The 144,179-nt window shown below is 39.3% G+C and overlaps 2 protein-coding genes across 5 annotated transcripts in view; one reads left to right on the forward strand and one right to left on the reverse strand.

Annotated features, from left to right (window-relative positions):
- Positions 1-27,939: 27,939 nt before the first annotated feature.
- On the reverse strand, positions 27,940-115,254 carry JPH1 (junctophilin 1). Of its 4 annotated transcripts, none has more exons than XM_075023463.1 (6): positions 114,726-115,254; positions 107,389-108,145; positions 59,472-59,590; positions 38,244-38,905; positions 30,487-30,582; positions 27,940-29,938 (listed from the first exon to the last, which is right to left on the reverse strand). In XM_075023463.1, exons 1-5 carry the CDS (start codon positions 115,102-115,104, stop codon positions 30,502-30,504), a joined length of 1,998 nt encoding a protein of 665 aa, XP_074879564.1. In that variant the 5' UTR covers positions 115,105-115,254; the 3' UTR covers positions 27,940-29,938; positions 30,487-30,501. The 4 variants fall into 4 exon arrangements, with proteins under 4 accessions (XP_074879564.1, XP_074879563.1, XP_074879565.1 ...); XM_075023462.1 differs by having other exon boundaries at positions 27,940-30,380; XM_075023464.1 differs by having other exon boundaries at positions 27,940-28,622; positions 114,726-115,253.
- Positions 115,255-137,247: 21,993 nt separating this feature from the next.
- Positions 137,248-144,179, forward strand: part of GDAP1 (ganglioside induced differentiation associated protein 1) — an 11,707-nt gene continuing 4,775 nt past the window's right edge. The window contains exons 1-4 of the mRNA XM_075024352.1: positions 137,248-137,436; positions 138,684-138,857; positions 142,493-142,587; positions 143,052-143,166. Of these exons, the coding sequence (XP_074880453.1) occupies positions 137,331-137,436; positions 138,684-138,857; positions 142,493-142,587; positions 143,052-143,166 (490 nt within the window). The 5' untranslated portion in view covers positions 137,248-137,330. The remainder of the gene's footprint in view (positions 137,437-138,683; positions 138,858-142,492; positions 142,588-143,051; positions 143,167-144,179) is intronic.

The following is a 144,179-nucleotide window of genomic DNA, read 5'->3' on the forward strand; positions in this document are numbered from 1 at the left end:
GCCAGGCTCACAGTTTAAAATGCAAATGATGATGGCAAGAGGATGATAATAATAATAAAAAGACATCACTGTGGGTGATGTCGTTCCTGCTGCGAGTAGACAGGAAGCCAGCGGCACTCCTTGAGGGCCGGGGTGACCTCAGGTGTGATGCTTTGATGGCAATGCAAAGCCGACTCTTCGTGAGCCTGCTAGCACAATTTAGAGAAAAGGTGGATGCATGAGGTTGAGGAGGGAGGAGAGGAAGCTGCAGAGGGTGATTTAGGCTTCTTTTAATGAGGCTTTGCAGGAATAACGATGAATAAGAACGGTTAATAAAAACGGTACACAGCGTGGGCTTTCAGAAGAGTGGGGAACATAGAGGGTACTGAAATATTTCTGCCGTGTTTCTATAACAAATTGGTAATAAACATGCAGTTACCTAGAGAAAACCTTTATGGAGCCATAAAAGGAAACCCACCTCCAATTAAAGTCTCAGCACGATGGACAGCAAGTCCTTGTGCAAAAAAGGGAATGGTGGTTCAAACGCTTTTCCCATCATGCAGCAAAGCAGCTGGATGAGGAAAGGTAAGTGGGTACAGCGGGCTATTGCCAGGTCAGACCTCGTGGCCAGGCAGGAAAATGCAGCATCCTGGCCACAGCTGGGGTAGCTGTTGCTGCCCGGGGCTCTGCGACAATTGGGAGTAGCCTGTGAGAAGGAACATCGGAGAGGTGGGAGAGATGGTGGTCCTCCTGCTGCCATTCTGCAAGGGGACTTGTGTTGCTGCTGCTTTGCACTTGCTACTGCTATTTCTGTTCAAGTATGCAAGCACCTGTGAATTAAACGATCTGGGAGTTCAGGCTATGCTGAAATGTCTTTTAAATTGAGGAGTTTGAATTTAGTCATCCAAATGCATTTATTTAAATGCAAATAAGAAGCCAATACAAATTAAAACTGCAGCCAAAATGGTGGCTGTTTGGAAAATTTTATATAAAAATAATAGGTTAAAACTCTCCAATAAATCAAACCAGTATCTTTTAAAATCCTCAATTCCATCAGAATATAGTCTAGTTTTTTAAAAAAATGTCTTATCAGTGTTGGTAAGATCGGGGGAAGAGAGAGGTACTCAGTATTTTTGGAAATAGATCTGTATGGTTATAACAAAAAAGTTCAGTGAATATTGATGATTTACATCCTTTGTCGTCTTCCTGACTACCTTTGCTGTTCAGAAGTCTCCATTGTTTTGCTTGAAGTGAGCAACACCAAGACCCACAGGCCTTTATCATTGCAAGAGAAGCTGAGTGGATGATTTGAAAAGCCTGAAATGATAGAATAATGGAATAATAATATGTGGTTAGATGATAGCTAGTCTAGGAGATGAATGTACAGATGGAATAACCTAAGTTAGAATGATTTGCATATGTAAAAAATGACTTCTTTAGAGATCTTAGAAAAATAATTCATCAATTACAATTATTGGGCAGGGCTAGCTAATACTTGGCTTTGTTTTACATTAATTTACTAAATTAGTGACCACATTGTTTGAAAGCAGGACTTTATAAATTACTAGAAAAAAGATTGTAAATTAAAGGTTTTGGGCTAGAGAAAAGTATGTAACCGGTTAGTTCAGTGCTTAAAACACAGGAATAACGACAGCCATTTTATATAAGTGCCTTTAAAATCTTTCTTTGGTAAATGACTGCAGAGAGAAGCAGTGCTTTTCAGAAATGTGTATCTGAAATTGTCAGTGGAAAAAAAGCACTTTAGGCAAAAAAAAGGAAAAAAAGAGAGACATCCTAAAATTTAAAGCTTCAGATAAAAAGATCTGTCAATGCTGCCATGATACTATCATGGCAGACTCATCATCTCTGTAATGAATCACTGGTTTCCTATATTTTTCTTTCAAGAAAAGTTTTGCCACTTATTTTTGAATCATGTATGCTGATTTATTTATTTACTTTAAGATATACAATTTGGTATTTTGATAAAGAAGTACTTACCAGTTATTTATCAAAAGTGTTTTGGCAAGACTGTATACATTACAAATGCTAAAAATAAAAGTAATTAAAGTTGATTGAATTATAGAATTATTGTTACCATACTGTAAATGTCACTGTGACAGAATAACAAATTTTAAAATAGTGAGCCATAGACATCTGTTAGTTTCTGAACTGTTACCATTATTTTTCTGCAGTGAATATGATTCTCATTTTTCTGTACCATTTTTAGGTTATTTTTGTGCCATATGGGCATCCTTTGATATTTGGGAAAAACTTAGAATAGAGTCACTTTGAAGCACAAAACCTGAATTTGAATGAATTCTTTGTTCTTCCTTTATTCCTAATTTGCATGGAGTGTGGTCCATGCATGCAGAGGGAGGACAGAAACTGGGCAGTGTCTTTGTTTGTTCTATATAAGGCACTGGCTTCTGTTGTACCCTTGTAAAATTGTTTAAGATCTCCCTCAAAATTTCATTTGTTTGCAGGCTGTCAATACTGCTGCCTTCAGACATGATAGAGATTGTATTTTAGTGACAGGTCATGGTCCCTCCTGTAGACTGCCTACTGCTCCTTCAACACAGGACAGAAAAGAAATTCCACAAAATCGTCAAGAATCTCTGTCACCCTGGCAGTAGCGTGAGCAGGACTTTCTCTGAGCTGTACCTCTATGAGGAGTGCACAGCAGCTCTGGTTTAAATAATGTCGCTTCTCCTGGTGCCATGAAGTGATGAGTACAAAAAGCTTCTTCTCTTCTGACTGATAGAAAATGTTAGACAAGATGCTCCAAGCCAGATCCTGGGCTGGTATTAATCAGCACACATACATCAGCTGAGCTCTTCCTTCTTGTCCTAAGCAACTAGCTCTTCTTATGGAAATACCCTACCATAAATACAAATGGTTGGTTCATTCTCACCTCTGCCATGAGAGAATCAGCAGAGGTTGTGCGTGGGGTGAAGGAGAGAAGGATCTTGACCCTCGAGGAGTCCTCTGCACACCCACTCACCCTGTTGTCAGCCCATGTGAACAAGAGGCATCAAACTTTGTGGACTGGTGTCATGGGGATCCCCACTTGTTGCCTGACTCTTGTGAGGAGATCAAGCCAACGGCCTGGTGGAGATGTGTGCCAGGTGTTGGTCCTGCTGGGGTCAGAGGGCAGGGGTAGGACTCGTGCACACTGTGGTGCCCAAAATCAGCTCTGGTCCCTCACTACCAGGTTTTAGCTTTTCTCCCCCGCTGTGTGCTTGTCATGCACATTGCACAGGTCAGGCTTACAGTTGGACTGCCGTGATCAGTGGTGCATGAGCCACATCATCTAATAACTGCTAAGTTACAGTGTTTACTTTGGAAAATAGTGGTGATGTTCAGGAGTGACTGGAAGGACAATTTGTCTGTTCTTCTAAAGACTCAGCACAACTCTTTGGTTAAATCTAGTTTGTTTTTCTCAAATTTATAGTGTTAAATTCTTAGGAAGACATTTTCTCCTGTATTTTAAGCCTAAGTAGAGAGCAGTGGCTTATTTTTTCACACAGAAATGTGCTTGCTAGAATGTTAATTTAATACACTCAGTTCATCAATGATTTCCACTTCTCTGATTCATATGATGGAATCAAATTCCACTGGAGTAAGTGAACTGCAAAGCATAGCCTTCTTCCTACAACATATATCTCCAGGCATTAGAAATGTACTGATACTGAAGCAAAAATAAGTGTAAGCCCCATTGTGAATGAGGAAGAAGCCAAGCATGTTTTTGCTCAACTGACAAGCTTGGGAAGTCAAGAGACAACTTAATTGAACAATTGGTTCATCGACTGGATGAAGTCTTAAGTTACATGAATGACAAAACTATCAATTATTTTAAAAAAAATACACGGTATTTCTTGCAGCAGAAACATGTAGTAATTAGGGGTTGGGTTTTCTTGCTTTCACAGCTCAAGAGAAGGACTAGACTCCAATTCCAATCGACACAGCATGAATTAATTGTATGTTCTCATAATGTAGCTTTAGAAATCATTTGCATCTTGCATGTCACTTTATATTTTTCACAGGTTATAAAGAACAGTTTCACAAGAATAGCTGCCTTATACCAGACAGAAAAAATATCTTAGTCCTTCCCTCCATCCCCCCTTTCCTCCTTATAGCTATTTTTCTTCTTTGCTTGGTGTTTCTCTGTGGCTGGTAGGCAGATTGCTGGTGAACAGACCACGTAAGTCCCCAGCAGAGATAGTAGGCAGCAGCTGAAGCCCAGTGACGGGTTGTTACAGGAATGATGCCTCCTGGTTCCTATGCGCTGCCTTGAAATACAAGACTCCCAGACTTTGCAGAAAAAAACCAGGAAACAAAGGATTGCAAAGAGTGGGACACTGGAAATGTGACATCTGCTTTCAGCTCTACCACCAACCCTCTGAGCTTCTGTGAGTTACTGCAAAGCTCTGTCCCTCCCATGTGTTTACTTGTCCCTAGTGCTTCTTCTGACAGTTCACACAGTATAACCCCAGAGTTGAGTCAAGCAAAATGAGAACTTTTCTTCCAAGCCACAGGTTTCTCTTTATCTGCTTACACTTGTCTACTCTCTATCTACCCAGTGCTACCACTAGCTATATCTAAGGGTGAGTAGAAATCCTAGCCCCTTATTCTGCTTGTCTCCTTATTTATACTGTACAAGGGTATTATGGATTTGTGTGGCACGGCTTTTTTTTGGGGTAGTGGGTGAGGGGCCGCAGGGGTGGGTCCTGTGAGAAGCTGCTAGAAGCTCGCCCAGCTCCAAGTCTTACCCACCTCTGGCCAAGGCCAAGCCCATCAGCGATGGTGGTAGCACCTCTGGGATAATGTATTTAAGAAGGGGAACTGGTAGTGAGTGGGGGGAATGGAATGTGAAAGGAACCCCTCTGCAGACACCGAGGTCAGTGAGGAAGGAGGGGCAGGAGGTGCGCCAGAGGAGGTGATGCCCCCACAGCCCATGGTGAGATGGCAGGTTGTCCCCCCCAGCCCATGGAGGGGAGTGGGGGAGCAGATGCCCCCGAAGATGGGCGTGACTCCATGGGAAAGCCTGTGCTGCGGCAGCCTGTGACTGAAGATCGGCCTGCGGGAAGGACCCACGCCAGGGAAGTTCAGGAAGAGCTGAAGCCTGTGAAAAGGACCCATGCCAGGGAAGTTTGTGAGGAACTGCAGCCTGCGGAAAGGACTCACGTTGGAGAATCATCGAATCATAGAATCATTTAGGTTGGAAACGACCTTCAAGATCATCAAGTCCAACCATCAACCATGCCCACTAAACCGTGTTCTGAAGTGCCTTGTCTGCGCGCTTTTTGAATACCTCCAGGGATGGTGACTCAACCACTTCCCTGGGCAGCCTATTCCAATGTCTGACAACCCTTTCAGTAAAGAAATTTTTCCTAATATCCAATTGAAACCTCCCCTGGTGCAACTTGAGGCCATTTCCTCTCATCCTATCCCCAGCCACCTGACAAAAGAGACCAACACCCACCTCACTACAACCTCCTTTCATGTAGTTGTAGAGAGTGATAAGGTCTCCCCTCAGCCTCCTCTTCTCCAGACTAAACAGCCCCAGTTCCCTCAGCTGCTCCTCATAAGACTTGTGCTCCAGGCCCCTCACCAACTTGGTTGCCCTTCTCTGGACACACTCCAGCACCTCCATGTCTTTCCTGTAGTGAGGGGCCCAAAACTGAACACAGGACTCGAGGTGCGGCCTCACCAGTGCCCAGTACAGGGGAACAACCACCTCCCTGCTCCTGCTGGCCACACTATTTCTGATACAGGCCAGGATGTCATTGGCCTTCTTGGCCACCCGGACACACTGCCAGCTCGTATTCAGCCAACTGTGGACCAATAACCCCAGGTCCTTTTCCACCAGGCAGCTTTCCAGCCACTCTTCCCCAAGCCTGTAGCGCTGCATGGGGTTGCTGTGACCCAAGTGCAGGACCCAGCGCTGAGCCTTGTTGAACCTCATACAACTGGCTTTGGCCCATCGATCCAGCCTGTCCAGATCCCTCTGTAGAGCCTTCCTACCCTCAAGCAGATCAACGCTCCTGCCCAACTTGGTGTCATCTACAAACTTGCTGAGGGTGCACTTGATCCCCTCATTTAGATCATTGATAAAGATATTAAACAGAATGGGGCCCATCACCAAGCCCTGGGGAACACCACTTGTGACCTGCCGCCAACTGGATTTAACCCCATTCACCACCACTCTTTGGGCCATTGAGCCAGTTTTTACCCAGTGAACAGTACGCCCATCCAAGCCATGAGCAGCCAGTTTCTCCAGGTGAATGCTCTGTCAAAGAATGAATGTGTCCAAGGCTTTACTAAAGTCTAGGTAGACAGCATCCACAGCCTTTCCCTCCTCCACTAAGCAGGTCACCTTGTCATAGGAGCTCAGGTTAGTAAGCAGGACCTGCCTTTCATAAACCCATGCTGACTGGGCCTGATCGCCTGGTTCTCCTGTATTTGTTACGTGATGGCACTCAAGATGATCTGCTCTATAACCTTCCCTGGCACCGAGGTCAGACTGACAGGCCCGTAGTGCCCTGATCCTCCTTCTGGCCCTTCTTGTAGATGGGCATCACATTTGCTAACCTCCAGTCAACTGGGACCTCCTGGGTTAGCCAGGACTGCATATAGAGAGAAAGCTGTCTCTCATCTCTCTGTGTACTCTGTATTCCTGTGATAATATCTAAACAGAAGCATTTGCAGGTTTGTGAATATAAATGAGATAGTGCAGAAAAGTATTTTCTTGTGATCAGGTAAAGTCTTGAAAATTACAGCAACCCCCCCATCTGCTTCCTGGTCTTATATTCTTCTCAGTTTCAAAACTTTACCAGTTATCATGGATTTGGGGAATAGACAGATAGACCAAAGATGGCACCACACCTTTACCAGTTTACTAGCAAGTAACTTCCGATCCTCTCTTTGGTAAAAAACCTCACCATTTTGAATTTGGGATGCAGAGACTATGTGGACAATCAGTTTATGTAGTCAACATAGCTCACTGGTGGAACATCACTAGGACCTCAATATATTCTTAAATTTATGAGGAAATGTGAGAACAGCAGTGATAATTGCTGCAAATGATACAAAAATATCCAGAATATTCTAAAAAATAGGTTATGAAGAGCTGCAGCAAGATCTCACAGTAACAAGTCAAAAAAAGGCAGATGAAATTCAGTGCTGATAAGGGCAAAATATGCATGTAGTGAAAAGGTAGTTCAAATATATCCATGCGTCAAACTTGCATTACCTACTAGTAAGAGATTTTGGGGAGTTGCTGTGACATTGCAAAGTGTCAGCTCAGGGCTCAGTGGTGATGCAAAAGAGACACAGGTTACCAGGAATCTTGGAAGAAGCAGTATTGAGAAACAGGCTAGTTTTCATTATTATTATTATTAAGTTGCAGAACTCTGTTTTGTAATGTTAGGGATGCAAATAAAGTGCAGGACATTTGTGTATTCTGAAGCTCAGGAGCTCTGAGTAAAGACCAAAGTAAAGCATTATTGTCTTTGTCCTTTGAGATGTTACTAGAGATCTGATTTTGTTAACATATTGACTCAAAAATCTCCAGATTAAATACCATTTTATTTCAATGTTTTAGGAAATTGTAATATGGAAAAAAAGCACCTTTTTTTGGAACAAAGAGGTAGGGGCTTTTGGTATTTGAAATTAACCATAATCTTTAAGATTGCAGTCCTCTAAGAAAAAGAAAAGGAAAAAAGAAAAAGGAAAAGGAAAAGAAAAGAAAAAGAAAAAGGAGGGATTTAAACAATGGAGCCCATTTGTGAAACCACTTTGTTTTTTGCTGGTCTTGCTGTTTATGTCAGAGTTGCCCTGGTCTGACAGCAAAATATGAACTGAGGCACTGTTTCCACATTTTTTAAAGAAACATATTAAGTGTTCCTTTTAGCTGATTAAATTGGTTTCCTTTCAGGTGTACAGCCTGCAAGCTAGAAGTCTGTATTTACATTATAGACTTGACCTCCCTAGATATTCAAAATGCATGAATCAGAATATAAAAACCATGACATTTCAAAATACACTAACATCCTGGAATTTTTTCACTCTCTGGATTTTCTTGAGCTTGAAAATGCCGTGTTTTCTGTCTTTTCTTTGTAACCGCAAGAGACAAACAACTTTCTTTTTTTTGCAATTGAGCAGCTTCAGGAGTTGAGATCTCACTGGCTATTGTCTAGTCCTAGCAGAATGAAATATCTGTGAATATGAAATAACCCAAGACTTGCAACAGGAAAATGAGAGCTGGCAGCTGGATGGTTGACGTATAGGTAGTGTAAAAAGAAAGCTGGAGTGCAAAGCCTTAGTCTCAGGGCTGTGCCTGTAAGGTTGATGTGGGTTTGATGGTTGGACTTCTCCAGCCATCTCCAAGCAAGGTGCAGGGTACCAAGCTCCCAAAGACACCGTGCTGATTGCTCCATTTGTGGCCATGACCCCAGCATGGTGCCTAGCCATTGTCCTACAAGCCTCTCCTAAAAGTTCATATTTAACTCCAGAAAACTGTGCCTACAATAGAAATCTAGGATGAGGATTTGTATCCTAAAAGTTTTTTCCAGCCTCTATGGTCAGGAGAAACCCATGGTTTATATTTCACTGTGGATGGACTCTTCAAGAGAGATTAGCTGTGTTTAAGCACAAACTTACAGGAGAGACGCATCCAGAGAGTGTTTCACCCTATCTTGAGAAAGGTGGTTTGAATTCTTAGAATCAGTTGCCTGATGAAGAGTCTTCCCTCTTCTCCTTTGTGTCTACAGAAGGACCACTGGCACCTCACATGGCCACAATTGGACAGCTGACCAGACCTGGTGAGGGGACGAACTGCTTTCCCCCATGAATCATCCTACTCTTCCCCGAGCCTAACTAAAGCTGGTCCCGCTTTTCTCTAGTATGTGGGATTCAAAGATCAAAACTCTGCTATCACTGGGAGATTCTGCCTCTTGGAATTAGCTTGACAAAAAGCTCCCATTTCTGTTGAAGTATTCCTATTAGTTTCCAGAAAGCTGGTAATGTAAAGACTTCTGTAGAAAGCTGGCAGTGTGCACCTAGAAATCAATCTGACATTGAATTACTTTGCCAAACAATATTCACTCTCTATTCTCTTTTGCTCGGTGGGTGTTATTTTGGGGTTATTTCAAGAAAGTTATGAAGATCCCATTATACGATCCTGGCACACCCCACATACCAGCCAATGATTACATCCCAGAGCACTGAAGTGACCTGTAAATCTGATCACAGTGCTATAAAGCAGGAGCATGGTTATATGCTGTCCCACTCAGATTGTTAATTTGGTTCAGCAATGCAATTTTCAAAGTGACTGTGGAAGAGACTGTGGTAAAATGGGCTGTTTAATGGTTGTGTGCATACTCACACGCCTGGGGTAGGTCTGCATTTTCTATAGGATGCCTGTCTAGTAGATGTGATTTTGCTAGAGGTTTCTATTCTAGATGTAGAGGTAAATTTCTATTTTAAAACACAGCATTTGCAAAGGAGACTAAAAATATATAGCTCTGAGGAACTGCTTTATTTCAGGATGCACTATATCTTACTAAAAAAAATCATGCTACCAAAGACAGGCCTAGAAAAGGTTCAATATAAACACAAGTCTGCCAAAGAGGCTAGTTTGCTGATGCCAGTTAGCAGCGCTGGCATTGAATTCATTTCTCTGGTGCTGTTTTGAGCATGAAAACATCAGTCTGGCAATACTGGGATTTTGATTCCTCTTGGTTCGGTGATCAACTGCTTGTGCCCCCAGGTGTGCTGCTGAATGAGGACTACATGTTTTCGTCTAGGTCGGTTGTAAAGAGATTCACAACATGCCTCACTTTGTGGGAAGAGTGTGCCTGTGATATGGATGTACAAAAAGACTTCGCACTGGGCATTCAGCACTGCCCAGTTATGAGACCAATTTATTCAGATTTCTGCCTTTCTTTGTCTATCCCTTATGCCTATCACTTAAATACACCCACTTCCAGAAAGAAATGCATCAACAGATTGAAAGCTCACAGCATCCTACGTAACAGTCTCTGTCAGGAAGCAACAAATATCATATTAAGTCGAAACCACTGCTACAATATAACTAATGTTACCTACAGAAAAATTTTGGCTAACATGTTTACCTTGCATTTTGGGAGCAGCATCATGAGATCTATGTTGATGACAACTGTCAGACTTCAGTTAGGAGTGATTGAGGCTTTGTATCTTCAGCATCTGTTCCCCTTTCTTCCTCTGCAGTATTTTCATTTAAAATAAGACATGAACATCTGAAATATTTTATTAAGTAGCTCACTTTTCACATTGCATAAAATAACTCTAGGAATATAGAAAGAAAATGTTAAGAAGTTGAACTCCTTAGGGGAAAGTAAATTTCTCAAAGCACAAGCCCAGAATAAATCTGGATCAACATTTTGCCAAATTCCTCCGTCAGGGTTCTGTCACAAGGAACAGAAAAGATAACACATGTGACCTTTTCCTGAGAACCTCCTGTTCACTGTACCATGCAACCTGCTGGAAAAGCTTCATCCTCAAACAGGCATTTTTTTACCTGTCTTTAGCACAGGTCTGCCTATGAGAATGTATCTAAACCATCTTTCATCTTGGACTGGTCATGGATTTTTGGAAACTTACTCTGCTTGAGTGTTCGCTCCAGTGAATTTGAAGTAATCTCATCTGAAATGTGTGAACATTCATGCATTTAGACATTACAAACAGTTTTTTTCCACATTGGGCTTTCTGAGCAGGCTGCCTAATGAGCTAGGGGAATTTACATCCCTGGAGAGGTTTGGGACCAGGCTGAGCAGACGCCCTGAGAGCAGCGTAGTCGCTGCTAGTGCACTGTAGCTGTGGCTGTGAGACAGGGGCATGAACCTCTTGAGCTTACCCCTTGAGATCTTTTACAGACTGGTTTTCTGTAGGCACCCTGGTGGCATGACTCCAATGAGCTAAGAGATAGTAGCTTTCAGCTGAACCTATCCTGAATTCCGGGCAGGAATCTCCATGTTTGTACGTGGGAGCTGAGGGTAAAGGAACCTGTGTTGGCTGGAAGTCTAATTACATCCCATCCTAGAGTGATTTGTGTGAGGGTTCAAACTACAAAATTCATAATTCTTTGAGATAATACCATCTACCGTGGATGAACCATATCATCAGGAAGGGTTTATCTAGGACCTGGTCATTTCTGTAGCTAGAATAAACATCTGTTATTTTATTCATATAGTAGTACTTCTATTTACTGCAGGTCAATACATATGTATTCTTAAATAATTAATGTATAGGAAGATTGTATTTTTTGAGCTGAGACTGAAGAACACCCTAAAATATGTTCAGATTGATTGGCGGACTCTCATTTAGGAGAAGATCCCATAGATAATAACTTAGAAATGAATATATGTTTGATGAGATAGTCACTGTTAAAATGATAAGGGGTTTTACATTCATCCAGTCTTAGGATGTACGTTAAAGTCAATCAATAAGGAAAGATTTAGTAAGTTTTGAAGGGACTGAAAATTTATGTAGCTGTTACAGAGTGATTCTTTGCAATTTTTGCTTTCATAGCATAACTTGCTAAATATTGTTTAAAAAATGGGCTGATCACCATTCTCTCTTCTGCTAGCAGTGTGAGCTGAGTTACGTGCTTCTTTCCTGCTGAATGTATATCTGAAATGGTTTATGCATATCTCATTTTAAATTATGCTGATATGTTGGAAATATATAATGCAGAGACACCAGAAAATAGCCTCTACTTTAAACACTTCTGTAGTCATTGGCAGGACTACTCAAACCTATTCAGGTATATTTAAAAGTCCAGAATGTAGAATATATAATTTGGTCTTTGAATGATAAACTTGGCCCTTTTTTGCATGATAAACTTAGTCCAAGTACTTACATTATCTTTATGGGCTCGAAAGCTTTTATTGTTAATTTGCAAGTAGGCCTTTTCAGATCTCTTAGGATTCTCTTTTCACAGCTAGATGGAGACTTGCTATGAAAAGAAGACACCATGTCCAATCACATCAACCAGATCAGCTGATGATCCAATTTCTCATCTCAGTAATGGGGATGCAACTTCTCTGAAGTCCTTAATAGCCTTGAGATGAAAAATGGGCTTAACATAGCTGCCTGTGGTTTGTTTGTTTTCCTGAACAGTGCTATGCTATGCCGGACCCTCAGGTTGGCTTGAAGTTAACAAGCAGTATCAATAAAGTAATTATAATTGTAATAGTGATTTAAATTCGCTAATTATTCCCAGTACTAGATAACTATTTTGCTGAATATACGTGAACCAGAATGTGATCAGACAGCACCAATTATTTTTTTCCTTCCTACTATAACTTTGTTGATGCTAACATAACTCCGAGCAATGATGACTCTGAACAAGCAGAAACAATGGTCCGAACATACAAGCAGTGAACATACAGCTCTGGTATGGCTATCCTGACATCCTGTAGGGCCTAAGGTGGAAGGTACTTTTCATGTTCCCACCACACCTGCACAAGAATTGAATTCAATTCCAACAGGTCCTCAAATGGGACCAGAGTCAGTTTCTGAGCCGGATGCTCACTGCCCAGCCCTCTTGCAGGTACACCAGGGAAGCTGTGGACAGGGGACCTGCCAGGGACATGTGTCTGCTCCCACCTGGGAGCTCCTACAGGGTGCTTTGGGTACGCTAAGTACATTTTTCCAGACAGATAAATCTTATGGCAAAAATCTCCTACCAATTCCACTATTTCTAAGATGGGAAGTTACACTTCCAGATCCCTCAATGGGACCCCTGAGTGCAGAGATTTCAGGACACCAAAGAGCTCAGATGCTAATTGCAATCTGTAATCTTTCCGGTGGAAGAGCTTCTTGGGTTTGGAAACAATGGTGCCAGTTTGCTTAGCTCACCAGCTTTACACTCTCCCCTCTCACTGTCTCACAGCTCCATCTGTTTCCCTGATTTCCTGCTTGCGTGCTCTTCTGGCCTGATCATAAGACCTGCCCCAACCATTCCCACTGGGGAGAGCTCCTTCAGATGTGTTTTCTCTAGCTTGGCCTTGCTTTGCAGTAGTGCAGGTTTTGGAGCTGTTTCCTGACAGTTTCCCATCCTTCTTCTCTTGAGGGGTTTCTAAAAGTAGGGTGGACTGACAAAGTCTGCTAACAAAAATATGAATCCTTTGTTTCTCAGCTGGAAAGGAATAAAGCAAAATTGCACTGGAAGGAAAAAATTCCATCTCCAAATAGACTTTAAATGATGACAACGAAGAAGTAAATATTATTTAAATATTTATAAAGACAATAAGTAAGTATACATTGTAAGCTCTACAAGTGAAGTATATGCTGTACAAAAAATAAGTATTAAGTCAGTCCCATCTAGTCCCATCCCAGAAAACTTGCCTCTACTACTGCTCTGCATGTCTGGCTGCTTAGCAAGGCCTCCGATAATGATAAATTTGTCAATATGGTCTCCCCATTTTCATATATAAGAACCCCAGCACTTTGCACCTGAAAATCCATGTTGTGCATGCACTTTGCCTGCTTAGCAAGCAGCTGGGTTTTGTTGCTGTTTTTTAATTATTTTTTTAAAATTGTGGTGCTAGCTGTTAGCATGTAGTCTGTCATATTTCACAGGGAACTGCACCATTTTATATCAAATTATGCATTTTCTGTGCAATCATTTGTTTGCATATACATTCATCTTGTGCAAATAAAATGTGACTACACTCCAAAAACATCAAAGGGAGTTAAAGTACAAAACAATATGAATTTATAAGTTTCAGTGTTCATCCTTCTCTTTTCAAAATTTATTTTAGGGCACAAGGGGAAAAAATTACTGTTGTTTAGCCGGTTAGTAACAGCTGATGATACTTTAGTTCAGTTGTCCCATCATTATTAATACAGCAGATAGTCACCGTAACAACATTCATCAAAATAAATTCATGAAACGTTCCCATCTTACATGCTTTAACTGGAATTTCATTGTAATTTAGCACAACAGACATGTTCATTTGAGCCAAAGTACTGTTAATACCTGAGTTAAACAAAATAATTCTCTTTATGCCTGAGCTCTGGGATATTATTTGCACTGGTTGCTTTAAAGTTGCATGGTCCTGAACTAAATATCCAAAAATGTTGAAGAACTTCAAAGGATCATAATGCTCAAGTAATCCAACAAGTATTAACAGTCTCTCCTCCCTAAAAAGAGAATCATTACATAACTAATTAATTTGCCATAGTAAATAATCCACTGACATTTACAATAAGCATCCCTATTGGAGGTTGAAATAAATATTAAGTTGCACGTAAAACTATAAATAGTAAGAATTTTGATGCCAGGCAGTTTCAAAATACTATGGAAAATAGATGACTGCTGGCTACGTGAAATAAATTTGTAGGTCTCAGCAACATGAGCATGCACACAGCGCAGCTATCTGTGAAAGCGGCCACGGCGCAGACCTGCCCAGCACCCTCCTGTCATGCCGGTGGAGGGCACTGGTCTGTACGTCCCATGTCTGACTGAAGTGAAGTGTCTGGATTTTGTTTTTAATAGCTTTAGCTTGTCTCAGCTGGAGGCAGTCTCAGCATGAAGTCTCCATGTAAAGGCTGAAGCACAGTGTGTGTGTTTGGGATGGAGTCCCCCCCACTGCTATGGATGGTACGGAGAACCCCTTGTAGGATGGAGGCAGAGATGAGTATTTGGGGTAGTGTGAGACCTTCTAGGTAAGGGTGTTGTGCAATTTTGGTTGCTGTCACACCTGCTGATCTCAGCTGGCCTGTGAGGTTGCTGGCTAAAGCTGCCCATCGTGCCCCCCTCCCTCAGCGGAGGTTATGAACCCCTTTGACTGGTTCCATTGCCCAGATGTTCTGTTCATGTGCTCTGGGTGCTAGAAGCAGCAGCCTCTTAGCTCAGCTGCAGGGCAGGTGGCAGGACTCACAAAGTGATTTAAAATGCCAAGTATCAAAGCAGCAAGCAGCGAGTGCTCCTGAGCGTGAGGGGATGCTGTGCCAACTCCAGTGCTTTGAGGTGTTGTAAAGTAATGTGCCTTGATCCCAAATTACTGCAGGCCCTGTGTAGGTCTGACCAGCCTGTGCTGATGTGCCTCCTGACTTGTGTGGCTCGTAGCTCTAAAACACAGGCATACGAGTCCCACGGATCTCCGAGGATGAGCACCATTTTCTGTGTCACACAGGAAACCCCCTGGTTGCTCTTTCACTTCATCCTAATGCATAATGACACTATGTGCTGCCTCGCTCTCCAGCTGCCACCATAAACCTATTTTTGTTTCTGGGAGAAGATGGGGACTAGGCAGGCCCAAGGGTTGACTTCCACAAACCAGTTCCTGAGCAGCACGTGGACCTGGCTGAAGGTCTGCGACAGGGGATCTACCTTGGCCAAATCTCAACTTGTCATCCTTTCCCTCACAAAAAAATGAGCATTTTTGTAAGGCTTGTTGCATATTATTTTTTTTCTTACAGTTTGTTATTATTCGTATAGGTTAGTGTTGCATACATACAGATGTAAAGATAAGTGAGAGAGAGCATTATTGTACTTTTTTTTTCACAGACTTTTGATGAACATTCCCTGTGATCCCTATTCTTGGAAGACCAGCCAAAGATCAAGACCAGGATGTGTAACTGGACTCTGGTCCTGCAGAGGTTTGAAGATGGAGCCCTGTGGTCTTGCAGCTCAGAATGGTTTAATTGACCCAGAATGATTTAACTGACCCAGAATGCTGTCAATTCACAGCTAAAAAGGGGAAAGCCAGGAGTCAGAGGATGCAGTTAACCCAGCGTGATGTAACCAGAGGAGGCTTTGGTGGCACAGGGAGCTAAGCAAGCTGTGTAGTGAGCAGCACGTGTGAAGGGCATGTTTCTGCTGAGAAATGAAAGCTAGTGCAGAAGGTGACATTAGAATAAGTCAGACCCCTGGGAAGTGTAACACAGGTCGCAAAGGAGAATGCTGTATCACAACAGGAAAGGGATAAACAATAGTCTTGAACATACTGGTGTTTAACACAACCTGGTCAGCTGTGATAATACTAAGTGAAAAAGGATACTGTCAGAGCAAGGGAGCTGAAGATGGATGAAAAGACTTGGAGGTATGGAACACCGTATGAATATCAAACTTAAGCAATAAGACAACTTGGCACAACAAGCCAAAGAGTAAGACAGGAATGTGCACAGCTATTTAAAAGACTAAAGAAAGTGAATTATTCCTCTAATTTACTCTTTCATTGAATACAAGAGCAAGCAGACACATCTGAAGCCTAAGACACTGATAGTTTTAAACAAAATGAGCAGTTGGGGAGCATCTGAATTTGTACAACGGCTTATAAATTAGACCTAGATCCACCGATGCATTTACACCTGATAGGCATACCTGTAGGTATATTCTGTTTTGATACTTGGGTTTGTTATCCTAGTCTCTTTGACCAGTTGCTACTCTTAAGCATTTTTGTCCACTGGTAGTGGTTGTGCAGGTGAAGGGGATGTGGCCATTGCAAGACAGTGATTTGAGGACTGAGATCTATTGACTTTATATTCTGCTCATGAATCAGTGAAATCTCTGACACATAAATTATCTGACATGTTAGGCAACTCCACTCCTTTGGGTAGGTGTGTGAAGCCAGTCATTATATTTGGACAGGCAAATGGCTGGGGTGCTCACCACATCATGGGCTGCGGGGAGAGAGGACTGACTCTCGCTGGCAGCATTAGCCTGAGCTCTCTGGCACGCAGAAAGGTAGCTAAGGAAGACATGGGACTTGAGGTCACCCAAACTCCTACTACAGCAGAATATTCACAGGGTTACTCAGCAGAAAAGAGGGATCAGTACTCTCCTGCCATTGAACATACATAATTGATTACAAGAATTAGGAAGAAATTTTTACTTTCTTGCTTCAGGGTTTTGTCTGATACCTCTGGTACAGGTGCCCGCGATAGCATTTCCTGCTTAAGGTTTAAACAATGAATATGCCCATTTTGTTGTATTGCTCTTTCTTTAAATGGTGTGTTGCAAGGGGCTAAGTTTTGAATGGAAGTGGTACATGGAGTCCCGCTGGGTAGGACCACTTCCATAGGTACTTTGTTAAAACGCAGGATGATGAAGGATCCCAGGCAGAAGCAGCAGCAGGCATAGTGTTAGAAAATCAGAATACTGCTTTGCAGTTTCATGTTTGACTACACTGACATTGGCACAGATCCTGTTACTATGAAAAGGTGTAAAATCTGCAAAAGTGCCTACTCAAGAATCAAAGTCTCATCAGTATCACGTATTTCTAAATGACACAAACACTTAAAAGCTCACATCCCTCTTGTTTCAGTGAAATATAGCTCCCTTTGCAAATGTTATCCAAAATATGTTAGCAGAAAGGCTTCAGTTTCTGCTTCAAGGATGAGCACCCCAACATTTACCACGGCATCTGTCCAGAGTCATGGATTCTGCAAAGCCCTACTTGAATTCTGCTGAATGTTTAGGAGCAGATTTATTAAGGATTTATTTTACAAAGGTAGTGAAATACCAAAATTTGAGAGATTTCACTTAATTGTTTAGTTTTGCTTGAGATCTAATCTTTAAGGAAACAAGCTGAAAAAATCCTGTATATGTCCCTTCCTCCCCAAAAGAGAGCATTCCTGCATTTGGATGAATGTTTGTTTATTCGTTTGTTGCAGTAACACTATGATTAAGCAGATGTTAACTACATCCTTGATGCAATTGAATTAATGTAATAAATGATCATCTATCATTATTAGATTCCAAGTAATTATTTACACCCTCATCATACTCTGGTTTTGTTTACGTGGTATAAAAGCTTACATTTCCTACTCTTCCTGCTAAAAACTGCAAATTTGTCGGTGGGAGAAGGTAAGTCACCAAATGTTTTGGTCTGCGTGAACTTTTCAAGTGGATGGGTATTCATTTTGAAGTTACATGATCCTGACAAGAATAGTGTCTGTGAAGTCAAGGAGAAACAACGTCTACCATCTCAGTGTCCTTAAACAAGCTGTACATTTCAGTAAATATCAGAGATTTATTGGGTGAGCCAGAGGGAGATGAAGGAAAGGCTAAGGTTAAGACTGCCATTTATAACTTTTAAATCACTAATGATCAGGATGAAAATTTAGCCCTTTGAAGTCTCCCAGGCTGAATGGTGTGAATGTTTACTATTGACCCCTTCTGCTGCTTCTCTTTGGAGCTGTGCCAGCGCAGCACATTTTGCACCCATGTCCTAAGTGAAATATTTCTTGCAGCAGTTAAAAGGAAAATCAGTGTAGAGTGGTACGTCTTGCATATTCAGTAATAAAATGTTACACTTTGCATCGGTGATTCACCTCTATTTTAAAGACCAAAAGGCCAAATTATGTGAATCTCTGAAGAATATGGAAAAACTCAGGAAACTCAGGTGAGACAGGTAGACCTCAACATGTCAGGAGGAAATAGATAGCTCGCATTTCTGGTCTGTCTTTTCAACTTGCACCATTCATCCAAAGTCGCTAGTCAACTTTCTTTCAAAATCAAGTAATTTTTCCTTGTAGAAAGCAAATCAGCTTGTAAGAGCTCCTATCCAGCTATAGAGTAATTCTGTTTACCGCAGCTGCATTTTCTACAGTTAATAGAAGGTATTGGTTTATCACCATTACCACTGAATTACACTATTAACTTTCTATCTTATGTGATTTGAGTAATGCAACAAAGGTAGGTAAAAATGGGCTTTCTGATGTGGATATGCCACGAGCAGCACCTGTGGCTTCCAGGAAAAAAGCCTCTTCCTCGGGGAAGACCCAGCATCTTCTTGAAGAGACACAGATTGCTAAGGATTTAAAGGTCGGTCTGGAGCCATGTGTGCCAGACTGCTGTATTAGACCTGATCTTATGCTTGACTTCGATTACTTCTGCCATGGTGAGTATTAAGGTTAGAAATATTGGAGTGGCATTTTAAAAAAAACAAAAAGGAACTGTTAAGGGTGGAGGAGAGCAGGGTTTATCCCATTCCTAGTTAAAGCAGGTCTCTAAACAACAGTGGTAGCTCAGGCCTGCAAAATTCATTCATCTGTTTAATAAATTCTAGAACTAACAGAGTTATCTCAAACAGGTTCAAGGATTCCTGTTATGAAAAGTGACTAAAGCATTTTATTTGTTAGGCTCTAGGCAGCAAGAGAAATGCGGGAGGATGCAATCATACAGCCACTACGGACAACAGAATGCCACATTTCACATTTTCTTGCCTTAGCATTTCTCAGCTTTTCCCAGTTTCTCCACAGCATGTACTCCAGAAGCATTTCAGGTCTCCACTGCTATTACTATTTGAGATAATACCCCATATGTAATTCTACTCTAGTTAAATATGTTAATAAAATTAATATACTGTAAATACATCTGTAACTATGCCCCTTGGAATATTTGATGTGCTCTAAAACAGGCTTGTGTTTAGTCCCCTGATACAATGAGAAGGTCTAGAAGAATAGGAAATAATAACGCAGCCTGCAAGCTCATGTCATGCCAGCTATTTCATGCCAAATGTTGTTTTCAAGCACCTGGCAAGCACAATTCATTCATTTTCCAAATGTCAGTGGCCAGCCAGCTCCTCAGGACATTCCCTCCCAACACAGGGACACTCGATAGGCGCAATCGGGCAGCTCTTGGCTGCCAGCCTTGTTCCCGAGTCACGTGCGCAAACTGTAAGGACGGAAGCGCCTCTTGTTTCTGTTTTTGTCTTGCAAGCGGCAACTTTTTCTGTTATCCTTCCTGTTTATTTTACTCCGCCATCAGTATTTCACGGTATTTCAACGGGGCTTTGACAGATGCATATTTGGAATACTGAAAATACTCCATAGGTGCCTAGACGCAACAACTGGTTTCTGCCGTAATATGCAAAATATTAATGGTATGCTGTAAGCACCTATCTTTCAGGGGCCGGCACAGCTGTGGGACTCGGGCACGTGCTCAGATCTGCTGTGCATGCCATTTCTCCTCACTGTCCTCTCCAGGATACAGTGCTCCAGACCCAGTGTTGGTGGGGCGAGCGTAGGTTTCGGGAGGCCTCTGCCCGTCAGCGCCTGAGCCCAGGGCGCTGCTCCACCACCTCCTGCTTTCCAGCTATAGGTCCCATCACAAGCCCTCTACCCTAAAGCTCGTGTCTACCATTGGCTGGCAGCTATAATGTCGTCTGAATAGTGAACTGAAAGAGGCCTTGTCACTACACAGAGGGTGTCCTCAGTAGGGTATTTGCATACAGCCTGTCTGTGCAGCCTTTGAGATGCAGGCTTGGCTTCAGTGGACATAATACGACTGTATACAAATGGTTTTGGAGGTTCTCTGACTCATAAATATAAAAGCACTTGTCATTTCCATCCAAAATAAATTCAAATAATGCTTCTTCCTATGCCTGAAAATACATTTTCTTCCGTCTTTTCAGTATCTCTCATTTTAGTGTGAAGAATGTGAGATGGGCAAACACAGGGTTTTGAAATGTCAGCCAATTAGCTAGTAGTCATAAGGTGAATTGAAAATGGTTTTCCTTTTTTTCTTTGTAAGACAGCATCTCACATATCTAAACACTTTGCAGTCTGTATCTCTAGCAGCTGAAGCTATCCTTTTATTTTTTTGTGTCAATCACTGCAGACTTGCAATTTAAACAACTGTTAAAAACACTCTGATGCTTAATATAAAAAAATGTTTGTAAAAGTGGCCAGAAGCATTAATGATAGACTTTACAGCCCGCTATATGCTCTATGTATCCAGTATTTTTACCTATTTGGCAGCAATGGATTATAGAAGTGCTCAGTCTCCTGGGTAAAGGATGAAGCTCACATGTCCACGCTGAGTCTTTGAAATGTCTTTGCTGCCTTCAGGCTGCTTGATTGAGAGAAATGGCCACAGTTACCAGCAGGAAATAGTAAAACTGTTGTTTCTTGCTGTCCGAGAAGAAAGGACACTGGACAACAGGGTGTGTGTGTGTGTGTGTGTGTGTGTGTGTGTAAAAAAAACCAAACCCCAACAGCTTCAACCCCCCACCCCTTCCATGAAGAAGTGGTGCTTGGATGAAGCCCTAAATCTTCAAAGGTGTGCAGGTGCCCACATAGCCTTTTGGGGACCTGACATAAACTAATTAGCACTCAGGTAAATCGGAGGAGATTGAGTGAAGTCTGGTTTACTGGAAGGAGTCCTTGGCTAAAAGTTGCCCTTGATCCTGCATTCGTTCACTTTTAGGGAAAAACTCGTATTTCCTCTCAGCATGGTCAGGCAGGAGACAGGCTGAAAGGTGCATGGTCAGAGAGGGAATGCTGATGCTTTGGAGAACTGACCTTTGTTTGGAACGAGGGCTGTGTTTACGATCCTGCCTTTCACTGGTCATGTTTTGTAGCCATTGACTCTGTTCATGTTAACATTTGCACTAGTATGTAGTATGGAGTAGTACTCTGGATGCAATTAAAAACCCATGCAATAGATAGCTTTGTCAAGGATGAGGGGATGGCAGTACCTGATTACCAGCACATATGGTCATTGGTGCCAATGGAGCGTTATAGTTTACTCTCCGGCTGAGTCATCTCCCCCTGAGGAAGTTGCATGAAAATAACACTTAACAAGGGTGATAAAGACTGTAGAGATAAAAGAGAGTGAAGAATCTGTTAGCAATATTTCTGTAGCAAGCAGATGACTGAATGCATTTCCAAATGTTACGTAATTTCTTGCGTGACTCACAACACCACAGTCTATAGAGCATATGCAACATTTGGTACAGCAGCGAATCAGTGTAAATACCAACAACATTTTTGTAGTCTTAGGTTATGCTCACAGAAGTAAACCTGCAAATTTGCATTAACGTTCTTTCAGATGAGGATCTTGCATGATTATATAGTGGTTTATTTTTTTTGTTTTATCACATCTTTATTGATAGCAGGAAAATCACATTGTATAAAGTATTTTTCTTAGAGCAGTTTTACACAGAGTCAATAAAATGCACTGCTACGATGTCTGAATTATTGACTTCTTTCAGTGGAACTCAAGCCAGCCTGCTGTAACAGCAAGCTGTTGTTTTCTGCAGGTTTTGGACACAGATGTTTTCCTGAACACTTAATAAAAGGAGGCCTCCTGATAACTTCACTTATTCCCACAATTTAAAAATTGTATCAAAGTCCATTGAATATCTTCAGCTGAGAAAATGAAGGAGATGGGACACCTGTGCTGTCATTGAAGACCCGATGCTTCCTTGGTGTTGCTTCTTGGGTCTTCCTTGGGCTCCTAAGCCATCTTTGCTGTGCTTCAGTGTGGTGTTCTTGCAGGAGTGCCTGAAGCTTCCCAGCCCACTTCTTTTTTGCACTTCTTCCTGCACCACACACCCTGTTCAGCTTAGCATTTGTGGGTTTTGGCCAATTATCCCCTCCACTCGTGTGCATTCAGTCAAAATCCTCACATTCTTCTTGACTCTCTACTGCTCACGTTTCTTCTTCCTACCATCTGTCTTGTCCTAACATCCTCCTACCTTATTTTTGCAGTACACCCTCCTTTTAAGTTTCTCTTCCCCATGTAATCTGTGTGTTCCTGTAAAGAAGGGCTCATTCTCCCGTCCCCCTGCTCCTTCCTCTCACACCTCTGCCTAATGCCCAGATTCCATCACAATTAGCAGAGAATCACATAAAATAGGCCATAAGGGACACTCAGAACTCCCTCAATCTGTAATCTTGTCCACAGTAAAAATATGCCGCACCTGAAATCCTACCGTTTCCGTAGTAATCTAATTCAAAGACATTCTTACAATTAGAACATTTTTCTTCATGCCTAACTCGGATCTCAATTTTCATGCAATTTAAGTCCATCTGTTTTTGTCTTAATCCCCGTGGGCATGGAAAGCAGCTTTCTAGAGCAGCTGTTTGTGTACTGAAGACAGTTACTCCTCAGCCTTCTACCCTCTTCATAATCCTAACAACTTCAGTTTCTTCTGTGTCCGATATCGTCCATTTTCTTTCTATTTTTTCTCTCCATAAACAGTCCTTTTCCCTCTCTTTAACACATATAGGTCCCCCATAGCTTCTCCTTTCCCCTCACTTTCTTCCCTTTCCCCATACATTCTACTCTCCTGTTTTCGATTTCAACATGTCTATACCTCCTTGTTCCTAAACATTGGTTTTCAATCCTTCTGACAATGCCTGTTCTGCTGTATATCATGGGTGCATGTGGAGGCTTGTTGCAATCTATGCCAGGAATGTGTTGCTTTGGTATGGCAGGAATGCATGGAAGCCATCCGCTGTGATGTAAATGTCTTTCAGTTACCTTCTCTTTGCAGAATGTCTTTTTTAGTCCTAGCCCCTGTGAAATGCTGCTGGTGCTCTTCTGCCTTCACTGTTTCCATGGTAGCCGATCCCATCCTTTCGTGACTTTCTCATCAGTGGCCTAAACAAAATCTAGAACTGTCATAATTAAAATGGAAAGCAGTTTACAATATTTTTGAAGGCTGGGTGGTATTACATGGTAAAAGTACTTTGCAGCTAAAAATGGATAAGTAATTAAGCACCATTATCTTAAATTATGATACTTTCAGAGGTATTCTGTGGAACATGTCCTGAATATAGTAAAATTGCAATGTTAAATATGGTTAATGACACTGTTCCAGAAGTACAGAACGTAATGGTTTAATTAACCCAGAGTTACTGCAGCCTGATTTTAACTAACCCCCCCCCCCCCCCTTCCTTAAAAGCACTCCCAGTTCAAGCATTTCAGTTGTGTGCCTTGGAATCAGACCCAGATTTGGATTCTGACTGAAATCCCAAAATTAGAGCCTGTAGCTCCAATGGCTGATCCAAAATCCAGATCTAAATACTTTCAACTTTCGGCATATTTTTAGACCAGATTCAACATTTTCATAGGCTGCAGTTTTCAGCGTAATATCTGATTTCCTGCTGCTTCCCCCCTTCCCCTCCCTGCAAATGTCTTTGAATGGTAACTGTGAGGTGTTCAGAGGCTGGAAAATTTTTAAACTTAGGTCATTAAGTGTAGACTAAGAACTTTAAATATAGGCAGCCATTCTCAAAAACCGTGGTCATGATGTGTCTGTTGTGGTCTAATGCAGTGTCTCTGCCAAGCTGCTATTCAGTGATCCACAATTTGGAAATTTGAGAAAGACATGTCTCCTCTCTCAAATTCATGTATTGATTTCAAAGGAATTCAGGTACTGTCATGGATTAACACACACATTATTATAGTGAAGGATAACACCTGGAATTCTACTCTTTGACTATATTCTGTATTTTCTTCGAATTTTGGATAAATCAGCATAAAAAAAAGCAGAGTTCAAAACCTATGGCTTAAAGCCTATAATTCAGCTTTCTGTCATTTATTGCTCTTTACTTAATTAACATTGAAGCCACTTATGAAAGTAAAACCTAGTCTTTGTCTAAATGTATGTGCCCCAATTTCCATGGAGCTGTCTGATTAATCAGTATAAGACATGGAGGAAGACATATGAAGACTCAGGCAAGTGAGCAAAACCAAATTTCCAACAGAGGATGTATTTTATTCCATCCAGCAATCCACATGTTTATATATCAAGTCCAGAAATCATCATACCACACCGTCCAAGTAAATCGCAACCCTCAGCAGGACTCCTTGGTCTTCTGAGTTGAGAATCAGCTTCAGCTGTATGGCCAGTCTTTTTCACAATCTTGCTGTGGACAGTTGTGGTGGAGTTCATAACCCAGTTGATACAAGATTTTTTTTCTCAATGATGACAGCATTATGTTGGTTTCTATGAATTACTAAGAGCCATTAGAAATCTCTGTGTATAGTGTTTTCAGTCATTTTCTTTTCTCTTCTCTTCAATTCCCACATACTGTGTTTAAATCACTGTCCTGACACTGAAAATAGCGAGTATAGATTTGAAATCAGAATACAGCTGCATAAACCAGCATCAATAGTATGCAGAAAACCGGACCAAATGAAAATTGTGACATGACACATGCAATTTGGTGTAGGTCAAACTGCAAGAGAGATGGTTTCCATAGCCATAGAAAGCTAAACTTGCTGCTTAAAGAAGCATGCCCAACTGAAAAAGCATGTGTTACTGGAGGAAGTGGTGGAAGCGTAGGGACAAATGGCTGTGTGTGGGGAAAAGGAGAGTATGTTGAATTTTCTAGCGTTGGGGGCTGGGTGGACAGTGAAAGATGAAAGGTAATTAAAAAAATAGTGGAAGCCCAGAAAAAATACAACCAAAACTATTTCAAGGGTGATAAGGAAAATCCTGTTCTTTTCCATCACTGAAAAATATTCAAGACCTTCCTCTTGGAGAACTGGCACTCAATATCCTGCCACTTTGCACCTAAAATCTCCCAGATAACCAGTCCCAAGTGATTGTGAAAAACCTTAGCTGCAACAAACACATATTGAAATGATGAAATTTAGATTATCAGGTTAAAAAAAGTCATCTGTTCCCTGCTTTTTTTTTTTCCTCTTTCTAGCAAAGAAAAGGAAGAAACATGAGAGATTTAAACAAATTCTGTTACCAGCTTCATTTTTGTTATTGGTTTTCTGGGGGTGAGGGATTTGTTCAGCTGTTACAGTGATGGTCACAACATAAACTGTTTAGACAGATGAAGTTTTGACTTTTTCCTCCTAGTCTAAAAGCCATTGACATTATAGACAGTTTTTCTTAAAGATGTTGGGTATGGAAATTATATTTACCTCCTACAATGGTAGGAGGTGTAACGTCTCTTATTTTGCAGTTTCTGCATCCAGTAGAAAAAAAAATTGAGATGGATGCTGTAGGTGGCTCAGCTACAGCATGTTGGCATCCACAGCTTCTTGCTCAGACTTAACATAATTTCTATTTTTTCCTGGTTCTCTGAGTATTAAAATGAGAGAATGAGAAGACTACTTCATTTGAAAGGCTTATTTAATTTCTCTTCTCTTCATTTGCTTTGTTTACTGAATTACATTTCCATAGGAGAATGGTACATAGAACTGTCTCCCTTGACCAAACGGTTCAAATGAGCTATGAGTAAAATCATTTAGATATCATTCACAACCATGTTTTATCAGTAACAACTAAGAAAGTTAATGTAGCTCAATGAGCAGTACATTTCTGCAGGCTTTTATCATTGCATCCACATTATTGTCGGAATCTTTTAATATTGTGTAACTGTATCTTAATAGAGCTTTTAATAGAGATGTAATGTGTCATTAGAAGTTATGTAAATAACTATTTAAAGACTTTTAAACAAATGCTCATAAAGAGGTGTTTACTCCTTTTAAAGGCAGCACTCAGTTGTATTAATGATTTTTTTAACATCCATCTGTATCTGAAACGCAAGTTGTAGTCATGTCATGAAAATTCTGCTTTTAAACTGAATCCCTCCTTTTGGAAAGCAAATGCAAAAGATTCCACACTCTGCATTCCTTACTGCTTTTCTGACAGGAAGGCAAGGTAAAGACTATATATACTGAGTAGAGAAAGGACTAGATACACTAAAAAGCAATGATAACATGATTTTTTTTCTTCAGCCTTTGGCACCTCAACATCATTCATTTGCTGTCTTTCTGTGTATACTATATATTGTATAATCAGGTATATGGAGTTGCCCAAGACACCAGACCTCAAATTCAAAGGTGAGAGCTCACTGCCTACTGCATCTGTGGGCAAAACCACAACTGTGCCAGGAGAAACTACTTTGCTTTGGAAAAAATTTCCTTGCACTTAAGTGGCATAAAATTTTCCATGCTAGAGCAAGTCTTGGAACATTAAGTTGCATTGTGTGTCCATGGGTATTTTTTCCCCATAGGCATAGCAGATGCATTCCCACATAAACCCATTTATAAGTTTACAACTGATAGAAAGCACCAGTAAAAACATCTCAGAGGAGATCTGCTTTCAGGCACCATAGAAAAATTGTTATATTTCTATGTACATGTTGATTTTTGAGAATTATGAACATTGATGGGCAGGGAAAGCTGTTGTATTTCTCAGCTGACTATGAAAACTTTTTTTTCTTCTATTTCTGGGCAAATCCTTTGCTTGTTGCTGTTAAGATTAATATATGCCTGAGTATATTATCATCTTTGTAGAACTTAAGAAATATTTAATGTCAACTTTCCTTTCACTCTTGAACATGTTATACAACGTGGATCACAAAATGTCAGAGAAGAGTTGTCTCAGTGAACTTGACTTTAAAATTTTCTGGCTTTATAGTTATTTCCGCTTATTTTTCTTGAGAATGTATTTTTCTCTACTTGAATTGCCAAAAATTTTCTTCAGGGAGTGAGTTATTGCATAGAAAATACAAATTCTTAAAGTTAAGCCTCATGCTGGTAGAATTATTTTAAAGAATAAGAGAGTAACAATTACTTCCTAAAAACATGTTTCCATTACATAGGAACTACTAAGAAAACTTGCTCTCCTTTTCAACTAAACATTAGGATTTCAGTACAGTTGGCTAGTAATCTGAACTGGAATCACAGAAAATAAAATTCTCAGCTGATTTGCTAGTTCAGCCAATGTGGTGGCTTTAAGACAGTTGTAATGGTGGATTTTCTCTATGTAGAATATTGGCTCACAAACTTCATGCTAATTTTGAACGTATGAAGACCTTGAGAAGGGCGGAAGTCTAAAAAAGTTGTTGATTCACTTACAAGAATAGCTGTTAATGGACCAGTCACTCACTGATTAAAACAAGATTGATTAAACCATCCTTGTAGTGGGAATATAATTTAAGATGCTAAATTTATAATGATACAAAAATCCTGTATCAGAAGGTAGAAGAAGACACCTAAGGAAACTTGACTTTTTTTTCTCTTTTTTTTCCACTTTTAATTGTTTCCCAGAATCGTTTTGTTGAAAACAGTAACTCACAATGATTTCAAAGGGGCCAGGACTTCACCCATCTTCCTGCTTCACTCCTTGTTTATTGAATTTGTTAGAAAAATTGTTTCCAGAGTGAACAAAGTAATTCATAAACAGGAAAAACTAGTCTGAAACTCTATTAATAACCAACTTATTTTTATTAGAGCAAATACAGTTGTGAAAACTGTACATTGTACATTTTGGGTCAAGAATTATAAATAGAGAAACTCAAAGATAAAGAGTTCATTCTTTGACAGCAAGAAACTTTAAATAGACAAAATGACATTATTAAGTACATTGGCAGGCTTCATTGTGCTGTCCAAAATGTAGTGTACAGTATAACAACCAATTATAAATAGCCTTTCATGTAAAATACAGCTGTGCACATTTTAGAAAAATACCAACAATTTGTTTGAGCTTTGTTTTAAAAAAGCTTATAAATCATACATATTTATAAATGGTACTAACATGCTTACTTAAATTTATAAACATTTTCATAAGCTTTGTTACCCATTATTTCCAGAGCATAAAGTATTTTAAATAAACATTTAATAGGAATTAAATATGTCAGTTACAAAAATTACCTCTCCATGTAAGGAGACAGGGTCTGATTTCACTGTTGGATGGAACATTTTGTCCATTATGTCAAGGCTTACACAGTAACTTGTAAAATTCTGTTCTTATTTAAAAATTACTTTCCTAAATTTAAAACACAATTTAAACTTTTTTAAAAAATAAATATACAAGTTCTATTTTCATTTGCTCTCTTTCTGCTTTCTTCTTTATCCACACTGGTCAAAACACAGGATTCTCAACATACTTCTGTAAAAAACACCATGGTGTTACTGCCCTGCTCAGAGCTGCTTCGCTGCACAATATTCAGTCCATAGCTATGTTACTTTAATATGCTGCATCAAAAGATAGCTAAAGTACTTTGTAAGAATGTTGCCCATTAAACCATGCAAACACTTAGAAAGTTTACAAACAGGTTCAAAAACTATATTGTATGAAAGGTTTTCTAATAGCGATAAAATAAACCATAATACAAGCCCTTTGCTTTTTGTAGCTTTCAATTAAAATATTTACTTGCCAAATGATCACACCACATATTTTCAGTAAATAAGCATGCTTTTGATTAATATAGGGTACAATAATTACAGTATAATGGCACATAAAAAGAAACATGACCACATCATTTGAACAAAGGGCTGTGAAACTACTTAAGACAAACTTTCTAAATGAAAAATTTTGACGCTTTTTTAATGCTGAGGTAAAATCATAAATGGACTTTAAAGACACTGAAGGCATCAAATCGATAAACAATCACTTAACATTTCTCAACGCTCTACCTGAATGTATTCAACACAAATCTAGTATTTAAAATTATAATTTATTATGAGCATTAGCTAGCTTAACTGTCATTGGCATTAATGTGCACTCAGACAAGACTTTATTTTCACCGTTGGCAAAATACCTCAGTGTTGAAACATCGTAATTCAAATCACCAATTACCACAGCACCAGAATTAAAAAAAAAAAAAAAAAAAAAAAAGAAAAAAAGTCAACATGCAAACCCTATATCTCATCTTTCTTGGCTTATTTTGATATTCCACCTCCTGTTTAGAATGTGCTGATATCAACTTAAGATTCTTATTCTTTTATTATGAAAAATTTTGCTTGCTACCGGCATAAGCATTTGTGCATTTTTAGGAAGACATCAACATCTTTAAATTTTGCAGTCATGGTACATTACTTACTAAACCTTAAATCAAAACGGCTCTTCAAGTTTAGGAAAATGAATTTAAGAATTTTATCTTCGGATTAGAAAAAGACATTTCATTTTCTGCTTCTGCTGCTAGGCAGAACTGGTAGCTTTCTCCAGGTTGGACTAGACACTATGTTATGGCTATACATCAAATTTCATAAACAACGAATGAACAGAATCATGCACAGGCAAATGAAATTCAATCTCCCAGAACACTGCAGGAGATGTTAAAAGCAGCAGGTAATGGAATAAGACTGGTGACTGATGCTGCTAACTATTTCTTCTAATGAGATAGGAGTGAACGCTGGAATCACTTCCACAGCAACAGAATCCTCTGACCACATTCCTCTGGCAGTCGTTTTCCCATCTCCCCACTAAAAACATCAGACGGTAAAATAGTAAGGCAGCTGTTAGCTTCCATCAACAAAAAGTGCAGCTCCGTACATTTCCAGTTTAGTCACACTCTGCTGGAACAGATGGAGAAGCCAACGCACTTCACTGGCGGGGCTGCTTCAGCAGATTATTTTGTTTGTTTTCCAACATGGCTGCTTGCTTCAGCTTTCAGAGGACCCCAAAGCCACGAGCCATCAGCAGAGAAACTGATCTGGGCCCCTGGCTGAATTTTCCAAGTTTCATCTCTCTTGCGTCCCATCCTAATTCCAAGCCTCCTTCCCTGTGTCTGACAGGTGCCATTTAAAAGGCTGATGACACAACTGCAGAGAACTGTGGGCTAACACCACTAGTTGTCATGACTTCACTGAAGGGTCAAAACAGTTACATTATTAAATAACTATGTTGAATCACATTCAGGCATAGCTAAAATTAAAGTAGGGAACATTAAAAGTATGCAAAGAAATTAAATCTTTATCTTTTGAGGTGGGGTGGATATGGTGATTTTATATGAAAACAAGACCTTTCTTACCTTTCCTAATGCCAATCAAGTTAGAAAATGGACAAAAAGAATGGCTAAACCAATATTCAACAGCATTACCAGTGCGATCATGACTGAGTTAGGGCCCTGAAAATAAAATAAAGATATCAGAATTAATGCAACCTTCCACACTGCACAGCAATGAGCATGACCTGACTTTGTAATTTCTACTGGTCTTGACCTTGCTCTGAAAGATTACCTAAATATTAAAACTACAGACTCTGCTCCTTAAACATAGCCATTATCCTTGGTATTCAGGTGAGCTGAATAACATCTCAATGATATTGTGAAAATCAGCTGGATAAATACAGGCGAGAGTATATTATTACACTGTTCTTAATTACACTGAGATTAAACCATCTGACAAATACGACTGCATAAACAAATGAAAACAAACCCATGAACACAAAAACAATATCAGCTTAAAATAAAGTAAAACAAAGAACTTGAACTACTTTAGGAAAGCCAGAGCACTGCTCTTCATCCTTACAGTAGGTTCCTTCTCGAATTCCAACCCATTTCAAAACAGACATGACAATGTGTTTTATGAAAAGAATACCCTTGTTTTCATAACCAAAAGGAGAAAAAAAAGTTACTTACCATCGCACTAACATACCTAGCAATGTTTCCATTACAGATTAAAAAACAATTTCACACCTGTAAAATTAAACTCGTTTTGATTTACTCTGACACTTATCTTACAGACCTATGTACTGAAGAAATGAAAAGTCAAAATACTCTTTCCCTTCCTAGCTAGAGCTAAACTTGGTTAGAAAACTTAATCATTACATAACTTTAGTCTTTCTGTGAAGCCAGAGAAGGAAGTTTTTAATTCTTTTCAGCAATTTTGGATAAATTTTTTAAAACATGGATGCTTTCTAATGAGCAACTTGAAATAATGTCCTGAACAGATGGAAATTCTCTTCTGTTCTCCTCTTAATGTATTTGGTTTACTACAACATATTTTCACAAATATTTGTACACGCTTATATTTTAAGGTTGCACATTTACTCTAAGTAGAAACAGAAAAACTCTTCACTCAGACAATACTTTCTTAAATCACAAAAAAGCCCACCAAAATATCTCTGCAGAAAGCTATCTTCTGAGATACGTAAGGATCACTGGCTTGCATAAGAAGGTAAATATTTCATTAGAAATGACATAATTCTTTTCACTTTCCACATAAGGCATGCCTTGCAGAAGTTCATTATGCTTCATGACAATGCTAAGATTAGCTATATAATTTCTGGAATGCTAAGGTGTAAGAACTTGCTATTATTAATTTGCTGCAGCAGTGTAACTGGGAAGCTGTTGAATAGTACTTGTGTCATTACTATATCACATGCTCTCACCCTGAAACAGTCTCATTAAACACTTTCTACCAGAACACACCTTTACACAGTAGTTAAGATGGCAGGCCAGATGTGTACTGCTAAGTTCTTGAAAAAGTCACAAAATATATTATGGCAAGTACTCCTTAAATCTCTGGGGAGTCTAAACCCAACCAGCACCTGTATCCATAAAGTTCCCTTTGCACCTATTCAGAAGTATCTGTTCACATGCTGAGGAACTAGGTGTTCAAGTTCAAACAATGATTGGGACTATCAGGATGCTAGTTAAATGTTGCCATAGGGGTAATGGTATTGGCAGCAACATTCACATTTTACTTAACAGCAGAATGTCTAAAATATTCACTAGGAAATTGAAGACTAGGTTTAAGGTCACCTTAGTCAAAGGGATTTTGAATAACAAGTTCCCACTTACCAGTGGTATGTTTTAACCACTGGGTCACAGAACAGAAGTGGAACCACATTCCTTCCTTCTTACTGGAAGTGAGCCACTATGTGCCAAAGAATATGAGACACCTGGTGACAGAGAACAGGCATAAAAGGAAAGCATGACTCCAGATATGGTTATATTTCTGACCACAGCACTGTAAGCAGCCTTGCTGTTGTAGTGTGTAACTCAAGGTTAATTTCTTTCTTTCTGCATGGTCACAATTGTGCTGGGTACTTCTGTGCTTTTCTACTGTGAAGGCAATCCAAGTTCCCATCAGGATTCTCACCAAATGCACTTGGCAACTGTGAAATTTATGCAAGAAAGCCATATTGGAAGACTTTGAGCAATAGAATTTGTTTTACTTGAAACAACAGCTACTTTGAGAATCTCTCAGTTTTGCTGTCTTGGAATGTCAGTGTCAACACCCCTAGAGTGAACCTTCCATTTAACAACTTCTTTTGCAAAAAAAATCCCTGACTCTCATGACAAACAAGAATAGTACGTACATGCTAATATTACATACCTCTCTACAGAAAGTATGATTACACTATTAATTTCCACTAAGATTTGGGTTCAGCATCTTTCTTTCCAGTGCTGAGCCACTAGAACAGAGTGCTCAGAGAAGCTGTGGATGCCCCACCACTGGAAGTGTTCAAAGTCAGGTTGGATGGGGCTTTGAGCAACCTAATCTAGTGAAAGATGTCCCTGCCCATGGCAGGGGGGATGGACTAGATGATCTTTAAATGTCCCTTCCAGCCCAAACCATTCCATGATTCTATGATTCTAATAGGGACTCCCTGTTTGATCAAAATCAGGTCAATAGCTCCTTTATAGTTTGGGATCGCACCTAAAGATTTTATAGTTATACTGCACCAGGAATTGCAAGGAATTGAAGGAGATCATTGCCTAATACTGTTAAAATTCACTGGGATTTGGCCGTCTAATGCTTTGCATATTTGAAAATTACATCCATGGAAATCAAGTTGATTTATTACTACTGAAGAAAAATTTGGACCTATGGGGACTTCAGAGGAGTCAGGAACTCATTCACTACCTGAAATATGTCCTGAAACAGCATCCTGATAGCTGCAAGACAGCTTTTGGCTGAATGGCAAGTTAGGACTGCAGCTCAAACAGCACCTCAGTATCATTAGTGCACAGTATTACAGAAATAAGCTTGGTGGAGGGGGAGGGGACTTCTCTATTGATGCATCTGTCAGTCAAGTTAGGTATAACAATCTCACCACAATAACATTAGATAAATTAGGCTAAAAAACCTAGGGGCTATAGTCTGAATCAAGAAATCTCATCTACAAAGACAGGAGAAAGTGACACCTTAAGAATTGGGTTGTTGATTTTATATGAAGATCAAAGAAAAATGTGTTAACTGTTTATGATAATGATCTATGCCTTATATAAAGAAGTAAATCTCATCTCCTTTGGCTTGCTATGTGCATTTTGTTTCCTCTTCTGATTAACTACAACTTTCAGCTCAAAGCAGAATTTCCTGATGTACTAAAAAAAGATCAAACAATATTTGTAGAGCACATGGTTGTTATGCAGTAAACTACTACCTGTTTTGTAGACACCTATGAAATGAGCATTTAATGCTTTAAGACAAATGCCATAAATACAACTTTAGTGTCCTGCAAGGGCTTAAAATAGCAAAAGCCAAAATTAGTCTGAACAGTCCAAGAGTGACCAGAACAGGTGCACTAAAGAAGCTGTAGTAGAAAAACTCCAGTCCTGCTTAAAAACTGCCCTTTCAGCTTCTAGTAAGTCAGACACTTACGTAGCTAAAAATATAACCATATGATTAGTTTTCATTTGTCGAGGGAAGAAAGTTATTTTCCTAAAATGTAGTGCCAGGAAGTATCAAGACTAGTCTTGTAATCCCATTGCATTAGGAATGCCTATTAAATTTAGCATAAAGTTCTTGCTCAGAGGTTTTTTTAGGGTCAGGCAAATACTGATCTATTTTTCTAACATCATGGTAGTTATATCCCTTACTAAATGGATGTTAAATGAGCAAAGAGGTGAGAGTAGAAGCAGACTGGGTAACATTCAGCAAAACGTAATGATTTTAGATACAGGTAAAAACCAGGATAAACACTCTGTATGGCTTAAAAATCTTTACCTACAAAATGAAAAAAATGACAATATAGTAGAACACTTGTGTCTGGGCTTGTATCTGACCTAGCAACACATGGACGCATATCAGGCAAATAAAATGTGTATTCATGAATATACACTACAATGGTATTTTTTGCAATTCAGTTCTCCTTTTTACCCAAATCCAAGACAATCTCAAATTAGCCCATATTCAAGGTGGGACAGCAGCATGCACACTGAGACCGGGGCTAGAGGCTGCTAACAAGCAATTAGAAACAACAGTTAGTACTGGTTTGTGGTCAAGTGTCTCTGTGCACACTTCACACTGTGGTAAATATAAGGTAATTTGAAGGTGCCTAATTGTCAGTGAAAAAAGGATGATTTACGTCTCATTTATTAGGGTAAATGCCTGCAAACAGACAGCTATTTTGGAGCAGCTGACCAATGGTGAGTTTGTCATTGTGCTTTATGCATGTTTTCACCTTGATAAAACTATGACTCTTTCTTATGAGTTCTGAAATGATTTTAAACTGATTTTTGAACATTAGAAAAGAAGTACATAGAGAAACACATTTATATGTGTGGCGTAAGATGTATGTGCTGATATTTTTCAAGTATAATGCCAGAAATGGGGATATCTAGAGATATCTAGAGAACAATACTGTTCCTATAACTAACATATTGCACAGATGACAGTCTTAAGGATGTAACAGATTCACAGAAAATATGAAACATGAATTTGATTACTAAAACAGCTGCTGCAGACTCTTCTGTAAATAAAGTTGTTTAAAGTTATTAATCCAAATTAAAGTTTATGTTTCATTCAGATGTGAGAAATGGCTTTGATTTAGATACATAGAAGGAAGAACTGAAAATCTTACATTCTGTATCTATGTTCTTAATGCATTATCACTGGAAACTTGGAAAAAGCACAGCACAATTTTATACAGCACTTTTGGATAATCTAATGAAAGTGCTCAATAAATGTTATAAATTAATTTTTGCATTCCAAAAACATGTTTTCTCATTCTCTTTTCATGAGAGTGAGAGTTCTTTTCTCTTTATATTACTTTAAAAATATATTTTTAACCTTCTATGAAGGATTGAAGGCAGATTTACTTTCAAACCACAACAAAATCATTTGTCAGGATGACTATAAAGCAATTGCAATTACTGACTAAAACAAAATAATTCCCCAGTGCAGCCCTAGAATTCTGAAGTCTCTCAACATTTAGAAGTGTTTGGGATAAAGAGAAGTACACTAATAAGGCTTCTCCTCAGTAACTGCGCACTCTTAGGTTACGCAGCCACTGCGTAACTGCAGCACACTACTGAGCTCAGTCCAGGAGCACTGGCAGAATAGGCTACTATTTTTCTGAAGTTGAAAGGTGATACTAAAAACTAAAAAGAAAAGTCTCCAGGCAGTGTTAACAGTCATTCTGTACTAAGTCTTTCCCTCAGCCTGATAGGCCAGTAGGCTACTCCTTTCTGCTTTAATTGTTTTAGGATTTTTACTCATTTCAGCATTTTAAAGAAATAAGCATGTATGAAATTTATTCCATAAGGGCAAATTTATAGACACATATGGAAGACATCTTTGAAAAAACCACATACATCTACACATATCTTAAAATACCGTTATATTAAAAATGAGTTCCTAAATTCTACCTTCCTCCCTTATTGAAATGCTGATAATAACGCAATTAGGGTGCTCCAAATGAAGCAGAGGGACAGTTCCCAGATGACCTATAGTATCAGTAAACAAACAGCAGCTACTGTACAATATCTCATCATTTTTCCACCTTTCCTGGTAAGAAGCTAAAGGTTCACAGTCCTTATCCTGATTATTCTAGAAGGTCAGTAAACTACTGTTTAGGTGCTCTACTTGGTTTCTTAAAGTGAAGACTCCCTCAGCTCCAAACCGTTATTTGGTTTGGATGGAATGTAGGAAAAATAAGAACTATTTCTAGCCACTTATTTTAACCAGAGCCAAACAAAAAATTCCAATGCAGGCTAAAATTCTGTGCATGCTCACTCAACATTCACAAGCCTGACAGCTTTGTGTTACCCTAGATAGGAGTCATATCTGTGAGATTTGAAAGGTTAAAGGGCTGATATCAGCTGTATTACAGATTTGCAGATTACAAAACCACTGTGAACATCTACTTTGATCCGCACAAAACAGAATATAAGCTTCCTGCTGAACTAGAGGGTATCATCTTGACAAAATGCTCATTATTGAACTATTCAGTGACAGTTCCAAAAACTCAGCATCTGAAAACTGATGTTACATTTAATTAATACCATTAAAAGCAAGTTAAAAGATGACTTTTATCTAAATCTGTCCAGCTGTTGGATCTTCTTATATGTTCACCTGTTAGCTTGGGAAACTATTTCATAAAGTGTACTTACAGAAAGTGATTTAATGTGTCAGATTTTTTTACATTCAATCTTTCATTATAAGATATGTTTTAATCATTCTTACAGCTCTTCATGGGACTTCCCCTTAAGGTTTTTTCATTTTAAATCCCTGATTTATGGACACTGTATTTTATTCCAGAAGTGGTTGCAGCAGTGCCAAAACCAGATAAAACAGACTCCCATGTACTCTTGCTTAATCTTTCCTGTTGATAAATCTAAGGATTATATTAACATCTCTGAACAACAGCAACAGACTGGGAGCTCATGCCTCTCTTGCTCCTGATCCACCAACCTTTTCCAGTCCCGATCCTGCATGGCCAGGCTCTATTAACTGTCTTTCAATATAGAATCTTACATTGTGCTGCGCTGCACATGGATAATTATACTTGCATCTTTCTTAGCAGGATCTCATTATATGGGTCATTCTGTTTATCCCATCAATAATGACACACTGTTTTTTTTTCTACTGGAGTACCAAAAATGATTCAAAGAAACAACGCTTATAAAAAAGAAACATTATGACAATTATCTAGACCTCTTCATTTGCTAAAGGTTAACTTTAGAATCTACAACTAACATTCTCCTGAGTTTCTCTTGGACCAGAAATAACTTTATCATCATCATAGATTCTGAATTCGATAACATGGCTTCTTCTCCCAACATGGCATAGAAATGCTATTAGTCACCTCTCCTTTTCTGTGTAACTATTGATAGTTCTATTATTTCTAAATAATAATGAGATTTTGATTCACACTGATCTGAATGTATAGTTTTAAAACTCCTCCATTTTCTGATGAAAAAAAAGTAAAATTTTCCACATCACTGTAAAACGCAAGCATTGTTAAAAGTATACATTTTAAAACAGTTCATATTTTGACGCAAATTGCCTGCTTTTAGAGCCTACAATCAACACAGAGAAGATAATGAAAAGGGAGATTTTCTGGACTGGGTCAGACCACAGGCCAGCATCCTGTCTCCAAGAGTAGTCAAAAGTAGACCTTTGGGGAAGAGCATGAGTGTAACTTCCAGTACTGCCCAATTATCCACTGAAGTACAACGAACATTGTTTTGGCAGGGGGAATATATGTATCTGCAAATATGCATCTACACGCACACAAAACGCACATATATAAATACATACACACACTAATACACACACTATCACACTTTTGTGTTTATGGATGCAATAGGGATTCATGTCTCAAAAGTCTGTCAGTATCTGGCTATCAACTATCCCTTCCCAGTTTTCAAAAAGGATAATATAAAGGACTGGAGTATTTGTTCCTTACTCCAGTCTGGTGGAGTGGATTCTAACTAGCAGATTGTATCCAGATGAAGATTTGTCAGAAGTGAGCTTTACCTGTCTTTAGGTTACAAAGCTCAGTACTAGGAGGCAAAAAGGCAGTGAAAGTGAAAAGGTTTCTTGCAGTACTCACCGAGCTGTTTTCTACTTCTTTTTCCACTGCTGAATGTGACTCATTATTAGCTGGGTTCTTTGGTGCAGCAAATTCTGGTTTCTTAATTTTTGTGTCAGGTTTGTTTTCTTTGGCATCTGGCTTACCCCCAGATCTAGCAGGACTTGGCTTCTGTGAGGGTGGTATCCGTGCAAGTGTTGACGGTGATGGGTTGACATATTCATCTTCTTCCCTGAGCTCCTGTGGAAGCACTGTTGGATTCATTTTTACATAATAGCCATGGTAGTGATCATGCAGCTCCCCATTCTCTGTGCTGATGGGATTGGGATGGGCTGAAAACTTTGGCTGGTGTTTCACAGCTACTTCCTCCTTCATTGGTGTTTTTGAATATAAAGGCTTGTTAATTGTGGGTATTATATTCTCAGTGGCTAAAAGCTTTTTTTCTTGACTGAGTCTTGCCCCAGAAGTGGAGCTTTGCCTTTTCAGTTGTTTTGAAGGAGAAGGCTCAGAAGAAAGAGGAGGACTATGCCTTGGACTTGCTTCTGGGGTTCGAGGGGGTGTAGTACCTTTTCGATAAAAGTGAGGTGACTCTTTTGGGGTAGGTGGTTTGTCCTGAACTTTTTCTTCAGATTTTTCTTTCACCTCCATTCCTTCTTGAAATTTTTGTTTGATATAATCAGGGCCTGAAAAATAGTGTAATAGAAATATTATGATTAAAACAAAAATAAGACTTCACAGTAAAACTATTGCATTGGGATGTCACACTGGACTACCTTGCTAAAATGCTGGCAGGGGCAGGTGTTACAAAAAATTCACTGATATCCATAGTGATTTACTTTAAATTGCTCAGTAGTTGAAGTTACTGTACCTTTTGGTAACTGTCAGGACTGCTTACTAATTTGGTTCAGTCACTTTCTTTATGTTTTAAGCTTTGCAAAGGGTCATAGGACATAAATTGTCTCTGAGTGAAGTCTGAGGGACTGAAGACTGACCTACCTTACGTATCTATCATTCTTTCTTTTTCTGAGAGGCATGTTTTGAGGCATGTTTTGCTTAATTGCCCTAATCAATTTAACTTCTACCCTCATGATCATAGTATCTGTTTGACATGGAAGTAATTAACCATCAGAATGAAACGTCCCTTCTGCCCTTATAACCTACACGAATTAGGGCTCAAATCACTTTTTTCCCCTTTGTGTGCATGTTAGCTTGTCTTACATACATATTTATATGTGACTTGAACCCTCACACACTGGCTTTGTCTTCCTAATTCGATCACTTACCATATGAAGACCCAGGTTAACCACTCTAGTCAGAAACACAATTCTGCTTAGAAGCTAGGAAGACAAACTCTCTCACATTCACTACGGAAATGCTCAGAGAGCTGCCAGTATGAAGGATCCTCCTCTCAAATCCTAGCTAAACACCCGTGGGCACACTGACCAGTAGGACTCACTTATCAAGGTGCGTTTCTATGCAGCTGTTTACATAAAGACAAACTGGCTGAGATGCTTTGCTCCAGGTTTTCGTTGTCTAATTTAACAGTTCAAAGCTAAGAGTTGAGAAAACACTCTGTTCAAGAAACAAAATTACAGTAAATCTGTCTGTATTGTGGGCAACGTTTTCTATTTTTCTTCCTAGAGGTCACATCCCAGATTCCAGGATCAGGTCCTGTAAGAAGTCAGAAGCTGGGGAGCTCTGTGAACAGAAAACTGTTAATGATTTTTCTGTATGTCCAATAATGGCTTCTGCCAAATACATTCCAACTGTTTTTCCACTTCTATCTCTTCTAGCACAACTACTTTCCTTTGATTTTTTTATCTTCTGTAAGTGAGGCTTATCTGTGTTTTATGTCATAGAGAAATTCTGTGCCCAGAGAAGAATGTCTGCATACATTTTTCTGCTTTTGAGTTTAAAGGAGGCTCTAGCTGTGTTAGGCAGATACAGTGTTTTTACAGATGCCAGAAGCATATGCATCACTACACAGTGCTAAGATCAGAGGAAGGAAGAGCAGCATGAAGTTTTTGGAAGTTACTGAGTCATCTGGTAAGTAAGCATTGCTGAGAAGAAGCATGCAATGTCTTCTGAGCAGGAAAATCACAATGCTTTTGGCATCTCTGAAAACCAGGCGTGGAAATAGGGAGCTGTTGAGAAAGAAGGCTGGATGTAGACAAGCCAGATTTGTTCTCAAATGACATTTGAGGAGGAAGCTTTGAGCAAGTAAGCCTGCACAGAGGGAGAGGACTAGAGGCTTGGTTCTTATGGCTTTTTATAAACTTCCTGGTAAAAGGAAAAGGCAGCACAAACCAAATTAAGAGTTGCCATATACAAAGTTACAGTTACAATCACCATTCATAAAATTCCCAGTCATGTAGGGGATTTCCTTCCGTCTTTGCTAAGATGCATAAGATAATGCTGAGGTTTTAACACGCATGAACTTTGGTTTTCTTCTCTTTTCACAGGGTATATAATTAGGGGTGTGAATAGAAAAGGATAGCTGAAAGAGCTCTGCCTAACCTTTAAGCCCAAGACATGGAGCTGTCAAATTCCAATGATTATATATTATCATATCATATCATATCATATCATTTTGTATATCATAGAATGGTTTGGGTTGGAAGGGACCTTAAAGATCACCTAGTTCCAAATTCCCTGCCATGGGCAGGGACACCTTCCACTAGACCAGGTTGCTCAAAGCCCCATCCAACATGGCCTTGAACACTTCCAGGGATGGGCCAGCCACAACCTCTCTAGGCAACATGTTCCAGCGCCTCACCACCCTCACAGTGAAGAACTTCTTCCTTACATCTGAGCTAAATCTACCCTCTTTCAGTTTAAAGCCATTACCCCTCATCCTATCACTGCATGCCCTTGTAAAAAGTCCCTCTCTGACTTTCTTGTAGGCCCCCTTTAGGTACTGCAAGGCTGCTATAAGGTCTCCCTGGAGCCTTCTCTTCTCCAGGCTGAACAACCCCAACTCTCTCAGCCTGTCTTCATAGGAGAGGAGCTCCAGCCCTCTGATCACCTTTGTGGCCGTCCTCTGGACTCACTCAAACAAGTCCATGTCCTTATGTTTGGGGCCTCAGAGCCAAACACAGTTCTCCAGGTGGGGTCTCATGAGAGCAGAACAGAGGAGGAGAATCACCTCCCTCAATCTGTTGGTCATGCTTCTTTTGATATGGTTGGCTTTCTGGTCTGCAAACACATTGCCAGGTCATGTTGAGCTTCTCGTCAACCAACACTCCCAATGTGGACACATCCACATTCACATTAGCTTGTTCCTTATGACTGCTGTGGTCAAAGCATCCCAACTTGAATACCATCTCTTCTGCCTTACAATGCTGCTGATCTGTTCCTCACCTACCTAGAAAAATGACGGCACTTGAGGAACTGAAGGCACTTTCATAAGGAACACATCTAGGCCTCAGAAATGTTGTCCCTCTCCACTGTTTCCTACAATCACCTAAAAGCCTCTCAAGGCTGGCCAGAGGGACTCTCTCTCCTCCCTAAGACCTCCAAACTGTGTTGGAATTTCTGAAACAAGAAGGGAGCCAGGTCTCGGCTTCCCATGTCTCCACAAGAGACTGGTAGAGTGAAAACAAAAAACTTAAACCAAACCAAAAATATCATCTTTAACTGGAGCTTCCCAAAGAAGTTAAGTGTCAACAAGCTAACAATGCCATATTTTTACTGAGTATTTGGCAATATTTGATGCTAAGTGACATTGAGTCCCACCAGAGAAACCTGTAGCCTTCTGCATCCAAATAATGTCTGAGGGTGTCTGACCAGACATTCAGCAATTGCCTTAACATAACACAGCAGCCCTCCCTCACACCCCACCCGTACGTCACATATGGCTATTAGAGATACATTCCTTGCCTCCAATCTTGCCCAGCAGGTCTTTCCAACACTCAAATTCTTGGCTCAATGCTGGTTAGCTTTGGAGATTGTCCAAGGACTTTTTTTACGTCTGTTCACTGTATTCAGTACAATCAGATTATGTACCTGTCTGAACCACTGACTCCAAGCGGTAAGAACACAATTCCCACTCCCTTCTGAGGACTAAAAATACTTGTCAGGACTTACCTTGTCCCCTTCGTGAAAGGCATTATCTAACACTACAGACATGGTCAACAGAGTCCTTTTTCTTCAGCATAAGAGCACGCTACAGCATGAGTATAAAAGGACCAGGGCCAAGGGAATTTGGAAAGGGAGTCACTAACATCTGATCCTACAAGATTTCTCAGCTGCCTGATCTTAATCAGAAACAGAATAGGATTTGAGACTGGGAAGAAGGTAAGGTGGGATTATCTGTCTAGGAAGTAAACGCAGAGTTCTGTTCTTCAGTTTGCAGTTGAAGCAACCAGTAGATATATTCCTAGACATGATACGTCCGAGTGCCTAAGGAGAACTTGGTCTGGAAAGCAGAACCAAGAAGTGTCTTCCAACCAAGTAAAGATAAGCTTTCTTTGTGGATGAACCTGTGTCTTTTCTTATGGTGACATATTGGCTTTGCTACCATCAGTTCAAAATTGATGCACCTTTGCTGGCTGAAGGTCTGCCATGGGGCGGTTTTGGCTCACACAGCTGTTGTGATGCCAGCAGCTGGATGGCACCATGAGTTAGCCAGTATTTGGGAGGAATAGCCTCTGAAAACCAAAGGACTCTGTGGATGTGTGCGATGCATGCACATAAAGTCACATAGTGTCTGCTGGTCTTCTTGAACAGCATTTCATTGATGGCTGTGGGGTAAGGGAAGCTTTGGTTTGGTTGCAGACACACTCATAGTTGTTCTAAATCTAGAACTTCTTATAGAGTTCTTGTGTAACATGTCCTTCCTCCTGGAAGGGCTCCAGTAAGTGATGGGACAGCATGGCCAGCTCTGTAAATGAGATGAGAAGGGTGCCCTGGTTCTGCCACAGCATTTTTAGAGAGGTGACAGCTGCATGCTTTCTCCCATGGCCTAGTGAGGTATACATATTGGCAGCATGGGGCTGTTTCAGGATTGTGGCTCAAGCAGTGTCTGAAAATGCCATCTTGCAGGACACTGTAAATGCAGCCAGTGTTTCCCAAGAAGGCTAAGAAAAGACCTTGTGCCTTATCAGCTCAGGATGAAATCTGAAGCTTGAGAGCGATTGCAGAATGCACCTAGAATAGTGAGGAAAAAGGCATAGATATATATTTATATATACGAACTTCAGGTCATACTTCTGCCTATTCAATCCAGCCAGTTTCATGTATTTTGGCCTCTTTGCAAAAGAGAAAAGATGAGGAAATGGGAAAACGGTGGGACTGAATGAGGATGAGCTCAGGAAGTGCTGAAGGCACTAAGATTCCTTACAGTAGGGCTGGTGATCCTTCAAGGAGCAAACAGTTTTGGGAGAGTAGGTTTTCTGAGCTAAGCTTGAGACACTATGCAATACAGATGAGAGCCTCTCACCATAATATGACAGAAGATAGCTATTCCTGCAGCCCTGGACTGAAGTAGGTTCCTGTAAGACCCTATAGGTAAGCACAGGCTATAGGACTCTAGCAGCCTTGTCACCTCGGTGTCTCCAGTCCCCATGGTGGATGGGTACTCCCAGTTTTAAACTGGCTGGCTTCTGCACAAGAGGTGACAATCCTCCTTCCCCTTCTCCCCCTCCAATTTGTGAAGGCCCAGCCACAACCTTTAAATCAGTTAAAAGTGATTTGGATGGAAGGTGCTGTAAGTATGTACCCTGTGCAAAAATGCTGATTTGGGAATTACCTGGCATTACCAATGAGACTATACTTAATTAGGTCATCATAACTTGCAAAGCTCTATTTAAAACCTAGAGGTTGACATGTTCTTTACTGTAGAGACCAATTTTGTTCTTCAGACATGTCCTCTCTATTTGTTTTTCAGAGGAAAATGAAAAACATGGCAAAACCACCTTCTTAATATAAGGAAATAGCATTTAGGCTCTCTGTGCAATTTTACAGTAAAAAAGGAAAAAAAAAAAAGGAAAAAAAAAGACATAGCTTCTCCTGAAGAAAAAAGCCCAACTTTATCAATAATTTAATAAACATCTTCTAATTTTTTCATGATAATTCTTCCACTCTTTTGTCCCAACAGCCTTACCATTCTTACAATTCAGGAAAACCAAGCTTTTCATATTACAATTTTAGTTGTCTCTTGAAAGCAAAAAAAGATTGCAATGCCACTAATGCAGGCTCTAGAATATAATATTTACAGAATATAATATTATAAAGTACTGTTGATGCTGAAATGATATGATTCAATTTCAAGGTGTACTAGAAGTAATTATTAGGTAATCATGCACTTATTTCCGCTTTTTAAACTAGAGTACGCATTATGTGATGTAACCTAACTATCTTTAGTGCAACAACTATCTTTAGTGCAACGTGAAGAGTGAACAAATACATAGTGCTATATAAAGAGTAAGCCAGGTTACAAATGACATTATAATTTGATGATTACAAGAAAATTTATGTTGCACTTATAGATAAATTCCACCCACGAAGCAGATACTTCACTCCCTAATTTTGTTTACACATATGAATCATTAGCAGAAAGACTCTCACTCTTCACTGCAAGGTTTACCTATTGTCTGTGGGGTAATGGCGACACGATCAAAGTTATTTGCTCAATCAGAACACTACAGTCTATATGCAAACCTTCCAAGATTAGAGGCCTTTTTTTATTAAACTACTGAACACTTTTATAAAAAAGAGTGAATTCCTGCTCTGAAAAGTTCACAATCTATAAGTACAATACAAAAGACAGCAAAAAGGTTATACCAATAGCCGATTTTACACATGGAGGAGCTAAAACAAAGGGAAATCATGACCCAAAGTGCATACTTCATCTGAATAATCTCTCTGAATTCAGTGGTGAGTTGTCAATAAAGCACTGTCATGCTCAAAGCTTTGCTAAACCTTTGCTAAAGTGATAGCCTAAAGTTGCACAGGAAGCCTTTGTCAAAACTAGGCATGGAGTGCAAGTCTTCTGAGTAACCAAAAGCCAACATAGCCCTTTTGTCATAAGTTTGTTACATATCTTCATAAATGTCATCTTCCTGGAGAAGCTGAGAACCGTCCACTGAATCAGAATTCAAAGATCGGGAGAAGGAAATAGTAAATGACAAGTAAGTTTCTTACTGCACATTATATCCCAGTACAAATCCAGGGCATGATATTGTTGAAGCAAAAGCTGAAGTCTTCTGTGTTTAAATGCACTGTACTAAAAAAGGAAAATATATAGTTTGGTGTTGGTACCACAGGTTGCTAGATACTGTTTGAGAAATAAGCTGGTGAAAATGATCTGGTTTGTTATCGTCTGATGTGATCAATGGTTTTCTAATGTATCACTGTTGGCAACAATAGCTATGCTCTCATAATAACATTTATTTGCTGCTCTGATGAACATTAGTAAAACTTGGAAAGCTTGGTGACCCATTAGATGATCAACTAATACGGGCTCTTTTTTCCTGCAAGCATCCAAGATACTCCTATGTTAGCATCCTATTTTTCAGGATAGGACACCTATTTTATAATAATTCCTCATCATTCAGCATGGTAACTGTAGGTGAAGGAAATAAAAATAATCGTTTATCAGTCTGCTAAAAGAATTGATTCGATGAGTCATTACGAAAGTGCAAATAACTATATTCAGTAAATTTTAGAAAGATAGGGTTTATTATTATTGCTTCATTGTGGAGATGTGTGTGTGGAGGAAGAACTATAATTAATGTCATTAGTACTTCCTCTGTTTTATTCTCATTTTTCTGAAGGCTATACTGGTAACAGGGAAAAAAAGCTTTTAACTGCTAGGCTGCTGGCTTGAATTCAGCTCAAATGAATGTGTAAAATGTGTTGATGAACTCAGTGGAGCAGAGATATGGTTATGGTTTTAGTAATGCCTGGCAGCCCTGTCTGCCATCTTGGCAGACTGAACTGGGACTGAATGGGGCTGGAAATTGAGGGGTGAGGATTACAGCCATAGAGAAATTGATGGATATACGGCAAGGTGCTTAAAGAGGCACAGGGCTCTGAGAGATCATTTCTACCTGACTTAGATATGAATAGAATAGAATAGAATAGAATAGAATAGAATAGAATAGAATATTTCAGTTGGAAGGGACGTACAACAACCATCTAGTCCAACTGCCTGACAAATTCAGGGCTGACCAAGTTAAAGCATGTTATTAAGGGCATTGTCCAAATGCCTCTTAAACACTGACAGCCTTGGGGCATTGACCACCTCTCTAGGAAGCCTGTTCCAGTGTTTGACCACCCTCTTGGTAAAGAGATGCTTCCTAGTGGTAGTTTCAGAGGTTATCACCCCAGGTGTCTGCAGTGCCCCAGCAATAGGGCATGGAATGGCATAGCTGCTTCATGGTTGGGTCAATGTGCAGCAAGGTATGTAAGATTTCTGGCCCCCAGACAGTAAGAGGGCACCTGACTTGATTGCCAAGTTGAAGGTGGGATTTCCCTAGAAAGAAATTCCCTACTCCTGGTGATGTATATATGTTATTTAATAATTCCTTAATTCAGAATGACATATATAGGCCCTGTTGCCCTGTTTTAGCTCCATCTAACATTGGTTATGTCAGCTGGAATAATGGCTCTCCTTAACGGTACTTGAGAATACTTTAGAGAAAAAAATCACACATTTGCTAAAGTTTAAAAATAAGCATGTCACTAAACAGAAAGAAGAATTGAAATGGAAGTGATTGTAGACACTATCTGGTGAGATGTAAAAGAAAACTAAGTCTGGATGCCTGCTTTAACTTTTAGGCTATAATGGCAACTGCATTTTAGTGAGGTATGATCAACATTTTAAATGCTAGTAAGCAGCCTCCCTAGCAAGGGGCAAATAAAAAATCTTGCTTGGATTAATTTTTAAATTCCATTTGGCTGCCTTACAATACTTTCTTTTTTTTCTGGACTTAATACCACTAGCATGGAAGTACCATGGCTGCCTAGGAAAGCAAACTACAAGGTAAACAAGAGGGAGAAGAAAGCATGTTTTGCATAATCTAAAAATACTCTAAAATACAATGTTTACTATTTGGAATGCTTGGTAATCTTTCTTAGTTCACTCTTACTCCCAACTCCTCATTTCCTGCCCCCTGCCCCCCCCCCCCCCCCCCCCCAAAATAGCCTCCCTTTGCTGAAATTTCCTCCAGCTTACACTTCCTTCCAGGGCTTCTCAATCTGTTGTTAGCATTACTGCTTCCTTAAGCAGTACTCCTGGTAGCCTTTCTTCTCCTACTGCACTGGAGGCAACACTGAAACTAGCATGTGCCAACAGTTACTCACTCACTGGATCCATGAACGTCATGGAGAACGATGCCTACATGTATTTATTTTATGGAACTGTTGTGATTTGATGTGGCAGCCTGCTGTCCTTCAAACCATGTACTACCATGACCTAAAAATACAACACAAAGATAGCACATAATGTGATATTATACTATTGCCACAGCCTGACAAAACTACATCATCATTCAGTGATGTAAAAGTTAGAATACACAAATCTTCAACCTAGGACTCACTTTAACAGGTGGCATCACTGAATACAAGCAGGTTTTACTGCAGTCTTAAATGCAACCTTCCCTTCTTGCTCAGTAAAGATAAGCATACAATAGGTAATCACTGATAGAAATTGCTTAAGTGTCTCCTGCAGAAGAACCCCAAACATACAAATTCTTGTGTATCAAGGTTGCCCTCTCAACTACTTTATCTCTGCTCAGGAAGCAGTTTTGTGCAGTATCTTAAACAACTTCCAACCTATCTACCGTCTTTAAAATATCTGCTAGTACTTTATTTTCCTGGTTTTGACATCAATGAAAATGATGGGGCCTTCTCAAAACCCACATCAAATACTTCCTGTCATGGACTGACAAAGATCAAGAGTGCTGAGCTACCTATTTACTTGCCACACATACAGAGACACACATACACTTTGGCCAAACCCAAGGCTAGTTCTTATGCCTCTATGTTTACTCTGCTCTGATGTTTACACAGCACAAGAGAGCTATTGGTGTGGCCTGTGAACTGACTACTTTACTGCTAGTCTCTCTGCATTTCACACAGGTATTTGTTGCAAAGTATATGGCACTATGTTATCTCACAATGCTTCTTGAAAATATCAAAACGCCTACTCAAACACACAGCCTTGAGTTGCTAGCAACAGCAATGGTAACAAAAAAGGAAATGGACTTCCACCAAACAATTAAAATCATATGCAACATCACAAACTTGTTAGCCTAGCAGTAGGATGACAAAACAAAGACGTTAATGCAATTCCTGTCTGTGCAAAACTCAGACTGCCTCTTCTCTCCCTTCCTGTCAGTTCCTCCAAATCTGTAATTAATTTGAGTCATCCTACCATAAACATACCTGAATATAATACATAAAGAGTATTTTTGCATCGTCCGTTTTTTTATTCTCCAATAAATAATTAAAAAATAATTAAGGATAAAAGAATCCCTAAAAGTAAGATTTTCTTCCTCAAAAGGTTTCTAAATGCATCATTACAGAGTAGACATACACACTGAAAGATCTGAAGGCAGGAAAGAATAGACTAATGAATCTCAAAAACTGCCTGCAGTCAGCACCAAGTAAGAACAATGTATTTATTCTGACTGTAAATCCAATCTCTGCTCCATTTCTGTGACTGCTTTACTAGGTGACTGAAGTAGCTGTGGCATTTGCAAAAAAGGGCACAAAATTCATAATTGTATCTGCATAGCAGATTACTCTGAGTAGGCCCTTATACTTTTGGATTCAGTACCATCAGAAAAATATAAATAATATAAATATAATAAAAATATAAATAAAAATATTTATCCTACCTGATAGACAGCAAAATGAGTGCTGCGCAGCTCTCTCTAACACCTCACTGGGACATCAGCTTATGGACACAGAAATGGCTCATGACCAGCAATCTTAATTACAGCTTGCTTTACTTATCCTAACTCTCTGTTGATGAATACTAACAGAACTTCAAAAAATATTTGACAAGATTATATGGTGTTGCATATGGCTCCTGTATATAGGGACAGGCTTCATTTTTCCAGGCTAGATAATATACACATATTGTATTCAATGTGAATGTTCCCAGCTAAATAACACATGTACTATAATCTACTTGAATGCTTCTGAGCCTGCAGGCTGCTTAATATGAGATAACTGAGAAGGTAAGGTTTTAGCTTTTTCACAGAAAATCTAGAGCCTACTTTACTTCAGCTGAGCTGCACTGGGGCATGAGGGAGACTGAAACCTAGCATCAGTGTATGTTTTACAGCTATTATTAAGAATAGTACATGAACCTTTGATCATGGGAACATTCTTCTGAAAACTAGAAAAAATCCACTGGAAAATTCAGCAAATGTTAACTGCAGTAGTAGTGTTCTTTAAGCTCCTTTCTATCTATCAGAAAGGATGGGCAGAAGTGAAAGGCTGTAATTCTGTTCTCATCACAACTGCATCTTCTCTGAAAAGATGAATTTTATATATATAAAGAGACTGTTAATGGGGCACAATAGCTGCCTTTACCCAGTATAATCCACATGTCTTTACATGTCTACATCTTTCTGATATGACGATGCCCAAAGTTATACACAGTATTTCAGATTCAGTGTCACTGGAATCATGCAGAGAAGGGACCATTACCCTTCTTCTCCATGACGTGCTTCTTCTGTATATACAGCCTGGAAGAGTATTAGGTGCTTCTCCGTATCACATTTCAAATGCATGGCTATCATTCTGCTCCATGGGAGTCTGGCAACTGACCTCAGTAGGAGCAGGTTCACATCTCATCTCCAAGTGGCCGAGTCTGTCAGCCCTTAAAGACATCTCATAGCACTTCTGAGGAGGAAGTCACTGTCTTCAGTTTAAATACTAGGTCTGACGATTCTGCAAACTATCTTGTATTTGGCGAGTGATCACCACTGTAAATAGTAGCACCCACTTTCAGCTATATGTAGAATGTTACTGAGAACTTTGTTTTTCATAGAATCACGGAATCATAGAATCATTAAGGTTGGAAAAGATCACAAAGTCCAACCATTAACCTAACACTGCCAAGTCTACCACTAAGCCATGTCTCCTAAGCGCCACATCTACATGTCTTTGAATACCTCCAGAGATGGTGACTCAACCACTTCCCTGGGCAGCCTGTTCCAGTGCTTGACAACCTTCTCAGTGAAGAAATTTTTCCTAATATCCAATCTAAACCTCCCCTGGTGCAACTTGAGGCTGTTTCCCCATATCCTATCACTTGTTCCAGCTTCTGTTTGCAACACACCACTTCACTGTTACCTGCTGATTTAAATAACATGCTGTTCACCATATTATAGAACTATTGCAACATATCACCCATGATACTTGGCTAGTCATTAGTGAAGAGTCACATGTGTTGCTTACCAATTTCCTTGTAACTTTATCAAGCTTCTCTCTCCGTGCCATTTTTCACTTCCATTTATTATTTTTTTTTCTTGTCAACAACCTCCAGTATTCCTATTGCAATCACACAGGAAAACTATCTAAACGCATTTGATTCTCCTTTTGAAAACAGGAGTTTACAGATTAGTAGTAACTGTCATGTCTTGTCTTTTAGCTGAACATGAAAATACACTATATTTGATGAAGTTTAGGATCAAAACTGAAACTAATTTGGTAGCCATGTTTTACATTAAAACCAAAATACTTATGGCTTTAATACATAGTGTTCTCTCAGCATATTCTCTCCTCTTGCAAAGCAGTCTTGGGTTTGCCTTTCTATTCCACATCAAAACTTTTAACATAAACATTTCTCAGTAAGACTCTGTTAATAGACTGTTAAAGTTAATTCACATACATTGCTTCTTGGGCCACATACAAACATGGAGGAAGAAGTAGGTTTTTCTTCCTTGCATTTGGTTGTCTTTGCAGAATTTGGTATCATATACTGACAACAACTTTAATCAAAATTTCTTACACAAACCAACCCTCAAGCTCCTGATCAATCCAGCTTTCCACATATGCAGGTTTACACAGGTATTACAAATTACTGAAATTATAGTAGTTGCTCTGCTGATACGGGTCAATCAGCTTCAGATTAAAACTGCAACTAGTTCCACAAGCAACTTGAAATAACCACAAAATAACATCACTTAGAGCTTTTAGGAGGAGAAAAATATCATTCATAGCTGTCAGATGCTTTTCAATACAATGGTATTGCCCTTTAGCAAATTTAATAACTGAGTGAAATTTTTGCCAAAGCCCTTCTAACTTTTGGCTCTTTTAAAATCATTATTTGATGAAGAAACAGTGCCTGCACTGTTCTTCTCTGAACACCCTTCTACTCTTCCACTACAGAAAAAAGCAGAGCCTAGGATATGCACCCAGGGTTTGGGTTCTAGGTGTCAGCACTTCTTATGCCTGTGGAATATGTGCCAATAAGGCTCAATATTTGGAAGACATGAAATATATGTATGTCACCAAACAACCAAAATTACATTTGAATGATTTAGATGGGCAAAGTAACATGGAAATAACTAGACAGTTTTAGACTCCACTGAGTCTAGTCACAGATTTAGATATGCATTACTGCCTTTACTTAAACTCTAGATATTTCAAAGGGATTAATCACTATATGATAACGTTAGACTTCATTTTTTTAGAAGTTTCCTTTATCTCCTTGTGTTTATAGAAAAAACACTTGAAAATATGAACTTGGAAGATGCAAAAGCAGGAGTAAAATAAAAAGACGCAAAATTTACTGCTTTTAAATTATATGGGTTTATGAATTTTCTTGGAGGGTCGAGGGTTAATCCAGTATTTTTCAATACTCAGAAACAGTATTCATTAAGCTGCATCGCACTTCTACAAAATTAATTTCTTTTATCTATCAATGGAATCAATTAAGAAGCTTAAGAGTCAGAAGTGGGCTAACAGAACTGACTGCTGCACTGCAAATGCCAGAACTATAGAAACACAACAATCGATTTAATTCTGGTAAAACTAGGGCATGTGATCTGCTTAGTCTTCCATCCTGTCCTGGCTTTTTTCCCAACATATTCTTGATCTTTTGTATTTCAAGAGAAACCCCAATCATCATGCCACTTACCATTCTGACCTCATGCAGTGTCATTTCTCCCCCTTCACCTCTGTGGCCTAAGTTTTCATTTCTAAATTCTAAGTTTGCAATATCCATTCACTGCTCCTCATCTCCAAATCTATCCCGTAGTCTTCACAGTTTGGCAATTGCCCCTGACAAAATACCTTCTGCTCTTCATCTGATACTTTTTGAGGAGCCTCTGTTGATTTCTTAGTCATATCTCATTAACAGCACTCTATTCTCCCCCTCCTTTGACATAGCTGGCCATTCTCCTCCTCCGGAACAATTCTCTGTTAACGTCCGTCATTCATCCTTTTATTTCCCCCTCATTTTTCTTTCAATTTTTAACTATACTTTCAAGGAAGATAATCTCAGATTACTCTGATCTTGGTCCCCCTACCTTCTCTTTTTACAGTCTTCATCCTGTTTAATCTCACCATACAAAAAAATTCAACTACTAATTCCATGTTGCCTGTGTTTCAGTTCCAGGTTTGACTCCTGTTCTGATTATGATCTGAGTGAGTAACTGTTAAAAGACTAATAGGTAGAAATCTTCATGTCCTCCAAATTTTCAGCATGATCTTCTATGTCATACTGAACAATATTACATTACTCAGGTCTATAATCCGAATAACACCTTTCCTTTTCAGATCTCTCTCTACACTCTCTCTACTTCTAAGTAAGTCTTAAGTTTCACAGACTTTCTTGGAATAAAAAGCCATGTATATTAGCCATCTATTTCTCTGGCCTTGACAAATGTAGAATGCAGCTGCAAAGATTATTTTTCCCCAATGTTCTACCCTTTCCTCTGGAATACATCTCATTCCCCATTTCCTATAAAAACAACAGCATAAAAGCCTACAGCAAGTGTTAACTGCTTATGGTCAAGTACTACAAGGCACTGTAACCAGCACAGCTGTAGAGATGTGCTAATGTAACCCATATCACATGTTAAAAAAACAACATGCGAAACCTAACCTTTTTCAGTCACATGTTAAAAAAACAACATGCGAAACCTAACCTTTTTCAGTGTAATTTCAGCCTTCACTAGTATAATAAAATCCTTTCAAAAATTAGCACTGTAAGGAAAGTTGTCATAGTACAGGCCTTGTTCGCTGAATTTCAACATGGAACAAATATCTATGACGCAGTTATAAATAGGATTTATAATGGAAAAGTTGACACTGTGATAATACTCCCATGTGATAGACCCTACTTCATCTTGTCCTTGGCTGATGGACACTGTGACAGACCAATATAGAAATTTACTGGAGCAGGCCAAAAGCGGGCATTTTCTGTGTCCTAGAAGGAATAGTTCTTTTGGGGTGCAAATGAATAATTTTGAGCAGGAGAAAGGAGGCAATTAAAACACTGAGGTAGCACTGACCTCTTTCTCTCAGGTTATACCTGTAATTAACACTCCCATGGTGGCAGCTTAGATAGGTATACCTAGGCTAGAATTCAAGAAGCTACTTCAATATAGCAATATAGCCAAGACAGCACTGAAGCTAGTCCAGCTTAGTTGCCTGACTAGCTAGCTAGCTTCCTAGTCAGATCCTGTAGCCTTTACTAGGCAACCACAAGCTGTATCTACATGCAAATTAACTAGCTCAGTACTTAATGGAAGCCTGTGAAAAGCCTATAGGAAGCCTGTAACAGCTTTATCTCTCTACAGGAAACTGGTTCTCTGTTATTAAAGTTAATTTGCTCAAAACTAATTATGCACCTTTTTTTTCTAACCAAATCATTTGATTATGTCACTCAAAAGTATCTTGGAGAGATTCAGAAAGTATACTGAAGAATTAAGGCTACTCCTTTGTAACCTCTTATTCTTTTGCTTTCTCCCAAGTATGTTCTCTTGTCCCAGATGCATGCAGGAACACTGCAGAGTGGGTTGAGCCAGCATGCGTCTATGGCAGTGGGGCAGGATAGGTGCAGATTGCCAGCAAGCTGGATGGGCCTCTCACTGCGCAAAAGGAAAGATGTGGAAGGGTGGGGGCATCTGTACCTAGGGTTTGGCAAGACTGGTGATAAATTTGGAAGTCAAGTTGTGAAGACTGGTGTGCCAAGAGTTATAAAAAGGAAGGGAAGAACAAGAATAAAGCTTGAATCTGATACCTTTTCTTTTAAAGCACCTTCTTTCTTTGATTACTAGATACAACAGAAGTGGCTTAGGATACCTCTATAGCCTCTGGCTTCTCCAGAGTTGTTTAGAAAGAGGATGGAAGCAATAAATTCTACAGAAAAGATGCCATAGCAAGAATCCTGACAACAGTTGTGTGAGGATGATGAAGCCGTATGTTGAATAATTTCAGAAAATGAATAGCCTCTTGTATGACTAAGAATAACTAGTAAGCTTCCATATGCTTTAAGGCACAAACTGATGGCATGGCTGGTAACTCTAATCAGGCAAAATGCTCACTGTAATTGGCTTTTTAAATAAAAATATCTGGCCTGGTTCACATGCATTTAGCCAGTACATTCCAGTTAATTAGCATCAGGCAGAAATCTCTCTTTCCTGTCCATATGGAGTTTGGATTTTGTGAACTGGAGGAGGTGGAGATGGGAGAGAAGAGGAAGATGGGAAGGTTGTGTTTTCATCCAAGGCTACAGACATCCACCACTGGTCAAAAGAGAATGTAAAACACAGTTGCTCTTTAAGGCATTAGAAGCCATTAGAAATTGACTTATCATAAGCTTAAAATGCTTATTTCTGAAACTAGTGATGTTCAGCATGTTAAGACTGATGCTGTAACAGTAACCAAACATTACTGTAAAAAATACTGGTAAAATCTGACAAAATCCTATTCTTTCATTAGAAAATCTTTGTTCTCTGCTCATATATTTCACCTAAAGAAATTCTGTCCATCTCTTTAGAGAGTGTTAATTGATAAACTGCTCCTTAACTTCTCTCATGCCTTGTTTAGGAGGTCAAACACTGGATGAATTGTTCTGGTGAGCCATGTATGTTCATCTGGCAGCTGGCTGGCCTGACAAATAATCTGCCATAAAACCATTCAGATCTGAATTTCCAGACCTTAATTGCTCCATGGTAAAGTGCTCAGACTGCTCTTACCCTGCAGCAAAGTAGTTTTACCCCTCTTTCATTTAATCAAATGTTATTCATTCAAACTGAATGAAAGAGCAGTATCCATTTGCTGCAGGATATATATGCATACAGACAATTATGGCTTAGCCGTGCAAGTTCATACTTTAGTCTACCTCCTGATAGTGCATTTACAAGAGTATATCCTAGAGATGGCCTGTGGAATTTAGAATGCAATGGGTAAGTCAAAGCATCCATTAACCTTGTGTGAGACTAGAACAATATTCCTCCTTTTCACTGGGTGTCAGAAGCCTTTCTTTTCTGTTACACCTTTGATACAGCACTCCCATTAGTCATTTGCTCTTCTCTAGGTTTTAACAAGAGACACAAACTAGCATTTATTGTTTTTCTCTAAGCAAAGACAATCTCAAACCGTCCCTGAATGACTCCCTTAAATGTGGATATGATTCAGGTTTCATTTGTTTCCTGTCCTGGTATGCTCTTTTGACACATCTACAAGTTTAGCGATGCCTGGAGGAAACAAACAGGTCAGAGCTGGGATTTCTCAAATTTTGTTTTATTTGGTGATTAAAAAGGCCTGTAAACTATGGCATCTATAAAGACTGCAACATTTGTTAAATCTACAAAATGTATAGCATTGCGGGTAGGGCTCTGCAAAGATATACCATCCTTATAGCTATTAATCACTAGCTACAGGAGTAGAAGCAGCGTCTTGCCTGAGACTAGTGTAAACAAGCTTAGGTAAAACATCTCCCTGTAACCTTGTAAGTCTTTACACTATGGCACTGACCTTTTCAATCATATTTGCTTTCCTTATATACAAATATTAAGGTAATTACTGGGAATGCTAGATCTCAAGATTTCTGTGGTACCTCAATATTCATGATTCAGACTGACATTATTATTTTTACCCGCTGGATGCTACTTTGCTTCCTACTGCTTTGTCCTCCTTTCAATCTCCTTTTAAACTACATTACAAAGCTAGAACCTCTTGGCAGCTTCTGATGAATGTCTTAATGAACATAAAATTGACACGTGAGAGAAAGTAATTGGGAAGTAAGAACTGTCACGGTACAATGAGTGATGAATATTCACTGTAATTATAAATTGTGGGTACTACTAGGCTATATGGCCCAGAAGCTTGCTTTTTAAGAATCTGAAATTTAAGAGCTTTATCAAAAGATTTTCAAATATTTAAATAGACTTAGGCCGCAGGTTATGCAGAGATCACTCATTAAGACAGAAAAAAATTCTTAACTGTTGTTTTCACTTTTTTTCTCTCTGTTTCTTTCAAGAGACTTTTTGATATACTACATACCTTTATTCATTGCTGACAGCATGCTTGCCTACCGTACTAAGCAGTTCAAGCAATGAGAGAAAAATTACCCTTTCCCACAATAACTTATTTTCAAGACAATTTAGCACAATGGAAAGCCTTCTCTTAACTATAGTTTTAGAGACTGAGATACAATACTTAACCATTACCTTTTAGCAGCACTAACAGAAAGTTATATACTGCAAAAATAAAAAGCTCAAGCAACAGAAGAAAACAGAGAAGTTGCTATTGGGAAGCAATAATGATTACCTTGTTTTCATTCAAACACGTGAAAAATGCTATTTGAAAAGCAGGTATTTACTGCTGTTTGTGTGAATGAAGGTAAATACTCAGAAATATTTATCTATTCTAGTACCATAAATGACAAAAGCTGATGATAACATTGTCCAGTAACTCATAGCATGACACTTGTGAAATACTTCAATAAGCAGGTATGTGTACAGGTGAGTCTCAGCGTTAACTGGTACCACTCAGAAAGAATGTATCTGAAAAAGGCATCGTGAACACTGAGGATGGAAAGTATCTTTGACATGACAGTATTTGAAAGGATCACAATAATGCATGAATCTGGTGTTTTGCTGCAGCTTATTTGGGATAACTGAAATTTAGTTAACATCTTGGCATCTTAAAGTTACTTAAGCAATAGGAATAGCAATTTTTTTTCAAATGCGTACAAATATACAGTATTTGGCCATCTTGAAAATAATGAGGAAATTTAAAACTTAAGACTCCAAAAGAGGTATTTATCTTTTGATAGGTAGATAGCTGATAGACATTTCCACACAAAGAATAGAGTAAGTAAACTTTGAGAAATGTTTTGCTACATAACTGTACACATATACAGCTGCATTTGGGGAAGGGATACAAACTCTTCCTTTCTGTAATTGGAATAAAAGTTTTAAATGAGAAGAAAATAAGAATCTCACACCTTCTCTCCCCAAATCTTAGCCAATTTATCAGCAACGCTACTTCATATCCTGTGGCAGGAAGTAAAAAAAGACACCTAACAAATTCTTGATCTGGGTGATTTCTTGGGGTCAAATTTCACACCATCAGATGTTTGCATTTTCGCTTGAGTACCCCAGCCATTTCCTTATTTCTATGGTTTGGCAGCTTTGAAATACTTTCATTCCACATGCTTTAATTCCCTCTTACTTTTATTCTTTATCAAGCTTTTCCTCTGACAGGGTCCCTGTTATTAGTTCTTTGCATGGCTAAGCTTATGACTTCTTAACTTATGACTAATAAGATGAACTGCTGCTCTAAACTGGGAGTACATCAGTTGATGGAAGAATGAAATAATGAAAAAAGAAAAAGACTTGGACATCATAGGAGTAAGTATGGGCCACTAATACGGTTCTACTGAGGTCATTTCCAAGAGTGAGAGATACATCTTGATACCATTTTAAAGCTAGTAAAATCTTACTACTAGAAATAGTTCTGCTGAGCTTTGCCTGCAGTTCTGGACAGCCATGTTCAAGAAAGATGAATTTATAACAGGATGTGTATAAAGAAAGTTTGCAAGAGCAATAAGGGGAATGGAGATTCTAACCTGCAAGAGGTGGTCAGCCCTTGACTTATGCACTAAACAAATAAAAAAGAGTGCCTCAACCTTCCCAACCCCAAAACACACAGATTGCTCTCTACAACTAAATACTTAGTTTTAAGTATTTTAAGTAATAAAGAAAAACCCAAGTATTTAAGCTAACTGACAGTAACGATTTAGTTACAAATTATATATAATGGTCATTTATACTAAAAATTGAAGGAAATAGGTGGATTTTTAGAAAATGTTGAAGAATTTTGTTGTTCTTGGATTTTGCGGGTCGTGATACTAGCCTGCATCCACCATTTGGTACATTTAAGAATAAACGGGTTTGTGTCTGAAAAAAGGATGGGCAGATGATGACGGTAAGTGAAAAAGAATCTCAGAGCTATAATCTATATTAGCATACAAGTGCAGGCAAGTCCTTGAAAAGTAACAAGATATGACTCAACTCATTTGACAGGTGAAAGAAAGGACAGACTTATGAAAAGACATTAAATTGGCAACTGGAGTTCCATTTTATCTAGCCAATCTTAAGCTAGACAGCAGTACACAAAAATATTGACCTCATGGAAAGACACCAGAAAAACAAAGAAAAACCTATTTTGCTTCTTTCTATAGCAACTTTCCAAACAACATGACAAGTGAAAATGGGTTGCAATGTTGATATAGGTGGCACAGACTTTATTCTATGGTATCTTGAGTATGGGACTAATGTTCCACAGAGCACCACAGGTGTAACAGAGGAAGATTCCCCCACAGGTTATGTATGTGTAACAGTAAAGCATTCTCCAGAACTCAGGCCTTACCTAACCAAGACTGTCAAGAATTCCCTTGGACAGTAAAAAAGCTAAGGATCTTCCCCCTAATAAACACATTATAGAAATAACCCAAATTTATGTTGCTTTATGTTCTCTGAGGTTTGTCTTTGACACTGTTCTGAAGAAGGTATTAATGTGAGGCAAAGGTATATGCTTGATACTGACTTTTCGACACTCAACTGTTTTTATACAAAGCAACGGTCACCAAATGATTAAAAAATGAAAACAAAATCTCCTTGAGAAATGTACCCTCTTCATGACTTCCACATGACTACTGTTTCTGTAAAAATGACAACTTTCAAAATGAAATCAACTTTTTAACTTAACACAGAACCTTTTCACTGCAATAAAAAAACAGTAGCCACAAAAAACCCAATCTATAATTACCTGGTTGGTAGAAATTTGGTGAAAGTTCTCTGGCAACTGCTCTTGCAATATCACATTCCTGGCGAGCAGCCTGAGCAGCCTGATCAGCAGCATCAGCTTTAGCTCTTGCATGTGCAGTTCTGTACAAAATAGAAAACAGTTTATATGCAGAGGAGTCTTTTATGAGTTGCATCAATAATGTGAGAGCAAAGGACTACTGTCCTCAGCGACCATACACTATACTATATAGTGCACTCTTATGCCCACTTGCTGTGAGTAACTGCATATCAAAGTATTTCAGAACCAACGCACTATTCCTCTCAGTTCTTCAGTCCTGCTCATTTTTGTATCACATTTACTTGTAGGTACACAGTTTACAGTCCAAGCTTATAATTAAAATTTCTAAATAGCAAAAAATAATAGTATCTGACCAAAACCTGGGATTATGATTTTAATATATGTTACCAGAACGTGCACAGAAGTGTACAGAAGGTCAGACTGGGCCACCACACAGACTTCTAAACAGCGGTCTGTGAGACCAGGATACATGGTGTTCAAGGGGACTGTGGAATGCTATTACCTTTAAAACATTTCAAAGTTAATGCTCAATGCTGGTGCCATGTAAAATTTTTTGAAGGGCAAAACTGACGTACATTGGCCTAAAAAATTGAGAAATGTCTTCCACAATCAGACCATTTTGGAAACAAATGGGATGGAAAATGTGTTTGATTCTTCAACAGGCATTTGCATAAATGGGGACTTAAGAGTTTTAAATTCTTGTAACTCAGTGAATTTCAAATCCAAAACAAACTGAAAAGGCAACTTTTCTGAAGTCAAGACAACAGTTTGGAATACTTTCATAAAGTAATCTGCCCTCTGCTTCCACTTTTTTCCTTCTGCTATTTCTCAAAAAGCCTCAAGAACAGCTTGTGCAATGTCTCTGATTCCAGACTGTGCAAACTGATAGTTGTGTTACTGCAAGATTGCATCACTGTTTGTCCCATCTTCCTTCCCCACTTCATTTTTTAAACAGTCATGTGTTTAAAAATTCCTGATGGCAGTGATCACTCTGTGCCTCTACAGCACTAACACATAGCCTAGAGCTATGAAATGGTTCATTAGAACAGAGGGGAAGCTAAACATGGCAAACTGGCAGAGTTTTTTGAGCCTCTAGAGACATTAATAACATTTCTAAACCAGATACATTAAATTTCATGATCTCAGGAATTTTCTCATAACTTTCTAGCAGAAAACTGACACTTAAGTAAGAAAAAAATTAGTTAAGAGGACAACAGCAGCAGCAACTTTTATCCTATGTGCCTGGTGATACTAATCAACAGCAATCAAATAAATGAAAACTTTCAGCAACTCTGCTGTAAAAATTCAGTTTTATTTTCAAGGAATAAAGAAGAGTTCTATGTGTTTTAGATGAAGCAAGAATTAAATGTTAGCATTAACCAGAATGAGCACCAAGAGATTAACAGTATGGCAGACTTTGCATTTCTAAAAGGATGTTTAATCCCGTAGGGTACTAGTATAAACACAGACATAAAAAACCCACATAGACGGTTTCATCTGTGGTGCCTGGAGAAGATTTATTTAAGTTACATCCTCCCTAAAATGTGTGTGGGGATAAATGCTGAATGTTATCTCAAAGCTTAGCTTGTCATAATTTACTGGATAAACATCAGCTCATGCTGCCTTCTTGCAGGTCCCTCTAGGTCTCTGAGAAAAAAGATAATGAGCAAATAAGCAGTAACACCTTTGACTTGTACTCGGGATGGGGGAAAGAAACTGTTAATCAAAACAAATACACCATATAATCCCATACGTGTTCTGTGCAGTTCATGAATGGTTGTATGGTATGTGCTTGCTTAGTAACAGTAATCAAACCCGTTCTTTCTCTATAATCATTATTTTCAATTAGATGAGCTATTCTTAGCTCCTACATAATTATGTCTACGTAGCATAAACTTAATGAAGCAATCGTAGCACTGGGACATTGTTTTGTGAGACAATAATGTAGTTGGCACATAGATAAACTAGACACTGATCATCCTTTTGTGATGATAGAACAACCAGACTATTCCCATATAAAAATAGTCTCATACTATTGCCACCGCTACAGTAGACATTTTAAAAGCTAATATATGAAATGACCAGCATCAGGAAAACATACTACCAGGATAGTACAGTTATTTATTGATGTCTGTGAATTTTCTATATTATTATATGCAAGAAGCAAATCACACATCCTGTCCAAGCATACAGTATCAATTAGTTAAGGAATTAAATGGTGACATGAGTAATAAGCTAGTGAAACTTTGTCACATGAAGCTGGGCAAAGCAAGTCACAGCAGGAAGAAGCCAATGGAACAGAAGGAAAATGAGCGCTGCTTTCCTTGGCTGCCTTATCTTACGCTTTTTTTTTTTCCAGCTTGCACTTCCTGCTATCCTGCCCCTTTTGCGCTCACAGTCAGGAGTTCCAGCAGACCAGAACAGGAGCGACTGTTCAGACGCGAATGCTGCCAATGCGTGTCTCAGTGACACACTTGAGCAGAGCATCAGTGCTGTACTGTCGCTGAGAGACAGCACAGCAAGATTAACTAAATAGGCACAGGAGGGTAAGGCACAAGAACAGCGTTTATGCTCCTGAGCAGGCCTTCGACTAGCCAAACAAAAGTGTGTGCACGTGGCTGTGCCGAGACACGTCCCTGACGGCCTCTTCAGCAAGCATCATGGATGACATACAGCAAATGTGAAAAGAACAGGAGGAACCGGCAGAGCCAGTGCTTCTGTACAGAACAGAAGCACTGTGCTTCGCTTGTGAACACAGGCTCTTCATTATTTGCATTATTTGCTATTTATCATCTTGGCATTTGGATGCTTTACTGGCTAATTTCAGCAATGCATACTTTATTATCTCAATTTGCAGCTGTATATTCAGACATTTCTTTCACTTCCTGCATACTTACTTATAAGTGTCAGACTCAAACAATTTTTCTGTTGCTATATAATTTGCCTTTTTTTTTATGCTAACTTCCACACTTCATTTGTCTTCTGTTTTCCATATTACCTGCTTACAGTTACTGCTGCTTGGCACTACATTTTGCTTGTACTTGTTTTATTCTGCCTTGCACTGACTGCCACACTATCAGAATGTTATTATCAGAGACTATGGAGAAATCTGTTAGTTCTGAATGATAATGTTTATAAGAGAGAGCTATCACAGCAGGGTAGCCCCACTGAAATATAATCCATTTGCTCCATTTATGCTTTATACAGTTTGGGAAAGCTGCCTTTACCTTTTGTTCCTGGAGTAATTTTGTCACTGTAAAGTCTTGAAGTTTTGTTTATTATCAGTATTCATTCATGGATATTTAAGTCTATGATATACCAAGTCAAAATGACCCACATTTGAATGACCACCATCTACTTGAGAATTGTTTTTTTTCCCAGAGATCTCTACAACTTTTGCCACAACAAGAAATCTTTATGAGAACTTTTGAAAGAGAAAACTCAAAAAAAAGTCTCCTTTCCTCTCCCCCAGACAAGAAGATGACTGCAGTAGGCTTTGCATGTTGTTTCACACATTCTCCAGGAAGGGTCAATCTAAAGTTTCAGCAGCAAAATAGAAACTATGCAGGGAAGTAGCCAGCAATCCACAGACTGCAAAACAGTATGGGAAAATAACGAGTGACATGCCCTTTATTGATTTTTCTTTTAGGTGAACAGGCAGTCCTTTGCGAAAATTCATTCTCAGCAACTGTAACAAATAATACACATTACGAATTTTTGAACTGCCATGTGTTTTTACACGTGTATCTACTTGAAAGAATCATCCTACCATCAATATTCCACATGATGTCTCAAACACGTGCTTGAAAGCTTTCAAACCAATATAAAATTGAAGTATTTAAAACAAAACCAGTTCATATTTAGAGGGACAATCCACCACAGCTAATGAGTCCACAGTGGTGGTAAATGCAATCAAGACAGGGACAAAATTCGGTTTTATCTGTGGCAGGAATCAAACTATACTTACATTAAAAAGGAACCCATAGCTATAGTTTATGCAGAGTGTTGGTATCAGGTGACAGCGTATGGAGTCCCTATACCTACCAGTCTCTGTCATCAGTGAGTGAGGGCTCGAGGACCAATGGCTAACTGAATAACTTTGCTATTGTTAGAAATTTCATTTGGACTCATATCAGGGTCTGATTTTGAAAGAAGCCTAAGCTTTCTAGACTGTGGGACAACTGATATCACTACTGATACTTAACTTTTCTGTGTTTGGTTGGGTAGGTAAACATATACACATCATCTTAGCTACACTCAAGAGATCATGAGCACAGTCAGGGGCATCTTACAAGCAGTCTCCCTTTCCAGCAATACTACGATCAGATTTCTATCTACTTATGTCTGAAAAGTGCCTTGAAGAAGGAATATTGAGGGCTGAAGAGCTTAAACAATGTTATCTAGCGTTCTGCAGCAACGATGCTTATATATAATACCATGTGTCTGAAATGCATTATGTAATGTTCGTCTAAATTTAAACCCTATTTAGAACTGTCCATTACCCTCCAGATCATTTTGTATTTCCATGGTATCCTTCAATGCACTTGTAATGCTGTCTCATTCAGAGTCAACTAAAAATATAAGCAACATGTTTACTTTGTTTCATTTTTCAGCTTTTATTAAACACAGTGATTCCAGCATAAAGCTTTCCAGAAGCTTGCTTTCTGTTTCTTAAAATGCTACTAATAATTTTCTGTTTTCTGTTTGCCAACTATATGAAACATAATTATGTTGCTATCAAGTTATCCTAAATTAATAATCTTAACAATGTTACTTACTAACAGATTTCCATACTGTAAATAAAAATCAGTAAAGGTTAAACCTACATGAAGTTCTCAGGGATATATTTAATTAATGACAGCTATCAGGTTTGTCTGAGGAACACTACATATTGTGGGTTACTACCCTTATCACCCCTTCTGAAACTGGAATTCTCTAAAAAACAATCCCATCTTCCTAAATTCAAAAATTCAGTGATTCTTCTAGAAAGCAAAGAATATTCTGTTGGTTTTTTTCCAGGTATGAAACTTTCCAAGGTTTTTATGTTTCTATCTATTGGAGGCTCTATTCTGCAAAACCAAGCTCTGATAAAATTGCTACAGAGATCAATACCATTTCCAGGAAAAGAGGAGCTGGAGAGGAAGAGGAAAACTTTAAGGAATGATTCTTTGGTAGTTTAATTTTCTCCTTGCCCCCATTTTATTTCCATATTCTTCTGATATTATGTATCAGTAATGAATGCTAGATAATTATCTAGCATCTATGCATTTTTTAACACTGCAAGTGAGAGACTGGCATTTATCAAGTGTGCTAGGTTGTCCTCCTCAGCTTCTTTCAGTGATAATACTGGGTGAAAACCAATATTCTGCTATGGTAGGATTAAAAAAACGTATGTGCACAACTATGTAGAGCTACCTAAGAACTCTTGGCTTCATCACTCTCAGCAACTCATTGCTGTAATATACCTCAGAAGTGAGGGTAAGTCACTGAATACCAGCAAGAAATAGGAGTCTCAGAGAGGAACAGAGAGAGGAAAAAGACTGACTTACAGATATTGAAATAAGAGAGCTTCATGTTAGTGAGTAACTTAAAGTGCTCCTAAACTACAGATTGAATTGACCAAATGAGATATATGTCCTCAATCAAGAAGTCTGCATTTAAAAACTCTTCAAAGTGCTTCACTTGTGGTTTGCTAGATTTTAGTTTCAACCAGATGCTCCTTCTTCATGAACTGACTTCATTCAGGAACTGGACTACCTTGGTACTACCAGTAAAGGCTGATGTAGCAAAGCATAAGCAGATATATTATGTACACACTGCCGGCACATTGATCCATATCATCTTACCTAATGGATTTTGCTTCTGAAAACTCCTTCCCAGCCTAAATCCATTTCTCAGGTTTTTTTCAGTCCTAACTCATATTAAAGAACTGAAAAAAATACTAACCTTTAGTTAACAACTCCTGAAAAACTGAGGAAATTCCTTACAAATTGGCAAATGGCCAACCTGATTTCAGTACTTGAAAAAATAACCTGGGGGTTATGACTGGTCTAGCCAGATGTCAGTCTTGGGCATAAATAACAGCATAAATAAACTGGGTCTGCATACATAAAGATTTACAGGCTAATAGCATATTGTGCTATCATGTGACATCATGTTTTAACAAAGGATATTTCACCAAACACTTCACACACATGTAAAGGTTATGGGTCCTATACCTTATACAGATTGCCTTGATTTAACATACTCGGATTGCTTTCAAGGTTTCTGATTTTTTACCCTGTGGCAACATAATTAAACAGCAGCATAAATTACATGGAATTAATAAAGCATATCAAAATGGATTAAAAGCTAACTCTCTGACACATCTCAAAGCTTAATGCAGAAGACATGAAAGAAAACGGCTTATATGTGCATTTTACCTTAGGAATTGGTTTTTGCTCCAGAGCTGTTTAATATTTTACTTATTAAAATGTCTCAATACAAGCTAAAACATACTATGTTAGAGTTGGCAGATTACACAACTTCTGGATTCCAAAAAACTCCAAGAGGACAATTTACTGTAACCTACAGTAAACCTAAAGTTTACTGTAACCTAAAGTTCGATGATAACAACTCCAAACCCCATTGTATTTAACTGTACTGAAACAGAACACTGGGAAAAAAAAATCTAGCCAATATGGGAGACTGTCATCAAAAGTAGCCCAGAAGGCATATGAGATCATGCTGGCTAGCCCCACACACCACAGCAAAAGGAACGGTTAATGTGGTCTTTATACAGGTAGAGATGAAAATAAAGTATAACAGGAATTTGTTCTTGCTGTACTACATAGTCCAGAATCCATAAAACCACTAATGGAACAATGCCCAGCTCACCTACATCTCAAGAAGGAAAAAGAAATGTCAGGGCCACAGAATAATAGAGATTCTAAAAAGACAAGCTTTTTAACTTAAAATTCTTGAGCCTCATATCTACTTATTATTGAATAAACACAGAGAAGCCACTTATCATGGTGTACACATGGATATCTGACAGTGGAAAACGGGAAAGACAAAATGGGGAAAAAAAAGGTTTCAGATAAAGACATAACTGGTCCAACGATTAGAAGCTGAATTTGGGCATAGTCCACCTTGAAACCTTTTGGGTATATGTTACAGAGAAAAAGACGGATCTTTCTAAGTTTTTAAAATTCTTTTGGGCAGTGTACTAAAAGTCGTCTTTAATCCATTTTCTCAGAAAAAAATGACATGGTCTTTTGTTTACAGGAAGTGAGATTAGATGATTTAGGGACTGTTTACATTAGGTATTTCAGACATCTGACGTAAGTGCTCTGATCACTAAAAATAAGAAACTTGAACTATTTACACTTTGGTCCTCTGAACTGTGTGGATGTTAGACTCCTGCAGCGGTCAGCATGAGCATGGTCTGCTGTGCCTACAAATATATGAATAGTCTTATGGCGAACACCAATCTATGTGTTTTTTGAGGAATCATCTGCCACCTTATGCCAAGATTCAGAACCTGTTTGCCTTCTCCTTTAGACCTTTATGGTCCACATCAATAAAACCAGAACTGCTCAGCAATTCAGGGGTGCAATGCTACCTGTGCAGGGTTACAAGTTTCTGTAACTTACACTAGTCACATGTGTACTCAGCAGTTCAGAAAGATTTTAGGTGAATGAAGGATAGCATCCTGAAAAAAGAAGGTATTTCTGAAAATTCACTTTTAACAATTGAGATAAAGTAGTTCAATTTCCCTAGTCTGTCTTTCAGGCCCTCACTCTTGCTCACCTGTTTGGAAAAAGACTCAGATGCAGATGTCTGAATTTAAAAAGTGGTTTTAAATTGCGTTAAGCATCACTAGAGAAGTTGCATTTATATGGTACTCTCCCTAACCTTAGGTGTCCCACTAGCCTGGTATTATTTACGTGTATGCCAGATAATCTGCCTCTGGATAATGGAGCTGGCTCCTCCATGTGATGTATTCAATTTAATCCATCATTCTGTCAGGAGCTTGAATGAATGAAGTTTTGCTTTCATATTGATTATACTTGACCCTAGCTAGCACTGGCACAGAAATCTTGAAGATGGCACAGTCTTCAATTTCAGCAAGATGAGCAGCATCATTTCAAGCAGAAAGCAAGTTTTCCTGTGGGGAAATTTACACTTTGGGCAAAATACACTTCTGTATACTATGCTTACAGGTTTTTTTCCCCATTTTTGCCAAAGGTGATTCACTGCCAGTATCTTTTAATGTCACTAAGCGCCAAGTACATCCAGAGAAAAGTATAAATCTTGATGTGCATTTGTCTATCCTGCTTTACAGGACAGACTATATCCTACATTTTATTACCAAGTCTCCTCAGTGAGCAATATTCTCTTCCAGTTCCCTGGTCCCATAATGTTAATTCCTGCAGACAGGAGGTTTTTTGGATAGGGGTAAAGGAATAACTGCAAACAATTTGTTGTTTCAAATCGCCAAAGCCAATTACATTGGTTGACTGAAGAGAGCTTCTGAATCTAGCTGGAAGCATAAGAAAATAGATGCACACTTGAGCTTCAGCTGCTCTTGATGACATAGTTAAGTGAAGGAAAAAAAAAGGCGATAAATATGTTTCTCTTCCCTTCATCATAAAATATGAGCTTCAAGGAAAAAAACCTCCATGTAATAAGGATTCTGCACAGATAAGGCAAGCCTGCTCAAGGAAATGGGAACACGTGGACCATTGTGATAATTCGCTTAGAGAATTTCTAAGGTACATTTAGTGCGTTGCACTTCCCCCTGCCACACATTTTTTTTTTAAACTGTTCTCTACCTGGGACAAATGAAATAACATAGTAGGTATGACAACTGCTATCACCAACACCAATATCTGGCAGCTATTCTAGACTCTCCGTGTAAGAAAGCAACAACAAATCATCATCCCAGGGATACAGCTAGATGAAAAATAAGAAGAGCTTACAGGAATGTTTTTTCAATTGAAAACATTATCTTAATATTTTTCAGTGTTCTACTGATTTTTACCACTTCCAATTACTTGTAAAAATAAAAAAAATCAGAAAATATGAAATCAAATGTCAATTTTTAGAAAAAAATATGGGTTTATTTATTTTTTGTTAGAATAATTCTAGTTAGAAAACTTTTGGAAGCTCAGGAAAACTATGTCAAACATCATCCTTGACAATGTCTGTATTTCTTAATCTCTCCTTTAAACAAAGTTGATGTGGTTTTTTAAGGATAAAGTTTTTTTAAATTTTAGGGCAAAAAAAGTCCACAATGTTACAGATATTTTAGCAAAGAATACCAAAGTATTTGTAAAGCAAAATATATAATATAAAACCAGTATTTGATTTCTCTTCACATCATAAGATATATAACTTGCAAGACACTGGCTGCATGAAAATTACATTACAGGAAATTACAGGAAAAATGTGAAAATTTTTTAAAAATTCTGTGGGTTTTGCTGGCTTCAAAAAATGTAAGATAAACTCCTCAATCATAAATACTTCTAGGAGTACGTTTCATGCTTTTCCTAAGTGACTTTGGCAGTCTGTAACTTACTATAGTTCTAGGATCTGAATCCAAAGACTTCCATTACTGTGCTTGATGGAGGAAAATATACTAAGAAAAAAGTCAAAACTACACGTTTAGTGGCTTGATGCTTATTTGTCCAAAAGTTGTAGCATGCACATTTATTTCTGCCATTTTCTCAATAATAATAGCATGGAATTTAAATCTTCATAACAAATGAGAAAAGAAAGGATACATTGACCATGGAATAAAGTTTTAATTTAAAATAGTTTTGGGGAGGTTTGAAAAAATATCTTGAACATAATGGAAAACAAAATAATTCTTTATAAGACATAATAGTGCAATTTATGCATTTATAACTAAAAAAAGAATGTGGTGTAATTAAGCTCTTTAAATAACAAACATATTACATGCATTCAAATAATCTGTGGCAATGTTGTTTTTTTTTAAAAGTCCTTTTAATATCTTTGGGCATTAAAATCTAGTGGGGAAACAAAACTGCAATATTTTCATCCTTTTAAAGGCATTAACTGTATGTGCTTAAATTTAATCTTTGTGTCCTTAGCCGTCTGACAGCCAAAACTGAATTTGGCGTATCTTTCTTTGCATGGTTCATTTCTGTTCCTCAATCAGGTGCCAGATGTATAGAAAAAAAGTATTGATAGAAACATGTCTAGCAAACCATTCTGGGATTAGTTCTTCCATTTTCAGTTGTTACAAATTCTTTGACATGTTTAAAGATAACTGTTAAAAAAAATCACAGAAATATTTGAATAACAGAAAACACTGATATGTTATATCTGAACAGCTTAATTAGCAAAAGGTCCAAGCTCTCCATGAAAGACAAGTGTTCAAGTGTAGGGATGGTTGTATGTGATTTGACTTTTCTCCAGGCTGGCAGATATGAATCAAGCTGCTCATATTATACACTAAACATCAAGAGACTGAACAGTATAAACAAGTGAAGGAAAGACTTTGATGATCCTCCCATCTGTAAACATGTAATTCCTCTTAACTGAAGAGCACTGCAGATTGAAAGTAACATCAGATCATTTCAGACATAGAGCAGGTGATGGCTATTTCATAGGTTTCGTTATTTCCAGCATGAAGGAAATGCAAAACCTGGGTTTATGACTAACACAGTTAACAGCTTTAAAATATCTTCTCTCATATACATTACCCGCCCCCCCATAAATGTATATGCATATATTTACCCTCTGTAGCTACCTACAATACTGCCAATAACACACAATTTGAATAAAAAACCAGCATGTCCTATCAGCTACCAGGAAAACTGAAAAAACAGGAATGTTGCTCTCTGCTGGTTCCCATAGGGCTGATGATCTTGCATAGATGCCCAAAAGGCTTTTGTGGCATCCGGAGACTGCTGAAAGAGAGTTCACAGCAGCCTATTTATTCCTGCTTAGAGCGGTCCTTGACTGCTTTGTTCAGCTGAAGTCATGCAGATCTGCACGGTAAGGTTGAGGATTCATTGTCGTATTCTGAAATATTTAGCAGTAACCACTCGTGAGAATAAAACTTATTGCAGACTCATGAAGTCTACTGTTTTGAGACCCTCTGAACAAAGCTCGTCATGGTCTATTTGCTCCTTTTTTTTTCCTTACTACAGTCCTTGTCTTAAGCCCTGACATTCTCCCCCAGCCTCTTCTAGAAAGCAAGTATTGTGAGTCACTAATAGCGGAATTTTAGTGTAAATACTACCATGTGCCACGAAGGAGGAAGTCAGTCCCAAAATAATCAATCCTAATGTTGTCTTGTCCTCTCTTCACACAAACACAGATTTATCAGACTTTCCAGATCTATCTAAAGGTTGATGGGTTTTACTGACCCTCATGACTGTGACACTGGAATAGCTGGTAAGACAAGAATCTCCTATTTGGCAATACCATGCACTCCCCCTCCCACCAAAAAGCTGTTCCTACTAAGGCCCAGTCTTGAGATCTGGTGCCCTGATAGGCAAGCAATTCCTGACCCTCAAATATTACTCTCCTACTATAGTACCTTAAATAAGTTACCTTCCTAGATTGCAGATCTCTGAGCTTTTACAAGTATTGGAGAAGGGCCACATGCTGAATCCTCTCCCTTTTGCAGACCAGATCTACCATAGCTTGACAGAAGCACCGGATCTGCTCTGCCTGCAGTGAATGATGGTGCTGCACACACATGGAAGTGTTTTCCAGAAGTGCTGGGCATTAATACATACATACCCGACGCAGTTCTGCACTCTTCATGTCTTCAATAAATAACAGTACAGAAGTAACTGCTGCTACTACAGCAATTCATGTTTCTGGCAGCCAGTGGTTACTGCACGGGTCTGAACACCAGTGAGTGACAGAAAAATATTTTTGCCTGGTATTTTTCTTAAGGATATTAAAGGAGCCTGACCATGTCAAGGGCATGCATCATGGCAGGGAAAGGGCTGATGAATCCTGGGAAAGGCACTGTCCTGGAACAAGCCTGTGGGCTGGATGAATTATCTTAGAATCATAGAATGGTTTGGGTTGGAAGGGACCTTAAAGATCATCTAGTTCAATCCTCCTGCCATGGGCAGGGACACATTCCACTAAATCAAGTGGATCAAAGCCCCATCCAACCTGACCTTGAACACTTCTAGGGATGGGGCATCCACAACTTCTCTGGGCAACCTGTTCCAGCATCTCACCATCCTCACAGTAAATAATTTCTTTCTAATATCTAATCTAAATCTACCCTCTCTCAGTTTAAAACCGATACACCTCATCCTATCACTACACTCCCTGACAAACAGTCCTTCCCCATCTTTCCTGTAGGCCCCCTTTAAGCACTGGAAGGCTGCTATAAGGTCTCCCTGGAGCCTTCTCTTTTCTGGGCTAAACAACCCCAACAACAACTTTGTCAGGTTGTGTTCTGAGAAAAGATGATCCTTCTTAGAGTCCGAACAGATCCACCTTCACCTGAATATGTACCTTATTTTATGAATCACATGGGGAAACATGAAGGTCAGCAACAGGGAAGGCTTCAGTCTTACCTCAGTTCTTCTGCTGAAGCCTACATTGCTGGGGGCTTAAAGGAGGAAAGGAGGACATTCTTAAAGAGCCACTGGAAGAGCAGGGAAAGCAAACACATGCTTCCTTGAAGAATTTGATAATCAAAATGATCAGTGCAAGGTAATTCAAAGATTATCCCACTTCACATAATTAGCAAAATAATAACAATAATACAACTCTTTCCCCCAACAAACGATAGTCAGAATTTCAGCTGTATCTATCGATGAAGTGTACGTCTACTGAACATGAAATTTGACCTTACATTATGCTTAGCTGACAATATTTAATAAAATGTGAGGGTCTGTTCCATACAGCAGTCTTGCCGCTCTGGCACGAGCATGCTCCGGCAGCAAGTGGATGTATATGGAAAATGATTTCTCATTAAAAAGGAGAAGTCACTTGATAACAAGTACAGACTTACTCTGCAATCCTATTAAATAAATAACACCTTCACTTTCTTGAGACAGATGTGCAGTGAAATGCCTGCTGAGATAAAAAAAACTTTTGCCACAAAGTACAGCACTGAAAAGACTTGCCTTGCTGAAGTACTTTAATGGGATAGTTTGCAAGGAATTCTGTGGAGCTCCTTCAACATAAGTTGAAATGTGCTTTTGGCAGTTTCTTTTTCTAACCTTGTGCAATTAAGTCCAGCTATAAAGTCTTGCAATTTACTCTTTTTCTTGAATGGCTAACCTGTCTAGTAGCAAAGTACTGTTTTGATTATTCAAATTGTTGCTGAGAAACTAAGATACAAAATGACCTGGTTTTGAAGGGTCAACATGGAAACTAGATTTCTACCTGACAATCAAGGTGGAATTCCACAGAATGGGCAGAAATACAAAGAAAGCTTTTAGGAGTTCTTAGGTCTAGAATTTTCATGGACTGTAATCAGAGTTCATATGTGCAGAAATTCAACCTCTCTGTAAGTTTGTTAAAAGCCATCACTACGGAGAAGAATGATATCCTTTTCTCATGTTTAATGGGCTTGAATAGCAATTGAAACTGCAGGGCTGTTCAATTCCATAATATCTGGACAGAAAGCATACAGGTCACAACATGAATCACTGCACTATAGTTCTCTCTCATCACCTAGCTGTCTAGGTAAAAACAGAAGTGAGTTCCTTATTTTAAACACGTACATTTTATAAGGAGTGACAGAATCATGGAAAAGTTCAAGATGCAGCACCATTTATTGATAATTTCAGGTACATCATGCATTATCTCCATAGAAATACCAGAAACAATGAATCAGTCTTATACTTGACATGATATGATAAAATCAAGTATTACCAACCCACAAGTGAGATAGCACGGGGACAACCTTGGATTTTTTTAGGACAGGAAAGAAATGGCCTTTCTAATCTGTCTTGAGAAAATACATGGAATTTCCAGTACCAAGAAAGCATGAACCTCATCAATAGATCTTACATGAAACAAGAAGGTCAATTTTGTTTGAAAAAGACTTCACAGAGAAAAAAATCCTTGGAGAAGGAAAGGAAATAAAAGCTGTCTCTGGCATGGAAGATTGAAACTGAATGGGCTGGTCAGGAAAAATGGTATTTAAGGACCAAGCCATCTGAGGTCATAACAATTAGTCTTGAGGGAACAAGGCAAGATAGAGTCTGAAGGGTCATATTTTCTAGTGTGGGTTAAAAAGAGATCTCTGCTTTCTTGTTAAATGTATCAGGTTGTCTCAGAAGCAAGAATATTGTCAAAGAAAAAGGAAGGCTGACTCCCACAGCACCATCTCAGAAACATTTGGCATAAGACTCTGTCTGTGATGCTGGGACAATTCTTTTGGCAATTGTACAGTCTGTGTTAGAGAGCAGATGTGTCGATCCCCCACTGCCCAGGGTAAGAGGTCCCAGCTCTTTTGGTGAGTATACACCACCAAATCTACATGCTGAAGAACCATGAGCTCTAAAAATGTCCCACTTCCTCCAGAGCACCTGAAGCTACACAGCTACATACTCCAGGCCATAAATGGTCAGGATATCCAATGTGTCCATTTCTTCCTGCAAAGCTACTTGGCTAACAGTGGACCCTTTTGTTTCACCAAAATTGAGCTCTTTGTTGTCATGAGAACAAGGTGTCACCCCACCCTATATGAAAAAATGATTCCTTGCCAGCAAGACCTGGCAGTCAGCCAAACTGCTGCAGCGAAGCTGAGGTATAGTTTCCTCACAGAAAAGCCACGTCATTTGGGGTCTTTGTCCTTAGGTGTGCTTTTGCTTGACAGAATTCCTCTGTACAACTAATACCACTTAGAAAGCTCAACTGGAATCACTGTAAAAAATATTCAAGCTCTTTTTCTTGCCTCTCTATAAATTAGTCATGTCTTTCTTCGGCTGGTGTCCACTACAATGTTTTCATTGAATTTAGCATCACTCATTAATGTGGAAGATGACCCTGCATGAATAAGAAGCTGACATGACTTCCCAGATGTTAACCATCCACATGTGCCTCAGTCTTTTGAATCTCCAGACACATTAACGATGTGCCACAAGACCCAATTCTTTCACATACACGCTCAATGGTAAAGCCTCAGATCATGACAGGAAGAAGACTCTCGTCTCTTGTTGGTGCAGACCAATATCTAAAAGACAGTGCCTGAAAAAAGTGAGATAGCAGTTGATTGGAAGACAGTTGAACTGCCCGCTCTCAGTCAATCCTAAGTATCACTCACAAGAAACTCCCATAAGATGCCAAATAGGCTGGTGTTGGGTAGAACACTCAGCACAGGGGAACAGGCCCCTGTTCAGTGAGGAGGGCAGAGAGCAGAGAACCAAACCTCTTCCAGGAACGTTGTATAAAGTGCACTTGGTACTACAATTTATATTTGGACTAACCGCCATCTCAAAATGAGCGATGGACCAGATTAATTGGCTCTATCTCATTATCTGTAACTGGGATCAGTATTGAGACCTATACTGGAGTAACTATGGCTACTGATGTTCATGTTGGGAACACCAGTGGTGCTGCCACTCTGAAATTTTTGTCCCAGTGGCGTATAAGAGCATCAGTATGTTGCTAACTCTTTATTATTCTGTGGTATTTTGCTGTGGTAGTTGGGCATTAGTCTGCTCAGTGGTATACTTAATGGACACTAATTGCTTACAACAGAAATGCTGCAGCTTACTTTAAGGTTTGATGAGGCCATGAGCTGCTGTAGAAGACAGTTTCAGTCATGAATCTCACATATTGCATTCCAACAGATAACGGCAGGCATATGAAATATCTGAACATGCAGCTTCCCTAGCAAAAGAATCATTGACTTTTTTATCTTGTGCAGGGAAGAGTATTAGTTGCAAGGTAGACTAAATTTAAAGCACACAGATTCTTATCTGCTCAGTTTAGGAATCTCTGGGCAGGGGCATCTGAACCAGATCAGGAGACAGAATTCTGGATATTCTGGAAGGTTTTGGAAATGTTTGAGCTGAGAACAAGTATTTTCAATACCCACCACATTCTCTCACTGACAGTGAGAGGGAAATAAGGAAGCCTCTTCTATGCTATCCTTCTACATGGAAGCCTTATACATCTTATACTACGCTATCCTACATAAAAGCATGAAAAGGCTAAGCTAGGTGTAGGTCCAGAAAGTATGCTGCTATTAGAAACAAACAAAACAGCCCCCTAGTCTAACCTGCCTGAAGCATACACACACATAGGGTGCCACCTGAAGAAGAAATGCCATCTGGTGAGACTGGAGCATGATGTACTGCAGTGCTGCAATTGAATGTTACTTCTGTGTGAATGAGATTTTTGCCAGTGTATATCAGAGCTGAATTTAGCCCTCTCGAGATGGGATAATTAAGCAAAGCAGAGTCCACCTCCAGCTAATTACTTTTCCTCCTACAATAACTCTGCATTAAATTGTATGCATTACATCTAACACAAGCTTTAAAAATTTTGACAATGTGAAGTTTGGAATTCAGAAACTTAAATACATGTATTTTTAAAAATTTTTATTTAAAAGAGATGTTTGGTGTCCATCTGTCCTTAAAGTAAACTAAAGAATAAAGGTCTGTTATTTGGGTCAATTAATATGGCATAATGTCTAATAATGCAGGTATTTCTCTTAGTACTGGCAACGTCACAACTAAAATTACTCAAAAGATTTCTTTGCAGTTTACACCTACTTTCTCTTAATGTCCTTTGAAGTAAATCAACATATTATCTGTAAAACTTTCTACAGTCCAATGCTCTTCATGGTAACTACAAGTACTAATGCTATCCATCTATTCTCTTCAGTGGTCTCTCTTCCTACACATGAAAATTATTCCAGAATAAGATTCAGTTTACATGTAAAATATAAGAGTTTGGAGTAAATCCATGAAGCCAACTACCTTCTGCATCAAGCACTTTCTAACCACACTAGGAAAAGGCAGTTATCCTGAAAGTGCATGAGAGAATTTTTAAGTTAATCCAGGATATTTTATACGTAGAAAATTTTACACAACTAACAAGTAATTTAGCTAAGGCAAACAATCTCTACATTGGTGTTGTCTGTTGATTTACTTACTACAAATCAGATTTTTTTTTTTAATTAAAACACTTATTTTTCTTTCCTTTATAATGCTTTTTGGGTGGAGCAAATCTAGGTTCTCACTTATTTGCTGGGATGAAAGGCTATGGGACACAGAAGCAGTGTCACTAAGCTCAGATGAAAATATTTATGAAAGGTCTGACAGTTTTTCTTTCTGTTATCATTCAGATGACATTTTTTCAGAGTGCTGAAGAGGAACAAAGCACATGTTGTTTAAGCAAGTTCCCTGAACAATGGTATTGCCTCTTAACAGTGTCAGGCTTATGTCAGAGAACAGAAATGTTAAAAAGCAAGAAGCCAAACAGGTTAGTAAGGAAATAAAATATGCTCAGCAGCAATTAAGCTGTGAAAGCAGCTAGCTGCTACACAGTGGAAAGACAGAAGAAAGTATTTGAGAGTATCTGTAGAAAAACTGTGTCAAGGTGAAGAAAATAAAAATTACAAATAGGAAAAATACATCTTCACATAAATTTTACTAATAACTCTAAAAAATAAACAATGCAGCTTAGAAAATTCCTTGGTACCCATATGATCTTTGATATGGGCCATTTTTGTCTTTTTTCCTTGTGAATTATGAAGGCAAGAAAAGCATTAAGGATAGTCTCTGAATTGAGGGGTGGAACTGCATTTACTCAGACAAAACACTGCATCCTTGACACTTAGAATAGAAGACAGAATTGCAATTCTTGACCAGGTCCAGAGAAATCCAGAGGGAAAGAGGTTTTTGGTTGTTTTTTTTGTTTGTTTTTGTTTTTAACCCACTTTATTATTTCTAGCTTAAACTGTTTGATGCTATATGTTTCAGTCTATAGCAACAGATATTCTCTGGCAGACGCCAACATCTTCTTTGTCTATCTTTCCTTATATGAGTGGCAATGAGAGAACACTGTCTCCTTGCCAGCACATTTGTACTTAAGATGATTGAAACTGTAATTTTTTTTTAAATTTGTACTTTTTTGCACAAATAATAAATTCAAATATGGAACTTGTTTATCATTGGAGCTATATTTTCTAATCTGTTTCAACACCACTAAGAAATAGGTTAGAATTATTGTTTTTTACATATCATAGCCACAAAGTCTATTTACCACTACATGCAGAATTTAAAACAAGCTATTTGAATTAATGGATGGTAAAATAAACAGAATACTGGCTACAGAAAATGATTAGAATTTAGCAAGATTAAACAGGGCAACCTGTGTACACTTTCACACATCCAAGTGGAATGAAGAACAGTTATTTTACAGCCTTTTATGTGACAAATGTGGTTTTGTTTTGATTTTGTTTGTCTTTTATTGAACCATTTTTGTACTATACAAATGTGTACACGGTTTCAGAAACAACAGCAACTGAAGAATTAAAAAAAACCACTATTACTTTAAAGGGAAATAATACAGAAATACTAGATGCCATGTGCACGGTCCTACTGTTCAGAGGATTCGCTTCTCTGGCTGTCATTTTGCCTGAATACATTTTTTTCAGGTCATCAAATTCCCGATTACACTCATACAACAAAAGAACACACTAGATCTCTTTAAGGGACTGTGTAGGACAAAAAACCCAGGTAAAGCAAGGCTACAGTTTCATGTATGTTTAAATCTGAGGAAGAGCACAGCTGAAAGGAGCTGTCTCCTCTTCCCTCAGTCTCAGCCAGTCATTCCTGCACTCAGATCAGTCCTTGTCTCACGTTTGCAGCTGATTCCTGGTACCAGGCTAAAAACGTACTTGAAACTACAGGCTTCAGGAAAGAAGTAAGGAAGGGAGAAGGTTGAGTAAATAAAGAGCTTGGTATAAAGACTACTCAACTATTTTTTTGGCACTGGGCACTACTGAGCCTTGGGTCACTCTGCTCCAGCTCAGTGAGGAATTATTTCTGGTTTTGTAGGAAACGTTACTCAGGAAAATGCAACAACAAAACATGCAGCAGCTGCTTCTCTTTTACAAACAGTTTTTGCTCCAAATGCTGGAATTGTTTGTACCTCTACCCCAACAAAAAGGATCAGTACATGACAACGAAGTCTTTCTGTGGTCTATTCACGTGACTGTGAAATACGTGCAAGGACCTCGTGCCTCATGGTTTGGTATATTCTTTTGCAGGTGCTCAGTTTGTGCTATCATACAGATTTGGTGATGGGAAATTAAGCAATGAGATAGCTCATGAAACTAAGATGAGCAGATTCGCAAGCTAAAATACCATACTGGATAAAGTTAGGCAAAGCAAACAGATACTACAAGAACACTGTAATGGCTATTTTGGCTCCGGCAACTTTACAATATGCTTTCTCAGTAACTTACATCTCATCCTCTGCAGCTGGAAGGAAATATGGCATTCCTCACTGTCATTAAGTACTTTCTGTCAGGCTACTTGCTGAACTGTGTTTTGGCCAAAAGGATTAATCCTTTGGTAGTCACGCAGTAAATACTTCCAAAAGATCTAAGCAATTCAGTATTCGAGATACTTTCCCCTAGACTTAAACTGTGCAATGATATCCTTCTTACTTAAAATATCAATCCAATTCCTAGTTTGCTCCATAGGTAACAGACTTATGATTGTACTATAACTCTCATCATATGCTTTAAGAAACTGCTCTACTGAGAGATGATCTTTGACGTTATTTAGCAAAACATCCCTCACTACAAATATAGGTCATGAACATCTAATGGGAAGTCTGCCTATGGCAGCACAATATTTTGAGACATGAAAAATACTGTTTCATATACAGAACCCAAAAAGACCACTAACAAAGAAACCAAGATTCTTATTTACATTTTCATATATGACAATTAGGATGCTTTTACATTAAATGATAGACTTGAGTACAGTCTTTAAGAACACTTCTCTGTTGTACAGGTCTTCCTGTGGACCATAAAAGAGGTGATAGAAAACTTCATTTGAGACAGGTATGATCTTGCTCCTTTATTGATCATGACACACAATTTCAAACAGGCACAAGTAATGCAGATGAAATGTAGGGGAAAAAGTTCCCCACCAAAAAAAAAAAAAAAAAAGATTTAAAATATACTGGAACATGAGTAAAATCAGAAACATAGAGTTGCCCATATGCTGTCTAGCAATGCAGGACACAACTTAATATGTTTACATTTTTAAATGCTTCAAATCTTACATGAAAAGGAAAGATTGATTGTAATGAACAACACGTAAGTGAGTTTAGACAAATACTGTCTTTTAAAAGCATCAATTTAAGTTCAAAGAGGTTATTTAAAAAATCATGTTCATTGTGCTGTACCACAGTGTCCCACCTATGGCTCCAAGGCTTGCTGTAACATCTGGCCCACTTCCTGAAAAACCTCGTGGTGGTGCTGAGAGAGGGTAGCTCTGGCTTCAGGGCAATGTTTTGATGGCACAAACACTCACTCTGCCCTTTTTCTTAACACAGATTGTTGTGTATATGCATAGGACCACATCCAGAACACATTCATCTGTTTTGCCCTTTGGTGATCCTACAACAGGTCACCCGGCTTACTCTCACCACAGTGCAGGCATCTCTCTGCATTTGAGCCAGACATACCGATTTACACTGGAAGAAAATAAAGCAGTCCTGTGAAATTTTACTACAACTATCCTGTTTTCGTCACCTTAACTAACAAAAAACAAATTGCTTAACTGAGACCTTATTCAGAGGTTTAGCAAGTTTTTCACATATTTACTACAAGAGCTTATAGTCTTTCAAATAATGAAAAAAAAAAATCAACTGTACACACCAAAAATAAGCTTCCTTCAAGATATCTACTCAAAGTTCTTGGCAGCTACACGAAGATTGTTTTAATGAGTGCACAGATTTCTGTACTACAAAATTAGAACTATCTTGCTTACATTCACTGCATCTCGATGCTGATGTTAAGTCCCAAGACAATAACTCTGCAGCAAAACAATATTAACTGATATAAAAAAATTAATAAAGATCATGCTTTGCTTGCAGCTATTCAGTTGATGTGGAAAACCAGGTTATAGCTGATGAGATGGAAAGAACGATCACCATAGCAACAATTTACCACTTAACAATGAAGGGGGAAGGGTGCATCATCTTTTCCTACTTGCACATGTAAACAGTATTTGTTCAAAATTCTCAAGTTCAGCTATGTTATCTTGTTCTTTCAGCAAAATGTGCAGTGAAAAAACTGTGTTAGTACTACAGCGTTACATTCAGCATCATACGTTAGTCCTACTGGGCATGACAAGAAATTCAGTACCAGTAAAAGAAAATAATGATGATTTTAATTAAAAATCCTCCTTAGCAGCATAAGCTATCATGACCTTGTCTCGCCAAGGAATAAAATATCCCAGTGAAGTAGTAATGAATCAAAAATACAAACTGCTTGCTTTCAGCAACATAATTCATGTATTAAAAGAAAACCTAAATTATATTATCAACTTATTTTAAAATAAATCTTTTTGTTAAAAGAAATAAAGATTACATATGTACCAACACAACATTATCTATTGCTGCTCTGGCTAATTTAAAAATGTGATTTAAGTGTGCTTTCCTAATCTACTAACAGTTGTTTGTTGTGTGTCATAGAAAGGATGGGTATAATTAAAATACACTTTAACCGATTTTCCTGTGTCTGCTCCCCCTCTCCTCCCTGTGCGTACAAGAACACCTCAACATCTGTAACTTGCAGCAACTTGAAGTTTGCTTCAGTTATCCTCAGTATTGTCCATACTGTTCAGATACATTAGGATGGAAAGAGCACAGAGAGAAACTAACTGTTTAGCAGCCACTGAAGTAAACTGAATGCCACTGGAGTCTTCATTAGCTGTTTTGGGTACACAGCCTCTGAGGCAGGCACTAAGCTCATCCACCCACTCATTTTACCTGGTTACTTCTACCCTATCTCTGTAGCACGTACACTTTATCCTCAAAGTGCCTTGGTAAAACAGGGAAATTTAAACTGCTCACATTTTACACTACACGGGGATCAGGAGCAAAACGTTATGAAGCTCAGCAATGCTGTGTTTAGATATGAGGAGTAAAAACCGTAATGCTTAGAAATAATGCTTAGATCTTCTCATAGTGAATAGGAAAGAATCTGATGTATGGATTAGGTACTGGGCAGCACATTAAACACCAGGAAGCTTAAACTTGCCTAAGGGAAATGCTTAGAGATATATTCAAAATACATTCTCTCATCTGGACTTAAGTGACTCTGTGATAATGAGTTTCAGGTCATAAAAATTTTCAAGAATTTAAGCTCTAAATTCATGCATTTAAATAGAGATGAGTGGCTTATGGTCAGTATTAAGAAAACGTTGCCAAAGGCAGAATTTGCAGTACCTCACATCTTTGTGTCTCTATTGGTAATTAGGACACTGAATCAGGAAGTCCAAAACCTGAATTGTGGGTGCCTGCTCCCACTTTGAGTCTGTACTACCTGCATACCAGGAAACTTAAGCCTCCAAACTGAAAAGTTCTTTTGTGGAGGTCAGATGCTGCCTTTCTGTTTGAAGGTGGGCCACTCTGCTGCCCAGATTACAAAAATAGTTGGTCCAAAAAGAAAGGAAGAAAGAGGGGAATGTGACTTGCGTTTATATTAATGTACATAATTTTGGGGAAAAACAAACAAAGAAAATAAGTAAAAAAACCCAAAGCAACGTTGCAACAGAAACAAGCAGGACCTATACAAAGCAACATTGCAGGGCACTAGCAACTTCATGGGATCACTTCAGTTGTTTTCCCCAGCAAATTTTTACTGCACCACATACTATATCTAGTACATGTGACTAAACTAGGAGCAGTGAAAGAAACATTCCCAACATTGCACTTAAAATACAGTGCCACAATAGAATAAATGTCTTAAGGTAAATTGCCAGTGTAAGAGAGATTTCAGAGGAAGTGTGCAGAAAATAGAGCTTTTGACAGGTTATGCATGACAGTTATACCTAAAAATGATCCAAAACAAGCAAAAAAGTCTTTTAACGTTACCTATGATACACAGGGAGAACAACTTGAAATTCAGTTACAAGAGAGTGCAAATCTGTGCAGAGCTGGTTAATTACTCTGGAGACAGTTCTAAAGAGTCAGGATGCACCCAAGTACAGCAAAAATGTTAAAGGAGTTCTTAAAGCAATCTCCCTAAAAGGAGGTGCCAGACTAGTCCTGCTGATCAAAGTGCCTTAAGGAGAAAAAAAAAAGCTAGCTAGCAGTACCGTGACAGAAACATAAAGAGGATTTTAATGTACGAAAGGTTTAATAACTTTCAAAAGCTAAACAAAACGCCACAAAAAATGCTACAGAAAAGAGACAACATAAAGCACTCATGAGTGTCAGTAGCATGGCTGCATGAAAGCGCCCCAGGGGGAAAGGGATCAACGGTGCTCACCCTGTCACACAAAAACTGCATGCAAGTAAGTCATTATCTGTCATGGCACTCAGATATCCAGAACACTATAGATATAGATACGGCTGCAGTGTAACAGTTGAGATCTTCCAGAATAAACACAGCCACATTAGCTACGCTTGAAGCCCGTTTTTCTTTCCAGGCAGATCAGCACAGGCGTGGGAGAGGCACGGTACAGCACCTGGCTGAAGGACACGGCAGGGTCTCATCTACATATGCAGACACTGTTCCCTCCTGCCTGGCAACAACCTGCTGCCCACCACTCGACACTCGGGAAGACAGAGAATGGAAAGGTGGAGAAAAATGCTTTTACTGCTTTCCTACTGCTGCTAAGTGACCGTCTCTGCCACAGAGCGTTGGTGTCTAAATGCCCCACTGTGGCAGGGCAGGAACCACGCCACCAGGCTGCCTGGCAGCGGTAGCCCCTCGCTCCACTACTCCGCTCGGTACACAGAGGTAGTCAGTGTACGACACACATGCTCATCCAGTCTGATGTTTCCCATCTGCATTATTTCCATCCAGTAAATCCCTACCCACTCTCAGCTGTGTTTGAGAACTCTTGGGAGTCAGGAGTGGGCTGCTGTCAGCAAGACAATCCATCCAGCCTACTCCCAAGCCCTCTTGTTCAAGGACACTGAGGAGCCAGCTGCAGACAGGCTGAATGGTCACCCCCACTCCTGAGTATATTCTTAACACCTTCTAGCTTTTGCATCGCCAAGACTTTGGCACATGATCTTACAGCGACAAAGGTAAAAACTTGAAAGTGAAATACAACCCCGAAAGAGAAATTCCTGCGGCAGATCATCTTTCCCTCACCCCTTCTCACCCTGCATTTTCATGAAAGGACAAGACGCAAAAGAGGAGAAAGATTTAGATGAACAGGTGCACATTGCAGCACCAATCTTATCAGGGTCTACAAATAAGCTAACAGAAATAGTGACAGAAACATAGAATGACAATGCAACCAATCTTTCAAAATGAACAAATTTAGGACAGCATAAGGAAACATCTCCCCAATTCTCTTGGTTATTTAAAGCCTCTACAGTGGAGAAAACTTGCAAATTAGCCAGCCACCACCCACCAAGGCTGGAAGGGACTACAACAGACAGGCAAGGAAGTAAGGCTCCATAAAGGAAATGTCACCCTCAGAAATGCTATCTTACAGAAAAAGCACTGGATTAAACACAGAGAAGAAATTATTAGAAACTGTTGCATTTGCGTGAAATGGCAGGACAGAACACCAAAACCCCCTACAATAATTTGTCATATACTTAGCAAAGCCCAGCAGCAACCAACACAGCCACAAGCATAATTACTAACTAGATGGTGCTGCAGCTGTTTAAGTGCTAAAAAAATTGCTCAGAGACACAGGGAAAGAATCAGAGCCGAGGAGCAGACTACGACTCTAATGCTCCTACTCAGCAGAAACATCAGTATCTTTAATTGCGGCTTATTCGTTGGGGATGGAAGCAAAGAGGGAATGTACTGTGTTCATACGCAATGAGGCAACGAAGGTGGTATTTGTGAGAAGGGCAGGAAGCAACTAAGCTTCCTAGTTACCCAGGATGTGTCGACTGCAGTTGCTGACATTGCACTGCCTCTGAAAGGTCTGTTAATAAATATTTGCTTAGTATATTGTAACTTGAGCATAGGAGAGGAAAAAGTATCCCTCTGTATTAGCATACTACAGACAACCCTTACAAATCTCACATACTTTTCATAGCAAAGGAGAGAAAAATATTGCTCTTTCTTTTAGGAGGAACAGGTTCTTCACAGAGAATACCACTCCTGTATACATTTAAAACACTACCCATGTTTCTTAACAATCTTCCCTCATAGCCCTTATAGAAAATACCAGGAGGCTCACCTCACAACATAAACTACTCCAAGTAAGCCAATTGTTCATATAATTTATGCTTTTTATCACAAAAGCAATGGGATTTCTTCTGGTAAATTCAGCATTACCAGAAACAGAGAAAATATTTCAAATTAAGCCAGTTTATATGAGAAAATGAGGACAAGCCATCATACACCTGGAGTAATTACATCTTCAGAAAAGTACAGATCTGCACTAAGAAAACAGTCCTTGGCCTCTTTATTACAGGCCCTGCCCCTCTCATTTACCACAAGCTGTAGTTTGCAATACATGCAGCAGAATATTCCACTTCCAGGTCCCAGGCCTAGTTACACAAAGTAGCACTTGGGCACCTATAAGAATCACTTTAGTGCCCAAAAGCAGAATTTATATTTACAGCCTGAAAACTGCATCCACCAAAAGCTTAAAAGTTTAATCAGAGACAACAATGTACCTGAGCAGGTATAAAATGTATTGGAAGAGATTTTTTTCCATCAAATTTCTTTTATTTGTTCTATGCAAAAAGATAAAGGAATATGAACTACAGTTTTGGAAGTAAAAATCTATTTTTTAAATAGATTTCAGTATGAAAGCTTTCAAATTGGTTCATTTTAGGAAGATGAAGTCACATCTGCACATCACAGACTCTCTGCTTCTGGAGTTGAAGGATGAGCAGTAAACATTGCAACCTGATGAAGCAAATTCTGAATGGATGAACTACCACACATGTGGGACTTCATTACATATAATGTGATCCAAAAGATAAATCATAGCTAATGAACAGTAATGTTAAAATCAGCTAAGAAAAGTTTGAATTTAGAAGTCATTAGAAGAATGAAAGAATAACTTTAATGAGATACTGAAAATACAGCCTCATCATAGCAAAGTTAGGTCTTTCATCTCAGCATAAAAATGTTGTCTCACAATTAACAACTTTTTTTCTTCTTATTATGGGCATCATACTTTGCCAATAACTTTCAAATTCTAATCTTCCCAGCGGAGGGACTGAAAGTTGTTTTTTTTCTGAAGATTAAATAATTCTTGGATATTTTCAAATATACTTGTTTGGCTTCTTAGTCACTTAATTCTGAAGTGATTATTAAAAAGAAAATATGATAGTGTGGGTGGGGTCAGGTCGATCATCTCATATGACTAAACTTCCTTCTCAGAAGCATTTAATTTCTAGTTACTGTTGAATATAAAACTAGAGTGAATACAGCTCTAAAACACACTGAAGTTAAGCTTTTTATCAGTGCTTGATGTACGCCAAACACATCTGCCACAAAATGTGTTGAAAGTTGACACAGGATAAATATTTGTAACCAAGTACAGCCTCTAACCCAAGATAATGCTTTTCTTAAACTTCAGTGTAGACATGACGAACCGACCTTCTACAAAAGCTAATCATGTTGTCTCATTTAGCAATTAAAAAGACAGCTATTGAATGGTTTATTCTTTAAAGTTCAAGCACTATTGATTAAGGTTTAGTTTCCATGATATTTTATATATATAAAATTAATAATATATTATATAATAATATAGCTTGCCAAACTCTTGCTATTACATATGAACAGACTTCAGGGGCTACAAGGCATGTTTGCCTGTTTTGCAGAGCCCTGAACCGCTTCAAGCTTTTTCTTTTTTTTCCTTCTTTTTTTTTTTTTTTAAAGTGAGACAGCCTTCGTTACAGAGCCAGTAAATTTGTGCAGTGTGAAAAAAACATGATAAAATATTTATAAAGACTACATCTTTAAAATAACCAGAAAATGTGAAATTATAAGTCTGCATAATTAATATGATTACAAAAATTAAAATATCTTGAAAACTTATCTTTTTAATTTCTGAAAATATAATTCATTAACAAACTTCCTCAAAATAAAGAATCCCTGAATGACAAAAGAATTTTCATAGACTTAACATGTTTTCCTGCATAGCCACTACACTTAAATTCAGGGCTACACAGCTTCTGTACCTCTATGGACACATCATATTACTTTTCATGCAGATCACGCAGGTGTATGATATTGCATCCAGCTCAATACCGGGGGTTTGCAGACACATTGTAGAAAACTAACACAGTATTTTGGGCACAGCCGAAGTGTGTCAAAAAGACAGCCATATAAAGCCACGTGCAGGAGCTATTACACACATGGTAAACTGTCCATTACACTGTGCATCTACTGCGAACCCTTTGCACGTGCTCTAATGGCAAGCATCCCAATCAACTGCTTATTCTTTCAGTACCATTATCAGAGATGGATTCAGAGGACAGAAACACATCTCTGTTAAATATACTGCATACAACAATGCTACTGAATTGTGAATTCACATTAGGACATTTAAGCCAAGCTACTGAATTGAAAAAGATGTATCTCTTAACTAAAATTGCAGGGTTTGGTTTTTTTTTTAAGCACTGCATTGGGTACAATGAAAAGGCACTTTGAAAAGAACCCACTTTGGAAAAGCAAATAGCGCTTGCAGGGCAATAGGATTACATGCATCACTCCCGATCAGGAATTGGTGTATTTTATTCTTTTGTGATGCTAAGTGGTGCACAAGAAACTAACACCTCCAGTAAATGTCCAGTTAGAGTGTACACAGGTAAACCTTCTTTCCACAACAGAAATGCAAGTCCCTTCTTTGTCCTGAAAGGAAAATCATTTTTGAAGGAAAGAAACCTGACTCTTCATTCCAAGCTTAAGGCAGAAAAAGGAAAAAACAAACCAAACCAAAAAGCCTCGCTGTGGGTTTTTTTCAGATTTATCTGTTCCGCTTTCCTATGACTATGACTGATCCAAAGTCATCAGAATACTCTTCCCTAAGCTGCTATAGGAGTTTTAGTCTTTCTATCATTTTGCATACAGTATAATGAACAACTTTGACAAAATGTGAGGTTCCCACGTAACACTCTGAACTTTCTGAATGCTCTCAGAAGGATGCCAAGCACTCTCCATTCCTTAGCTAGCTTCCTGTACAGAAGAGGACAAGCCAGGGGTGAACACTGACAATGCTGTTCTGAGAACAGGAAGACAGTAATGATGGGATATGGAAGAATAAATAAGCAAGATACTGACTTGCCGGAGTATTGGGTGGCAGAAAGTACATACGATGTATGGTGAAAAGGCAGAAGTACACTGGATCTGATTTTATATGAAGTTTATAATGTCTGCTTTGCATTTACAGTACAATCAGAATACCTGTAAATTTATCAAGACTACTTTTAGCTGCATGTGTAAAAACAATTCAGGGTACACATCTGAGCTCAAGATAGAGGTAAAAGGATTAATATGAAAAGACTAAAGTCAGTGCAACAAATAAAAAAAGAAAAAAAAGTACATCATCCATCTGTTTGTCCATCCCTTCCTTCCTCCATCCCTGACTTGAGAAGATAGTAGAGAAAGACTGTCAGGAGAAACAAGAAATGAAAAGTGTGCTATAGAGAAGTAAAGGGCATTTTTCACTAGTGTCTTAAATTCCTACTTGGTGTAAAAGGTATTTATCACTTTGGGTAACAGAAACCTTTGCCAATAATTCAACATCGTTGGTCTTGCAGTTTGATGACTTGAACTTGCAAGAAAAGGAGGGATTCCCAAATCACTGATTTGCCTTCATAAGAAATGATAAGGATTTAATATCTGGTATTTTTCAGAAATCCCTTTAAAAAGGCTATACATGCAAAAACATTTACTTTCATTCCCAGTATCAAAAAATATTTGCAGGTCACCACTTTGACTGTTTTGGGACATTCTGTAGCAGGTCAGGTGCCATCAGATCGTAAAGATTATTTATTGGCCTAATAACTTCATTCATAAAAATCTTCAAATCCCAAACTCTTGGCACAACACAGGGACAAAATCTCACAACCAAACTCAGTTTAACAGGAAAAGTGATCCCGAAACAATGTTAAGGGTATTTTACTCTGGAGTTTTTTAAAAGCACTTACAAACATGCAAGGTGTAATACTATTCCCAGCAAGGTCACTGGGAGCTTAGCCACTCATTTGAGCGGTATCAGTCCCTCAGAGCGAGGAAGGCAAAATCAGTCAGGACTTGCTTTCATAATGTTACGGATGCTTTTTACAAGCATTTTTTTAGTGCACAGCAGTACCATAAGGGCACCTGTATGTATGAAGTTTCCTATTTTTTATTTATATTATCAAACAATATTCAAACAATATCAAACAAATTATCAAACAATAGACTATTTGGTGGGAGAAGAAACAAAAGGAGCAGTATATTTGTTCCCTAAATTTTGAAAGCTGATGACTCCACATACATTTTTACATAAATACAAATATAAATACATTTGGCTTTCTAAGGGGTTCAGCTCACTTGTATGACTTCTGGCATAAACTAACTGAAAAGAAAAGGTGGAGGGCTAAGTTTTGAGCACAATCAGCAACTCAGCAGACAATAAACATACATCTCTGTGCAGTGTAGAGAGCTGATGATAGCACAGAAAAGATGGGCTACTGTATCAGCTGTTAGCAGACTATATTCCTGTCAAATGCTGATAAGCTCTACTCATGCATTGCCTTATTTAGTCAGACTTCTCTGCTGACACACCAATGCACAGTAACAAGTGCGTACGATGTTTCCAATACAGAGAAGCTTCAGCTCCTTCTTTTACTAAAAGCATAACAACTATTAAATGGCTCAGTGTCATTTTCTAAGGCACACCAAAAAAGTCTTATTTTCTCATTTAAGAAGACACTGCCAGTAATGAAACTGCATTCTTAATAGTACTTAACATAGAAACACAATGTAGACTGAAAAAAACCTGGTCATAAAAAAATTGCAGACTTTTTCATAATGGAGATATTTACTCTCTGTTTTGAAGACTAAGGAATTTACTGGAACATATGAGAATCATAGAATCATTTAGAACATGTTCAATGAGCCTGTAGTTTGGGAATTACTATTTTAAGAATGAAAGTAAGTTAGCAGTTTAGCTCTTTAGAAGTAATTCAACCTGAAGATAAAACTTTCATACAGTTTTTATCTACATATATACATGCATACTACTACTATGCTAGTCAGGAGAACTCTTTCTGAAGTACCTTTAGCTACATTTATTCTATGATATGACACATAGGAGAAGAGAACATTTTTACTAATGCTAAAAACCAACATCTACTACCTTCAGAACCACTTCACTGGTCTCACACTCTCCTAACTAGTAGATTCATCCTGTTTCTTTGAAGATATTTAATAATAGGCTGCTGTACTGAAGTGTCATTTCAGGAAATCATCATTGCTTTCATTAATGATACTACTGTTCATTAACTCATATATTGCAAATATATTTACAACTAAACTGCTACTATCAAGATAAATTATCAGTGAACATACTGTTTAAGTGTGCATCTCTGAAGTTTTGTCATCATGTTTCACTTACTCGCTAAGTTGTAAAATCAAATAATCCGTGATGGGTCTCTTAAGTCATTAGCATGAATTAACAAGATTCTGCTGTATATTATTTCACAGCTACCGCCAAAAGGTCAGCTGTTGAATACAGGAGATCACTGAATGTGAGGTATTTAGCTTCCTTTGGAACTATGATAATATATTCTATTAAAACTCACTCTGTATTGCACAATGCCATTAATCTTGTTAGCTAAAGCACTCGGTTCACAGCCTACTTTTTTTAGTAGAGCTTTCACTGCTGCAGATGTACACCAGTATTCATCAGATTTTATCATTAGAGCAGACCAGATAGATTAGGCAGTACTTTCCTTTGTACAGGTGGAGAGTCTGCGCACAAGCTTGACTGAAGAAAATATATACAACATACAATCAAACAGTGAACAAGTCTGCTCCAGAGCTGGAAGCTGTGTAGTTCTATCAGCACAGTCCTGGGTCTGAGCTAGTTAGCACGGCTGGTAAGAGCCGTGATAAGTAAAGCTAGTTCTCCACAATACAGTGAAAGTGTGACAGGGTCACAGCCTTGGCCAGAGCCTGAGCTTGTACACTCACTGCATACCCCTGCTCTCTTTCATACAAACCTAACGGAGTACTCGTAGCCAGGTCACGTATCTCTAACATGGTGCTTCACCATAACTAATTTGCTGAAAGATCACCCTGAAGTTTGTGGCATGCTTGGAAAGTAAACTCGCATAACCAAGTTCTGCTGTGCACCAGGTCCACTGGACTAATGTCCAGCCTGTGTCCTGACAGTGTATGCAGCTCACTAGGCCAATTCACCAAACCCAGGGCTGGCTCTTGACTGGACAAATACCCACAGAAGAGCAGCACACGGGCAGGTTGCTGACTGAATTATTCTGGAAGTAATAGCAGCCCACTCCTGATCATCATCTTTCCCAGAGCTGCTACCTCTATCACAAGGCTGTCTGGCTGCCACTACCAGAATTTCACAGCACATTCCATGCCTGCTCCTAAAGATCCTTTGGGAAACACACAGCTGGGAGCTGGCTGTCTGAATGATTCCAGCACCCTCTTTTCCTTGGAAGCCTCTGTTGTATTACACATGCAATAAGCCACCTAGCATTCCCTGCCACTAGGTAAGTGGTACGTGCACTGAGCCAGGGAAGTCTGGCACCACGATCTAGATGACCTTCCAGAAACATGCGCCAAACAAGCAAAGCTGAGGAAAATAAATCATGCTTGATAAGATTCTTTTATCTGGTTAACTAGTACACTGAGTATCTTTGCAATACAAATGCAGCTACACTGCAAGAAGAAGAAAGAAGCAGCAACCTGTATAATCAGCTATTTCCATTGCATGTAATCTGTTAATATTCTCACAGATATGTAAATCCAGAAAGCAGATTCTCTAGTAGAGCAATAAAACACAAAACTGTATCCTCAGTTAAGCTTTTCAAAGCAACCCCCCCCCCGATTTCCAGAAATATGGACAACCTCAGCAACTGAGCTGACCTGTCTTTCTAGAATAAATGCTGTCACCCTTACTCATACTGAGCTGTGCCATACTCAAATCTCAGAGTTTTTTGGGACAGTGTGTAGAATGGCATAGCATTCAGCATGAGTAACAGCAGACAGAATGTGACATACAGATTCATTACAGAAGCTTCATTGTTTGCAAAGAGAAAGAACTAAATCTCAGGAAGTTCTATTAGTTCCTTTGCAATTCATAAAATAAGCCCAGAATTTTAGTTTTTCTGGGAATTACGAAGAGTGGACACCTAAGACAGCAAACTGAGAACCTAAAGGTTTCCTTCAGTGGTAACTGGACTGTTCTGTACTTGATTATCCCTTATGGTCCAGCTGGGAGCTTCCACTATCTTGGCTTTGGCCTTTTAACTGCCTGTGATTCCCACAAAACATGCAACTCACAAAGAACACTGTTCCATCAGTGGTATCCTGCTATCACTGGTAGCAGTGGGAGTTTTGCTGTTGATGTCAGCATGGCCAACATTTAATATTTCACCAATGCGTTATGTGAAGAATAAATTAAAAACCTGCCAGGTTCAGCTCACACTTTTATCCTCCAAAGCTACAGGGTAAACGGACTATAAGCCATTTATCTGTTCTTTGATTAAAACTTTAGAAAGTGATGCTTTGTCTGCTCCTAAAGAGACTAACATCACAGGAAGTATTTTAATGGTAAGATGAATTTTTTTAAAAACTCTTGACCAATTTTTTTCCCCTTCATCTGCTAAGCAGCAAGCTATATGCTCCTTTCCAGCTTCTCTTCACCTTAGAATTAGCTGAGTAACAGCAATGATGAGTTGCTGATCAGAGCATGTAAAGTCAGCTCATTCCTTCAGACTGAAAGGTACAACAAAAAGCAGCAGAACAAACACCTTACGTTACTACTATAGTCTCATTATAATTTTTTTTTCATAATTGACCTCTAGGATTAATAAAGCACACTTTAAGGTGTCCTTCAGGGTCATGAAAGGGCAAGTTATTTCAAATTATAATATGGAAGCATTTGAGTCTTTTCGTATTAAAATTCCACAAAATTCTCTCCATTCTGATTGTAATTTTTGGATCAATTTAAGAAAGAAAAGAATTTTCTCATATTAATACTATTAATACACGCCTATGCATGACAAGGATCCCCCCTGTTGAAACTCTCCTGCTTTCACCTAGAAATACCATAATCTGAATCATGCCAGTCTTTCCTTGTTCTTGCTATTGAAGAACGCACATCTTTCACTTAAAAATGCTCGTGCTTGAACTCACTGCTTTATTCATTAGGTTAACATAATACTCTTAGATAAGGGTTTGGGGTTTTTTTTAATTATAAAAATCTGTGACTATTTTCTTTGGCATAAATATCAAGCCACATTTCAGCAGTAGAAAGGCAGAAGAGACAGACATAATGCCTTGATACCATTCTCTCTAGTGGCTAGCTGCAATTGCGTATACCCCAACATCCATGGGCAGAGACCAGTTACTTCCTTTTGAGAAGAAACTAGAGACTTGAAGACTAGAAGTCTGTGATTACTTTCCTGATAAGTCACAGGGAAAAGAGAGAGAGAAAAAAACCCTTGTTTATTCTTACCAGCACAGTGCTTTTGAAGATTATATTCTTGGATCTAAACAAAACAACAGAGTTCTAAAAAACCCCCATAGGAAATCTTCTTCTCATTGCTCCTGTTATTATTAGTGCATATATTTTGCTAACACTCACATGATGACAAGTAGACTAGGTTCTACCGTTTCAGTCACTTAAAACGTATATAGCAAACAGGCCTCAGAGTGCGTACAACTTAAAAAAGAGATGGAGCATGTGGAGAGAAATATTCCAGACAGAATGGAGTGAGAGCAAATAGAAGAGCAATAATAAGTTGTTCAATCAGAAACAAATAGTAGCAGCTTCAGCTCTCTGTTCATATTCTACCAGACATATGACTGCAGAGATGAACTCTGAAAAGGGTCTGAAAAAGGCATTGGCTTCTCCTGCTCACTTGTAAAGATCATGGGCGAAAGCACAAAAAAAGCTTGCCAAGGAAAGTTTGAACCCGTTGTGTACAAACTGCAGAAGCAGTACTCCACCAGAAGCAGTACATAAACAATACTAGCTTTAAGATGATGCTGTATGCTATGATAACCACATTTTTTATGACTGAATAAAGGGAAAAAGGCCTGGTATTGTGCCTCTGTCTATAGGCATTGTTTCTGAGCAACACTGAACAAGTTAATGGGATATATCAAAGTATTTCAACAAAAGGTGCCCAATTACCTTTCAGGATGTTCTCATGCCCTTTAGCCAGCTGATTATATGTAGATTCTTTTCCCTTACATGCAAAGGGATTGCTCTGATGGCATCATTTCCCTTTTTCCATGCATTCAGTTTTTTCTTTTTCATTACAGCCACACAATAGAAAAACAAACAGCAGGAAAGGATGTAACTGCAGACTAAGGTGACACTTGGTTGACCTTAGGATACAAGCGGACTTGTCTTGTCACATTCACAAAGAACAAAATCTTGCAGCCCTATCACAAGCAACCCAACCACAGGCAAGAGTTCCACTGCAATACATGAGTTTTTTGCCATAAAGAAATAAAAAAAAGTCAGCAGTCTACAAAGTTACCTCACCACAAACATTTTTGATGAGCATTTCAGTCAATTATCTACATGTTTAAATTGAGCCTCTTTTTTCTTCCTTCACCAATGCAAAGAGAATTTGAGTTGTAGCATCAACTTACTACTAGTACTATTTATACAGTCAAGTACTGGAATAGCATACTGAGAGATAAATCTCTTTAGATCTTCAAGATAAATTTAAAGAAAAATCTTGAATTGACAAAGATTTAATTAATCTAAGTAAAGAATAACAATTTTCCTCTTGTTCTCTCCTTACAGAGGTCTCTGGAATAGATTAACTCTAGAAAATCCTTTATTTCAAATGATACAGAAAGTGCAGAAAAAAGATGACACTTAACTCCACAGCTGGTCATTGTGACCAAATCTTCTCTTGCATATGTAAAGAGCTTTCTAGAAAAATGACTCATCTTATTTCAGAGTACCATGGCCCTCAGCAGTGGATCTGATCGAAATTACCATTCATTAAAAAACACCCCCCTGCCAAAACAAACAACAAACCCAAAGAAAACATCAGACATACCGCCCCAGAGTGACCAAAAAAAGACTATATTGTATAAAAGCAGCAGCATTTTCAAATTTTGCAGTGACAATAGTTATCAGAAGCTTTCAGTAAATCCTACTTTTAACCTCTAGAATGAAAAATGATATTAAAAAAACCCCAAACATTTGAAACTCTGAAAGCAGATCTGATGTAAACAAAAAACTTTTTTCACTTGATGTGCTGTAAAACACAGATTTCTAAAATGCACCACAGCATGAATGAGATCAGCAGCCAACAGAAATCGGATGGTTATATAATTTGGTGGTTAAGCAAAGATATTTTTAGTGCTTTGCTAATCCATCTAATGCATTTCTTTCCAAGAGAAGAAAATGCATTACGCTGATAGCAGTAACAGGGTCAAAACATGGGCATATTGACAAGGAATTTACATTTTCTAGAAAATAAAAAAGTATCTGAAATTATTCTTAAGGGTATCCATTCTTAAGCAAGGCTTATCAGTGGTTGGGAATGGATGACACATAAATGATTGAACAGAAAAGCTAAAACAAAGGAGGAAAACTTTAAAAAAAATGCTTCAAACAGAAATCTCATAATGCAAAACAAGCTGATGACACCTCAAGACAATCAAGCAAATAGAAAATTAAGTCTGTAGGCAATTTCTGAGTGGCATATGAAGTTTATGCTACATCGGAATCCTGAAGTAACCTACTTTTTCTGAAACAAAACCCAGTACTTTTTGGAGAACGAACAGTAAAGCAACCATAAAGAGATACTAATATGATATTATAATAGCTCTAAAATTCAAGACTTCCATTTTTTCTCTCAGCTGCTTTTTCTACACAGTTGCTGCGTTAATGTTAAATGCTTATTATATTAAGTAATAAATTCTTGATACCATATTTAAAATCTTTCACAGAAAAATATGACTGAAAACTAAGAAAATGTGGGTTTACAATGCTTACTATTGGGGAAATTAACAGAATCTTCCTATTAATTTCCCATTATATTCTACTTCATATCCATCTTGGAAGGAACAAAACATATTTAAACTGAAAGCATGGGAATAGGAGGGGCAAAGCATACCAAAAATATTTTTCTAAACAGTAAATATTCTTGGAAAAAATACTTTGAGTTAAAACACTCCTTACTGTAATCTGAAACAAACTACAGTGGATTTAACTGTTAAAAGGCCTTATTTAATCTACTTTAAAGTTTCATTTATTAATAGATGGAAGTGTCAAAGTTGCATACAAAATGCTTGTTCCCTCAGCTGACTTGCACCTAAGCAAGTTCCATTTCTGTTTCCCTTGAAACTTTTACTTGCAAAACGAGACAATTCAGTGTCAAAGAACAGAGGAAAAGCTCAGAACATCTTGAAGATGCAAGTTAGTTTTACTAAGGAGAAGACAATAAACAGTTTCAGAGTCAGACAGATGATATAAGATGATTTTAAGTTTAACAGTAAGTGTATAAAACGGATAATCCAAGAGGAAACTGTCACCATAATTCTGCAAAGTGAATTTCTATGCAAAATCAGAACTATTTTCTTGAATGGATTAAGCAGTGCTAGGTTATACATCCACTCAAATATGCATTTTCACATACTGGCAAATTCAAGGAAAATTCATTCTCTTTCTCAGAGAAAAGTATCTTTTTAAGTATCAGATTAGATACACTGAAAGCAGAACAGAATTTGTTAAATTGTCGGGGACTCTGAACACACAAGCAATGTTTCTGAAGATAGTTTAAGCTGACTTTTCTCAGACTGGCGTATGAAGACTCAGTCAATGTTCTTGGAATCGTCAACCAAAAATGCCTGCATTATTATAAGCAGCTGATTAAATATGTTGTGAAATAGCAAATAAATGGAAGGACTTTTGCTGTGAGAAAGCCAACTTGCAGGTTTCACCAGACCAGTGCTTGTACGACCCCTACTCAAATACCAGGGGTACAATTCAACATTTCTGAGGACATTTTTTAAAACTGGTCCAAAATTTAAGTGTCCTATATCGAAAGGATTCCAGTCTGGCTTTATTCTTGCTGGAAACAGCAAAAATCCAGGTGTACAACAAAGTGTCTGAGATTTCTGATAGCTTACCTATTTGTACTGTATTCTGACCTTCTTGAAAGAGACATCATCTCTTTCATACTGTCCACTCACCACTAAGGTCCAACAGCAAAGTTCATCATGTTATGCAGGGACTATATCTGTCAGCAGTTAACTCGCAACTTAACTTATACAGACCTCAAGACCACTTTTATAGCTTTTTAATCATCATAAGTGCAAGGAGCAGATGAATTCAAATCAAATACCCATTACACCTCAAAGTCGGAACTTACAAGTGAACTGCTAAAAGCCATTTAGAGCATATTCTGATAAATTAAATTTTGAAGAAAACTTCAAATCAAATTTAACACAAACTTCTTGGTAACTTACTCAGAACCATAATTTTGACTAATTGCTGTCTCCATTCATTGTCCACAGACCCAACAAAGCTAAAAGCTAAATGCTATCCACTTTTCTAATCCTTCTCATAACAAAGGTTCCTCCCAGGAGGTCCACTAAGCAGTTTTTCCATCAGAAATGCATCACATCTGTGCATATCACAGATAGAGACTTTGACATGAAAATACTCAGTGTCTTTTCTTTGTAACAAGTAGTAGCATAGCAAATTATAATTTTTATAAAGTTCAATTATGAACAAGTAATATGACTAGATTTTTTGCAGGTGATCTAAATTTTGATCATATAAAATATACACTGTTTTTTATTTGTCCCATTACAGTCTTTAAACAAACTGTATTTCTGAAACAGGTATAAACTCTGCATTAGAAAAAAACCAGACCCTTCACTGATATGGCATACCCTAAAAAACATTGCTTGGGACTGTAAAACATCCAGTGTGATTTTTTTTCCTCATAATTCATTATCAACTGAGAATATAAAACAATCAATATTCCTTTCTTGTATATTGCACCATTAAGAAACTCTGAATGCCTGGCAACATTAGACGTCCCAACATGAATGAGTTTTGCACAAGGAATCTAGCCACCATGAGAAGAAAGGGAAAGCTTCTTCACCAGGAACTATCAACTATTACTTCAACAGATCTGTACAAATCAAACACTGCTGAATATCAGAAAAGGTCACCAGCTTATCTGTTCTGTTGATATTTATAGAGTTGATAAATACCATTCCCACCTTTGTTGCTAATCTGCAATTTCCAGACACATACTGTTCCCTCAAGCACATAACAATGCTATGAATGGAAATGCATCTACAAACATTCCAGAATGCGCATAATTACTGGATTTTTAGTAAAACTGAAATTAAGCCCGGGGTCAAGATATGTTAAGGTAAAAGCAGGAATCCTGACAGCAGACATAAGAAAAACATGCCTAAATGCTTAAGGTGGTTCACCACTGCATCTGCAGAAAGCATTCTGACAACTGGCATCTGTTGACTCACATTAACTTTTGGTTCCCTTATTATTCCTGAAATACATTTTGTATCTTACTGCTTGGCAATATGTTCTTTGTCTTCAAGATATTCCTAAGATGCTTAAACAATTGACAACATAAATTCCTGCAAGTGACAGAGCTTAAAAAGTGAACTTGGGCTGAGCCACCTCCTATGAAGTTACTTCAGCTTAGTCATAACTAAGATTTCCTGGTGTTATTTCTTTTTCCTGTGGAAGTCAAGTTTCTAACCACGAACAGGTATGAAACCTTAGCTCCAAATAAGAGCAAATCAGGCCTATGATGCATGCCTGCATCTGCCAAAAGACCACCTCAACAGTAAAAATCTTGCTTGTTTCCATGGTTGGATTTTAAATCCTTTTGCGTAGCTGTAAGACTAGCATAATCCAAAACACTTATTTATGAAGTGGTCTAAAAATTCAGAGAAAGAAAAATCTTTGAAATTATTCACCCCCAAACCAGAAAGCAAAGTAAAAGCAGCAGCAAAACGACCTCTCCCTCATCTTATACATGCCAGTAAACTGAGGCAAGAACAAAGTGGAGGTGCTGCATTACAACAGTAAGGTAACTAAACAAGCCCTAACAGCAGCCTACCAGATTCAGAGTGGTAAGAGAAAAGAGAAATATATCCCCTTTCTTCTTAAACTCCTAAAACAAAAGAGCTGAGAATTCGCATTTAAGTGATTTCATATTAGCCAGATGCTAATAAGGAAATTCTTGGCTTTGAAGTACAAAACTGGAATACCATCTTTACCCATCAATCCCTGGTTTTAATGTAGTAGGACCAAAGTGTAACACTCCTCACCAGAAACTCTTGGGAAACTAAGTGGAGGAAATTAAGATTAAAAAAATAGAGAAGAAATGCTTAAGTGAATAAAAAATTAGTTCAGAAACAGAATATAATGGGATAGATTAAATGATTGTTTTTCCCAACTGAGAAGGTTCTTCCACAGGGCTCAGGGCTGATGTTTATGATGTTTATAAATGTTGGGGAAAAGGTGTGAACAGCTAAGTGGCAGAACTTCTGAATGTCAGTGCTACAGAAGTGAAGTGTGAGGGACAACTGCAAAGAAAGGCTGCACAAAACTCACTGATCACTCTTAAAAGGCAAATGAATTTCCATTTAAGTGTAAAAGTGATGTGCAAAGCAGAAAAACCCTAACTTCGTAAATAAAGTAAGTGGCTTTGAGGTGACCTCAGGAATGAGCTCTTGGGAGACTACATGTCTATAGCAAAACTGGGAAAACTTCTAAAGAGGACAACAAGAATAATCAATAGGATGTTTCAGATGTTAAATATTTACATGGGCTTGAGGGGAGGCAAGCTCGTAAGGAGAAATTTACTCCTGGACACTAGCGGTAAAGGCACTTTGCCTCTGCCTCCCCAGACAGTGACAGCAGAGAACTGTAGAAGAGCAAAGAAGCATAAAACATAACAAAGTACAAAATACAGTAGTAATAAATGAGGAAAATCATAGTAAGGTAGGCAAAAGAAAGCAAGTCAGTGTATGAAAATACGTACCAATGTCTATTAGATGTATAAAATAGAAAAATGTATTAATTGCCAGAAAAATGAACAGAAGTCATAATATGTATCACTGATCAATTAGTATTCAAACAAACAGCATTACTCATTGAACTACACCAGTTTTCAGAAAATTAATCAATTGTTATTTGGTAAATACACAATTAGATCAACGTAGGGGGCGTTAACTAAATCATTTAAATTACTACTTTTCTGCTGTAGTTATTCACTGATAAACATCCTACTCTGTAGAATACTGATCAGCAATGTTCCAGATAGATGACAGCACATTTTCTTATTTCTTTGAAGAAAGAAGCTGGGACGGTTCTGTACTAACTTGAGCAGAACATCAAGTAATTTACTCAAGCTCTGACTAGTACTACTAGTCATATATATGTAGTTGTACTAAATACAGTAGAAATATAAAATATCTTTTTGGTTTTGACAATATTTTTATAGCAATCAATAACGTAGGTCTAATGGCTTTACACTACGGTTCATATGTGATTAACCAGTACAAATTATCCAGATTTTGTTTTTTAAATGGAGATTTATTTCCATCACAGAAACTCTCCTGAAAGTCAGTAGAGACAGATGCTGTTTGCAGCTTAGCTTTTGAACAATTGTTGTAACACTGATCAAAACTGAGATGGTGAGTAAAAACTAAGGCAAGAATCTGCATAACAGCTCATCATCTTTGGCTAAAAAAACCCACAAAAAACCAACATGTCTTTTGCTAGTGCATCTCAGTATCATCAAAAAAAAAAGTATTAGTGTTTTCACATATATCTGCTGGGCTGCCACTGTAAAGATTCTTTCAGCTCCTAAATTAAGTATTCTGGAAACTGGGCAAAAAATCCTTACCCACCTGAACAAAGAAACATTTCAAAAAGGTTTGTGTATTAAAAAAAGCTTTCTTAGGTGGTTATTTTAAAAGCAGTGATGCAGTGTTGGTTCACTTATGTTTTGAAAGCAGAGAACATTTTCAATCTTATATTAGCAATCTCCTGATTTTAAACAAGTTAGAAAAGCAACTCTGGGGTAACAATTCTAATGTCTAATACAAAGTAAGATTGGCTATACTCCAGAACTGCCTTTTTTAAAAGAAAAAAAAAAACAAACAAAAAAACCCCTGTTCACACTTATGGCTGTAGGTAGGTGTATTTGGATATAGGTAATTTGATCAAAAAGTTAAATAGTTGAGGCTTTCTTAAATTTCCAGCTGACGGACAGTACAGGAGTAATTTTGCGTATTTTCAGCCATGTAATCTTACTGCATTAAATACTAAGAAAAGAAATCAAATCTGTGTAGCAATGTTTATACAATTTGTATATTTCAAACAGATGTATTATTCATTCCCCAGCAAATAACAGAGGAACAGTCCAAGACTATATTCTTCTACCAATGAGTTGTTTGCGAAATCTGTCTGAAAATGTGCCCCACTGAAGTTAGTGCTATAACTCCCACAGGATTCAAGGAACATATGGTTTCCTCCAAAGAATGCAGAATTAACATTAAAATTACTATCCATAGTAGCTCAAGACTTATTTTTAAGTTTTACCACAGCATTTTATTTTTTATCTTCAAATAGACTATGTAGTAAAATGATTAAAACTGATTTTGTTTTGAACCTAAGGCAGTTCTTTGTACTAGAGCAAGCAGTCTTATATAAATACCTTTGGTATTTGTTGGATTCTATTCCTAAACACAATATTCATATTTCAGCTATAATAAGTAAAGCATCTCAAAGACGTGTGAGGCACTAGTCTTGCAAGTGTCCAGTTTAGTTTGTTGAGTAAAGTGAGATTGGTAGAGTCAGCTAAATCCACCGTGGAAAGCTGTGTGTGGTGCACATAATTCAGTGCCATTTGGAATGATTGGCAGCTGCCATCTAGTGTGGACACAAACTATACTACCACATGCATATAATTCCAGCTCTCCCTAGTAATCACAGTTTGCTCAGGTCAAGCTGAGAGCACTGGTCACACAAGGCAATGAATGCAACGAAGGAACCGGCTGCTAAACCATTCAGTACTCCTTCCTGACAGTTCCACATGATTCACATAAACCCACCACATGCAGCACAGTATACCAAAACTTACTCTGAATTAAGGTTTCAAAAAATATAAGCACTGGTTTCTTCTATAACCGCTGTACTGTGAACACTAGTGCTCTGGGGCGGAAAACTGAGCTGAGCTGTTCAGAAGCAGGTGTGGCCCAGTGACTTGAAGCCAGCGCTAAGCGCCCAGGCCCAGGCCCAGGCTGGGGCAGCGCCACGCCAGGCCTCAGGGTAAATCGGAGCTCTCTAAATCAACCCCAGCGTCAAACATTACACAAGCCAGCTACTGGCTCCAAGAGGCCACTGTGACATCGAGGGAGAGCAGGGACCCAAGAAAGTCCAGGCTGTGGCAGCGGGCTCACTCCCAAACAAAATACAAACTGTTACCCTGGGTCTCCGCTACCAAGTCGATCCTCCTGCACCTTCCTCCTGGGGCCCCTCCACCGGCTCGAGGCTCCTTCGCAGCTGTGCAGAAGGAAGCAGGCTGCTCACGACACAGGATCGCAACCAGAGTTCCGGGAGTTTCTCTTACAAAAATAAAGGCTGAAACTAAGCCATTGCATCTGTGGACTTGGACACAAACATGTTAAAAATAAAATTAAGCTGTCTAAAAGAGCTACTCTGAAAAGGCAATTGCTTCAGAAAAGACACCAGTTAATCCCCATACAGCGCTCCCCTTAAAAGGTCTTCCCGACTAGAGGCTTGCTAGTCACTGCTATCTGAGCACAGACAGCTAATTAACAAGGAGGAACTGCTCTATGTTATTAGTTGCAAGATATTAATTTTACTGTTATCTTGATCTCGGGTCCTTTCACAGTCTTTTGCCAGTTTCTTTCCGCTTGTTGGGCACTGCCATTTTCCCAGACTGCAAGGTTTCTAGACAGGGTAATTTGTTTGTGCAGTGCCTAACACAAAGGCACCATTATCCTTCACCAAACCTCAGATGCTCATGTAATGAAAACCATTACAATGTTGTTTTTAAGGTGGTCAAAAGTTCTCACAGCTCATTATGACAGTACACCTTACTTAAAACTCACTGACAACTTTAGAGTAATTAAAAGTATTTAGCTTCTGTGGAAAAGAGAATAAAAAAGAAGCTACAATTCTTAAACCTGCCTGTTTTATGACCTGAAAGATCAATGGAGTACAAGGAAGATTATCAACAAGGAAACATTTTTTCTTTTGATTTCTTTCTCCCTTTTCCTCCACACACTATCTTCTGATTCATATTTCTTACTCTTACTTTACTTTTATCTTGTCCCTCTGTGTCCCTGCAAAGTTTTTTTTCTCAGAGAGTCAACACTTAAAGGAGAATTTCTAGTTGAGCATTAGCTAGAAAAAAATCTGAAGGGAGAGGAAAAAAAAAGGCCTGGCTCTGAGAGCTCAGTTCTGAACCCATAATATGACTTTTCTAGAAAGAATCTGGTACATGAAGTGTTGTATGTAAACAAACATCATTCCTTCTGCTACATGTTTACTTACAGGACTGATACATTTAAAACCACCCAGTGATACTGAGTATTAGAAGGTAAGTTTATGTTCAAACTCTGAAAATTAATTCCAAAAACGTTACAGTTTATACCATCATAAGTATTGATGAAAGCAAAGTTAATACAATACACTAAATAGCTCCTCTAATGAGAGCTTAAGTGATTTTCATACTAGGAAAGAAGTGCTCTAATATAACTCCAGTTCATACTGCACTGCAAAGGGGTATCTCCTTTGAATAAGGCACATGACAGCAATGAAAAGGAAGTTCAAAATCCCTACGGTGAGAATTATTTGATATCCTCAAAACAAGTTTCTATTTGACTCTTGGTTGAGTGGACATTTGGGGCTTTTTAACATCCGAAGGGCTCTTCCAAATGCACATCTTCCAGCACTTGAAGCATTTCACATGTGCTTAAAATACCATAGAAAACAATTTATTAAAAATTTCTGGAAGGCAGCTTTTCCTTTTAGACACCAAGACCCAAAAAAAGGCATATAGAGTAAACCTGTCTGCTTTTAGCACAAATCAACTAAAGATTAATTTGAACTAATTACTGCCTATAATAATTATTTTAAAAAAGCCTTTTAGTATTTTAAAAAGGAAAAATATCGAACGTACTTCTGAAATTCCTCAAATTCTGGGATTTTTACATTTAAGCCTTAATACTTTGTCTTAAATATAGCTAGTAAAACTATAATACACAATCAAGACCATTAAGCTGTACTATCATTTTAAAAGCATTTGTATTCATTGCTAATTTATTATCTGTTTTGGATACAGATCTGCATAGCAGAGGCTGGTTACTACTTCCCTAATAGAGCAGCTTCCTATACATCACATGATTTTGTGATCTGATATCTTCCGAGAAATGCTGCTATTATATCTAGAACACCTCAATACAAATCCCTCAAAAACCCAAAGGCTAAGTCAGGAGAGCCAATGTAAATTCAGGTTCAGAGCAGCACTATTTACCCCAACTTTTAGATTTTTCTTTGTACACCAAACTGCCATTTTAGATAAAAGAAGATGACACAGATTATTAAGGAGGACTTTTAGACATAAAAAGACATCAGGAATATAAAGCTAAACAGTGGTTGGTCTTGTTGATGACTGCGTGGACATCTGTCACAGGTCAAACTACCAGCCAAACCTGTCATGACCAGCAGGGAGCTGTGAAGAGGAGCACGGTCTGGTTTCATTTGGCTGAGCAAACATTTTGGGAATAAACAACACAGGAAGAACAGCATACAACTCAAAGCTGTGTTGAAAAGGAAGGTATCTGGCTGAGAGTCAGGGTTTCAAGCTCTTCGGAACGGACACCTGGATATTTGATGTTTTGGGGGCTGAGAAAAGGTCTATCTAGAGAGTTCTACTAATGGAATGGAAATTTACAATAATCACTCATTGCTGATGACATCTGCCAGGTCTGAAACACAGAAGGTTTTACAGGCCAGTGTGCAGTGAGGTTATGCCACATGGGTAGAACTACCTTTACACACTAGAGAAATGAAAAAAGGCACTCCTCCTAGACTTTTTTGCATAGTAGTGGTTGTTAGGAAACTGACAAGACCACCACCCTCACATTCATCTAAGACAATGCAGGAATGCTGCTGTCTGAAGGATTAATATATTATTAATGTATCAGTTTGGTAAAAAGGCAGTCACAAACCAATACTGGTCCTCAAGTTTCAGTGGGACAGAAGCAAGTTCTTTCATCCTGAAACCATACCAATCCGGTCAGCCTAGAATTAAGCCACTGTTCAAAGCGGAAGTTTCCTCCTCAATGCTCTTCTAGAATCTCTTCCAGATGATCTGGCTCTTAGACAACCAGCGCTACTGACTCTGCCAATATAACAGTCCGTTTTTTCACATAATGCCACGGCCTTGCTCCCACTGGCTGATGCTAAAGGCAATTCTGAAAACTTGAGAGATGGGAAGGGTCATGTCGTCCTTACCAGGCAAGTCCAACACACACTCAAAAGTGAAGTTAATGTAATCTTTATGCCTGATGTTGCCTGACTAGGTGTCAGGTCTCTTTGCCTTTGACTCAGTGCCAGTACAGTTAGTGCAAAGGCTACTAAAAGAGAGGAAACCTGAATCTGAAATCTTGCTGTCCATACTGGTAGTCATGGGACTGTTTTGGAGAGATTCTCGGCTGAAAAACCAAAGGAATAGCCCCTGGTCACAGCTGCCCTACAACTGATGCCTTCTCTTGTTGTACTTTCAAAAATATCTTTTCAAGAAATAAACATTGTTTTCATGGACTGTTCCAAAAGAAGCAATTTGACCTCTGACCTTCACCTAAAATTGAAGGGAAGGAACAGCAAACAAAACACTTCAGAGACACGTCCCTTCTTGAAGAGGAAGTGCATACACTGTGGTTTGTAACCTAATGGTCTCAGACTACAGCTTTTTAATAGCTTTACAGGTACTCAAAGCGGTGACTCCCCCTATCCACACATTCCATCACCTCAACTTTTTCAGAACTAGGGCTTATTATGTACTGACAGAACATGAATGGGATCCAGTAATTTCTTAAAAGTTAGCCATTACTGATCTGCTTCGCTAATATGGTATGCTGTCATATAATGCCTTACATATATTTATAGAAGTAATTGAGTATATGCTACCCTCTAGTTACTTAGGTGACCAATGCTCAGAAAGGTTCTTTAACAGTATGCTAAATTCTTCGTGTTTGTGTCACAACTACCTTTTGCTATGAGCCATCCATGTATTCAAGCTTTCCCACTTACACAGTTTTTGGCCTCTTCTGTATTATTTGACTGTCAGAAAAACAATAGCCACTGAGCACACACTAGTGACCACACTAAATCAGGAATCAATTGTTCAGCTCTAAGTGTAATGTGACATCCTCTTTCTAAAACAGCATGAATATTTTCTTTCATGCACACTTCTAGGCTCTTTTTTTGGTCCACAGCATATTTCAAGAAAAACCTGCCTGAGGAAACAAATTAAAACCAACAACAGAGAAACTGCCACAGAAACATATTGGAAGACATTAAAAATTAAATAGCTTTTTAAAGAGCTCTCAGACTTAATAGTAAAACCTATTAACATTGTCTATACTGATTTCATTTGTAACAATTCCACTTCTAACCAACAACCAAGCAAAGTTGTCTGGAGTTCACAGTGAAAATGGTGTTTTTTCCCCCACTACTAATACCCGTACACTTCTCCCGTCTCAAACACTTGGCAGGGGGATGGGGAGAAGACGACCACCACTATTTGAAGTGGTGGTCATAAGATACAGACGAATTCAGACTGCAGGAGAAGCATGCTCCAAAACAAAAGAGTCCTCATACAGAACTCTTGCGGCAGATACTGTCCTGGCAACTGAATCAACAGACTCTAAGCACAAGAGCCTTGACCATTATTCTTACACTGTTCATACCACAGTCTCTCAGATAAACAGGTGCATCTTAAGATGCTCAATGGCAAATGGGCAACTTCAGTGAGTCTCCAATGCTACTCAAAAAATCAACACAATAAGCTTAACTGGAGCATGCTTATGGGAAGATATTCAATCTTCACCTCACATTCCCCAAATCATTCTCTACATTTCCTCACTAGCTTTATTTTCCATACAGGTTTAAAGGTATAATGCAGCAGTTCTTGAGTGAATGCAGAAATGTATGAGAATGGAAATTTACTTTCAGAGTGTATTATGGAACACATACGAACATCTTTACTCAAATGAGTGGAAGTTCTCAGTTTCATATATGTAATCCCACTAAGTCAATGGAGTTACACATATGAAACTGAAAGGTAAGCAAGTACTCACTAAAGACATTTACACCCTTACACTTTTAAGTCTTTTGTCAAGAATAAGAGCTCACATATTGCAACACATTTTTGTTTCTGAAAATTCAGTGATGAACAAATATATTTTGCAGTAACTTACCTTGAAGTTGCAATTTCCACTTTGGTTCTTGCCATGGCAGCTGCTCGCTGTGCACCCTCTATTGCTCTATCCACCTTTTCTCTAGTTTTTGTGTTTCTTATTGGTATAAGTTGCTTTCTTATTCCACGGATCAAAACGTTATTTTTATATTTTCCCTCTTCTTTGGTGCCATCTGGAAACATGGTACATCCATATCCATGCCTCCTGTTATTTAGCCATTCTCCTTCGTATTTCATACCGTTTGAACGCTCACTAATACCAAAACCACTGCGCTTGTCATTCTTCCATTCACCCATGTAGGTTTCTGTGGTGGTGGCATCAACATGGTCTTCCAGAGGGCAATAATCACAGTCACCGTCTCCAAAACTAATTGTAGAGTTGGCATCGCTAGAACTAATTCTGCTCATTGCAGCATCACTCCTGACAGAGCTCCGTTTGCTAGATATCGATGACCTAGATTCAGATTTTCTAAGTTTTATACTACCAAGAAGGGATCCTCTTCTGAATAAGCCTCCTTTTTTCTTAATGCCCATGGCTTCTGGATCACTGTGAAAATTGAGCACAAAACCTCCTCTTGTTCCAGCCGGACTGTCTGAAGTGACATCATGCAGAACAGTGCCATTGCTCTGCTCACTTCGAAGTGAAGCTAGAGACGTTCGGAGGGGTGAACGGATCACAGTTGCCATGCCATAGGGTACACTCTGACGTACACCATATCCATGTCGCATCCCTCCTGTCCATTGCCCCTGGTACGTACCTTTTAAAGTAATAAGGAGAAAATAAATTTAGGAAGCTGTAGAAGACTTAGCGCTCTACATCCAGTATGCTACTGGCAATACTATGTTGTCAGCTCTGTTTTTGTTAAGAAGAAACGCAGAAAAATCACAGCACATGACACGGAAGATAAACTACCTTTGTTACTTGTTTTTCTTATAAATCATTTTTCCGCTTAACAAATCCTTCACTTTCGCAGCTGAAGTAATGTATTCTGGCAACTAAGACACAGTAGCTATAATCATAAGTATTTTTTGAATGGATCTGTCCAAGGAAAAAATTTCAAGACAATTTCTAAAGCAGGACTTCCTCAAGATTTTTTTAAGGTGGTCAGATGGGGACATGGTCACCAGAAGCAGAGCCACATTATATGCGGTCAGCTGGGGAGGGAAACAGGGATGGAGGGAAGGGAGGGAGCAGGACACTCATGGCTCTTGCCTCCACCTGCTCACAGAAAGAGCAAGCAAGGAGTAGTAAATGTCCTGTCATCTTGGGTTTAAGGTGACTACAGACCTCTCCTTGTCAGGACGTATGTGATAATCCACTGAATTGTCTTGTCTTCAGATGGGCCTTTGGATCCTCTATTATAAACCTCTATTGTAAAATTAAATATTTTAAAGTTTTTGCACATACTTGAATGGAAGAACAAAACCTCAGTATATCTTACTCTTTATGAACTCTTGATATCAACACTTTTTGGTATCCCCAGTATCGTAAACATGGCACTGCATTCTGCATTATGTTGTGACAAAAAGATCAGAAACATGACTCCTTTAGCACTTTTTTTGCCTTTCCTTTGTTCTGCAGTACGTAACAAAGACAAGGCAGTAATAAACAGAATATTGCACACCATTCTATCATAAACACGTTTCATTGTTGCAATCATAACTATTTTTGTCATTTTTTTTAAACAGCAATATAAGGAAAAGCAACACGGTATTTGATATGAAAAGTCATGGATATCCATGCAAAGCTGCATCTGAGCCAAAAATCAGCATTATCAGATTACTGCTGCAGACAATTTTTTTTCTTGTATTCTTGAAAGGCATTTTCATTTTGACAAGATACATACTCCGGTGTCTGGTCTCTGAAAGCCATTTGTACCCAGTGTTCCAATGGAAGGTGCCAGGAACCCCACAACTGGCATATACAAGATAATTTGCTTTCTAAGATTATTTCACTCTAATTCTCATTAAACTGCTTTAAGCTCCTCAAAATGAAGTCTCTCACCCACCTAGTGCTAGTTTTTTTTTTAAAAAAGCTATTTTGAGTCTGAATATTCTTACAGAGGGATGAATAAGCAATCTTTAAAATATCTTTCTTTGATTTTGATCTGCTTTAATTGAAGCACCTATCAAAAACTATTCTTCAGAGAACTAAGTATCAAACGTCAAATTCACTGATTGACTAAATTTTTTGTGAAAATACTTGTGAAATACCTGTAGTTTTAGATGTAGCTCAAAGCTTCATTTGCTTTGAGATTCAATCTCCTTTGTATAAGCATACTATTTTGGTCGTGCACATGCCAATTATCTATCAATTACTGCTTTAGTGTATTACCTTTTCTGCTAAGTAATATTTCAATGTTAATATGCAATTAAATTTGCCAAGTGTGCTTTCTTTATTATATAATACTAGATAGGTTCCACAACATAACTATTTTGTGTTGGTAGAAATTTTACCAAGTGGAAGGTTTTTGTTTTAACAGATGGCTGCTGACACAAACAAACAACTTTCTTATTTTCTTTCTCATTCTCTGTATCCTGGATACCTACTGCTGCACTTGTTGTAAGGGTGCTGAATCTAGAAACATGATTATTTTAAAAAACTCAGCATATGGAGAAGAACAAATAGAAACGGAACACAAAGCACTGGCATGACGTATTCTGTAAATACTGCCACAAATACAGCCACATTGTAAGTTTTTTTTTTTTATTAAACAGATATTTCCCAGAAATATATTAATATTTTATGAGCATAAATGACTACATTTTGTCCATAATTATATCTGGGATCCCCCTAGCATTGTAATGATATGCTGGAGCTAAGAATCTGGCTATGTATACTTACTGCTACATAGAACAATCTGTCTAACATTCTGCATCAGTTAAATTCATTTAAAAATAATAAATCTAATTCTAATTTTGATTATACCACAATATTACATTAGAGCAGCAACTCATAATTATGGCTTTCCATGTTGCTATTTGAGTGTCAGACTCGAAGCAGAATCAACTTATTTCAGGATGGAATTTTATAAAAGTACAAAAGGTCAGCTTTTTTTCTTACTAATATTTTGTTTTAATTAATAAACATGGAAAGCTCAAAGATATTTTGGACTTGTATTTTTCAGTACTCTGTAGAAAGAAATGGAAGTAGTCACTGTTGCCCATATGGACTTTAAAACAAGGACAATTAATGTGCTGCTATTTACTCGTCCGATTTTTCTTTCTACTGGGGAAGGAAAATCAATTCCAGCTTCTTCTAAAGAGAATATAGTCAATGAGGAAATGGAAGATTCATACTGAATTGGTCCTTAGAAAGTAACAAAGATATTTAGTTGGAATTTTGTGCAGTCTTGCAGGTAACAACTATCTCTTCTATCATTACAAATCCATTAAGGGAAAGGCTTCTGATACTAATGATAGAAAGCTGACTCATTTTCCTTGATTTTTCAACTTACATTTTAAAGGAAAAATATTTTAACGGCATATGGAGGGCAGTGTCCAGAATGCAGATACAAGAGACTTGTAATTTGACTGACGATATCAGACTCTAACTGTATCTTCTTCAACAAAAGAAATTTTAGAAAACTTTAAATGAGCAAGATAAGGTATGTTAATATTGCAATATAATTAAATACAACAGCATATGACATAAGACAGGATAAAAAAGCGTTTCCCATATATGAAGATACAAACGAATGCAGTTTTTACCTATCTCTACATATAGATGTAAATATGAATGATCTATCAACAAGCACACCTTATCCTGCTTCACCTTATACTACAGTTGACTGTTCAAAGAAGTTCTTGTAGGGGTCAACTGTTAATATTTTAATTAACACTGTAATTACCAAGCTAATTTAAAACTGTATTTGACCATAAAACAGTAACATTGTTCAGCATTGACCTTCCAAAAGCTAGGCTCGGTATCCTTTGTAACTAAAGAAACATTCAGCCATGACTTCTACTGACCATCCATCTGGTGTTTAATTGGTTCCCTTCAAAAGGTCTTCAGATTTTGAGCCCGAGAACTATTAGAAAGTGTATTTTTTCCTTTTGTTTTTGTTGGCATATAGTGATAAGGTATAATTTCATAACCTGTCTCCTTAGAGTTACACTGTGCCATCCCTCCCCAAAAAACCTTAGTATATCTTACAGCTGTAAATGTCATTGCCTGCTTGCAGCTAAAATTTAAAACTATGCTGTGTGAAAAAACTGAGAGGCCAAGGACCTATTTAACCACTGCACTTGCTCTTATCCTTTACTTATATCTTCTGTGGTTTAACAAATCAATTGTTACATCAAGATCTTTGCATGCTTTTCAGACTCAAATGTTAGATAAGCATACATCTAGAAAGAAGAATACTTAGAAATCAACAAACACATGTACTAGTGATGACCTTTGCTTAGGATGCATTTGCCACTGACCTCTGTGGAACAACAATGCACAACCTTACAGCAAGATGCCTGTTATTGCTATTGTTCGCAGGACCATAAACTGCTAACTAATTTACACATACTGAAGTTTCAAATTAGGCCTTGGCCCCTCCATAAAAAATGCTCTGGTAGGCTTGCAGGTTCACACAGATTCAATAAAATCTAGGGAATTTAAAGGAGGTACAGAAGTCCAGATCATTGTAGGAAACAACCCAACGGGCCACTTGAAGGCCCAGCATAAGCACATGCAAAGAATGGGGGATCATGGTTTATAAATCACAGTGTTTTCCTCAGAGATTTGACTGAGCAACAATTTTAAGCATTTAAACACAGCATGACATATATTACTTATGTCGTGCAAAGTGTCGTGTGCAGAAACACTGTCAATGCTTATGTTCCTTTTCCCTCCCTCAACTACATCTCCTAATACCACCGATGCATTTTAAAACACCATATTGGGGAAAGAAGAAGAAGAAAAATATAGCAGCAGAGAGGCTTGGATTTTAGTGAGTTTGAAAACAAATTAGCAACTGGCTTAGTCTAAACAGTTATTTCCCTATGCTGATATTCTCAGGTCATAATAAATGAAGAGCTTCCCTGCAAATATTTCACATTATGTTAAAGACAGATATGTAAATCTGGTTTCCTTGTAAAAACATCAGACGTTCCTCTGGTGTACAAATATGGCTATTGTTCCCAGAGCACGAAAACAAAAACACATCTGCAAACGTCTATGACGTACTGCTTTGCTTCATTCATGAGTACTTTCATTAAAATCAATGGGACTTCACACCCTCTGTTCATATGAACTGCCACATGTAAAAGACTGGAGCCATGGTAACAGATTTCAGTTTATAGGACTGAAAATCTCACAGTGTAAACTGTACACTCCATATGCTGTTTTGGACAAAGGATTTCCAGGGGGTTCTAATTCTAAAAATTTAGAGAATTTACCTCCAATTATCTATATTGAGATTTTAAAGATTCCACAAGAAGTCTAAAGAAAAAGATAAAAGGAACTTTAGTTTGAGAAAAATCACCTCTAGAAAATTTACTGGAATGGCAATTTACTTTTTTTTGGGGGGGGGGGGGGGGTAGAAAAAAAAAGATGGCCACTGCAAATTCAGCTATTCTTCAGCTTCTGATTTACTAGCCAAAACAAATATAATTGTGTGGTGAAAGTGAAACTAAAATTCTGATCTCTTTCATGTTTTGGTTTTTTGTTCCTTAAATCCTCAAAAACCTATTTCGGCTGACTTCGGGCATCAGAACTTTCCACACCAGGAAACAATTTTCAGACAGCTACAAATATGTATAAACAAGGGGATTAAAAGAGTTCAAGGTACCAAAACCACACTACATTTCATTTTCTGAAGGAAATGAATCTTACCCAACTCATTATGTTTTGTACTTCAGAAAGGAAAAAAAAAGGACCCCAACTGTGAAGGTCTCTTCTTCTCCTTAATACAAAAATACCTTTTCTCTGACATTATTCTTAAAGTTTGACCACAAATCTCTTACCAATTCCTTGAAGAAACCAGCAACAGCATCAATCAAGAGATCTGATACATGGGTTAGTCCTTTAGTCGCATCACGTGATCATTACCTCTGATTTTGGTACATTCTATTTCTTGCATGTTACCTAAGTGTGTTGCTCAAAGCTGAAGCGAGCAGCATTTCTGTAAAAATACCCCAAGGACTCTCTAATCCTAAAACGGAGACCGGTTTTCCCTGTTACAATGGAACAAACCAAGTTGAAAAGCAACTTTGCAGAAGTTGCAGGTGGCACTTCAACTAATGCCAATGACACTACAGCAGCCAAGGATGAATTAAAGAAATATCAGTCTTGTTTGTTGTGCAGAGCATGAAATGACAGAGGTACAATAACTGTACCTGACCGTTCAAATAAGCTCCAGTCCCAAGTGACCTGACTGAACCTTGACTTCTTGACCGCTCCTAACTACAATGGGAGGGCAGAGTGCCCAGTCCTCTCCGCACACTTACCGGGAGCTCGCCCCTAGAAACATTTGCTTTTTTTGTGGTGAAGGGTGCGAGAGGCAGGCCCATGTAATTTCACAACACAGCCTGTGCTTAGGAGCAGTGTGTTTAAAACTATACCATATTTTAATAAAATATGAGTTATGACACGAGGGTGGACCCAAGTTTCATTGATTTTATGCAAGTTGCGCACCTACTTCAATACCTTCAGCGTCCTGTTTACAAGCTGAACGCACTGAGCGTATGAAGCTATCCCTTGCTAGCAAAGCAACACGGCACAAGGGCTCCCTTACTAAGTTCTTGCTGTTTCTGCAGGAAAACCGCGCAAATGGAGCGAGGCGGCGGGCTCGCCTGCCTGCTCTCTCTCCGAGACAGGCGCTGCCGGCCCCGGCTACCGTTATCGCGGGCGGGGAGCCCGGCAGCCGCCTCGGCAGAGAAAAAGGAAAGCTGTCTGCAGGCAGTCGTAATGCGGATTTCTACCAGCTGGCCGGGAGAAAGCGACCAGCCCGGCAGCACAGCCCGCGTCCCGGCGCGGCCGCTCCCGCTCGGCCGGGGCCGGGCGGCTCCTCACGGAGCGGAGCGGGGCGGGGCGGGCGCCGGGCACCTGTGGCGCTCCCTGGCCGCCAGCGGGGCCTCCGGGGCGGCGAGGCCGACCGCTGAGGAACGCTCTCCCCGCCGGGAAGGACGCGCGGACGCGGGCCGAGGGAAGGAGGACAGACCCCGCCGCGCTGAGGGGCCGCCGCGGCCGGTGCGAGGGCGGCGGTTGGGCACGGGGCGGGGGGGGGTAGGGGGGTGGGGGGAAGGGCCCTGCCCACGGCGCGCGCGCCCACGCAGGCGCGCCCCCCCCATTCCCCCCCCGCCGCCGCCGCCGCCGCGCGCGGGGCGCCCCCCGCCGGCGCCCACCTCCGTCCCCGTAGGTCTCGACGCCGTATCCGTCCTGCAGCCCGTTGCTCCAGGTGCCCTCGTAGCGGGCCGGCGTGCTGAGGCTCTGCCGCACCCCGTAGCGCCCCTTGAAGCCGTGGGACCACTCGCCGCGGTACATCCACCTGCCTTTCGTCTCCACGCCCAGCCCGTGGCGCTTGCCCTGCGCCCAGTAGCCCAGGTAGGTGTTGCCGCTGGGCCAGGTGTAGCCGCCCGCCACCTCGAAGCCGTGGGACCAGGAGCCGGCGTACTCGCCCTGCCCCTTGGGCCCGGTGCAGATGCCGTGCCCGTGGGCTTTCCCGTCCTCCCAGCCGCCGCAGTAGGTGCCGCCATCGTCGAAGTCGAACCGGCCGCCCGTCATCCAGGGCAGCGGGGCGAGCGCGGCGCCACCGCCGCCGCCTCCCGCCCGCCTTCCCTTCCCTGCCCTGCCTCGCCTTCCACTTCCCGCCCGCCGACCGACCCGGCGCTCCCCGCGACTGCGAGCGCTCCGCCGGCCGCCCGCCCGCGCCCAGCCCTGCCCAGCCGCAGCCCCGCGGCGGCTAAGCGGCGCCCGCCCCCCGCTCCTCCCTGCCCGCCTGCCCGCCCGCCCCTCCGCCCCCCGCCCGGGCCCGCCCCCGGCCGGGGCCGCCGCCGCCACGGGGCAGGTGCGCGCCGCCGGGGCCGGCCGGGGTCGCGCCCGCTGCTGCCGCTGCGCGTCGGGGGGCTTGGGCCCCGGGAGCGGCTAGGAGCAGGCGGGTGCCCCCCGCCGCGGGGAAAGGTGTTCCCCCCGTGGCGGGGGCCGCGCGTTTCTCAGGGCGCGGCGGGGCGAGGCCGGGGCGCGCGCAAGCCGCGCCGGGGCCCCCGCGGCGCCCGGTGCCCGGGGGGCGGCGGGGCAGGGCCCGGCCCCGGCCCCGGCCCCGGCCCCGGCCCGGCGGGGCTGGCGGCTCCCTGCCCCGGCCGCGCCGCCTTGGCCGGCCTCGGCGCTGCCCGACCCTTGGGCTCCCGGGCGGGTCGCCGCCGCTGCACCTGCCGGCGCCGGCAACAAGTGGGCAAAAAGAGAGTGCTTTCGCGTGGTACCTGCGGGTTTTGATTTTATGTTTTTGTTTTGGCTTTCTCTGAGCTTTGGGGCTAGTTTTGAGCTGAAAGTTGTTGCTGCAGAGCGCGGCCGAGTTGCCCTTTGTCCCCTTTCCAAACCAGATACGGAGCCCGTCTGCTCGAAGGGGCAAACCAGCAGTTCCACGGCTGGAGAAACCCGGGGCACGGGGAGCGTGAGTGGTATCGAGGCCTTTCAAGGACAGCGCTGCTGGGAACTTAGTAAGGAATCTCTCATTATGCCTTCAGCCCCATGGCTGTCGGGTGACTGAATGGCTCTAAATCCTGCCAAGTACTCCTTTGCCAGGTATTGGATAATCAGATAAAAATATAAGGGCAAATGACAGGAGAAACATGGAAGCGTAGAAATAGCAGACAGACCAGTGGAGAAGGGATTGAAAGCTGTTGTCACGGACCATCTTAGCTTTTTGTTCTTTCACAGTTACAGACCAGGACAGGAAGAAAACCTGAAAGAAAATGGTCCTCTTCGATGGGGGTTTTGTTAAAAGCATGAATCGTACTTACTAAGCACAGGCGGTGGTAACTACCGGGACACACACAGATGATTTGGAAAAATGGGGAAATAGCAATGGCTATGTTAGTAGCAGTGAGTAGATGCAGAAACCTAACTGCAAATGAAAAATCTGAACTTGAACCATCAGAAGTTGCAACAGTTAAGCTTCAGAAATTTATGCCAAATTCAGACTCTGCGCAGGCAGTTGGACGCATACTTACAAAGAGAAAAAGCCAAGATCAAAGACTTGTGCCTTGTCCATGACAAGATGAGGAAGCTTTCGATGCCCCTTTGTGCCCTGGGAATTTTACTCCATAGTTTTGGAGAGTAGAAAACCAGACAAGAATGTTGTTTCTGTAGCACAGGCATTACGCAGTCTTCCATATATCTTTGGACAAGCCTATATAGTGTGCTGAAGTTAAGGACTGAGACCTTCACTGCAATGTGAGCTTTTGTGGAAAGCTGATGTCGAGAATGGAGGACCAGTCTGAAAAGACTGCGGTAGGTTCGACTGCTGAAGAAGACGCAGTTCAGTATCCTCCGAGTGTTTCTTGAGCTCATCAGCTTTCTATGCCCTGCATATCTTGCATTTCTTAGGCAAGAAAAAGACTGGAAACAATAGTGGTGATGGCACGTGTGCTTTGAGGAGCATACTGTTTTCACTCTATCAATCTCTCTTTTCTGTTTTCTTTCCTCTGACGCAAGATAAAGCCCTGTCATGTTTTAACAGAGTTTCAGAAGAGTGAAATGGTTTATACGGGTGTGGGGAACTACCTGTTGGAAGTCAGCCTATAAGCTGATACTGGTATACAGTTAAACTAGTAATTGAGGTCCCCTGTTTATAATCGCATGTTATTCTATGAGCCGATTTTTATGAAGTACATGATTGAACTGGAGCTGCCGAGCATTGGTTTTTTTCTGTTGCGGTGCTGGTATTGCCTCCAGTATTGCCTTACACGATAATTCTGTGCCCCATGCGCACCAGGGACGGGACTGGCGCAGCCGTGAGCAGAGGTGGGGTGGGATGACTGGTTAGCAAGTCCGGACAGCGCTTCCGTGACTCAGCAATGGAAGAGGTGCGTCTGATGAGGGAGTGTGGGATTCCCCCAGCCCCTCCGCGAGTCTGAGCCGCTCCTCTGAAGGAGCAGCTGTGCCCTACTGTCTGACGGCCTGGCTGATAACCGTGGGAGTGCAAGTCCTTGCCTGCCCGGCTATTACGTTTGGCTCAGTATTGGTGAATTATTGGATTTGCTGTCGTTTCCACCTGAGTAATTGTACTACCGAGTAACTGGATTTGCCATTGTAATGACCTGGGTAATTGCACTACTGATGTATAAGTGTTACTGTACTGTTACTTAGAGATAAATTGTCTATCCCTAAAGCTGTTGGTCTGATGTCTGTTAACATATCCCAAACCTATAACTAATAGGGGCCGCCTTAAGTTCTTAGATCTGTACTCTAGAAGATGTACCATTGCATTAATGAAATAAGTATCTGCCTGTTAGTCCTTTGTTTTACCCCCTTGATTTAAATACTTTAGGGTTTAATATTAGATCAGATGAACCAGCAACATTGGATGGGCCAGAGGTGAACAATGAAAATTCATATAAATTCTCTTCTGTTATCACAAGAGTGTCAGTGGGTCTTTTTTTAGTGACCTGCAAATGATGCTAAAATGAATGGTAATTTTGCATGTGGTTTGTATTTCCAGGTGTATTCATTTAAATGAAGTAATCAATTTAAATGAAATTGACGCTTGATGACAAGATGAATTCATCACTGCCAGCCTTCTCTTATTATATTTTCAGCAGGGGATAAATTTTGATAGATGTGAGGATAGAAGTGCTTTGCAGAGAACTCTTAGCATCACTCAGCTGAGTCTTGATGATGTAAGAAGTCACGAGTGTCTCACTGCTGATGAGGTTGTAGGTATTTTGTTTTGCTGACAGATTTTGCATTGATGAGCCTCAAATTTAGTTCGTGCCACTTCATGTTTGCTTCTCGCCAGGGTGTAGGTAATGATCATATGCGTAGTGTGTATGTTTTAAATACCTTAGATCCACAGGTTTTGTTTCCTTGGACGCTTCTGTCCAGTATCAAATTAAAAATTGTTCTAAAACTCCATAGATGCAGGAAGTAAGCAGTTATAGGTAGATGAATGAGTTTACCTGTTTTGTCCAAAATAAATGCGATTGCTTCCACTAATTTTTTAATCTGCCTTACAAGAGTTCTTTTCTGAAGTCTTTGATACATGAACGTTCAGAAAATACAAGGTCCAGATGCAGTTTATTTATCATTTACAAAAAAAAAAGTGTGATTTTCGTTGTATATTGGCCAAATGGAGAAAGTTTACCTGGAGTAGTTCTGTTGCTGTGTAAGTCATCACGGCACTAGGTCTGGTGACACTGTATGTATGCAAAAACTGCGCTGCAGGGTTGTATTAAAAAGATCCTTGGTGCAGGGATGGTAGATGCAGCAGGTGAAGGTATTAAACTCCAGAGATTTAATATTAACTAGATACAAAACTGCTGAGTTTAAACTATTAGTCTATAGATATCTGATGCATGAATAAAAATTAGGCACACTTATTCTTACCCTTAAAAGCCTGATTCAGCAGGGAATTACTTTAAGTATTTCAGTAATCCCATTTACTTCAGTGGGACTACACATGAGCTTTAAATTAAACATCTGCAAGATATCTATGCTCAAATAAAGCAAAGCTCCAAAGAATGTTCTCAAATGCTTTGCAGAACAGAGACAGGATGCTTAACTGATGAGCTCCACGAGCTGCACACATTGTATTGGGTGAGTTCACACACAGGACTGCTGTGTGGGAGGCAGAATAGAGAAGTAAAGGTAGTACAAAAGCCACAGTGTAGACATTTCAAAGGCACGTAGTCCTTTCCTGGCTTCATGTGAACAGCCACAACTTTTATGCCAATTTTTATGTCTGGAGTCTCAATTAATATTTATAAACATAGTTCTGTATAACTTTAACACAAATTATGTTGTCTGACTTCTAGGACAGGAACATAGCACTTTTTCTTACTATACTGTATATTCACGTAAGTTACTGTGACTACTGAAATGGTAATTGTACAGGATTTTTTGAAAAAAAATTGCTATAATTGAGAAACATTGTGTTATGAAACTACTCTCCTAGCTGCATCGGTGTCAGTTACACCTTGCACTTGAAGCTGGGATGTAGCCAGTAAGATAGTATATTTAATTCCAGAGATATTATGCTTACTCAGTGAATACAGTTGTTATTTTCTTTGCAGAAGTGCTGATAAAGCTTCTAAAAACAAAAATACAGATCCTTTTCTAACTTGAAAACAAGATGAGTATGTTCTGTACCCAGACTTCTATTTTCAGTGTTGTTCTAAGCAACTGGATTAGATTTTAAATAAAGATGCAGTTTAATTTTTTTCTTTTAAAGAAATGCATCATTTAAGTTGATCATCTTTGTTTCTGAAGTGATTTTAACCGTGACAGGACTTTCCATACAAGTAAGATACAGTGCATTGGAATTATTTTTTTAAAAATGTAGGTTATCTTATAATGATGGCATGCAATAGTGTTATGATTATGAGTACCTATGAAATTATGGAAAAATATGAAATATTGTTTCTGGATCTTGTCAACATTTAGTGTTTTTGTTGTGGGGTGTTTTTTTTTTTAAATATGTCTGCAGAACAAAAATGCGTGCATCAATATAACTTAATCCACTTTAAAAAAAATTTAACCCCAAATGTGTTTGATTTTATAATGTCTGATTTGAAGAAGAGTGTATCATAATGATTACCCTAAATTACCACTCAAATTATATAGGCAGAAAAGATCTGCAAAATCAGATTTATCCCTTCCAAGTTTTTCCTAGATGGTGATGTGAATCCTGCAACTGCTGCAGTTCAAGTCTTGCTTCCGCAGGGAAGTGGAAACAGTTTATTGCTTTCCTCTTTGTAGCAAATTCAGAAGTGTTTGAAGATGGCTCGTCATGTCTTGCTTTAGCCCTTTTCTTTAGCCTAAGCAGGCTGTATCTTTCATTATTTCCTCCAAGACCTCCTGACTGTCACTGTTGCTGTTGTCTGGACTTTCTGCAATTACATTACGTATTTGTTAAGGTCTGATTTCGAAAACAAAACACATTATTTGGCTAATATTGTGCCATATTAAAGTAGCATAATTCTGTGTGACTCCAAAATGACGCTATTCTTTTGCACTAGTGCCAGGAATCAGTGGTCTGATGATTCCTTCCCCCCGCAACAACAAGATGATGTGTAACTTGTCGTCAGTGTGTGATTTTCTATTGTCCTAATCCTTTTTCACAGAATATTGTTTAACTAGTTGCTTCCCACTTTGTATTAGTGAAGTTGAGTTTTACTCAGCAGGTTTTTCACTAGCACTTTTTTTGTCCCCTAAGATTACTGCCCTGGGTTAAGTTAATTTTGAATTTTAATCCCATATTGCAGTTCCTCCCTGGTTTCTAACAGTTTGCTTATTTGCACATGCAATAACTGAACTCTTCCAAGATCAAAGTTATTAATGAAGGTATTGAATGTTAAAGGATTTGATACAGATTTCGAATGCGATACATCCTTCACTCTTGGGACTTAATAAGCATTACTTAGTAACTGTAAACAATGTGTACTCCTTTACCACAGCTCTGCCTAGATCACCTTTAACGAACATCAGCAGCTTTGCTGAGGTCAAAATACATAATATCTCTTTTAGTGAAGGCTGAAACAAAAAAGCGTTTAATGTTGTGGTTTATCTCCGTGGTGCATCTGAAAGGTTTCCCTCCCTGCTGAGCAGTGGCATAGCCTTTCCCTTCACCCTCCTCCTCCTACGATGAGGCTGTCTCGTTTCCTTTTCTGTTCCATCCTAACCAGGTCTCATTCCATGATTCGGCCTTTCTGATTTTGCCCTTTACATACTAGCACTCTTCCCTAATATTCTTCCTTTAGTAATTTGACCTACTTTCTACTTGCGTATACTTCCTTCTAGTGTTTCAGAATCATTGAAGAGCTCTCGATTTAGTCAAGTTTGTCTTGTGATACTCATCTTATTTTCCCTTCACTTCGGGGTAGTTTGTGTTTATGCCCTTCACATTATTTCTTTAAGAAAACAGATTGCTCTTTTTGGAGTTCATAATAAAATAAAACCTAGTAGAGAGCAAATCTAAGTTCGTGGGTTTTGCAAGGTAGTCTTGGCCGATACTGACTTGACTTATTCTCATGCCCCAGCCCTCTGTGCTGCCAGCACAACTGTTTCTTCAGTGAGCTGTGATTTGGATCAGGGAACCAATCCAGCTTAAAGATAATCCAGCAAAAAGATTTATTTTTATTTTGCTCTTAAAGCTGAACCATTTGCTCTGTTTGCAGAGCATCGATACAAACAATTGCCCTAATGCAATTGAAAGCATCCAGAAAAGCTGGCAGCTTTACAGTTCACCTCTTTTGTTTTGAATTCCATTCTCTTTTTCCTAGGAATTACAAATAATATTTTCCCATAATCTTTCACCCACGTTGCCTACAGTCTTGCATTTTCAGTCAGTTTACCCCCCGTTGGTTGAAAGGAAAAGATCCAGTCGCTTATCTGCTGGGTAAAAAAAGCTTCTCCCTGTAACATGGTACTGTAATTGCCCTGTAGTATCTTCCCAGCAGGTCCCTCGGTTGTTGAAGTCCCCCATCTTCACTCTGTTCTGTGCTTTGAAGAGCTAGCAGCAGCACCCAAAGCTCTCGAGTCCTGCATCATTGCGTCTTTCACAGATTTTCCAGGTGCCTGAGGAGGTCCAAGACCTGATTGAAGTTTTTCTTATTGTTTGGAGCTCTCACGTCAGGTAAGAATTGGGATTGTTTCACATTTTTTAGTGATGTGCAAAGCATCTCTCTCTCCTGCCTGGATGTGTATTTTGTGGCTTTGCTTTGTTTTAAATTGTAGGAATGTCATACTTTCAAGGTCTTAATTCCTCCGGTAATTTTCATGTAAATTAGCTAATGAGTTAAATAACTTTCATACATGTTGCTTTAATACTGTGGGAAAAAAAAGTTCAGCAGCCTTACTCACTGGTCACTGAGCTGCCATTCTTCTGAATACCTCTACTGAGAACCACTTACATCTTCCCAGAGATCAAGGCCTTTTGCCATGCTTTAGGCCGCCTATTCATTGAAAATCCTCCCTCATTAGTTAGCAATTACATTGCCAGTGATTACAGATCTTCACAAGAGGTTTCAGGGATTTTTTCATCAGACAGACAGTCTCAGCTCTGCAGTTGCCATCTCCTGCAGCACGACTCAGGTGGAGGAGACCAGAGCTCTGCCGGTCACGCTGGGCCACCTGTGCAATGGTGAGTGCACCTCAAGAAGGCACCCATCCCAACTTTTGTAGGGGCTGCAGTTCGCCAGCCGCTCCCTGCACCTTGCAGTTCCTTATGATCTCCCTTGATTTTATCTGGCAGTTTTTATCAGATATAGGGATGAGGTCTGTCTGCATTCATACCTAATTCTGTCTTAACATGAGGTCTGTCTTATGAATTTCTTTCTTTTTTTCTTCTTACAAAAATTGAAGGGTTGTTTTTTTTTTTTTTAGAAAAAGTGATAAGTTAGTGTTAAAATAGCAATTAGATATGATATTTCTAATTTTAGAAGACCTGTTGGTGGCCCCAGCTATTAGCATGCACTCTGGTTATGCCGTGCTGGAGCAGAACAAAACAGCTGTTGCATTTCACTAATGAACTGGTGTTGGTGCTTCTTATACCTTGGATAGTTGATAAACTTTATGTAAAAATCTGTTCTTCTGAGTGAATCCATTTGTGAAATGGATTGAAAATCATTGTCATTCTAAATATGAGTTATAGGTACAACCTTGGTGGTTTTTATTTGGTTTCTTTTTTTTCAGATGGAGATAATGGAGAAAACACAGCAAATGCTACCAGAGATGCAAAAGCTGAACTTTTTGTTCTTTGATGGTGAAGCTAATATGGATATTTTTATGCACAGTATAGTCTCTTTTGAGATTTGTTTCTATTAACACAGTCCTCAATAAAGGAATTGAGCTTTAGAGGACACTACCACCAGGCTAAGTAGGCTGCGCTGCAAAGACCTTTAATAGAAAGCCACTCCCTCAATCTGCTTAAACTTTGGTGAGGATAATACGGCTTACTCTAACTGATTTTTGATAAAACAGTAAAAGACAAACAGATGCTTATTATGCCAGAGTTGATAAATGCACCGTATTGATAAGGTTTCTTGTGCTTATCCAGGAATATTTGTCCTGGAGGAAAAAATTGTTCTCACCACACCTAACATGCAAGTTAAACACCTAAACATACATTGATGTTTAATTTTACATGAAAAAAATATAGCAAGGGTTAGTGTATCATAATCAGCCTAACCAATGAATTAAAACTACCAGCTGGTATATGATTTCATTTATTCTTAGTTTGCTTCTGTTCTGTTGGCTTTTTTAAGTGCTGGTAACATAATGTCATGATGTTTTTCTGTGATGAGGAAACCTGTTCACCATGTGGATTACACTATTAGCCCCTTCTGCATTTTGAAAACTGGCTTTCTTAGCAAATACACTTCATGTAATATTGCATTGCTGCAAAATAGTTTTCTATTTGTCTGCTGAAATTTCAGCTTAAAGATCAGATTCTGCTCTTTGGAAGACATAACCACCAAAGCCGAATTTTGAATGGTGCTCTCTGTATTCTGCGGGTGCAGTACAGTTTTTATGCTCTTCTTTTGGTGAAGTCGCATGCATTCGTGTTTGCAGCTTGACATGTGAATACATTATGTATATCTGTGCTTCTGGCAGGTACGAGATGGACTTTGGACAAATTAGTATTTGCATTATTTCTTTTCTGTGTGATTGGGAGGGTTTTAAGCCTTAGTTTTGTTTAAAAGTAACTTTTTGGGTTTTTTTAGTAGAAAACACCTCATGCTAGTTGTGGAGTCTAAAAGAGGTTTCCTAATGTTCTTTATCAAAGCATCATCCTTTAGTAACTGCAGTTGTCATGGTAAACAAAGTCCTTTTATGTAGAAGTTTATGATCTTGTTGTAATAGGTCCTTTATGAAAAAGTAGCCATTATTTGAGTTTTTCTAACCCAACTATACTGTGTATTCAGCATGTAACTGAAATTTAATCTAAGATTCATACAGAAGATAAAAATATCCCTTCTCTGATGATGTCTGCTCTAATCACGGAATGTATATCTTCCTAGTAATACAGAATGTTCGAAAAACAATTATATGATGTTCTGTCATGTCTGAATGCATAATAAATGTAAGTGACTTATAGAATAATCAACTGTATTCAGTTAGGCATGTATTTATCATTAAATCATTCACTTGTAGGTATGCCTAAAACCAGCTGTGCTATGAAGTCCATGGTAGAGATCACCTTAGTTCATGTTTTAGTTATTAATTTTAAAATTTGGCAATGTCATTAACCTGCATGATATTTGGGTATGTTAGGTACAAAGTTTATTGCAGTTGATTTGAGAACTAAAATTAATTTTGAAATTTACTTGTTTCATATGACAGCATTGCAAAAGTTTTGTTAATTCACCCACAGTTAACTATGTGGTATTTTTGCTTATATGAGCTTCTGCCATGAAAACAAAAAATGTATATAGAGCTGGAGGACTGCAGTTCTGTGATAGAGCATGCTAAAGTTAGAAGTAGGGCATTGCAGTTTTGTTTTCATGTGTACAGGGATGTGGTTTTTGTTTTGTGTAAGTTTGAGACTGCAGTTTTTGTCTAACTAATGGAACTTTTAATGAGATTTGATTTTTAACAGCTGGTTGCTCAGGATATTTGGAAAATTGAGCCCAATGAAATATTTTTAAAATGACAGCTGTTTTTGAAAATTCATGGTATCAGGATTTTCCTACCCTAAATTTCAGTATCCAGAAAGTGGATGAATTGGGCACTATGCAACTTTGTGATTCTCCAGTTTTAGTGATGCAAATTTATTTGTATAGGCTTAAGAGAAGAAAAAAAATTGTGATCTTTTCTGTGCCATATGGTGTCAGTGGCATGTGTCTAGATTTTTTTTTTTTAAAATATATTAATATCAGCAAAATGATAACATTTGACATGTGAAAAATGTGCATGTCATTTTAATCTGAAATTTTGTTGGTGGTTTTTTTTTTTCCTCCTTTCCATTACAAAGTGTAATACAGATCTGGCACTAGACTGAGTTTAATCAATCACTGGAAGTGCCTGGTGCATTCTGCTGGCTACTAAGTGACTTTCAGTTTGTATACCTAAGCTACTTGCCCGATTTTGGAAGAGGTGATCCTATGTGCACGATTGCTTCGAAAAATGCAGTGGTTTTCCCCCGTTTTCACAGGTTTTGGGAGACACAGCTGCTGTCCATGTTTGGAGGTGTTGTGTAGAGCTGGAGCTACTGTGTTGCCACCAACCTGAGTTAAGGTTTAATTTATGGGGACAAATAGGCTTGTGCCTCCACACTAATTTGAATTATTTTATATAGTAATACTTTTCTTTATCTTCTTATGGTTTGATTTTTTTTTAAATGTAACCTAAGCGTCTAATCTACCTAGACTACAAAACATTTAACAGGATTATTGAAATAAGCATGTGTGTGAGTACGATGAAGGTGTTAAAATGGAAGTCTTCAATATACAAGTAAGCTTGCTACCAGTAAATTTTGTTTTATTTCATCCTGTCATGCTTGGAGTGAGTGTTGAAAGACGAATGGGCAAGCGCTGCTCAGCCAGTGGGGAGAAGCACGTCATACAGCCCCCAGAATAGCATCGGCAGTAAATATGGTCATGCTGTTCTTCCCCAAGATAGACCCAGATCACATTCGTAGCACCCACCAGGTCTGCTGCTTACCAGACGTTCAGGGCCTTTGATGAAACATTTACAAATGCAGCTGCAGTTCGGAGGGATCTTCTGCCGGCAGTGAAGAAGCTGACATCAAGAAAACGGGAGGAAATGAGATCACAAGCCAGGGAGTTCAAACAAAATGCAATTTAGGGGGAATACAAATTTAATCACAGTATTAAAACACTGCTCCAAGATATGAACCATGTTCTTGTTAGACTCTCTTTTCATGTTAACTTGATTATGTTTTCCAGTGACTTAGAACCACTAAAGCCTGAAGCTTTTGTAGAGGAGGAAAGGTGGACTGAAAAATAGGTCTTTGTTCAACTGTCTTAGGTCATACATAATGTCAAAACTGGAATTAAAATGTATTATAAAATGAAGTTAGAGGCTGAGGTTAAAAAGTTTTTTCCAGTTCCAGTTATTACTCACTTTGTACAATATATTGAAATAAAGTAAGATAGCCCTGAAGGTCTGTGGCGGTGGCCTATCTAGCATGTTAGCCGGAAAAGTCTAATTATTCAAGGTCAAGAAAAACCCCTGTTAATTTCTTCATCTTGAAAAGATAGATTATCCACTTTGGGCCAAAAGCATGTTCTCACTTCCTTGTCCCTAAGCTCTGTTCATATTGACTCTTCTATTAATATAGTTTCTATTTTTATTTTTTTTAAAAATGCTTGTATTTTGCTCTGAGGACTATAACACACAAGTCAAATTCTGCCTTTGTGTTCTGGCCACTGGACTTGATAGGACACTGCAGGAATTAAGCCAAGGCATTGTGTCTTCTTCCACCCCCCTGCCAGTTTATGCATCTCTGTAAAATTTGAAAAGCTTGCTTCAGCTTCTGCAGCTTCTCTCCTCTGGCTTTGCCTCCACACCCGGTGCATTAGCTAGGGTGTTAGTGGAAAGGGTTTGTTATTTCAGACACATATCATCGCCTGCTGCACTCACTTCTCCTCTGCACTTGCATAGGGCACGGAGACAACTTCATACTTCCATTTGTATCAGTTACACATACAGGATTTAAATTCATCCCTTTCTCTGTATAGCCTTTTCCTTTTTAATTTTTTTAATTTTTTTTTTTTAAGTCAGATAACTCAGTAAATGCCAAAAAGCAAGTAGTGCCAGCTGAAGGCAGTAGTAGCATGCTACACCTATTTTTCTTAAAATCTCATTGAGCTAAATGTGACGAGGGACGCGTGTTTTCAGAGCAGTAGCTCTGGTATTTGTTCTCTATTCATGAGTGACGTTACGCAGTTGAGAAAAAATCATGCCAGCATGTTTCAGTTAGTGCCAAAAGAACATAGACAGCGATTCAGTGCCCAGATCTATTGCTGCCCAAAACTGTATCTTGTCCTATTTATACTTTCACAAATGAGGGTCTTGCTTACAAGACAAGTTAGGTGAATGTTGTGTTCATGTGCTATTTCATAATGAATTTGTCCAGCTGGTTTACATTCTGCTGTTCTTTTAAGCATCAAAAACTTAAGGTTTTAAGTGGCACAGATAGTTTGTAACTGTCAAGTAAAAGAATCCCAGCTTCTTAAATTTTCATTACTCGCATTGGAGTTAACTTCACTGGAAATACCTGGGTACCACAAAATACTCTTGTATACAAAGCAAGAGAGTTGACCATTTCTTGCTATCCAGTACACCTAAAACACAGATATTGATTACTAAACTCTTAAACACTTAAACTGTGTTTAAGGTTACTAAACGCTTAAACATTTAAACTATGTTTAGGAAATAAGATTCATCTACAGACTAAAAGAATAAATTAAAGTAGAATCAGTTTGGATCAGGACTCAAGTTTGGGGTTTACTAATTGGTATCAACTAACAACCCAATTCTTTTTCATCAACACTGGCCACGGGGCTGAAAAACTCGAAGAGCAATTATCGATCAAGTATGGAGTAGCAGTTTCATTAAAGAAAACAGGAGAAGAAATTTAAATCTGTCTGAAGGCCTAACAAAATAGTGTCCTGATGTCTGGCCGGGGAGAGTGGAAGTTGTGTAATGGGAACTCTGAGACGCCCTTCATCAAGCGCAGAAATGGGAGCTGGGATTGGAAGTCATGCACACGGAGGGCCCCCCGCTGGGAAATAGCAGGAATAAAAATTCCAGTTGGCTAATACGGATGTAATGTGAAGTGGAACTTAACAAAAATTTCTTCAGCTTTCAAAATTCAGTAAATATAAGAAGTTGGTATATCATAATTGACCACTACAGTTTCCTTTTTGTTTCTGCCATAATGTAATTTGAAAAGACATGCAATACTAGTGCATAATTTACATGATTTAGATCAGAAAATAAAATGTTACTCAGTAAGAGAAAATACTCTACCCATGCTTATGGCCCTTACCTCTCCAGAAGCAATCATGGGCCAGGTTGCCCAGCCAGCCCTGATGATTCTCCTGTGGTGGTGTGGAGCCCACGGATGGCGCAGGGCAGAACAGCCTTCATCCCTGTTGTTGCGCTGGCACAGGCTGCCCTGGAAGAGAGGGGAACCCAAGCTTTTGAAAGCACTTTTTCGTACTTCCATCTAACATGGATGTCTGACTATCTCACGAAGTGAGATTTCAAGGAGGCTAATCGAAGCATTTTGCCAGTTACTGTTTGGTTTTTAGTCCAGGCTTGTACAAAGGTAATGAGCAAACAGCTAGAATTAAGGCTGAAGATTTAAGAATTTCCTTATTTAAATGAGAACTATGTTTTTGTGTTGTCTTAATGTTTCATGTTGTTAAAAGTAATGGCTCTTCCTCAGTGGCGGCTATTTTTTTACTTGTCAATGAAAACGTTTGGAAGTACAAGATAACCCTTTAAAGTATTTTAAAACTATTTTTGTGAGCAGTTGGCTGAAGAAGATCAAATGTATAGTTTAAACTCATTTACAAATCAACTTACAAAAGTTTTCACAACATCTTCAATAAAAAGTGTAACTAGGATTTTTAGAATTTTTTGAAAATGGTTAAACATTGGGCTTGTTTCAGGGATGGAAAGAATCTGTTCTCTATAATTTTTCAGGAAACATCTTTTAAAATTATTTTCCAGTTAAATAAAATACTGCATGAGACTTCAAAGGACATTTTACAAAATGTATTTGTATTTAACCCCTTGGATTTCCTTAAGGATTTCTGTGCTTGGTTGTCATCCCAGTTACTAGATCTTTATGTTTTGCAGTGTCATTGTAGTAGAATTTGAACAGGTCTAAGACCTGATATACGACCCATTGAAGTCAGTACAAATCACCCCACTAACTTTGGTGGACTTTGTTTCAGCATCTAAATAATCTGTTTTACTAGTTCAAAGTTGTACATTCTGATTTTGGCCACAGGCAATAGCTGGAAGATACTATTTTTTACATTCATTGTTTGTGCTGTAGTAATATGTGAATTGTAATGGGCAGCCGCAACCCAATGTGCTAGACAGTGCTGTGCAAACATGTAACATGATGGCAGTCTTTGCTCAACAGAATGTCATCACTGTTAAATTAAAAGCAGTATAAACATCAACACTTGGATGTTGTGCACAGAGGTATGGAGCACAGGAGAACTTTTTAACAGAATTTTTACTCGTGTGAGTTATACATCTAAGTTAATGTGAGGGGAGACGGGCATGTGAAGTGATGATACAGAATTGTTCTTAAAAGGTCAGTAATGACCAAGTTCCTGAGCCAGCATATTACACATATACCCAGAGACAACAAACATGGGCAAGCACATAAAAACATGTTTTAGATCTTTTGAATTTGGCTGATATGTTAGATTACATAATTTGAAGATGCTGTTTGGATAAAAGCTTGAGGAGTGATAGGCTGGATAAAGCTGTAATGATAATACCTAGATTTTAAGGTTTAGCTAAGAAATTGCCCTTTTGCACCTTATGTAAGTATATTATATGTATTTCTGTGCTTCATTAAAAAGCCTGATATATCAGGAAAATTTATTCCAATCATCAAAACTGTTGAAGTTTTTATAGCATTAGAACAATGAGTATTTTTGTTATAGCTCAAGAAGTAGAAATGTATGCAATCACTACTAACTACTTTGAAAATGGCTTACTGTAAACCTACTAAGAATAATTTTATATAGAAAAATAAATTATTAAGCAGTATTTCTGACGTATTGACCTATGAAACTCCTTCTGCATGGAACAGGTTGAACTACGGTATTTAGGGAAAACTTTGGCAGAATTTTGTGGTGAACTCTCTGAAGGAAACCTAGTATGATATGTTAAGTAACTTTGAAAGTAACTAAATGTTGGGTGGGGCTGATGGGGTCCATCTGTCAGAGAAGGGGAAGTGCATCTTTGGTCATAGGCTTGCCAAGCTGGTGAAGAGGGCTTTAAACTAAGGTTGCTGGGGGAAGGGAACCTCAATCCATCCCACTCCTACCAGTTTGATGCCAGTGCCAGCAATAGATACCCAGGGCCTGGAGAGGGATCACAGGTCAGCAGGAGAACCCCTGGAGAGCAGCACAAAGGAATTCCAGGCAGCAAGTCAGCCTCATCAGAGGCCCCACTTAAATGCCTCTACGCAAACACATGTAGCACGAGGAATAAACAAGAGGAGTTAGAGACATGCACACGCCTGCAGGGCTATGATCTTACTGGCATCAGAGACGTGGTGGCATGTCTCCTATGACTGGAGTGTTGGAATGGAGGGCTACAGGCTCTTTAGGAAGGACAGGCAGGGGAGACGAGGAGGGTGTGTTGCCCTCTATGTCAATGACCAGCTGGAGTGCATGGAGCTCTGCCTGGGGATGGATGAGGAGCTGACTGAGAGCTTACAGGTCAGGATTAAAGGGAGGACAGGGACAGGTGACATTATATTGAGGGTCTGCTACAGGCCACCCGACCAGGAAGACCGAGCGGATGAGGCCCGCTATAGACAGATAGGACCAGCTTCATGTTCACAAGCCCTGGTCCACATGGGGGACTTCAACCATCCCGTTATCTGTTGGAGGGACAACACGTCAGGGCGTAAGCAATCCAGGAGGTTCCTGGAATGTGTTGATGATAACTTCCTTTTCCAAATGATAGAGGAGCCAATGAAGAGAGGTGCTATGCTGGACCTTGTTCTCACCAACAAGGAGGGGCTGGTGGGGAATGTGTAGATCAAGGGCAGCCTTGGCTGCAGTGACCATGAAATGGTGGAGTTCAAGATCCTTAGGGCAGTGAGGAGGGTGCACAGCAAGCTCGCTACCCTGGACTTCAGGAGAGCAGACTTTGGCCTCTCCAGGGATCTGCTTGGTAGAGTACCATGGGAGACAGCCCTGGAGGGAAGAGGGACCAAGAAAGCTGGTTAATATTCAAGGGACGCCTCCTCCAAGCTCAGGAGCAATGCATCCCAACAAAGGGAAGTCAGGCAAGAACACCAGGAGGCCTGCATGGATGAACAAGGGGCTCCTGGACAAACTCAAACACAAAAAAGGAGGCCTACAGAGGGTGGAAGCAAGGACAGGTAGCCTGTGAGGAATACAGAGAAATTGTCTGAGCAGCCAGGGATCAGGTTAGGAAAGCCAAAGCCCTGATAGAATTAAATCTGGCCAGGGACATCAAGGGCAACAAGAAAAGGGAAAATGTGGACTCTCTCTAGAAGGAAATGGGAGACCTGGTTACCCAGGACATGGAGAAGGCTGAGGTACTTAATGACCTTTTTGCGTCAGTCTTCACCAGCAAGTACTCCAGTCATACCGCCCAAGTTGCAGAAGGCAAAGGTAGGGACTGGCAGAATGAAGAACTGCCCACTGTGGGAGAAGATCAGGTTTGAGACCATCTGAGGAACCTGAAGGTGCACAAGTCCATGGGACCTGATGAGATGCCTCCATGTGGGTCCTGGAGGAACTGGCAGACAAAATGGCTAAGTCCCTAACCATCATATCTGAGAAGTTGTGGCAGTCCAGGGAAGTTCCCACTGACAGGAAAAGGGGAAACATAACCCCCATTTTTAAAAAGGGAAAGAAGAAAGACCTGGGGAACTACAGGCCAGTCAGTCTCACCTCTGTGCCTGGCAAGATCATGGAGCGGATCCTCCTGGAAACTACGCTAGGGTACATGGAAAATAAGGAGGTGATTGGTGACAGCCAACATGGCTTCACTAAGGGCAAATAGTGCCTGACAAATTTGATGGCCTTCTACGATGGTGTTACAGTGTTGGTGGATAAGGGAAGAGGAACAGACGTCGTCTACCTGGACTTGTGCAAAGCATTTGAAGCTGTCCTGCACGACATCCTTGTCTCTAAATTGGAGAGATATGGATTTGACGGATGGACCACTCGCTGGATAAGGAATTGGCTGGATGGTCGCACTAAAAGAGTTGGGGTCAACGGCTTGATGTCCAAATGGAGAGCAGTGACAAGTGGTGTTCCTCAGGGGTCAGTGTTGGGACCAGTGCTGTTTAACATCTTTGTTGGCGACATGGACAGTGAGATTGGGTGCACGCTCAGCAAGTTTGCCGACAACACCAGGCTGTGTGGCGTAGTCAACATGCTGGAGGTAAGGGATGCCATCCAGAGGGACCTTGACAGGCTTGAGAGGTGGGCCTGTATGAACTTCATGAAGTTCAACAAGGCCAAGTGCAAGGTCCTGCACATGGGTTGGGGCAATCCCAAGCACAAATACAGGCTGGGCGATGAGTGGATCAAGGGCAGCCCTGAGGAGAAGGACTTGGAGGTGTTGGATGACGAGAAGCTCAACATGACCTGGCAATGTGCATTTGCAGCCCAGAAATCCAGCCGAATCCTGGGCTGCATCAAAAGAAACATGACCAGCAGGTCCAGGGAGGTGATTCTCCCCCTCTACTCCACTCTTGTGAGATCTCACCTGGAGTACTGTGTTCAGCTCTGAGGCCCCAAACATAAGAAAGACATGGACCTGTTGGAGCAGGTCCAGAGGAGGGCCACGAAGATGATCAGAGGGCTGGAGCACCTCCCCTATGAGGACAGCCTGAGAGAGTTGAGGTTGTTCAGCCTGGAGAAGAGAAGGCTCCGGGGAGACCTTATAGCAGCCTTCCAGTGCTTAAAGGGGGCCTACAGGAAAGATGGGGAGGGACTCTATGGGGGAGTGTAGTGATAGGATGAGGGGTAATGGTTTTAAACTGAAAGAGGGCAGATTTAGATTAGAGGTAAGGGAGAAATTCTTCACTGTGAGGGTGGTAAGGCACTGGAACAGGTTGCCCAGAGCAGTTGTGGATGTCTCAATCCCTGGAAGTGTTCAAGGCCAGGTTGGATGGGGCTTTGAGCAACCTGGTCTAGTGGAAGATGTCTCTGCCCATGGCAGGGAATTTGGAACTAGGTGGTCTTTAAGGTCCCTTCCAACCCAAACCATTCCATGATTCTATGATAAGTAAGTTCTATTAATAGGTGGATTTCATTGGATGTAAAATGGTAAATCAGTAAATATATTTCTTGAGAATATGCATCAGCTATCTAGAATTACTTAGATTGGCATCCCTCCATGGTTTTATACACAGTTAAATTATGGCACAGATAGTCTCAGCTGTGACTGTCAAGATGTAACTTTGCTATCGCTGTTTCTAAAGAGTTGCATATCTAATTCATCAGTCATATTAAAGACAGTTCTTGTGTCAGTATTAAATCTTCACCTGTGTATCTGAATTCAATGCTATGTTCTTTTGACTCATGTCATCACCAGTAATGCAGCATCTGCATCTGAAATTTAGCCAATAACAGAAGGTCCGGAATACAACCTGTCTTACTTTCCCAACCAGTATTAACTCCTGCACCACTGTCAGTGAGGCCAGTTCTGCACTTGGAACTGAACCAATGCATTTGTTAATGATGCATACACAGAATCCAGCTAATTTTCAGCTATAATGGCTCTGGCTACATAGAACAAAGCAAAAGATTATTTTCCCCTCTGTAATCTAATCAAACTTGGCTTTCAGTATATGCAAAGAATTGATCTGTTAGGAAAGAAATTGTAGTTTTTTACTTGCATCAATCACTTCAATGGCACATCTGGCCTAGATATTTCCTGACAATATCATGGAGTGAGTGGTGAAGTAAGGAATAAAACTGATTACCAGAATACCGATTTCCAGATCTTTGACCTGATTTATACATGTGCTTATTAAGTTGATTTTGGTACTGCTTACCTATTAGTATTACCTGTAAATGTTATTTTCTTGCCATGATGTAAAAATATGTGCATTACAAAAAATTTTAGAGGGGCGTTTATATATATTTTTTTTGCAAACATGTACAGGATGCTAACAAAGGCCCAAGAGAGGCCATGTAGAGAAACAGGGCAAGACTATCAGTATGGTAAGAAAAGTGATCTATCGCACAGTCCTAGCAGTCTGCTTGCAATGGCAACATGCCAAGATGCCGGTCAGATTTGCAGTTGTGTGGCTTTGTGCCTTGCGCTGCTTTTGTATTCATGACATTTACACATTAGAAAGTACCTTTACAGAGACTAACTTTCATTTCAGTTGTGTAAAGCTTTGTGTAAATGCATGTGGAACAAGGTTTTCCAGGATGCTCTGAGCTTTTTAATCATCTGGCCCTTTCGCTTGCTTTTCTTCATGTATGAGAAGGTAGAGGGGCTTGGGAGCAAACATAGGTGGATGGATAGGTGCTTGCCCTGAGGACAAAGGCACCGGCCCCTTTTCTTCTTCAGCATCTGGAGCGAGAAGGTACTTTGCATCGTATTTTTGGGAAAGGGAGGCCTCGTGTGGTCAGTCGTCAGAACAGCTGCCTGCCGGGCTGGGAGGGGAGCCCAGCCACAAGCGCTCCCTCCTCCAGCTGAACTGTTGTCGGGCAAGCCAGGCCTATAAACATGGACATACGGGTGGTATTTCATAGCAATACTGATGACTAGATTAAAGGAAGAAGAAACACCCGAATATGATTGCAGCTGCTCTGTTATTGAACAGGTCTGAGGTAGGAAATACTGTTCTAATGGGTCCTTTTTCCCTTATTGTGTTAGAAGGTAAGATATCTTTCGTTGCCTTCCCAGGCATCTAAAACAGGTAACAAAAACTCAGAAGTCCATGTTTGATATTAAATTAATTAGTTGAACAAGAGACTTGAAATAGAGCAGTGGTCTGTCTGGTAACTGACAAAATGACAACATTTTGATTCAAAGGCAACATTAAGAAAAAAACACAAAAAACTGAATGAGTGTCTAGTGCCTGTAAATTTAAAAATAATGTCTAAGGTTTCCAATGCTCAGTTCTTTGCCTTGAGATATTGTAAGATTTAGCTGTGAGGAACTGTACAGCAGCCTAGGCAGAGACCTGTGAGAATTATCAGTGAGTCATAGGTTACAGCCCTAGTGCACAACAGGGTATTCCAGCACTCTTACCTTAGACATATATCTTGGAGAGAAATAAGTCCAGTCATAATGTATTTATCTCAGTCCATTGGCTGCATTCTTATTATCAATTCTAAGCACATTCTCCAAGTTTTCGAAGAATTACAACTAAATTAATTTCCCCAAAATGTAGGATTTACCATCAGTAACACACTGACTGCTGTCAGCCAGGATTTGTGAGAAGCCTCTCATCATGCCTGACCCTCCGAAGAGATTATTTTTGTTTGTGACTCTAGCTGGGAGTAGTCTCTGGGGAAGGCACGGGGCTGCCCTTGTGCCCACTCACGTGAACAGTGGGGGGCCGGAAGCTGGCTCTTTGTTTCTTCCCTTTTGATTTATAAGATTTGCCCATTACCTTGTCTCTTTCAGTGACTTAAATCCATTCCCTTTCTTAACATTTGTCAAAATTTCCCTTAAAATCAAATGTACGTGTTATTGGGCTGTAGGTCTTGACATACTAGGTTCAGGTCTTCAGGATACTAATGGTAGGATTCATCTGGCATGCAGAAGTTGCACGTGGGAGTGGGTTATCAGGTTCCCATGAAGTAGTTGCCTTCACTGCGGATCAAGCAGTCAGGACGAAGAGAACAATATTCTGGACTCTGTAATCTCACCATGGTTTTTGATTTGCTCATCTCCCTGATGCAGCAGATAGTCTCCAATGGATGGACTGTCAGCAATCAAACTATCTGCAGTGTGAGATACAGAGGAAGCATTTTCTGATGACGGAAGCTAGTGTTTGTTGTCAAATGCTTTCCAGGACCCTACTTCACGGAGGAAAAAAACCCCTGCAAAACTGTTGAATTTTCTAATTTTGTCTAGGAAAAAAAAGACCCCAAACACAATTGAGGAGCCTTGAGATTGAAAGAACACATCTGGAGGCAAAAGAAGTGTATATTATTCTAGAGCTTTATTCCTTCTTGCTCTAACTTGAGTGCGTTTTGCAATAGAGTATTTAAAGCCATAGGGTCCAATTCAGGATGTCTTCTGGCAATATGTATTGGTTTTTTTCCCCAGGAGCGTGATGCCAACGTCCCTGAAATTCACAGTGGAAGTACTTGTTCAAGAGGAAAAAAAAAAAAAAAAAATAAAAGCTTAAAATAATAACAGGCTAAATGCTGCCATGTGACCTTTTTACCTGCGCATCCATCTTCCTGCGCCCCCGGGGGATGCTGCGAAGGGTTTTGCAGGCGGTTTCCCCTTAGGAAGGGCCGTCCTCCGAGCAGTGCCGGGGCTAGCAGGGGGTGTCCCCCGCACCCCGCGGCCACCCCCTTCTTTCAGTCCCCAAGCGCAGGCCGCCGCGGGGCGGGCGCGGCCGCCGCTGCGCGCCCGCGCAGGCCTCCTGCCCCGCCCGGCGCGGCGCGGCGCGGCGCAGCGCTGCAGCCGGCGGGCATGGCGCCGCTGGTGCTGTACCACTGGACGCAGTCCTTCTCCTCGCAGAAGGTGAGGGGGGCGGCGGCCTGCGGGCCGCGGATTGCCCCCGCCCGGGGTGCCGGCGGGTGCGGGGCGGCGCGGTTCGGTGCCGGCCGGCCCTGCCTGCCCGCGCCGGGGGCTGGGCCCGGGGGAGGGCGGCGCGGAGGGGGGCCCGCAGCCGCGGCAGGGCCGGGCCGGGCCGGGCCGGGCGCCGGGGGCCGGGCCGAGCCGGGCCGGGTCCGCAGAGCGGGGAGGGCTGTGCGGGGAGTGCTTCTCCTGAGGTAACCGCGGTGATGCCCCTGCAGGTGCGCTTGGCAATAGCCGAAAAAGCCCTGAAGTGCGAAGAGCACGATGTAAACCTGCCGCTGAGCGAGCACAACGAGCCCTGGTTCATGCGCTTGAATTCCTCTGGAGAAGTACCTGTCCTGATCCATGGGGAAAACATCATCTGCGAGGCAACGCAGATTATCGATTACCTCGAAGCAACGTTTGTAGATGGTAATCCCACAGGCGTTTCGGTGTGAAATCCTTCCCCGCAGCCTGCAGCAGTGTTCGGGTCAGCTCCGTGTGGCTACCTGGTGGTTCGCTGAGGACCAGAAAACGTTTATAGTCTCACAAGTAAACGGGCTCTCCTAATAGTTGGTGGTATGGGGTAAGAACACGTTCCTTTAAAATGAACTGGAGGTCTTCCAGCACTTTACAAGCAGCTGCAAGTAAAAACGTGCCCCACTGCCCTCCTTACCCCTTCGGGAAGGATGGAGAAGTCAGCAATGGCAGCGCTGCGCTCTGCTAACCCTGTGGTGAGACTGCCACGAAAAACAGCGCGTTCAACAGGGAGCTGCAGAAGTGCGGTTGTTGGGCAGGTCCTGCTTCTCTGCAAAAAAAAACCATCACCCCAAAAAAACAACCAAAAGATGCCTAATTCCAGAATCATCTTGGGCAGAAAAGGGAAGTAGAATGAGTAAATTATTCTTGTAGCCAAAATGGAGTGAAGAGGTAAAAAAGTAGGAAGAAGGAACCCAGAAGTTATCACATGCAGGCTTTTGAAATTCTTCATATCTCTAGTGCCAGAAAACAGACTGCCTCAATTTTTGAAGGAAATGTAGAGCTGTGTGGTTTTAGGTGTGAAGAGGCAGCATTTTGTGTTTCAGGCGTTTAGCGTTGCAATTTCTAAGGCACGAAGAAAACTTCATCATTGGGTGAACATAATACATATTTAATGCTGGTGTTTTCATCAAATGAGGAGTCGGGGCCCAGGTCGATCAAGGGCAGGGTAAAACTTATTGGTGTGCAGGAATACTTCTAATCATGCTTTGAGTAGGATTCCTGTACTGTAATTTTTACAGCATTGCAGCTGTTGTAATGTTTCAGCCGTAACTACAACCTCAGTTGTGCCCTGCTGTGAGAGGGCTAAAGGGTTCTGTGCCATGGTCGTCCATTCCTAGAACTACAAAATAGACATTGAATCTGTTTTTCTGATTTGAAGGCCTCTTAAATACGTGTTTATGTGGGTTGCTGCATAGGAATTGGAATTATTAAAACATTTTAAAATTAAGTACGTGTATATATGTTTCTCTGAGCTGTGATAACACTGTTGAGTGACGGTGGGGTGCAAGTGAAGCTTTCTTAACCGGCTGTGTCGTCTGTGCCGATTGGACATGACTGAAGTTACTTTGGAAATAGTACTTTTGGTCAATTCCATGGTTCTTCTTTTCTTAACTTTATTTTTAACTTTTGTATTGCAGAGGAAGTACCAAGATTAATGCCGGAAGAAGGGAGCATGTATTATCCAAGGGTGCAACACTATAGAGAGCTTTTAGACTCCTTGCCTATGGATGCCTACACGCATGGCTGCATCCTGCATCCCGAGTTAACAGTGGACTCCATGATTCCAGCCTATGCTACCAGCAGAATTCGTAGTATGTACTGGTATAGATCTGAATGCCTATCAGTTAATAGGATGTTGCATTACATTCATCTTGTGTCTTCAGTGCACCTTAAGCAGAATATATTGAGTGCAGATTTTCAATTTTAGTTGCAGTCCTTGATAATTTGTGCATATACTTTTTATTGATTTTGTAGTCTGTTATGATTTGAAAACGGGAAAGCGGAAGTGGCATTTTTGAGGTGTCTGTGGAATTAATTTTCCTAATGATTGAAAATGTACTTCTTGTGCATAACAGAAAATGGCAGCTGTGACAGCTGTGAGTATTTTATTTTCTGATCTTGCTCTTTATGCCTATAAAGCAATTTCTAGGGAACAGCTCTATTACTGCTCACACCAAACCACTACACTGAAGGAAACCCATTTTTTTGTGACTGTAAATTTGTAATAAGTTTACCTATTAAATTAAAGCAATTGCTTTCTTCTCAAGGTGGTGCAAATGCAGATTAGCCTCAATGAAACAGAGTCCGTTTATCTAATATATTATAAAAGAATCATCAGGCCCTTTTTGTCTGAGGAATGTGGTAGTGTCAACTTGGTGCTGGGGGTAGGGAGGAAAAAACCACAAAGGTGTGAAGTAAATAGCTTGAGTTCATCTGACCAAGGGAAATTGTTAAAGTACAATTTAAACCAAAATCCTGGGTCCAAATAACACAACAATATAGAATCAGGATAAAGGATGAACTGGTGGTCTTGTAGAATCAATGGTAAAATGTCTTTTGACTTTCTTGGGATTGGTATTTTACCTGATGGACTTTTATAACATACCATTTTCCCATGAAAAAACATTTTGAGGGCAGAAGAAATAACTCTAGATTATTTTGCCCAGTCCTCTTTATAACAGAGAACCTCCTGAAATGCACTCCTGTTTCAAATCCAGTAGTTCGCAGAAATACTTGGTTTAAACAACATTCAGTGATATTAAGAAAAATCCTTGGCAAATAATCTTTCAGTTTTTAGAGCTCTTCTCCACCCCACCCCCCCCCCCCCCGGGTTTGGATGCTGGAACTGGACAGCAGATTCTGTTCACTTTGGTATCAGATAGGGAGATAAATATTTAATTCTTTATTCTTGTTTTTTTTTTACTGTATGTACGTTCAAGGACTCCAGCGTTACTTTCAGCCACAGAACTGCACTGGGCATCCTTGTTCAGCTGGTTATGGATCACGACCTCAGTCTAGCTTTTCAGAACTGCTTGCAACCTTACAGCCCTCTTGCCAAGAGAAGTGGCCTGTATCTTTTCTGGACTATATCTTTTGCTACGATTTATGTTTTACATTGGACTGCGTTGAAACATCAATTGGTTGCTTAGGCCCAATTTATCAACCAGTCCAGACCACTGGGTATCAGTGCCATGTTTCCTTTTTTTTTTTTTTTTTATTTATGCCCCTTCTAGTCTTTGTACCATGGCAAACTTTAATTAATGCTTTTAGGTTTCCTTCTAAGTATTACAAAAGAACAAAATAGTTCTAGAACAAGGATCAAATCCCAAGAACACAGCTGAATGACGATTCCCTGTTTATGATTCTCCCAGTTATGTTCTGAGATCTCTCGATTTTTTTTGTCAATGTCAGTGGTTTATATAGTGGCAATATTTTTGTTTATTTTAAAATGCTCCATAGAGCAAAGTTAAATGCTGTAGAGGCTTTGAAATGTAATACAACTATACTATTACTAAATTCATAATATCATAAAAGATGATACTGTGTTAGTTTAAGAAGTTCTGTTTTCAACAGACTGTGTTATCGTCCTCCTTAAAATTTTTGGCAAGTCAGTTCTCTTATTAGCCATGCCATTACGTTGTCAGAAGTGAAGTCAGGCAGTTAGTTTTCCTTGTAGTTGCATGAATTATCCTTTATAAAACATCAGCACAGAATTGGTTTTCTTTCTGTTTGCTGGAAACTTCTTGAGCATTGCAAAGTATTTAGAAGTCAGTGTTGCTGCTCCAATGATCAGTGGTTATTTAAAAATAAATTCTTTATGAAAAGTATCTGGAGAGATTTACAATGGGTAATTTCAGTAAGAGGAATTAGCATTCTTTTTTTTTACTGAAGTAATATGAATTATTCTCTTATATCAGTGTACCGTTTGGGTTTGGGTTTTTTCCCCAAATGTGGATCACGATAACTTTATTGAACAATTGTACTTTACTCATAGGCATTATTTATAGTTTTTCTGTTTTCACATGGTAATAGTCAGTGCTTTTATTATGGTTCACTTTACGACATTGTCTTGTGTTCTGCTGTCTGCATGTATTTTTCCCCTCTAGCTTCTAGTTGGTATTAATTGTCAGTTTACACACACATATTCATATTGGTAGAGCTAAAATTACTACTTGTCTAAACTGGGAAGTTTTCTTACCTTTTTATACTTAAAGCATAGCCTACTTTCTTGATTCGAGGCATTTTTTTTAATAGCTCGTGGATGTTCCTAAACAATTCCTTTGCTTGTTCAAACTTCTCCCAGATGGTTTAGTTTTCAGCTTTGAAAAGCTGATCTTTTTCAAAGTGCTAGATATAATAAGCCACCAGCGAGTCATGTATTATGTTTATGCGTACCAAATCCAATTAAGTAATTAATTGCATATATAAGATTTTAGTTGTGTGATTACACCCTTAAAGTTCTTCATATACTATGTTGAAAGATGGCTTTCACAGTCATGTCAGGTTGAAACAAAGAATATATAAAACAATGAGCTCATTGCTCTCTAGCAAGAATTTTTTATCAGTTTAATTTATAAGACTTAATTGGAACTAATCTTAATTATCAAGTACAAGTGAGAGGTGATTCATGCCCTGTAATTATTCTTTTGTTCTTAGTTTATTACTAGAAAATTTATTTGTAGAAAATAACTTATTATTCACTATCTTTTGGTATTCTAGGTCTGTAAGTATGGCATTTTCAAGCAAAGCCCCATTTTAAGGAGAGAAAAGGCTTTACACATATAGTAGAAATCAGTAAAATTATCTTAAATTTTTCGCATCGTTTCTTCTTTAAGTCATGTAATGAATGTTTTTCTAGAACATCCATATACTCCATAGTGAACATTTCCAAAAGACATGACAGATTTTGGTGTCACATTTTAGCTAACTGAAAACACATTGGTTCCATATTCAGTGGTATATAGGCTTTTGCTTTGGAATTATGCACGTGACCCACAGTCACCTACAGAAAATCTCAGTATTGGGCCTATCTGCGCTTTAACAGCATGAAAAGTGTGTTAGGAACCCAGGAACTGAGGTACAAAAACATCAGAAACCTAAGGTATTTGTAGTAGCATTTCATGGATTTAGCACCGGTTTTGGCAGCAAAATGGTTTTATCTGAATAAAATAAAAATATTAACAAGAATTCCTCATTCTTGCCTGGCAGATCACCACTTAGTTCATTGCAAACTGATAGGCAGGTGTGGCGAGGTCAATTTATGCAGCAGTTAAGTTTTCCAAAATGTGATGGTTTTGAATCCCAACTTGGCAGTGATGCTTTACTGAAGTACCACTTCCCATTTCTTCAGTGTGATATTTGTATACAAGCTGTTGATCAGTTCCTGTGGATTGCATTATGGGTATGTTTGGATATCTGATGTCATTCCGTTGTTTTTTTGCATCAGGCCAAATAAGTAACACAGAATCAGAGTTGAAGAAACTTGCAGAAGAAAATCCAGACCTTCAAGATGCCTATATAGCAAAACAGAAGCGCCTTAAAGTAAGAAAACTCTTTGTATTCCCCCCCTTTATTATGAGCTTGTTAGTGTGAGATTTTTTCTGTCACGGTATAAACATTTGTTTCACCTGTCATTACCAGTAATGTCATGCAGTGGTTTAACCCTACAAGGCATGAAGCAGTCTGTCCCCCAGATCAGCTACACACTTCTAGTGTGTGCTGAAGTATCCAATTGGTCCCGCTGACTTCAAAGGTAAGTACGCATCAGTGCTGGTGTTGGGCTGTTGAGCACCCTGCAGGGCGAGGCAAACCTCAGTATCTAGAATCTCTGATGTTTTTCTTCTATTACCTGAATTGTTACCAGTATCTAAATGGTATCCAGCTGACTATGTGGAGAAAATAATCACATTATATGAATAAGCACTGTAGTATCTAAGTAAAGGTTTCTCTGATAAAAGTATAAACTTTCTACAATGATTAAAACACTAACCTGTATATATATTTAGTCTAAACTGCTGGATCATGATAATATAAAATACCTAAAGAAAATACTGGATGAACTGGAAAAAGTTTTGGATCAGGTTGAGACTGAATTGCAGCGGCGAAATGAGGAAACACCAGGTAAGGAATTATTCTTGCTAAATCCTGTTGATGCTTATGTTTGGGGAGACTGAGTAAACTTGTTGACAGCACCATTATAGAACTGGTTTTAATGTATCTGATTTGGTATTTTTAGTATATACTGATCTAACATCACAGAAGGGATCAATACTGTTTTAAATACTAGTTTAGTTTACTGCTGCTGTCAGTGAGTTCTCACTGTCTTATGAGAGTGCTTGATCACATTTCCAGGTTAGTGAGTATAATTAGCTGCACAATTTTGTAGTATTTTATCAACAAAATAAGAAAAACCTTAACTACAGAATGTTATTCTTGATGTTGTAGTTGTAGGCCTCAGTTCACTATAACGATCACAACCTTAATGTTTAATACAGGTTTATTACAATCTTATATAAATACTGTGCTGATATTGTGATATATGCAGAATTAGCAATCTGGGTAAGTGTTCTAATCATTAAGCACACACCCCCCCCCGCCCTCTTGGAAAGCAGTGGTGTTTATCTGCAATCCACCCAAATGAAAGTCAAATTTTGTTTAAATGGGATTAGTCTTCTGTTTACTCAGAGTCTGGTCCCACTCCCAATGGTGCTAATAGGTATCCTTCCTCTGACTTCACTGGGAGCTACATGAAGCATCAGTGAATATCAACTGCATCTGCTCAAATCAATAACTCTTTGCATTTGGCTCTATAAATAGCTGTTGTAATAATTATCAGTTACTATCAAAACAGTAGATTTGAACCAGCAATTGAAAATCTAGGTTAAATTTTCTACTGACTCAACAGCGAAAGTCACAGAAAATGTTGTAACTTACAAAGGATGGTAGGATTTTGTTCAGCAAACTAAGTCTGTCACCATTTCCAGCAGCCCCTTTGCTTTTTCTGCTAAATAGCCTTTCCATGGAGTGAACTGATACGTTATTGATGAGCTTATGAAAACTGCCGGGATCACAGGATTTAGTAAAACATATGGCTATTACCTACCTCTTGGAATTTTGTCTGAGGTATTCATATT

Source organism: Buteo buteo, chromosome 3 (assembly GCF_964188355.1).
Source record: "Buteo buteo chromosome 3, bButBut1.hap1.1, whole genome shotgun sequence".
Lineage (NCBI taxonomy): Eukaryota > Metazoa > Chordata > Aves > Accipitriformes > Accipitridae > Buteo > Buteo buteo.

Bases quoted from the DNA above. Each gene is read 5' to 3' on its own strand.
- JPH1 (XM_075023463.1), bottom strand. From the start codon at position 115,104: ATGACGGGCGGCCGGTTCGACTTCGACGATGGCGGCACCTACTGCGGC. The intron at 38,906-59,471 runs GTAATTATAGAT...ACTATTTTTCAG, and splicing joins ACCAAATTTCTACCAACCAG to GCCCTGATTATATCAAACAA. The intron at 30,583-38,243 runs GTGAGTACTGCA...TTTTATTTTCAG, and splicing joins AAGAAGTAGAAAACAGCTCG to GGCCCTAACTCAGTCATGAT.